Source organism: Pipistrellus hanaki (genome assembly GCF_964339955.1).
Source record: "Pipistrellus hanaki genome assembly, chromosome: 13".
Classification (NCBI taxonomy): Eukaryota; Metazoa; Chordata; class Mammalia; order Chiroptera; family Vespertilionidae; genus Pipistrellus; species Pipistrellus hanaki.
In genome coordinates this window covers 35222804-35365782 of record NC_140515.1, presented here as the reverse complement: position 1 = coordinate 35365782, position 142979 = coordinate 35222804, and the positions used below count along the sequence as shown (strand labels likewise).

At 45.1% G+C, this 142979-nt stretch overlaps 3 protein-coding genes across 29 annotated transcripts; 1 reads left to right on the top strand and 2 right to left on the bottom strand.

Moving 5' to 3' along the window:
* Nucleotides 1-1327: 1327 nt before the first annotated feature.
* Nucleotides 1328-18922, bottom strand: AMOTL2 (angiomotin like 2). Of its 4 annotated transcripts, none has more exons than XM_084902740.1 (10): nucleotides 18547-18922; nucleotides 14988-15779; nucleotides 12139-12442; nucleotides 10702-10846; nucleotides 10268-10360; nucleotides 6039-6334; nucleotides 5650-5954; nucleotides 4703-4920; nucleotides 3950-4129; nucleotides 1328-3186 (listed from the first exon to the last, which is right to left on the bottom strand). In XM_084902740.1, exons 2-10 carry the CDS (start codon nucleotides 15716-15718, stop codon nucleotides 3128-3130), a joined length of 2331 nt encoding a protein of 776 aa, XP_084758866.1. In that variant the 5' UTR covers nucleotides 15719-15779; nucleotides 18547-18922; the 3' UTR covers nucleotides 1328-3127. The 4 variants fall into 4 exon arrangements, with proteins under 4 accessions (XP_084758866.1, XP_084758869.1, XP_084758867.1 ...); XM_084902743.1 differs by having other exon boundaries at nucleotides 3950-4126; XM_084902741.1 differs by having other exon boundaries at nucleotides 18714-18922.
* Nucleotides 18923-72803: 53881 nt separating this feature from the next.
* Nucleotides 72804-79038, bottom strand: ANAPC13 (anaphase promoting complex subunit 13). Of its 5 annotated transcripts, none has more exons than XM_084902751.1 (3): nucleotides 78935-79038; nucleotides 76343-76468; nucleotides 72804-72996 (listed from the first exon to the last, which is right to left on the bottom strand). In XM_084902751.1, the coding sequence occupies exons 2-3, from the start codon at nucleotides 76439-76441 to the stop codon at nucleotides 72871-72873; spliced, it is 225 nt and encodes a 74-aa protein (XP_084758877.1). In that variant the 5' UTR covers nucleotides 76442-76468; nucleotides 78935-79038; the 3' UTR covers nucleotides 72804-72870. The 5 variants fall into 5 exon arrangements, with proteins under 5 accessions (XP_084758877.1, XP_084758880.1, XP_084758881.1 ...); XM_084902754.1 differs by having other exon boundaries at nucleotides 78939-78960; XM_084902755.1 differs by lacking the exon at nucleotides 78935-79038 and adding an exon at nucleotides 78790-78930.
* CEP63 (centrosomal protein 63) lies at nucleotides 78633-129429 on the top strand. 20 transcript variants are annotated; one of them, XM_084902732.1, is made up of 16 exons: nucleotides 78633-78799; nucleotides 82149-82186; nucleotides 87590-87658; nucleotides 88628-88805; nucleotides 103271-103366; nucleotides 104279-104401; nucleotides 107810-107923; nucleotides 112389-112622; nucleotides 112877-113016; nucleotides 115946-116080; nucleotides 119063-119177; nucleotides 119803-120000; nucleotides 121361-121447; nucleotides 125564-125769; nucleotides 126753-127032; nucleotides 129050-129429. In XM_084902732.1, the coding sequence occupies exons 1-16, from the start codon at nucleotides 78737-78739 to the stop codon at nucleotides 129206-129208; spliced, it is 2235 nt and encodes a 744-aa protein (XP_084758858.1). In that variant the 5' UTR covers nucleotides 78633-78736; the 3' UTR covers nucleotides 129209-129429. The 20 variants fall into 20 exon arrangements, 18 of the variants coding, with proteins under 18 accessions (XP_084758858.1, XP_084758856.1, XP_084758852.1 ...); XM_084902724.1 differs by having other exon boundaries at nucleotides 78714-79035; nucleotides 103218-103366; XM_084902733.1 differs by lacking the exon at nucleotides 78633-78799 and adding an exon at nucleotides 79012-79164.
* The last annotated feature ends 13550 nt before the right edge of the window (nucleotides 129430-142979 follow it).

The window sequence follows — 142979 nt, the reverse complement described above, 5'->3', positions numbered from 1 at the left end:
GAGGGCTGGGGTGGCCAGGGGGTGGAGTGTGTGGCCTCTGATTGTGCTGGGTAGGGAATTCTGCATGGAGAGCTCCCCGTTCCATGGGCCCCATTACCCCAAAGTTGCTAAAAAAAAAAAAAAAAAAAAAAAAGTCCTTGGAGGTTTCCAATACTTCTCTCTGACTCCAATTTCTTGTGGGCAGAGAGACTGGCTCAGGAAGACTTACTCTTAGGGTCCTAATTGCTCACCAACATGGCTGCTGAGTCCCCACACCTGCCTGAGAGTGCCCCGCCCAGAGCTGCACAGTGCTGTTCCCATCAGGTGCCCACAGCCTGCCTGGCTGCCTGCCAACCCACGTCCTGATTGGGAACCTTGGTGTCAACGGGCCCATGGAGGCAGGTACTGTTTCTGATACAGCACCTGAGACTGAGAGTGTTTTTCTCTTCTCTGGATTGAAGTGACATGCTTTCCTGAACTTGAGGCAAGAGTGGTGGAGCCACAGCAAGGGAGAGAGGCAGTGCCTAACAACACCCTCTGCCCAGCTCCAGGCAGAGGGCAAGCATGGTGCCCAGTCTCTCAGAGGGTCCCAGAGCACTTTCTGTGATGGGTGGGGATGAAGAGAAGACAGGAGTGTGAGGGGACGAGAAATCCACCTCTGGGCACCCTCCTCTCTTACTGTGGTCATCAGTGTGGGGCCACACAAAGCCGATGGACAAAGCCACCTGGAGAGGCTGCCCATCTGTCAGATCCTCAGTGCAAAGAATGCTAACATCCTGCCCGACCAGCATGCGTAATGGTTGAGAGTTGATCTATAAACCAAGAGGTCAGGGTTCGATTCCTGGTTAGGGTACATGTCCAGTTTGTAGGCTCAATCCCCAGGGGGAGGCGGGATTCTCTCATTGATGATGTTTCTCTCTCTCTCCCTTTCCCTCTCTGAAATCAATATATAGTTAGATAGATTTATATGTATATAAAAGCCAACCTCCTCACTCTAATTCAATCTTTAATGCAGCTTCACAAAATTCCAGACACTGATGGATCCTTGAAGAGGTTATACTGTGTACCATCCTAGCCCTGTGAATGAAGATGGATCACCCAGCTGGAAAATGGAAACTGCTGCACCTCACTCCTCAACACGGGGAATGGCCGTGACCCTGAGCTGGCTGTGTATGGATATGCTCTGGCCAACATTAAAGAACCGAGGCACACAGGAGCACGGAGGCGGGGTGTGGGGGTACAGTTCAGGGCTGAGTGGTCAGACACTATGACATGGGGGCTCCCTACCAGTCCCCATCCCCTTTGCTTGCCTTCTTTCCCAGTGCAGCCTCACCTGTACAGACACCACTTTTAATTATTTTTTATTAAAATACTGTAATACCCTGTGGAATGCAGCAGCAATCCTGGTACAGGGTGGCATAACAAAACAACCATGTTTACATTTTAAATATTTACGATAACTTAAACATACAGACACACATCATGGTCTTTGGCAGAAAATGTTCACAGCACAAAAAAAATACTTTAAAAGAAATACCAAATATTAATCCAAAATATATTAAGTTGTGTTTTTTTTTTCTTTCACAATACTTTTTTTTTTTTAACCTTTTTTTCCTCCTTTTTTTTTTTCTTTTTGCTTTGTAAACAATGCACATGAACCAAATGTATTTTTCAGCTTTAAGAGGACAAGGGGGGGTTTTAAAAAAATATGCAATTGTCCAGCAAATGCAAATGTTCAAAAAGGAACCATGAGAATAAAATAACACATACAGAACTTAAAAACAGGAAAGGAAAAAAAAAAAAATGAAGATTCAAGAACTAAAAAACAGTCAAGACAAACTGCTCAAGCCCACCAATTGCTCCAGGGGCTGAGCTGGGGACTCTTTAAGACCAGAGGTCTAAGTCAGTGCTGCCGGCAGGCCGCCATGTGGATGCTTCGCTCCAGTTCCAAGCACTGGCCCTGCCTCCGGGCGCCGGTAGCTAGAGGAGCCAGCCTCACGGGTGCCGTTCTGTGACGGGGTCTCCCTCCAAAGAACTGAGTCACATCCTACAGCCCATGGACTAGTTTTCACTAGCATCGCTCCCTCTCTCAATCCTTCCCGGTGGGGTCAAACACTCTGATGAGAACAAGGCAATGCCTCATTTCCTTCGAGAACTGGGTGCAAGGAAGCCCACCGTGGCAGATGTCCGCGTGCGGTGGCTCCCTTCACCTGGCTCAGGCTTCATAACCAGACCGACAGGCTGTCCCAGGGATAGGAGTGGGTGGCGCCATGGCAAGAGGCTGGTGATGGCGAGGGTGCCATGGGTGTTTAGAACGGCTCAGGGTGGGAGGAAAAGACAGCGAAAATATTCCGTGGATCCACCGGTATCAAAGTCTATGGGCCAAGAACTTGAGAACTAACTGGGAGGCTGGTCAGAAGATCCAGGAACCGTGGCAGCAGGGATGAGAGCACGGAAGGAGGGACAAGTCCGAAGCAGCATGCTTCAATCTTCTGTTCCGCAAGCAAGGGAGTTATGTACAAACTGCCCAGCAGATCCCAGTCCACTGATCAGCCCCGCCCACTCCCAGTGAGGGGGTGATGCCGTGGCTTCTGCAGGGCTAACACCTTCAAACAGTCCCCCCACAGGAGCAAGTCTTAGTGGTCCCCAGGAGGCAGTGAGTAGCTGAGGAGCAGATGAGGTTGGCTGGGACCACACTTAGCCAGAGGGGAACACCATGGCCAGCTCCATTACCGAACCAGCCTATTTATTGTTCACGGGCAGCCATCCTTGGAAGTCAGCCCCTAAACCAATACATCCCCTCCCTTCCTCCCTGACTGTCAACTGGGGATGCACAGGGTCTCAGCTCTCTTCTAGGCCTTCAGGCGATACCCCAGCAGCAAGGCTTGGGCAGCAGGTGAAGGCTGAAGCCTCATTCTCTGCATGAGCCTGGGAAGAATGTGGGGCTAAGAAGCAGGGTCTTCTGGGGCACAGGTACATCCCTCTCTCCCCGTAGCATCCTTCCTAAGCTCCTGGGACCAGATGGTCAAAGGGAATGAGTGCCCGGCTGGGGGAAGACGGGGAGCAGCAGTTGGAGGGGCTGCCGGAATGGGCGCGAGGGGCAGAGGAGAGCAGGGAACGGTTCGGAGTCCCCACGGCATCCTCTCCTTCAGATCAGGATCTCCACCATGTCTGACAGGTCCTGGACTCTCGATGCAGCGACAGAGTCTAAGAGACACAGAGCACAGGCACACACGTTAGCAAGTGTTTCCAGACCACTCTGTTCGACTCTGGTACATTCCGAAGACAGGATCTTTCTTCACCAACTCCCCCCACCTCAGCTCCCAGGGACCCCGGTTCCCATAACTTGGCCAGCCAGGCGCAATGCTCTGCTCCCTCTCGGCTCTCCACCCAGACTCCCAGCCTCCCGCGCGAAGACACATTTGTTTATAACTTTGAACTCCTTGGAGGGCCCTGAGGGAGGCAGGCTGCTGCATTCTTCTCATGCCTGTGGTTTTCTGAGCCGTGAGGCACAAGCAAATATGCAAAGGCTAATGTGAAAGGGAGCAAAAAAAATGTAAAGGGCATCTTCTCAACTTTCTCCTTCCTGGACTCTTTCGAAATGAGGCCTTCCAACTCGAGAGTGCCATCGGGATCATTAGCCAATCTCCACGGACTTGGGTATTTAGACCGGGCAATTAAATGTGTAAGGAAGACTAGGAAAGGGGAGAGATAAAGTGTCTCCCATGGGGTGGCTTTCTTTCTGAACCCTGGATCTGTCTGGAACCAGGGTTTTCTGTTCCTCTATTCATGCACCCAAGCGGCCCTCGAGTCCACACTGAGGCACTGTGCAGACCCCCCCCCGCCCCCCCCACCAGAGTGGAGGCACTGAACATACGGGGTCTGGGAAGGAGTGCGGTGCTGAATGCCGTTCGTACCCCAATGTGTCCTCGACCTTGCTAGGCACAGCAGCCAGGAAGAGGGGGCTTACCCAGGGAGGCTGTCCTCTGGCCACTGCTGCACCCCAGAAGGCTGTCGGGCTCCAGTCCCAGGCCGGCCGGGGCGCTGTCCGGGAGGCCGTCAGTCTGGGTGCTGCCATCTCTGCTCCCGTGTTTGGCATGGGCAGGAAGGGGCGCTGTGGCCACTGGCTCCTCCACAGGAGCCCTGTCTGCTGGAAAGGGAGAGGGTGATGGTTATTGCCTCGTCCACAAGACGAGGCCCCCTACAAAGAAGGACCCCCCCAAGTTAACTGCACCTACGCTGAGCAAAAGGTGCTGCAGGTTGCTCTTGGTTGGCAAGACCTTCCATCAGGACCAAATATTTCTGTTCCAAAGTGGGAATAACTATCAGGCTTGATTGGTTTTGAGTGATAGAACTCTCCTTCTTTGTAGATTAAATCTTAGAACCAACAGGGATTCTAGAATTCCTAGGGCTTCTGCTTAGAAGGAGTGAGTGCAGGGGGCTTGCCTCAAAGGTGCGTTTGCACAGAGAGCTTTATTTTTACGTAGATGCTCAGTGGCTGGGCACAGAGGGTGATGAAATGTATGGCGAGGGGGGGCTGTAGCCCCCCACTTCACACTGGCGAAGACAGCTGTGGGAGGCAGGATGGTCGGAGTCAGAGGATAAACTGGCTCCCAGGTGAGGGGGTCAGGAAGCCCTGGTTCCTCTGAGCTTCAGTTCTGGGGGGAAAGGCCTCAGAGCCACCTACCCTTCTCCCCTATGCCACCCACCAGCCTCCGCTCACCTGCAGCCAACCAGGCAGGGGCATCCATTTGCCGCTCACTTGAGGAGAGTGCCTGCCAGCCCTGGGTCGCTGTTGCTGCGGCCGCAAAGACAGATGGCACAGACTTGGCGGGCCGCAGGGAGCCCGGGGGGGCCTTGCTGGGGTCTTTCCTGGAGCGCTGCTGCAGGACCTTGATCACCGCATCCTTCTCCAGGATCTGGGCATGGAGCACCTTTAACCTGAGGGGAGAGGCCATGCCCACATCGTTAGACCCACAGACCCAGTAGCCCTCACCTTTCCCACCTGGTTAACCTTGGAGGGAAAGCCCTCCCTAAGCCAGGCTGGACCTAATGTCCTTCTGAAAGGTCACCAGAGCTCCGGACTTCAATGCTCTGAAAACCACCCCTTCCTAGGCCAGCAAAGGCAGGTCCTCAGGGGCGGGTCCTGGACTCATCTGATGGGAGCAACGGCACAACCCTCGCCCTGGGGTGCAACCCCAGAGCTGAGACCATCAAATGGGCTCAGTCAACGTGCTTGTGCCTCTGAGTCAAACACAGGACCAATGACATCGAGGGGCCTCTGGCATTCATTTTGGAGAGAAAATGCTAGCTACCCCCCAGCCAGGGACCCAGTCCACCTTCCTTCGGAGTGGGACATGGTGTGGCCTCAGTTGGAGAGTCTCTGATTTACACGGTGGAAGGGGAACAGGGAGAGGCCCCGAGCTTTGTGGCACCCAGCACCTCCACTGCCAGGGTGTCTCCTGGGTGGGTCCAGGGCACAGTTGCTATCTCTGGGAAAGGACATGCACACAACACCTGGTGTGCTCAACACACGGCCAGCTCAGAAGTAGGAGGGCCTGCTGAGCCAGGTGGGGAGAGGGGACTGACTGTTCATCAGAAATTAAGGGCAGGATGCTGCTACCTCCCACCACACCCGGGGGCCCCTCGGCCTGGCCTGCCATGCCGCACCTGCTTTCCATCTCCTGATGCCTGTGGCCGCCGCTGAGAAGGCCCTCGTTGAAGCTGCTGCTGGGGGAGGGCTGGGGGGAGTGTCGGATGAGAGTGGTGTCGCGCTGGGCAGCGGCTGTGGCGGCTGCGTCCATGGCAAACTGCCTCATGGCACATTCCTCCAAATACTTCTGCTCCCACTTGGTCATGTCCGCCTCCAGCGCCAGGATCTGCTCCTCCTTCTCCCGCAGTTGCTCGGAGAGTCGCAGGGCACTCAGTTCTGGGGACCCACCACTGCCACCACCACTGGGGGTGCTGACCTGTCTCTGCAAAGCAAGGAGTGCTATGGTCAAGGATGGAGGCGGGGGTGTGCCCTAGCCCTGCCCCCTCTACAGGGCTCCCCAGCTCACCTGCTGTGCACGCAGGGCCTTGAGTTCCTGCTCCAGGCGCGTGCGCAGACGCAGCTCCAGCTGCTCCCGCTTCTCACATGCAACCTGCAGCTGCCCCAGTGCCTGCTGCAGCCGCTCCACCTTCTCCACGTAGGCCTGCTTCTTGCGCAGCTCCTCCTCAGCTCGCGCCGCCCGGCCCTGGGCGTTGCTCAGAGCCTGCTCCAGCAGCTCGGCGCGCCGCCGCTGGTCCTCGATGGCACCACGCAGCAGTGCGATCTCCCGCTCCAGCTTCTCTTGCTCCTGCTGCTGCTCATAGCCTGCAGGGAGAGAGGGGGGCTCCGTCAGGGACAGCGGCCACCCTGGCAGGCCTTACTGGGCGCCCACTGAGGGCCAGGCTCCATGCTGACTGCTGGGGGAGCACACTTACATCCTATCCATCTTATCCCTAAGAGTTGGGTACCATTATTAACCCTGTTATGGGTGAGAAAACGGGGGCTCAGGTTAAGTTGGGAGTCAATGGCCATACAGGACAAGGGCCCTTGCAGTTGTCTCTCTGCTGGGATGTGGCCCTGCCAAGGGATAGCCCCAAACACTGTCCACTTATACCAGGTGTCATGGTTTCTAAAATACATTCAGTTCCCCCGGAGCCTCATAAGGACATGAGAGACTGGCCAGACAGGATCTGTGACCCCCATTTACAGATGAGAAAACAGAGGCTCAGGAGGACTGTGACATGGACATGGCTCAAGTGGGAGGATGAAGGAACAGGGCCGAGCACCACCATTAGCTACGCTACAAGCTAGGCACCTACACTTCCTATTCTGCTGAAGCCTCCAATAACAGCCCCCCTTGAGGTAGGATTTGTGACCCCCAACTTACAGGGGAGGAAACAAGAAGAGGAAACAAGAAGCGAATGGTACTGCCAAGCGAATGGAACACACAAGTCAGCCTGGCTCCCAAAACCAGGCTGCTTCTGGCTTTGTTACAAAACCCTGTACCCAGGGCCTCCCAAAAGCGGACTCCAGGGCTCATTCTACGGACCCAGCATCCCCCACCCAACCCCCACCCCCACCCCAGCCCCATTACTTTCCATGGCCTGGCGACACCACTGAGATATGGGCAATCGGGCTCACAAAGAAATGCAAAGTTTGGAGCACAAGACGACGGTCCGAAGATTTGTGCCTGAGGTGCCAGCTATCCTTTTACATCATATTGTTCTCTGTCCAGGAGAGCTCTGTTCACAGCCGGCTCCATTAGCTGGGCCAAGCAAGACCCGCGCCAGACCACGGACTCCTTAGCCGATGCTCTAGGCTTAAACCCGCCTCCCAGGCTTGCGTCCCCCGGGCAAGCGTGTCCACTGCTTGCCTTGCTGGAGGGCAGAAGGGGGTTTGGGCCCGGGGCCTGTCTGCCACACTCAGAGGCACCGGAGTAGCACTATCGCGGCACAGTGGGATTTTCGGCTGTAACGAGGCTGCCCTAGGCTGCGCCGGTCAGTGCAGGAGCCACTTGGCATGTGCCAGTGAGCGAGCACTTGAAATGGAGCTGGTTGGAGGGAGAAACTAAATTGTTCGCTTTATTTAATTTTAATCTTTGGGTCACGTGTGGCTAAGTACTGTTGTAAAGGACAGTACGGGTTCTGGGACAGAAGACCGGACACTTGGGATCTGGGCAGAAAGGAGGATTCAATTACTCAGGGCCCTGGGAGAGGAGAGAGGTCACAAGACGATTCAGGTCAGCTCTGGGTCCCTCTGGTTTGCTGAAGGCTGGGCTGAAGGCCAGCCTCCTTCCTTGGTGTGGAGGGAAAAGATGGGGAAGTTCAATGTGACTGAAAATCGCGTTGTTCCTCCTGGGCCCGCTTCACATTCAGGGAGTGGGGTGGAGCGAGTAGGCAAGGCCAGCAGGCTGAGAGTTTGGACCTCGAGACAATGACCCTCTCCTGGGTGGGCTACAGAGTTTGCAGGAGGCCTGTATCTCATCCCAGCCATAAAACTGTCCTCCTGTCTTCAAGAACAGCCAAGGGGGACAGAGCTAGGAGAGCCAGGCGGCAGGGCTCTCTGCCAGATCCCCGGAAAGGGCAGGGCACGGCCAGAGCAGGTGGAGCTGGGGTCTGTAGAGCTGGGGTCTGTGCGGCCTGCCTGGCAGGAGAGGCAGTGGCCCTGGCAACAGAGATCACACTTCCCTACTAGTGGGGGGTGGAGGAGAGGGTGAGATTCGACCAGAGACATTCTCCCTGAGAGGACTGTGCTTCCCCAGGGCTATTAAGGAGCGAGGAAGAGTTGCTTAGGTTTCCTCAGCCTTTGGGGGAGGAGTGGGAAGTCTTAGCTTTCTGCTTCCAGTGGCTTCCTGCCGCCTAGCACAATCTCTAGGGCCCTAGCAGGGGCTGGGAGTTCTCAGGCCTTGGCCACCAGGATAAAACCACGGGCCTGCCTGTCTGGGAGGGAATTTTCTGGGTGGAGGAAGCCTGTGGGGGGAGAGAAGGCCGGGGGAGGGGAGGCAGAACCAGCTGTGGAGGGAGCAGGGGGGTGCCCTTTCCCCTTGAGAAATAGAGCCCCTCCCGCCCCCCACCTGCACACTCCAGTCTGCCTTTGTGTCCGCTCTCTCCTCCCAGAGCAGCAGCGGGCGGGGAAGGGCCAGGTGAGGGGGGCAGGGCCGCGCAGCCAAGCAGCGGAGGGGGAGACGGCCCAGAGTAGAACAGCCCAGCGGCTCTGGAATGCCAGGCATCCAGGTCACCCGCGGCTGCGAGGAGATTACTGGCTCCAGCGAGGAGCCAAGAACAGCCTGGCGCTGGCTCCCCAGGGAGCGGAAATGCCTCCAGGCCGGTTCCCCCACGCCCCTCCTCTGCCGGCTCCCAGAAACTCGCAATGACTTCCTTTGTTTGGCAGATCCAGGGCCCAGAAGTGGGCCTTCCTACCGGACACCCTTACTCTGCCGCCTCCCAGCAACTGGTCCTCTCCGGACCCCCAAGGGCTGCAGCCTCCGCTTACTCCCTCACCACCCATCACCTCCCTCCTAGAGACACAAGCCATTGCCACCTCGCCCCACCCCGCCAGTACAGCCCAGCCTACCTCCTGCCCCACCCCACCCCCTTCAGTGCTGCGTTCACCCATTCCAGGCTCTGAACTCTCCAAGAGGAAGGAGGAGGTGCTGCCAGTCAGAGCTCATTCCTCCAAGCGGCTCCACTATTTCTGGTCACCCCCTACTAGCCCAGCCAACCACAGAGTAGGCTTCCTGAAGGTTCCTTTCTCAAGGCCACCCTCACCCAGACACCAGACACCCCATTCCTCTTCTCTGCATCCCCCCCCCCAAATATCACTATAAAACAAAGTAGGATCATACAGTAGGATCTCAATAAATGCCTCTTTGAATGCTACAGCTCCCTGCTGCTGAGCTTAGTGCTTCCTCTGCCTCCACCCCCAGCCCCATGCACCTCTCCTTGAACCTTCCAGCTGTTTCTTCACCTGTGGCCCGCTCTCCATCCCTGCCATTTCCACAGAGCCTCTCCCTCTGGCCACTGGGGAGCCCCTAGTCACTGGTCTCCAGGGCCAGGGTACCCTTGATACTGTGTCTTCCTTTACTCTGTTCCTTCCTCAAGCTTAGCCCCTCTCTCCTCACCTCCCTGCCAAAGTACCTTCCTGTGCCAGGTGCTTGCTTCGCACAGTGCAGCGGAGGAACCAAGGAAAGACTGAATGGAAAAGCCAATAATCAACTCAGCTCTTTAAGGCAGCTTCAACCAACCCCTTGAGGGAAGCCCCCCAGCCCCTTCTGTAGATGCACCTGCTGGTTAAGCTCCAGGAACCCATGGTTGCTGTCTTCTGGTGCCACCATGCTCCGCAGCTTCTCACCTGCACACTGGGCATCCCCAACCCTTCTGTTGCCGGAAACTTTGGGGAAACCCAGACTCTTCCTCTCTTTCCTCTCACCATCTCCAGGGCGATCCTGCCTCCTCCACTGCCCTCTACACCTCTGCTCCAAAGGACACTGCCCTGATGGTCAGCACCACCGCTCGCCAGCTGTCCCTCCTTGTATCCACTGATCTCCCCAATAAGTAGAGAACCAAATATTCTTCTTCTTCAGAAGGCACCCCTCGCCCCCAGTCCAGTACAGTGCTTGGCGCATAGTAGGCATTCAGCAAACCTGTGCTCAGAGGGCTGTTTGACAAGGGGAAGACCCAGTCCTTACTGTCCAGAGGGGCTTCCATGGTCCCACCACCCATCCACCTGGCCCGGCTTCGGAGTGGGACCCCTACTCACTCTGAGCAAGCAGCTTGGCCACCATGTCCTGACTGCCGGCCTGGGCCTCCTGCGTCTTGCTCGCCAGGCGGCGGTTTGCAGATTCCAATCTCTCTGTTTGAAATAAAGGAGAGATGCTTGAGTAACCAATGAAGCTGCCTATCCAGGTGTCCCCTGGAATCCTATGTGGGGCTGCAACCTCCAAGGTAGGGGTGGACTCATAGGGGAGCCCCTGGAGCAGTTCAGGGCCTGAGGAGGAGGGAGCAGCTGAGGCCACATAAATGAGAGTTTCATGGGGTGTGTGTGTGTGTGTGTGCGCCAGGGGTCCAAGGTCCAGAACTTAGAACTAGCATCTCTACCAAGGTGGCCCCCAAGGGGTCTCAATCTGGTCCTCTTTGAGTCAATTTACACTCCTTTTTGCAGAGGACAGATCCAGCTGGGTGACCGGCTCTCACCTCTAAGATCCCGGTTGAAGTCCTGCAGCCTCCTCATCTCACTGTCCATCTTATTCCGCATGGTCTTCTCCAGGGCCTCCCGCTTGGAGGAGGCTCTCGTCAGGCTCTCGTGGGCCTCGGAGAGCCGCTGGACTTCGCTTTCCAGCTGCAAGAGGAAGACAGCAGGGCTGAAGGGGAGAGCTCCCGGGTGTGTGTGGCTTCAATGCCCCCTCCACAGGCCCGGGCTGATCTGCTCTCCATCAGAGAAGGGGAGAGGAGAGGATAAAAAACGAGAGCAAAAAATCCTGGTGGCAATAGTGGGAGGGTCAGAAGCTTGCAGCCTTGGGCCGTGGACCAGACTGCTGGGACTGGCAAGCCAGGGTCCTGTCAACCTTCCTCAGGTCCAGATGCCCAAGGAACCCAGGACTAAGTGCCTCCAGGGGTGATTAAACACAGCTTTTCAACCTGAGTCCAGGGGGCTAGCAGTGGGCACAAAAAGATTCCAGCCATGTTCTGAGGTTGAACCTATTTTAGACGCCACAGGACAGCCACGGGGGGTCTGAGGCCACCTGCTACAGTTGCACACACAGCAGTAGACCTTCACTAAAGAATGGGGCACTAGCCGAAACCGGTTTGGCTCAGTGGATAGAGAGTCGGCTCAGTGGATAGAAGGGTCCCAGGTTCGATTCCAGTCAAGGGCATGTACCTTGTTGCGGGCACATTCCCAGTAGGGGGTGTGCAGGAGGCAGTTGATCGATGTTCCTCTCTCATCCATGTTTCTAACTCTATCCCTATCTCTCTCCCTTCCTCTTTGTAAAAAATCAATAATATATATATATATATATATATATATATATATATAAATATATATATATATATATATATAAAGAAAGAATGGGGCACTGGACCCCGGTCTGACTTGCCTCTGCCCAGAGTATTTGCTCCTCTGACTATCACCATCCACTGGCCGGGTCCAGCTGCCCCTCCCACTTGGCTGCTGGCAGGTTCCACACGTGCTCCTAGTTGGCCTGTGATTCCAATAAGTCGCTCTTTTTTTTTTTTTTCCCCCAAGAGGAGGGGCTTTCTCTTTGGCCAGGATTGGCCTAGAACAGACTTGCTGTTGTGTGGGGGACACAAAGGGCTCTCTGTGGGAGGTGTCCGCGGGACAGGAAGGGTGCGAGCGTGCAGGGAGCTGGTGAATGAGCTCTTTCTAATCACCCCTGGCCAGCAACTGCTCATGCTCCAGCGCTGCTCTGCTGGCCTCGCGGCTGCTCCCCAGCTGTCTGGAGTCAGCCAGGAAGGGGGCATGAGGGATTAGGGGGTGGGGGGCGGAGGGACGGGTAGAAAGCCCAGACAGACAAGCTTTCAGACTCCGCTGCCTCGCCTTCGACAGCCCACTCCCCAGTCGGCCGTCGGGTCCTGTCCTCCCCCTGCCCCTGAGGCCCCGGCAGGGCCTACCTTCTCCATTCGGCCGGCCTTCTCCGCTGAGCTCTCCAGCTCTCTCTGTAGTCGCTCATTGTCCCTCTGTAGCCTGGCGTTCTCCCTCAGCACAGCCTCCAGCTGGGCCAGTTGGGTGCTGCCCGAAGTGGCCGAGGAGGCCTGGGTGCTTGCTGGCCCCTCCACCCCAGGTGGACTGAGGGACCCCAGTGGGCCGTGGCCAAGAGCAGCTGGGTGTGGGGGTGGAAGGTGCTCCTGGGGTTGCTGCAGGTACTGGTACTGCTGCTGCTGGAGGAATACAGGAGGCACCTGGGCCTGCAGGATCCTGGGGGACAGAAGAGATGATGCTCAGAAACTGCACAGACCTCCCCCGAGAGCAGCCCCAGGTCAGCGCAGCCCTCCTGGGCATGCTGGAAAGACAAGTCCACTCAGCCTCCCCACAGTGGGAAAGCCTTTCCACAAGGTGTCTGCCTAAGACCCTCACGGGCCAGGAGAGCAGGGCTGGAGGGGATTCGGGCCAGAAGGCTTGTTTCTCTCCCAGCTTCACTGTGGCCAGGGCAGTCCTGAGCTTCCTACACAACCAGTGCTTAAAGAAGGCAACCTTAAAAATACACACTGGAACCTTCTAATCAAAGGCAGGTTCTTTTTGGGTCTGGAGGCCACATCCACCCTGACTGAGCACACTGCCTTCCAGGCCCCTGGACCGCTCGGTGGCGGAGCCCCAGCAGCTACCTGTGTGTCTGTTATGAGCCTCTCATGTCAGGCGTGACGTTAGCCCCTGCCAGGGGGGCACACACGTTTCTCCCTGCTAGCTCGGGTCCCTGACAGAAACATTTTTAGGAGACTGTGACGTGACTAAAGTTAGAGTGACGAGACAGAGGTCAGAATGAGTCTGAGCTCTGGTCTGACAAAGTTGGCCTTTACATGCCCAAGGTGCCGGCATGGCTCTGCCAAATCCTGAGGGAAGGTTTCTCTGGCTTCAACGGGGTTCGCCAGGGACATACAGGCCTGGCAGAGAGCTGGGCCTCAGGCAGGTGCTACCGTAATGGGGGCCCATCATCTACCTCTCCTAGTGGGGACTGCAGCTTACTCTCCGTTTAAAGAGGAAGTGTGACCCAAACACTGCCTTTTCTTAGCTGGGGGGGCTGCCATAGCCCGCCATAGCCATAGTTTAAGGACAGTGCTTGACTGGCTTCTAGACCTGGTGTATCACAAGTCTCAGGGTCTTGTGTGGAGGGACGGAGCCAAGAGCAAAGGGCCTGTGACCCCAAAGTGTAAAACAACAGACTGTCTCAGTTTTACCAGGAATTGCCCGAGTCCCAGAAACCCCACGAAAAATTTAATGCCACTTCGGGGTCCATCATCTCAGTATTCATGCCCGCCCTCCCCCTCTCCCCTTCCCCTACAGCCTGGCTCCTTGTTCTTCTCAGGACCCTGGGCTAAAAGGCCCTGCCTTCAGTTCCCAGCACACAGTCCTTGTCTGACTGGCTAAGGCAGAGCTTCCAGCCAGCCCCGAGCAGAGGGTCCCCCTGAGATGCCCAGCCCCCCTGCACTGCCTAACACGGCCTTCTCGGGGTTCCTTCACGGAACTTGCTCCCCCCGCATCGGGCCTGGCAGACACAACTGGCATTCTTTGGGGATGACTTAGCTCCCAGAAAGAATAGAGTCTCCTTTCCCTTCACACTTGCTCTCCCTTCCCTGCCCCCTCCCTCTTTTTTTTTTGTTCTCCTGCAAACAGTCTACTTCCTTTCCACGATATTATCTTTTCCTGACAGGGTCCAATAAGGCTGGCCCCAAAGAAGAAACCACGACTCAGCTTCCGAAACTTTCCCCAAGCCAGCCCTGAGAAGGGAGATAAGGCAGGGAGCCGGGGAGGCAGAGGCTGGGGAGGACCCACAAGGCTCTCTGGTTCCTCCAGTACCAACATCCTCGCGTCACTCATTTCTCGAGAGCAAGGGAAGGCCAAATGGTGGGAAAGTGGGTGACTAAACGAAGCATCAGCAGACTTTGACCTTGAGTCATCAGAAGAATGGAGGGCGCAGGTCCTCAGGCCCCTCTGGGAAGGGGGATCCTGGACCCCCGTGGGGTGATTCAGGGTGTGTGAAATGAAGAGTGTGTCAGCTTCATTTCTAGGGACCCCTATTTCTGCAAACTCTCTGGGCTCACCGTCTCCATGCTTGTCCCTTAGCCGCCACTCTCTACAGGCAGCCAGAGAGGCCTGTCTCTTACAAAGGTAAGCCCCTCACATCCTCCGAAGGCTTTCCTTCCCTTAGAATGGAACCCCGAGTCCCCCAGCAGCCCCTCAGAGCCCACACAGAAAGGGGCTCATCTGGACCCTGAATCCTCTCCCCCTCCAGGCTGCAGACACATGGGTCACAGGGATAAACATGAGAGGAAATGGACAGGAGAGGCAGGGCAACTCTGCCCTGGTGCAGAGTGGGGAGAGGTCTCTGAGGAGGCCATTTGGTCCTTCCTGCCTCCAGTGAGGCACGCCTCCCCAATACTCCGAGAAGGCACTGTCCACTTGTCAGAAATCTCCAGAGAAGGAGGCCCCTTCTTCCCGCTTAACTTAAGAGTTTGGCAATGATTCCCAGCCCTGCCTTTAGCAAGTTCTTTCCGAAACCTAACCTTTAACCCCCTGGGAACTCTAGGTAGCTGAAGGCTATAGGTAGTTAGACATGGTGCCCATGTCCAAACCAACGCAAGGGATGTCGCTAAGTTCGCTCTGACCTTGGCTAAGCCCCTCTGTGGGCATTAGCTCCTCAGTCTTGGGAAGGAGCCGTGACACAAGGGGCCCAGGAGGCTCTCTATCCTGGGAGATGGACACTGTCAGGAAGTCTAAGAGCTCGAAAGGCAAGGCGGGCGGTTACCTGACTTCGGCATGCTGGAGGTGCGGGCTGCCGCGGGCGCGGTACCGCGGGTCGGTGACAGCAGCGGCGGTCTCGTGAGCTAGCACAACGTGTGGGTACTGAGGTGGAGGTCCTCGGGGCTCCGGGCCCTCGGCATGGGGGCCCCTGGGCGGGGGGCCCTGCTGATTGCGGGCCAGCTGTGGGAAGCTGTGGGAGGAGCTCATGTGGCTGGGGACCCGGGCACCGTTCCTCTCCAGGGACAGCTGCAGGAGCCGCTCGCTCAGGGAGCGCACATGGCCGTGCCTCAGCTCCCGCAGGGCCTCATCTTGCCTCCGATTGCCTCCAGGGCCCCCTCGGGGATCTTGGTCGCCGGCGTGTGGCCGGGGCCCTACCTGCTGGGCCGCATAGTACTGCAGATGGGCTTTCGCCTCCTCGTAGGTGGGCAGCTCCTCACCCTTGCCGGGCTGTGGGCACAGCCGGTAGAGGGTATTCTCTGCCAGGTGGGCCTCACCGCCCTGGTGCTCCTGGCCCTGGGGCTCCTGCCTTGTGGCCTGCTGCACCTGGCTGTCCTCAGGTGCCAAAATCTCCAGGGAGGCTTGGGGGCTCCCTGTGCCCCCGGCTCCGGCCCCACCCCGCAGGGCCTGCTGCTGGATGGCCAGCAGCGTGCGTGTCTCGGTCAGATTGCCATAGCGCAGCTGCTCCTGGATGAGGCGGTGCAGGACAGTTCCCGAGGAGTCTTCCAGCGTCCTCATGCTTCCTCAGCTGGCACACACCCACCCAGACAACGGCCAGAGGCACGTGGCCCCAGGGCACCTGGGAAGAAAGAAAAAGAACAATGAGTGGGGGCTTGTGGGAAAGGGTCGAACTTTCCTTCAGGTCCAAAGTTTAATGGTAAAGAGCAAGGCCCAGAATTCCACACAAGCCTGAGTTCAACCGTCAGAGCTGCCCTTACTGATTAATGCACGTTACCTAACCTCTGAGCCTCAGTTTCTCCATCAGAAAAAAAAACAAAACGGAAAGAATAACACTTGTTGCATGAAGTTGCGAATTAAAAGAGGCAATGGGTGTTGAGTTGTGGTGCACTACAATCTTTGGCAAAGGGGACTTACTATGCCTTAGAGAAAGACACCAGTGCCTAGAAGGTAATCAACCAGAAACCACAACCTCCTGAAGTCAGCCACCCATCAAAGAGCCTGATGAGAGATTCCAGGACAGGCCTAGGTCAAACAAACCACTTAGCTGTCCAGGCCAGGGGTGCCCAGGGCCCCGCTTTATTGGCAGGTGATAAAGAATGAGTCCAATCCAGTAGAAGCCCTGGGCAAACAGCCCCCAGCACCCTCTGGAATGAGGCACGCCACAGCTTCAGCTAACTGACCACCCTTCACCCTGAGGAGCCCTCCCGGTCATGGGAGGACCTTGGCATCCACTCTGCAAGGGAAATAGAAAGAGGAGAAATGACTCTGGTTGGGTGACTAAGGGATGAGAGAAGACACACTACAATAGGCCAATGGTTCTGTGAGATGAGGCAAAAGGGGCGACCCATCAAGGTTTGTGGGTCAGTCACAGAGCCTGTGTGTGTTGACAGTTATCAGTATGGGCGCTCCAGGGAAAAAGATAGAATGGACAATGTCTTTGAGTTTACAATTACCATCAGCTGCCACCACCGCCGCCACCACCACCACCACCACACACACCACCACCACTACTACTACTGCTGCTGCTGCTGCTGCTACTGCTTAGAAAAGGCCCCTATGGTCCTCTAGCCACATAGCAAATGGGCACTCAGCATCCGGACACCAGTAACACCCAGTTGAGCCAAGTGGAGGAGTAAGGAAAGGGGAGGGGGGTGTCCTTGGTTGCAGGGACCTGGAGCTGGGGACTGAGGGCTGGGGGCTGTGGGTGCAGGGAGATCTTGAGGAAGGTGTTCCCTTCGGAGTCCGGGCTCCCAGGGGCTCATGCCTGGAAGGCGGCCTTCCTACCAGCTTCCTTTCCACAGCCTCCTCCAACACAAACCTCCATACTGGGATTCAGGGAAAGCCAAACAAAACCCACACCTCCACAGGCCCTGTGTGCATGGGAGGAGGGGAATGGGCGGAATGCGGCCCTTCCTCTGCCACAAAACTGGATCCAGTGGCTGCTGCATTGGGCTTGGCCGGTTGTCAGAGCAGCCATTCCTCCTCCACTCCCTCCTCCCTGGCTGCCCACAGCGGAGGAGCAAGAGATAAGTCTGGAGGACATCTCCGTCCCCATCCTTCCTGGCACCCAAGCATGCCGCCCCCCCCACACACACACTCCATGGAGATGCAAGACTTCAGGGCTACCAGAGGCAACACAAACAAGAACCAGTTCGCCCTAGAGCAGCGATTTTCAACCGCTGGGCTGCGGAGAGGCACACTGGCATGCCGCAGGAATGTTTAAAACATGCAATACCTGACTGTTTAGTCAGGGACACTGACCTCTTTTCCCTTAGATTGAAGAAAAAAAAAAACACAAAAAAACAAAAAAAAACAACAACCAACGCAACAATAGCCCTCCAGTGAGAATGAATAAAAATTATATCTATTTTTTGGTCAGATCGGCAAAATAAATAAATAAATAAATAAATAAATTTTTTGGTGTGCCGCTGAATTTTAGTCATAAATTTATGTGTGCCAACAAATGAAAAAGGTTGAAAATGCCTTCACCCAGGCATTTCCTAAGCCCCTCACTGTCCGCCTGACGGGGGACAGACTCCCTTCCTTCCTCCTTCCCCCAACAGTGTGCCTGGGAGCAGGCAACACTCCTCCGGGCCTCTCCTCCCGAAGAATCTCTTCTTGCGCGTCCAGACCCTCGGGTGCACATCTTTGTAGCTAAGCCTGTTACTAAAATCTGCGTCCCCCCCTCCACACCCCTCTCCACCTCCGCGGTTCTCGCAGGCTGCAGCCGGGATCTCCGAAACCTCTCCTTTCTAAGCAAGCACGCACCTCCGGCCTTCGCCTAAGAAAAGAGGGAGGGTCTCTCCTACCGCCCCGCAGCCCGGGAGCCCGCCTATCCGCAACCCCAAAGGACTACCAGCGCCCGGGGGGGCTGTCCGTGCGTCCGGGGAGGGAGCTGTCCGTGCGCCCGGAGCCGGCGGCCCGCGGAGGGCTTTTGAGCGCGGCGGGCGCGCCCCCTGCCCTCCCTCGCCAGCCTCTTTGTTTTCCGAATGCCCCAGCGCTGACGTCACCGGGCTGGACGGCAGGCTGCATTCCTTCTAAGTGAGAGCCAAACCGTGGCTCCAAAGAGGATTTTCCAAGGAAGACAAAGAGGAATTCTTGGGCTAGCTGGGGGCCAAGGCACCTGTGACCCCCTCCCCTTCCCCCCCACCTAATCAGATCATTCCCAAGGCCCTGAGACTTACATTCGAAACCGCGCCTCTGGTTCTGTTCCGCGCCCCCCTCTCTCCTCGACCCGCGCCCCAAACACGAACCCCGCTCTCCCCCCCCCCCCCCCCGAGGCTGCCCCGCTCCCCAGCTCCAGGGGACCCGCGCGCCTTCGGGGACTCCCCCCACTCCGGGGGCGCGCAGTGCGGCACCCCTGGGGGCGCGAGGCCCTGGCCCACCTTTGTCACTGCCTGAAAAAGGGGCTCCCCGGCGCCCCGAGGATGCTGGGTCCGCCGGGCTCCTGCTCCCGGAGAAGACCGAGCCGCGCCAAGGACACGGGATTCGACTTGGGGCGCGTCCCCGCCGGCCCCGCGCGCTGCCTGTAGCGCCGATCGGCCCTGCTTACCGCCGAGGCCCGCGGGTGCTCAGCGCCGTCAGACCCGGGACCCGGCCCGGCGCTCCCCGGCTCGGCGCGGCGGCGGAGGTGTGCACTCGGCGGCGGCGCCGATGCTCTGGCCGCCCGGGCCCCAGCGCGCAGCCTCAGGGTCGGCGGCGCGCGCTGGAGGCGGCTGCTATGCCAGGAATGTGAGAGTTTCAGGTTCCCCCTGGGGATCAAAGCGAACCACAAATAACCTCTCCGCGCGCCGCCCTCCCTCCGCCCTCCGCCTCCTCCCGCTCCTCCGCCCGGCCCCCACTGGCCTCCGGGGAGGCGGCGCTGCGGGGCCCGGCGCGGGGCTGGCCCCCAAGCCCTGTTCCGGGGCCGCACTGGACTCTCCTAGACGCACTGCGCCCCTCCCCGCCCCGCTCCCGCCTCCCCGGTGCCGCTCCGATATGCTTTGCCTTCGGAACTGCTAGGGGCAAATTAATCCAGCTCAGTCCAATAACTTCCCCGCCTTCCTATCACCCCTTCATCTCACGTGTCCCTGAAGGATTCTAGGTGTCGTTGCGGGAGAGGACTGGGCATGGGGGGCGCAGCAGTGTGCGTGTGCGTGCGTGTGTGTACAGGGGGAGGAGGGCTGTAAACTCACATCTGCCTGGTGGAACCGTGCACCCTTGGGAAGAGGACTTTGCTTCCTGCCTGGAGCCTTTTCCTAACCCCCACTGCTTTCCCCGCTCGCGGCGACCTTTGAATTGCACTTTTATTGTTTACTAACACCTTTGCCAGCTCTTTTAGGATCTGTCTCCGCAGGAAGTGCGGATCTGGGTTGGAAAACGTACCACTTAACGTGATCTCACACCGAACCAATGAATCACCTGCCGCCAGGCGCTTTGTCCAGCTCTAACCGAAGAAGGCAGAGATGGGCAACTCCTTACGCAGAGCGCCCGGTGTGCCACCACCCGCTCTTCTCGTCATCCCACTCGGCTCTCCCAGTCATCCTGCCGGGGAGTTCTGTTACCATCCTTATGTTATAAATGACACCAAGTCTGAGAGTTAGATTGCCCCGGGTCACACACGGAGTAGGTGATGAAGCTAGGTAACCACTGGGCTGCTTAGTTTCTCATTCTCAAAGCCCTTCCATGGCCACCATAATCCAGGCTCCCTAGAGGGCCAGGCCAGGCTCTGGGGGCCCACCTCTCCCCATCTGCCCTCTCTCTAGTCCAGTGTCTTCCTCATGTCCCCCTATACCCCTGCCAGCCACAACACCCCCCCCCCCAATCCCTCCTCCCTCCTTGTCCACTTCTGTTTCTCCTCTGGATGGAAATCTCTTTTCTGCCTTTAGGACTCTCCCTCCCTCCCTCCCTCACCCATCTTCCTACTAAGCTGGTCCATTTGTGCTGATGGAAACCCTTTCTTCAGAAACCCTGCCCTGACACACTCTCTCTACCTGCCTTTCCCTTCCCCCACAGCTCTGTTTGACATTCCTGAGCCCTAACCACACTGGGCCTCCTAACACCTATTGGGGAGAGGGGGAGGGGAAGAGGGTCTGTCAGTGCTGTCCACCAGGAGAACCAGGGCTAACTTCCACTTGTGTCTGGGTCATCTCCTCCCCTCACCACGACGTTTGCAATCCCAAGGTCTGCTGGAGGGGGGCCAGGAACAAGAAAACTTGGTAAGTTTAAAGAGCTATTTACCAGGGACATTGTTAATTTTTAATAAAAACCCTCCCAAAATATTTGTGTGTGTGTGTGTGTGTGTGTGTGTGTGTGTGTGTGATTTACTTGGAAGCCAAATATTGCATTTGGCTTACCTCTGCAAACAGTTATCAGCTCTGAGACAAATGAGAAAATAAGTCATTTGTGCCAAGCCGAGGGATGTTTGGCTATCCACGGACCACCTCACCAAGAGAAACTATGACCAGTATGCCCCTGTCTCAATGAGATACACTAGGTAGAAATTTGAGAAGTGAAAAGGAAGAGAGAAGAGGACCCAGGTGGCCTTACCCTGTGGACAGCATTCTTCTCGGACGCCCTTGGTGGAGGTGTGAGAGTGGGTGTGGACATGTGCACTCCGGCGTTGCAAAACCCGGGGAAAGGTCACATGGTACAGTTTCTGTCTTTGGGGCACTGGGGGACACCTGACAAAACGCTTGGCAAACATTCTTGAGATGGTTGCAGAAAGGGGCGGGCCCTCGGGAGCTGGAGTCCAGGAGGTACATCTTGGCAGCAGGAAAGCATGCTGCAGACATACACCAGCCCTGGTGACCGCTCACCTCCCATGTCCCAGAGCAACAGAACGAGGAGAGGGACGCCGAAACCTGAATGGGAAATTTACACACAGTTTTATTTTCTCCTCTTCTCCGCAAAGATGGAGGGAGGGCAGGGCCTTCCAAGCAGGGCAGGGCCAGAGGCCTCGGGGGAGCTGGCTGAGCTGGCAGCCACACCTGGCTCTGCAGGGTGATTGGGTGAGAGGGTCACCGCAGCTCAGATGTGCCAGAGGCAGGTGTGCACAGGTGGGCCCTGGGCAGGCTGGCCTGCTAGCCCCTACGTCTTTGCTTACCACAGAGAAAGAGAGGCTTGCCTAGGGAGCCAGTGCCGCCTCCTTCCCAGCGTAGTCCCTCTCGGCCTTTCTCTCTTATCCCCTTCTTCCTGCAGGTAATGACTCTTCCCAGATGTCAGCGTGACTGGCTGGGCCTGGAATCCTGCCCAGGAAAGATGTGGAGGTGACCCAGTTCTCAGAGTAAGCCAGGCTTGATGCTTTTGCTCTGCAGAGTGCAGCTCCTAGGGGTGTGACTGCACCATAGGCGTGTACAGGCCTTAGCAAGGGATCCAGGCACCCACACCCTCGTCCCTCGTTAGCCTGGGCCGGGGCTGTGTCCCACTGCGCCCACCAGGGATATGAAGTGAGTTGTGAGCTAGACCTAGCAGCCCCCTCCCGCGGAGCTGGGAAAGGAAAGATCTCCTGCTTCCCAAACGGTGAACTGGTGGAGGAGGGGCTCCAGGGCCCAGATGGCAACATCAAAGGAAGACCCTGCTGGTTGTGAAATTCTCCCTTCCAGCCTCTCCTGGACACTTCCTTTGACAGGTTACAGGGGTTAGAAAGCTCACCAGGATCTGGAACAGATAGCAAATTCCCAGCAAAAGCCTGGACATTGGAGATGGAAGTTCCAGGGCTTCAGTTTTAAGAGCCAAGCGAGGGCCCTTATTCTCTTTCTCCTTCTGTAAGACCCCATGCCCATCAATCACCTCCTTTTAAGCCCAGCCCTGGGAAATCCTGTCCCAGGTTTCCACCCCCAAATCCTCTCCTTTCACCTACACCACCTCCTTTTACTCCTGGTAGCAGGCACAGGCTGCCTCACAGGGTCTGTGTCTTTGGGGTATTCGTTCCTCCAGAGTGGAAGCATTTTTGAAACTAGGCCCTACAATGGTTGAGGTAAGAGTGTGCTCTCCTAAAAATTCAAGGAGTCCTGACTCTCCAAACTGTACGTACCCCTTTGGTCCCTGGCCTTCCTCTGTGCCCCTGGCTTCAGATGTTCCTATGGGCCCAGGGGTGGGATGATTCCTGGGGGTGGTGAGGTCCCACACTGGGGAGGGAGTTCTGAACACTGCTCTGGGGTCTGTAACTACCCTGAACCTCCAAGATCCCCAGTCCTGCATGTGCTTAGCAATAGTGTCTGATGGATATTGGTGAATAAATTGACAATCTATAGGAGTATCAATCCTATAGATTCGTCTCTGGTCAGCCATCAGGCAGGGGATGAGGAACTAAGAATTAGCACATTCGAGGCAGTGAGGAAGGGAAGGTCGTTTTGCAATATCAAAGTGACTCCGGACACCTGCCTTCTCTGCACAGCTCCCTTGTCCAGAGAACTGGTTTGGTGGACATTCCACTGCTGTTCAGAGAGACCAGACCCTCTGCTCTTGGCAAGAGGCTGCAGGGAATGTGGGGAGGCCCTGAGTGTGCAGGGTTCCTTGTAGAAAAGAACCCAGGGTTTTGTGGCTGCTGGAGCAGGGCCAGTGTGATAAAAGACTGCCCCCTAGCGAGCCTAATCCCACTGCTGGGCCAGCTCCCGGGGCTCCCAAGGCGGATCTTGGGTCTCGGAGAAGGGTGGTGGAGGGATGTTTGGGACAGGGTTTTTGTCCAGGGGACTGTGGACTACCAAGCCCCTCCAAGAATGGGCTAATGGTACAGCTGCGTTTCTGACTTCCCTCCCACTTCAGCCTCTCTTGGACTTTCACGTGGTCTTTAAAGAGATGCATATGATCTTTAACACAGACAACTTTAAATCATTGACACTAGGAAATACCTTGCACTCACCTATTCAGCCTTCCATGCCTCTCTTCTGTCTTAAATTGCATGTATTCGTTAAAAAAAAAAATTTCCTGAGCATGCACTTGGAGCCTGGCCCTATGAATCCAAAGGGAGTTTCCATCATTGCAGAGTTCACAAGTCACTGGGTGCAGAGAAGAAAGAGGCAAGTTCACCATACAGCAGGGATATTTCCATATTGGAGGATGAAAGCATGGGCGCAGGGAGGCAGTCATGGCAGGCTTCCTGGACGTGATGCTTCTCAAGCTGAATGCTAAGGCCAAGATGGACTGCAAGGTGTCTTCCCACTAGAAGCACAGACCCCCTCCACCCTCCACCCCGTTCACCAGTTCAGAAGCAGGAACTGTTGAGCCATTCATGGGTGGTTACTGACCATATGTCTCTCTACAGGAGTAATTGTGGGAGGGATTACAGAGGGACACAAGCAGGAACTGTTGAGCCATTCATGGGTGGTTACTGACCATATGTCTCTCTACAGGAGTAATTGTGGGAGGGATTACAGAGGGAGTACATATGTTAAAACATCAAATAGTGGACTTTAAACAAGAGTAGTTTTTATAAGTCAATTAAATCTCTCTAAAAAGAAGATTTAAAGAGTCAAATAGTAATACAGTGTAAAAGGCAGTGTCCTGTTCCACTCTTCTCCCCACATAGTTCCATTCACAAGAGACAACCACTGTCAAGTCTTTGGCATGTTCTGTTACTGACACCTAAGTTTCTGAAAAACAGTCTTCTTCTATTTCATGGTGTTTCTGCTTTAGATAGTATCAACCTATTTCCTACTACGAAGTATTAGGATAGAGCACTCTTACACATCAAGACACTTATACACATGAACTAGTACTTCTCTTCATCCAGCTTCTTGATATGGCTACATGGCATTTTTTTTGCATAAATTACTATTCAATGTTTATATGGTTGTGAATATGTAAATATTATTAATAGCTGAATCACATACTTTGCCATGATTATACACTTTCTCTCTTATACAACTTTTATTTTTATTAGAGTTACATGTTTGCCTCATTTTTTCATTTTCCTGGCATGCTATAGAGTTAGCATCAGCTTGTTCCCAAATGGACTCTAAAATTCAACTCCTGAGTATAGACCCATTAATGTTTAAGCTGGCCCATTTTAGTCTTGGTGGCATCCCTCCTGGGGAGTTGGGACAAGTTACTCTCTGGTCCCATCAAACAACCTTCATCTTGAGATCTCCCTTCATCTCCATGAAGGCCCTTCTTTAACTTCTGTTCTGTTTGATTTACTGTCTCCCAGACTCCTTGTTTTCATCTTCTAGTAACTTCTTAAGAATGGATATGGTGCCCTAACCGGTTGGACTCAGTGGATACAGCGTCAGCCTGCAGACTAAAGGATCCCAGGTTCGATTCCGATCAAGGGCACGTACCTTGGTAGTGGGCACATCCCTAGTAGGGGTGTGCAGGAGGCAGCTGATCGATGTTTCTCTCTCATTGATGTTTCTAACTCTCTATCCCTCTCCCTTCCTCTCTGTAAAAACTCAATAAAATATATTTTTTAAAAAAAGAATGGATATGTAGGAGGCACATTTAAAAATATTGTGTTTTTAAAAATCTCTTAATTCTACTCTTATACACTATTAATAGTTGTCTGGGTATTAAATTTTAGATTAGAAATAACTTTCCCTCCATATTTTGAAAGAGTTGTTTCATTGTCTTCTTGCTTTTAGTGTTGCCCATTGGGGAAAATGATGTGATTCTGATTGATGATCCTTGGATATAAACTATTTCCCCTCTCTTTGGAAGCTTTTAGGATTTTCTCTGCATGTCTGACGCCCTGAAATTCCTGAGTGATGTGCGTTGATATGTTTTTGTCCTTTGTTTTGGGCTCTTGGTGGACCCTTCCATTTGGCACCTCATATCTGTAAGTGCTAGAGAATTTTCTCCTATGATTTTGAGATTACTTTTTCACAATTCAACTGTTCTGTTTGTTGGAACTCCAATGATTTGGACGTTAGAACTCCCAACATGATTCTCTAATTTTTAAGTAATTTTTTCCTATTATCTTTCATTTTGGGGGGGAAATTTTCACCTCGTTTTATTTCAACCCTTCTATATATTTTTGCTATCACTTTTAATTTTCAAGGGCTGTTTTTTATTTAATATTTCCTTTCATAACACAATCTTCTTGTTTCATGAATTATCTTCTCTTCCCTTTGGGAGGAGTCATCAGAATGAAAATTGTTTTCTTAGTTCAATCTCCACATTATCTCTGTTTCCTTGGAGCTGCTTTCTTTGCTGTTTGTTTGTTTTGCTCTCTGTTTTTCGTAGTTAAGGCTTCCCTCAAATGGCTTTGGTTCTTGGCTCTCTAGTCCTACTTAAGAGGGAGGCATTCCATAGCTGAGGAAAGCCCCATGTGGGTGCAGAGCTCATTTCTTGGTGGGTCTCACAGTAAAAGGACGGGATAGGGTTCTGGTTCTGATGCTGGAGTCCGGAAGCCTGGCTGCCAGTGTGCTCAAACATAAGGGGGCTGGGGGAGTGGGCTCTGCCGGACCCACCACCACCATCATTACATTCACATGGTAACTCCAGCTTGGCACAGGGGTGGGGGGAGGGGTGTGATAAGGAATAAGGTGCTGATCTTCTTTTCATGTGGTGAAGAGGAGAATCACAGAATGTGCTCCTCTTTATAAGGTTTACAACCAACTCACCTGGCTCCACTTGCTAAAATTGTCTGAGGCTCTGCCAAGCTTGCTTCTTCCCCTCCCCAGACGTTCAGCGCTGGGGAGAAAGTTATAACCTCATCTGTCTGCTCTCTGTTTTCCAGAGTTTTATGGACATCACTTTCCTGCTCTCTTCCCGCCTGCCTCCCTCCATGGATGAGTTAGACTTTTTCCTTTTATCTCTGTCCTACCCAGGAGGCAGGTTGGGGTGGAGCCAAGGTGGAGGCTCTGCTCTCTCCTCCTGCTTTAGCCAGACTCAGCCTCCTCTTAGTTTTTTCTCACCGACGTGGCTCATTCCAGACCTTGTCAAGACCGGTGTGGGCACTTGGACAGGAAGCTGGCAAAGTCAGGGTTGCTCAGCTGGTCCTACAACTTCAGGGCTTGCTTTCCCTGCAGTGGGCTGGGCTCCCATACATCCGCCAAGGATAAGGCCGGGGTGGGGGTGCTTCTGTGCCCATATTACTGTGGAAGACACATGGTGCTTGGGCTCCAGGACTCTGGGGCTGCAGTAATGGCCTTGGAAAGGAAGACTGAGGCTTGGGTTTTAGAGCCCAGCGGCTGAACCCACCTTCTTCAGAAACCACCTTGTCTTCACAAAACCTGGGTATCCAGGGAAACCCTGGCTTTGGCTTCAGGCCTCACCTCTTCCCTCTTCACGCATTCACAGGAGAGAGAGGAGGGGAGGACACCGTCTCCCCCAGGCCCACCTTTTGCTGCCTTCTGAGGGCAGAGCATCTGGCCTTCCAGCCCTGTTGGAAAGGTCTGCTATTGGACTGGGCAGGGCCTGGAGAGCCAGTTGGAAGACATGATCATGTGCGGGTAGTTTCGTGCAGAGGCTCTCAGGTGGGCCCTGTGGCATGCTCCACGTTACCTGTGCTCCAATGTGCCAGGGAGACTCTGTAAACGGAATTCCTGTCTTTTTTTTTATTTTATTATTATATATTTTATTGATTTTTTTTACAGAGAGGAAGAGAGAGGGATAGAGAGTTAGAAACATTGATGAGAGAGAATCATCAATCAGCTGCCTTTTGCACACCCTCTACTGGGGATGTGCCCGCAAGCAATCAAGGTACATGCCCTTGACCGGAATCAAACCTGGGACCTTTCAGTCCGCAGGCCGACACTCTATCCACTGAGCCAAACCGGTTTCAGTGGGGTTCCTGTCTTAGAGATCCACAATAGCATCCACCTGTGAAGAATCCTGCAGGAAGGAAGACACATATTTTGTTTAAGGCACTGGCAGAAGTGAGTGTCCCAGGCTCCTTTGATCTTTCTGCTTCTGCCTCCATTGGCCACAGCTTCCAGGCTCCGCCTCCTGCTTGTAAGTGGATCACTGCCATTCCCGCTATCAAGTCAGCCTTCCAAGTAGTAAGAGGGTTAAAACCCAAGGGGAGCTGGACAAAAGGGTGGGTGCCCTCTCGATCAATGTTCCTATAAAAATGTCCAATCTGATAACCTTTGGCTTTTATTGGAACATTTTAGCCCATACATATTTAATGAAATGACTAATATAGTTAGATTTAAATCCACCTAAATCTCACTATTTGTTTCTCTTATGCTATGTTCATTCCCCCCGCCTTTCTTGTTTTCTAAGTACTTTTAATTATTCCATTTCATTTCCCTTATTAATTATACATTGCTTTATTATTTTTTAGTGGTCCCCTGAGAGTTTGCAAGATATCCCCTCGACATTAAAGTTTAATGTAAATTTATACTTTTGCCACTTACAATGATAAAGATTTTAGAAAATGTTAACTCCGTTTAATCCCCTCCCATCTTTTGTGTTTTTGTTGTCATGTATGTTAATTCCATATGTACTTTAAGCCTTACAAGACATTATTACTATTTTCCTATACATTATCAATATTCATTTAGTCTACTCATCTATTTACCCTTTCATTTCTCTATTCCTTCCTTCTTTCATCTCCATGCTTCCACTTGGGGCAATCTTTCTCTTTCATGTTAATATGGCTTTGCAAAGGCTCTCAGCTTTGCAAATGATGATAATAGCTCCCCATTTTTATTGAATGGAAAATGTCTTTATCTTCTCCTTCCTCCCTGTGTGTGCAGAAGCAGAGCACACTTGACTGCCAAGGTCAGGCCCGTATGGAGCTGGGCTGTCCTTCTTGACCTCACAGTCTAGATGGAAAGTTCACAGCCTCTTTCTTGGGTGTGAGGCATCAAGGCAAGTCAGTGTTTGACAGAAGTCAGAGGCACTTATTCAACTCTGACTTGGGCCAAAGGATCAGATCTGGCTCTGGACCAATTTCCAAAGGAAAGCTACTCTTGGCACGTCCTCTCACAATCCTCTTCTCCACTGGGCAGCCACGGTGTCCAGGCCTCAGTGTCCAGCCTCACTCTGGGCAGGGGGGTGAGGGGAAGGAGAATCTCTGAGTCCACCCAAATCTTTAGGTTTGCACACAGTAGAAAAACTTTATCGGGTCTCCTTTCTTCACAGAGCAATTCAAAGAAACATTTTGTAAACTGCTCTCCCCTTGAACTTTGCTAGAGGGCCTCCTGGGAAGGCACATGGGCATTTCTTTTAATTGTTGCCAGCTGAGACAGAGAAGATTGGCAGAGCCGAGTCTAGCATACACATTTTCCCAAGATGGCGGACAGTGTAATCAGCTTGGTCTTCATATCAAGCCCAGGTGTTGGCAGGAGAGGGACTAGATATGGAAAACCAGGCATGCTAGGGCCTAATTAAGAATGAAAATAATTATGGCATTGGGGCTATAAAATAAATGCACTGGGAGGGGCCGTCGTTGTCTTCCTGCCTCTCCAGCAGACAGTATGGCAGCCCACCCAGCTCCCAGCTTGAAATCTATCTCTGTGTCTTCTCTTTTCATTTCTAATATTTCTCAATCCCTGGCCACCTCCACTTAGAATCGGTTCATTCATCTCTTTCCAGGTGGGACACGGAAAAGGGAGATTCCCACCATGTCTGGCCCCTGCCGCATCAGGCCCCCGCAAAACTTCTCCTATAAGTGTTAGCCCTGCAAGGACGGAAGTGAATGGTTAACAGTGCCCACGAACCAACCAATTCTCAGCTGGCAGAGCCGCTGTAGCAGGATTTTTCTTTTCCCCCTGCGAGGGTCTGGCCCAATGTGAAGTGGTGGCCTTGAGGATCCCAGCATGAATCGGGCAGTTCAAGTCTTCTCTGGCCTGGGATCCCAGCTGCCCAATCCCTACATCCTATTCTCTGCAGCGAGCAGGAAAGCCACACCACGACAGAGGGTAAGGTGAAGGGACATTGGGCAACCTCCTTCCTTCCCCCTCTCCCCCCAAATCACAGAAGCCCCACCTGCCAAGGTGAGTAACTGCTTACATCGAGGACACAGGAAATAAACAAAACAGAAACAAGCTTGCCTCTGTCTGGACTCTGAGCTCTCTCTGGGAGCAGGAGGAAAGTTGGAATGCGTTTCTGGTGGGCTGCCTGCGCTTAGTTGTTTTTCTACAGGCCAAAGAGAAAGAAGCTGGGAGCCTTTCCTTCTCTACATTTTATTTTACTGAGCAAAACAAAAGCTCATTCTGGACCGTTTCCTCTGTCCGGAGCACTCTTCCCCTAGAGCACATGTGTCAAACACAAGGCCCGCGGGCCAAATCCAGCCCGCCAGGCCTTGCAATGTGGCCCGCACCACGCTGTCATCACTGCACTCCGCTGTCAGTTTATGACATTGTCAGTTTATGACTGTTCAGTAAACCATTCGGCCCTCGATTTAGGCTGGATTTTAGATTTTGGCCCCTTCTCTGATTGAGTTCGACACCCCTACCCTAGAGGGCCGATGGTTCGTGCTCTTCTTTGCAGGTCTCTGCTCCAATACCACCTCCTCGGGAGGCCTTTCCAAATAGCCCGTGTAAAGTTACAACCACTGTCACCCCCACCTCACCACCCACCCAAGCCCCAGCAATTCCCCATTCCCTTTACTGCTTTATTTTCCTCTGTCACCACACTTTATTTATCATCTGCCTCCCTCTACTAGACGGTCAGCTACATGAGGGCATGTGCATGTTTTATCCTCTGCAGTGTCCCAGAGCCAAGAACAGCGCCTGGCACACAGTGGGTGTATGAGTTATTTATTGCTTCAAGACAAATTGTACCTAAAACATAGTGCCTTCAAACAACATTTAGTTGGGTGCCGCTTGTCTGGGTCCTCTGGCTCAGCATACATCAAAGTGTTGGCTGCAGCTGCAGCCTCATCCGAATACTCAAATGGGGAGGATCTGCTTCAAGCTCATGTGGTTGTTGGCAGGATTCAGTGTCTCACGGGCTATTGGACAAAGGGGTTCCGTGCCTCACTGGCTGGCTGTTGGTCAGAATCTGCCCTCTGTTTCTTGCCAATGTGGGCTTCTCCACAGGGCAGCTCACTACTTGGCAGCTGACCTCATCAGAATTAGTAAACAAGAGGAATCACAGAGAGAGTGTAAGAAGGAGAATGCTATCATCTTATAGAAAATAATGTTGAATGTAATGTCCATCACTTTTACTGTAGTATCTCCATTAGAAGCAAGGTAATAGGGTCAAAACACACATAGGGGGAGGGGATTGCACAAGTATGCATGAGTACCAGGAAACCGGGCCTTTGGAAGTCATTTTGGAAACTGCCAACCATATCGGCCTCTTAATTAGTGTTTGTTGAATGGGTGAATGAATGAGTTTATCCAAACTATTTATCCAAATAGAAGGGGAGGATATACTCAGGTGGGGTATACCGTATACTATTAAGACATGGTTTTCTCAATACACTGGAAAGCCAGGAGACACGGGCATCAAAGAGTTTGCCACTTTCCACTTGTCACATGCTTCATTTTCAAGATGGGTTAATTTATATTCTGACTCTATCCTCCTTGCTCACTCGAAAACACACGTGTGCCTATGACATATAAATGGGAGGATAATTCATTCTTTGGTGAAATGAAGAAACTGGTGAGCTTCCATACAGCCTCAGAGGTTAGTGAATTGCTGTCAGAGGAAAGGCTTGGGGAATTTGTTAATTTGGGGGAAAGCACATTTTTTCCCACTTGCACAACGCAAATAAGGCTGAGCAACTCCCCTACTGGAATTTTCCAAACCATTTCAGTTTCTCAGGAAATTTGGGCAAAGGCTTATTTGAAAGGAAAAAATGAGCTGTATATGTGGTATATGTACCTTTGGTATGCTCAGCATGAGAGCCTGCATCTCAGGGACGCAGGAGAAGTTAAAGACACAGGAGGAACACCCAAGGCAGCTGGAGGGGCCAGACGCACAATAGGGAGATAGCAGTGAAACAGACACAACGTTGCCTCAGTTATGAGGCTCAGATGTGGTATGATGCTGGAGATCAAGAAAAGAGGATTCATGGGGCTTCCATGGGCAGGGAGGGGCTGGAAATAAGTAGATTAGAACTTTGTTTTGTTTTTTTGTTTTTTTTTAAGGAAAACTTAGATTTTATTAAGTCCATTTATGCTCTGTGATCTTCATTGCTATTCCTTTTTAAAAAATATATAGTTTTATTGATTTAAGAGAGGAAGAGAGAGGGAAAGAGAGGTAGGAACATTAATGACGAGAGAGAATCATCGATGGCCTGCCTCCTGCATGCCCCACACTGGGGGGGGTCAAGCCAGCAACTCAGGCATGTGACCTCCTGGTTCATAGGTTGACGCTCAACCACTGAGCCATGCCAGTTGGCTATAGCTTCACTGTTGAGTATGAAAAATATTTGAATAGAAGGAGGGCATTCTAGATGAGGAGCAGCATAGGAGAAAGGGTACAGAAATGGAAACTTGTACCGCACGATTACGGGCAGAGAAAAAGGCCTGAATAGATAAATGGAAGGTAGGGGTAATGGCTCAGAAGAGAATGAGAGGCCGAAGGGCAGGACCTTTGTAAGTTTAGGAGGGACTGAACTCCAAACAGGACTAGTTCTTGCAAAAGAGAGGCGGAAAGTACTTAATTCTTGGGGTTGTTTACTCATCACTGGGCCCAAGGATGAGTAGCAACAGCCTGTGATGGGCCGCGGTGGGGCGGCTGCTGAGAAGCCTGCCTCCTGTTGGAGTGATGCTGTCAAAAAGATGGGTGCATCTTGGATACAGCTGCCAGGGGACCAACAAAGTCACCCTGATTCGTTGTGGTCTGTTAAGATGAGGGGGAAACCATCGCAGGAGAGAAGAGGGCAGGGTCACACTAGAACTTCCATGCGATGCCACCCCCTTTTACCCCCAGTCCTGCCCACAGCCCCATCCTTTCCCTGTCCCCTGTCTCTGTTCTCTTTTTCTCCACTACACCGACAGACTCCTGACCCACGGTCTGCTTATTTATTTGTCTTTCACACAGTCTGTTTCCTCCACTGGCACGTAAACTCCTTCGGGCAAGGGTGGGGGATTCCCAGAGACTCCAAGAGGGCCTGGCACATGGTGCTGGTAAATGCTTATTATCTGTTGACTGGAAGGAGCGAATCACACAAGGGAGGCCTTAGTACAAAGTGACAGAGACTCCTAACCGAGAGTTTAATCTGATTAGGAGGATCAGGGTGGTCGATTTGTTACCTTGCCTATAGCCAGGGCAGCTGCATAGTGTGTATGTGTGTGTGTGTGTGTGTGTGTGTGTGTGTGTGTGCCTTTAAATGCAGAGAAGAGCCTGCCCTTGTTGGGAACAGCCCCCACCTCAGTCAGGTGACACAGCCTCCCTTAGGGTCACATCACCTCCTGACCCCAACAGACTAATTTCCCACATTTCTGAGTTTGGGGTTTCTGCCAGCCTGAGCTCTGTACCTGCCTGCACCTCCGCACCCTACCCTTGGGAGCCTGTAGGAGCTTCATCTCCTCTTCCATCCCCTCCTGCAGCTGCATGAGTGTTGGTCTCTCTTTGCCTGAGAAAGGCCACAGACTGGGGTTTTCCTCTTCCCCAGCCCCAGCCCCAGCCCCAGCCCCAGCCCCAGCCCCAGCCCCAGCTTGCAGCCAGGAAAAGGGCTGCTGGTGGTGTTTCAGAGGTTCCATGACCCCATAAAGTATGCTTCATTTTTTCTCATAAAATAAGCCATTTTTTCTTTTATCTTTTCATATGGTGCCCAGAAGTCCCTGGATTTCCTGGAATTTATACGAAGAATTCCAACTATTCCAGCTGCAGTTTGCACATGCATAGTTCCTGCCAATAGAGAGATGCTGGCCATCTGGGTGCAGCCTGTGGGGGCAGAATGAGCTCTGCTCTCAAGCCCCGGACCAAGGCATGGGCTCCTCCACTGACCCCTGCATGGTCTCGGGTACTTTTTAAAAACAATGTTATTGCGGTGTCGTTGGCATATAATGACGTACACTGAACAACACGTTATGTTTTGATTTAATATATGCACCCATGAAATGGCCACCGCAATCAATCATCTCCAAATTTTGCTCATGCCCCTTTATAATCCTGCTCCTCAACCACCTTTCCTGATCTGTTTTCTATTCTGGTAGATTAGTTTGTTTTTTAAAAACTTTTGTATAAATGGAATCATCCAGGATGATTTCCTTAGGTCTGGCTTCTTTTACTTAGCACCCATGCTGCTGTGAGTCTCAGTAGTTCATTTTCTTTTGTTGTTAGCTGGTATTCCATTGTCTGCATATAACATAACATGTACATCTAGTCATCTCTTGAGGGACATTTGTTTTTTTTCTCCCGCAGCTTTTACTATTACAGATAAAGCTGCTATGAACATTCATGCACAAGTGTTTGTATGGACATGTGTTTTACTTTCTCTTGCAAGGTTACCCAGGAGAGGAACGGTTGATTAATGTGGAAGGCATATATCTAACTTTTAAAAATGTATATTTTATTGATTTTTTTAGAGAGGAAGGGAGAGGGATAGAGAGTTAGAAATGTCAATGAGAGAGAAACATCAACCAGCTGCCTCCTGCACACCTCCTACTGGGGATGTGCCCGCAACCAAGGTACATGCCCTTGACCAGAATTGAACCTGGGACCTTTCAGTCCACAGGCCGACACTCTATCCACTGAACCAAACCGGTCTTGGCTATTACTGTGGGTTTTATAATCATTGCTGAGATCAGGTATTAGTCCTTCAACTATTTTCCAAAATTATTTTGGGTATTCTAGTTTTGTTTTGTTTTTGTATTTCTATATGAATTTTAGAATCAGCTTGTCAATTTATTTTTTTAAATATGTATTGAGCTTTTGATTGAGATTGCTTTGAAGCTATAGCTCTTAGATATTTTTCACTCCCTCCCCGAGGTTAAATTTCCTCCTCTGTAATGTAGAGATGATAATTTTTGCCTTGCAAGGCAATTGAGCTGTTAATATAAAATTTCTGACACATTGCCTAGAGCATGATAGAGACTGAAAAATGTCAGTTCTTTTATACCTTGTCATATAATAAATACACTAGTAAATGGTATCTTTTTAAAACTTTTTTTTTTAAATTGATTTTAGAGAGGAAGGGAGAGGGAGAGAAAGACGGAAACATCAATGAGAGAGAATCATTGATAGTCTGCCTCCCGCACGCCCCCTACTGGGATGGGGATCAAGCTGGCAACCCTGGGACCCTTCAGTCCCCAGGCCAACGGCCAACACTCTATCCACTGAGCCAAACCAGCTGGGACAAAAACCTTGTATCTTAAAAAAAAAAAAAAAAAAATTAAAAAAAATTATATATATATATATATATATATATATATATATATATATATATATATATATATTTCAGAGAGAAAGGGAGAGAGAGAGAGAGAGAGAAACATCAATGTTGAAAGAGAATCATTGATTGGCTGCCTCCTGCAAGTCCCCCACTGGGGATTGAGCCCACAACCCAGGCATGTGCCCTTGACTGGAATCGAACCCTGGACCCTTGGGTCTGCAGGTCGGCGAGCTATCCACTGAGCTAAACCAGCTAGAGCAAAAAACCTTGTATCTTTTATACCTAAACTTTCCTCTAGATTTCCCTCTGTCGTTATTAGAATTTCCATAATCACATCCTCATTAACAGTGAGTGCATGAATGTGACATGTACATTTCCCCCCCTTCTCTCTTTTAAAGGGTATCAAAAGCAATGTCTTCAGGATCTGTTTAGTTTCAATCACCACAACAAAATCTGGGCTTACTACCAGTTACTACCTTGCTGGTCTTCTATAGTCACAGCTTTCTGACTCAATTCTCCTTCTCTAGGTTTGACTCTCTCCAAACTTGTCTGAGCCTCAGTCTATTATAGCAATGTGTTCAATTGCAAATAATAGTGAATTTAGCTAATGATGGCTTTGACAAATAGTTTTTTGTTATTGTTGCTAGGGCTTCAGGCCATTTAACAGGTGAAGGCAGGAAGAAGGATGTTGGAGGAGCACAGGCTTTCTCAGAATGCTTATCCCACAGAGGACTCTACTTTGTTTGCATTCTCCAGAATAGGCTCACATGGTCACCTCTGGCTGCAAGGGAGTCTGGGAATACAGGAAATAGAATTTTTCAGATACAACTTGGAGAGCTGGATCCATTCTCGCCCTATACAAAACCTAGGTTTTATTAGTAAAAGGGATGTGGAGAATAGACAATAAGTAGTGTCTTTTACACTTAGTTCTTTTACCTTAATATGGAGATAATAATGAGACTGTTGTGGGATTAAATTAGGTGATTATTAGTCATATATATGTGTCTGGCTCATGTTACATGCTGAGTAAATGGTATCATTTTTGTTATAATTAATATATTCCTTGACAAGGCCCAAAGAATTCCTTCATTGCTCAGAAAGCCTATTTGGTCCCCAGTGAAATTAGCTCCTCATTCTGGGCATGAAAACTTCTCAACTCTCTCTTCTCCTTTTTTGACCACAAAGCAGGCTACACAAGATATTTGAAAGCACTCAGTGTATTCTCGACAGTGATGTTATATAAGCAAGTCACAAACAAACAAACAAACAGGAGTGACACAGTTAGTCCTGAGTGGCATGCAGGAGATAAATAGGGGAAGGACGCCTCTAAGAAAGGGCAGCCTGGGAAGGCCTCTCTGAGAACACACTATTTGAACTGAGTCTTGAAGGATGACTCCTAGGGAAGTGTATTTCAGGCTAAGAAAGCAGCAACTGCCACGGCCTGGAGGTAAGAAGAGGGTTGGCATACTTGAGGAGGCTAGAAGGGGGTCACACGTTTCAGAGCTCAGGGACTGTGGAGAAAGAGAAGGTATGAGATGCTACAAGCAAGGGCCAGCAGAGACAAGCTTCATAGGCCATGGTGAGGAGTTTACACTTTGCTTTAAGTGCAATGTGGAGCCATTGAAAGCTTTTTAGCATTGGAGAGATGTGGTCAGTCTGGGTGTTCACTCATTCATTCATTCATTCAGCCACTCTTTATTGAGTACCAGGCAATGTACTAAGTACCAGGAGTAGAAATAGAGAGTGAACAAAACAGAGAAAAATACCTACCCTTGTGGGTGACCTACCATCTCGGTTTTCCAGGGATTTCCTGGGACATGGTAATTTTAGTGCTGAAATAGAGACAACCCTGGGCAAACGGGGATGGCCACCACACATGGAGCAAACATTATCCCCACTAGCGATGGAAAATAAACCAAACGAGCAAGTAAATTGTAACATTGGTTTTACCGTGACAGGAATGGGGATCTGAAAGTTTGAGTAAGAGGTGCTGTTCTGGATGTAGTGGCTAGGGGAAGTTTTCCTGGGAAGATAAAGCAAGAGCACTAGCAGTGTGGACGTTTTGGGGAAGAGCTTTCCAGGTAGAAAAAATAGCAAATGTAAGGACCCTACACCGGTGTGTGCCAGATGTTTGGAGAAGAGCAGTAAGAAGGGCAGGGTGACTGGAACAGGATATGTGAGGGCCAGGTATGAGGGAGAGAAGCTGGAGAGGTGGAGGAATGAGGGCAGGTCTGTAGGACTTTGTGGAGCCTTATAATGACTTTACTTTTCTCTGAGATGGCAGCCATCGGAGGTTAGGAGAGAGGAGTGACATGATCTGATCTATAGCTTATGAGTATCGCTCTGTTGCTGGGTTCAGAAAAGACTGAAGGGGGCAGAGGCAAAGTAGGGCAAGTAGTTATTGTGTGCACATGCAGGTGAGAGACACTGAAGGTTTGGACCAGGGAGAGGCACATTTTGAAGCAGCATCATAGGAATGAGTTGAATGTGGTGAGGCGGTGGTAAGGGAGGAAAATGGGTGCAAGGAGAGGATAAGGTCTGCTCCGTGTATGGTGGCCATTCCAGTTTACCCAGAACTGTCTTTATTGCTGCCCCTTGTTTGAGCAAGAGGGTAGAAGGAGAGCCCACTGCTGAAGTCAGGTTTGGGGTAGAGACAGGGGACTGTGAATGACTTGGAGAAGTGTCTGAGATATGCAAGTGGAGATATTAGAGGGAAAGAAGGTTGTAGAAACTCAGAGGTCTTTGGAACTTAGGGGACAGCTGTGGCTTGGAATGTAAGTTAGGGAATCCTTAGCAAATGCATGGTATTTAAGGCTGTGGGGATGGGTGTTACCAGGAGGGAATGTAGAGAGAAGTGATTGAAATATTACCTCCAATTCTGTACTCATGATAATACATACCTTTGCCAGTGTTTCAGTGTGGGTAGAATGAATATCATCCCCCTTGACTTTGCATTGGGCCGTGTGGCTTATTTTGGCCTATAAGATGTTAGCAGCCATTATGTTGGCATAGTTTGGCTTGGTACCTCATTCTTCTGTCATTGTCAGAACAATGTAACCTAGGTAAGCTGACCCACAGCACCTCCAGAATGGGATCCATGGAACAGAACTGCCCCAGACACCCCACAAATCTACAGCTTCAAGCAGAGCAGCTATTGGCCTGCAGATGCTGAGCAAGAAAGAAACCCTCCTGTCCTATACATTTTGTGCCAGCATAACCTGACTGGCACACTTCCCTTCAGCCTCCTGTGCCCATTTTTTCTTAACTCCAGCTTGCCTCCACATTGCAACAGCCTGTAATCTCCCAGCTGCCCAATCGTTCTTTTTCTCATCCGAAGTTCTCAGTTCCTATCCCCTCAGACCTTGCTAGACCAGGTGAGGAGAATGAGAATAGTGTTTTGTTTCTAAAGTGATAGCTTCGAGCACACAGCCCTTTGGGGGCCTGGAACATTGACTACATAGCCTCATTCGGTCCTGACAACCCCATGTAGTATGTTGTCTTCCTGAGGAGGCAGCCAAGGTTCAGCGAGAAGGATCTCACACCGGTCCCACAGCTGGAGGCAAGACAGAAGCCCAGCGATGGGATGGAAGTCTAGGCCTCCTTAAGGCCAAGCAGGAACAGAAGAGCAAACACTGGCATTCTGGGAACAAGGTGGAAGGGAGACTTGTTTTTCAGTGAATAACATTTGTTCCTTTTGAATTCTGTACCGTGTGCATGTGTTACCTACACACACACACACACACACACACACACACCACAAACACACAGCCCAGGAATAATCAGTAATACTAACACACTTAAAGAAGGAAGCCATCTGTGAATTGAAGGGGATGGGAAAGAGATTCAGAGAAGCATTCTTTTTTCCCCTGTTTTCAATTTTGCCCAAGAGAGGGGACCTGTGGTGCAAGGTCTCAGGAAGGCTTCTCCATTCCTGGTCTGAGTGCACCCCGCCAGGACTTCCTTTGGATGGAGAATGATGGGCTGCAAGCACTGAACTTCCTAGAGAAGGAGAGCCCTGCTCTGCATGGGATTCTGGGTGAGTGTGCTTCCGGAGGACTGCCAGCACTCCCCTCTCCTGGCAGCAGGGTTAAGAACAGACACCTACCTGGAGAGGCCCTACCTTAGAGATCAGCCCCCACCCTCCCTCCTCCATGGAGCCCTGACATCCCTCTTTGCATGGATCTGCCTGCTAGTGACAGCTGCCCTAATTGAGGGTGGGTGCCTTTTTAAATTCAGAGAGATAAAGACACAGCTCCTCCTGCCCGGTACAGAGGTGATGTGCTTGTGTAGGGGAGGCAGTGGGGTGAGGACAGGGTCAGCTGTCCAAGCCAGGGCTGGGGAGGTACCTAGGAGGGAGGATGGATTAGAATCCTTGCAAGCCAAGAGTGATCGTCTGAAAAAAGGGTGTCCTGACCACAATGACTATAGCTTTGTTTTGCTTTGGTGTGTTTGTTTTCTTTCTGGTCACGATATAGCCAAGCATTTGAAACTTCCAGTAACATTAAAGGAAGATGTGAGATAGCAAACAAATGCGGGTGAAGAAAAGACTGCCGGGGCAGCGGGCTGGGGGCGGGATTGGGAATGGCCTGCATTGGAAGTTGCAGGAAAAAGAGACTTCTTTCAACCCAGTGTCCCAGGAGGCCAGGACAATTGGGGCAAACTCAGGATCAAGGGACAGACAAAACCAGCGCCTGCATTTGTAACGGGCTCCCAGGATCTCTGTCCCCTGATGGGTCCCTCCAGCCAGATAACACCCAGAAAGCCCCAAGTAGGAGGTTGGACTCAGATTGTGGGCCCCGGGTCCCGGGGTCCAGGAGGGGGGTCCCCAAGAAACCCTGCACCCAAAGCGGGGGGAGGGGGGTTGGCTTTTGCTCAAGGTCACCTCCAAATGGGATTGGGAATAAGCCAATAAGCCCTCCTTGTTTGCCTCTCGCCCCGCTCGAGGCTCCTCGGGTCCCCTTGGGTGCCGTCCAGGGCGCCAGGCGCCACAGCTTACAATGGCTTTCAGACGACAGATGGTGGGCAGGGCGGGGGCTGGAGGGGCGGCGGCAGGTGCGCGGCTGCCGGGCTGGCTGCGCTGTGAATAGATCGCAGCCCGCCGGCTACAGGCGATGGCCGCCTGGCCGAGAACAATGACCAGATTCTCCCCAACCCCCGGGGCTGGGCCACGCGCCAGCTGGGTGAGCGGGCCATTGTCCTGCGGAGGCCCAGCTCGCCCATCCATCCCTGAGCAGCCAGAGCCCGCAGAGATCTCAGTCCTTCCTGGGTGCAGGGGCTAGAGCCACTGGATGCATCCAAGTGGGTGGGCTGAGCACCTTTGCAGAGTGCTCCCTTCAACACCTGCTCCAGCCTGCACCTTCAGGACTCTGCTCCCTCCCTGTGCTTTATGTTCCTTTAAAAAAAAAAAATTATATATATATATATATATATATATATATATATATATATATATATATATATATATATATAATTGATTTTTTTACAGATTGGAAGAGAGAGGGATAGAGAGTTAGAAACATCGATGAGAGAGAACCATCAATCAGCTGCCTCTTGCACACCCTCTACTGGGGATGAGCCCGCTACCAAGGTACATGCCCTTGATGGGAATCGAACCTGGGACCTTTCAGTCCGCAGGCCGAAGCTCTATCCACTAAGCCAAACTGGTTTCTGCTTTATGCACCTTCTTAAACAACGGGAACCTGAACCAGGCAAGGAAGGCAGTGAGTGAATGACCCACAGGCAGCTGTGGCTTTCCTGAGTCCAGGAAGGCAGTCCTAGGGGAGTCGCCCTAACCTTCAGAAGACACTGACAATGGGGCAGTCCCTTGTAAATGGAGACAGGACCCAGCCAGGACCCCTTTATTGCTGAAGAGCTAACGGCAGCCAGGTGACCCGGTCCTGGGGCAGTGAATGTAACTTTGGGATGGGTGGGTGTTCCCTCAGGGCCTCTAAGAGTGACCTTCCCTCCCCCACTCCCTCACACCCACATGGACTGCAATTAATGCTACACAACAAGAGAAATACGTGAAGCTCATATTTTGGAAAAAAAATTCCTCTCTGTAGTAAAGGCTCATTGGGCTTCAAGTCCTCTCTAGACCAAACCCCTCTACGCAGGGCGTGCCTTGTGAGAGGCAGTCCCTTAGAATAATCCCACTCCTGTCCTGTCCTGCCCTTCTCTAACAGCCCCAGGGGTCTGTGTCCTGGCTGCTATCACTCGGGTGAATTATATCTAAAACATTATCATTCCTGCCTCCTTGCATTCTTTAATTATCCGTCTCCAATGTGGAGGTCTGTCTAGAGATATGCCACCTATACGGTACATGTGTATCATACATACATGGTATACATACTGGTATGGCTGGTCTGACCATGCAGAAGTCATTTCACTCGTGTAAAATCTTGATTATGATCCCCTTTTCCCCACCTTTAAAACAACCCATAACACCCTGTTAGAAGAACATTCCAGTAATTCTGCTATGCAGAGTAATAACACAGTAGCGTTGGAAAGGAAATTCAACATTTTCCTGGTGAAGTGTTTCTCAGGCTTTGTCATTCACAGGCTGTTACCAGAGAATCTCGCGAGTTGGAGGGAGCTCTCGCCTCTTCGGCTAGTGAGATAGAATTCAGACGAGTGACAGAAAGCAGTGTGGAGGCAAAGCAAGGGAATTTTTAAAGGAAGCAAAGCAAGGGAGTTTATTAAGGAAGCAAAATAAGCACATTTATTAAGGATACACTTGGCATAAAGTACAAGCAGGCAACTCAGCTAGTCTGAGCCCCCCATCTGGTGAGGGTTAAAGGGTTTTATACTCTTCCCCCCCCCACCCCCCCCAGGTTTCAGGGCTCCTCTGCCAGGTAGACTAGATTTCAACGTCCTCCTTTTACACTGTTGTTGTAGCTTTCCCCAGAATTTATGAGAACATCTGGCAATTTTATATTGGCAAGTCCCAAGACTGCTGACTTCTTCAGTCAGTGGGTGAGATAAACTCTCCCACTGTCTTTCCCCCACCCCCATCCCCTCACACGCTTCTGCCCTAGCAGCTCTCTGTCCTGCCTAACATCCCCCCTCAAGTGATCCCATCCAAATCCTTTTGGGAGGGTTTGTTATTTGTCCACCTGACTTTCTCTATCATTGGGTTTAGCTGGCACAAATGGCATTAATTGGGTCTCTGTTCTCTATTTTCCCAGGCTAGAGTGATTTAAGCTGTGTTTTCTCTGGTGAGAGAGGAGAGGTATAAACCATTTGCTCTCAAGTGTCCTTGCTTGGGAAAAGGAAGGTCTTGAGATTCACAAGCTGGCTGCAAGCTGCCCTAACTGTTAGGTCTTGTTTAATTTTCTTGTCTCAGTTTCCCATTCCACTTGTCCAGGAATTCCCCCTGCTTCTTACTATCCTATCACAACACACCTTTATGATTTCTCTTATCATGTACCACCTGTAATATTATTTCCTCAGTACGTTTTTGTAAACCCTCTTGCTTTTCTAAACTTAAATTTATTTTAAAAGAATATTTTAGAGGTGATTCTAGGAACATGATAACCTGAATGCAGTTCTCTTTCTATTCATTACCAAATGAGTCCCAGTCTCTCTCTCTCTCTCTCTCTCTCTCTCTCTCTCTCTCTCTCTCTCTCTCTCTCTCTCTCTCTTTCTCTCTCTCTCTCTTGTAAAAGAAAGCAAACAGGGAGAGTTGTTCTCACCCATCAGTTCACAAAATACTGGAGAGCCCTGAAACAAGGTTTCAGAAAAAATGGAGCCCGGGCAGAGGTTGGGTACCAGAGATCTGAGGACTCCAGGAAAAAGTTGATACTGAGCCAGATGATATTCTTCAATAAAAAGTTTAAATGTATACTAGAAAATTAAATACAAGTCTGGACAAACCACAGACCTATGAGCAAGAAATAAATGGTTTGTTATTGAAGGTCACTGAATTTTTTAAGCAACTTGCTAAAAGGTAAGTGTCATAGATCAGGGATTTTGTGTTTTGTTCATTGCTGGGGATCAAAACAATGCCTGCAACACAGAAAGCTATCTATAAATATTTATTGTTAATAGATAAATAAATAAAGTAGCAAATATATCCCAGCAAAATATCAAAAGAATAATTGACCAAGTAGAATTTTTTCCCAGGAATAAATATCATGAATTCCATTCAACCTAATTTATTACATCGCCATGTAAAGGAGAAAAATCATGGGGTCATATTAATAGATATTGCAAAAACTTGGTAAAATTCAACAGCTATTCCTAAAAATATTTTTATAATAAACTTAAAATAAAAATAAGCTGCTTAAACCTTTAAACAGACTATTTGCCAAAATCCAATAGGAAATGTTATTCTAAATAGTTAAACACTGAAATAATTCAATTAAAATTAGGAACTTGACAGGGATGCCTGCTATCATCATTGCTTTGGAGGTTCTGGTAGATGTCATAAATGAGTTAAATAATTACTATAAATATTGGGAAAGGATAAATAAAACTATTATTTTTCCTCCTTTGGTCATGCTACAGTTCTCTGAGAAAATCCAAAAGACTTTCAGAAAAGAACCTGTTGGAAATAATAAGATAATTTTTAAGATGTATTGATAAATTACATATGTCAAAATAGCTTTTCCTTATTGTAGGAAACAAAAAACATCTATATATAGAAGTAGGAAAAATTTTCAGTGCAGGGGTGGCAAAAAACCTATGGTATGCTAGATAGGGCACAAGGCTTTTTTGTAGAAAATTCTGAAATCTTATTGAAATACAATTCTTATTTGAAAAAGCAATTCTATCATAAACTGTCAAGTCTTCCAAAATTAATATGTAAACTTAAAACTTTCAATGTATACAGGATTTTTTTTGAGTTAGATAGAATTACTGTAATAATAATAAAGGATAATATAATGCCTGAGAATTGGCCAAAGTGTTAATATCTCTAATATAATAAAGCTCTGACCGATTGATAAGTAAAAGATGAGTCAATTTAAAAAAATGAGCAGAAGGTATGAAAAGGAAAGTTTAGAACGGCCAAGAAACAAAAGCGAAAATGCTAAAAAATACCAGTCATCGAGGAAATGCAAATTAAACTAAAAATGAAATAACACTTTTTGTTGCTCATTTGACAATAAAAATTAAAAAGGGATATAGCATTGATTGCTGGAGGAGATTCAGGAAAGAAGTACTATCAGATAGCCCTGGAGGAAATGTGGGTTTGGGGAATATAATCTATGAATATCTATTAAAAAGACTGCTCTTCTTCAAGTAGCGATCTCACTCCTAAGGGGTCTATCCCTTAGATATTAAACCATGTGTGTGTGATATATGCATGAGGATGTTTATAGCAGCATTGTTTACAAAGGGCAACACTCAGGATTAGTCTGAATGTTAGTGGAGGTATATACATAATATGTATAGCTTCTAAAAAATGAACTAGAGCTATAGCAGTAGACTTGGAGGAATTTCCCAGAGGTATTTTTGAATAAATAAAGCAAAATGCAGGACAGTGTATACATAATAATTCATTTTGTGTATGTGTGTGTGTAACAAATAGTGCCAAGTCCTTTAAAAATATATATATATATATATATATATATATATATATATATATATATACAGTACAATATATATGTATTTATTGATTTAAGAGAGGAAGAGAGAGAGATAGAAACATCAATGATGAGAGAGAATCATTAATCAGCTGCCTCCTCCATGCCCCACGCTGGGGATCAAGCCTGCAACCTGGGCATGCACCCCAATGGGAATCAAACCATGACCTCCTCCTAGGTCTTAGGTCGATGCTCAACCACTGAGCCATGCTGGCTAGAGCAGTCCTTTTTTTTAAGTAAATAAAACCATCATCATTTTTCACATAAACAAGTGAAAAACCAAACCAAACCCTCTGATTCCCTGGTGTTTCTTTTCACTTTATTTATTTCTGCTCCATTTCTGGATAGATAGCAAGGTAATAGAAGTCAGAGTTGATCTGCAGGGTGCATGCTCAAATGTATCATCTTTAACTCACTTTGCCAATGCCTTCGATTTCCTTGGTCTTTTCCAATATCTGGAAAGATTAAACCTGTCAGGTTTGCTTAAGGCATACTCCTTTCTCAACCCCTGCTTGCTTTCCCCTGTCCCCAATGAGAAGCCCCTTTTAATGAAAAACTACAAATTAAAAAGGAAGTTATATGTCTACCGTAAGTAGAAAATTAGATATATCTAAAATAAATGGAAAGTATATCTAAAAAAATAAAGTCAAAATGAAGTTACTAAATTCCAGATGCTATTGCCAGCAGATGGCTTTGAACTACGGGCTGCTCACTCTGTTCTAAAGGAAGATTTAAGTCATTAGAGAGATGCTAGAGCCCACCAGCCCCCAAACGGAGACTCTCCTATATCATGGAAAGGAAAGAATTCGTTCAGTGCCTGCTTCCAAGTCCTATGATGTTCTGCTCTTGTCCCATCCCAGGCCCCTGGTGTCACATTGAGCAAAGGCTGATTTATCGTGAAAAACCAACCCCTGGAAAGACGGGTGCCTCGTGCCAGGCCAAACATCTGGATGGTAGCGTGTCCTTCCTGCCACACCAGGCTGGCTCTTCCCAAAAAAGCAGAATTCCCTCGAGATGTTTTAAAAAAGAAAACAGAATCCGGAGATGACGGTCAATTCTATTCTTTGCCGGTCGTGGAATATAAATTCTTCCTCCTCTCCCTTCAGTCACTTTGAGACATAATCTCATTTCTACGAAAATTAAAATAGACGTTCAAGGGGTAGCATGCAATCTATAAAGGTCCTTGGAGGACAAAAAAAACGTTGGTCCAGAAACCATTTAAGGTGCTTTGTCTTGTTTCTCAGGGCAGGGCAGGAGTTTAAGAATAGAACTCACGGAAGCAAGGGCTCCAAGCGGAAGAGAGCCCTGGCAGGTAATTACGGTGTGATGGGTAATTATGGTTTCCCAGGAAGTGTCTCTAAATTATAGGGCAAGTGTCACTTCCATGCTGCTTCCTCCTGAGAAAAATAATACAGGCCCGGAAAGCCGAAGTCTGGCTGGTAGGCATTTGAAACTGCCTCGTGGGGCCCCCTGGTCAAGGCCAAGGCAGCTTTGGTTTAGGGTCTCTCCACCTGCTCCTCTCCTTCCTTTAGCCCCTTGTCACCTGGCGTGAGGGGTGATGGTCAGTGACTGCCTGGCCTGTATGGGGAAGGTGGCACTGTCCACTCGTCTCCTCCCAGCCCTCTCTCTAGCTCCGAGAGAGACGAAATGGTGAGAACGTCAACATGGATGAGGTCATGGAGAACGGGCAGCCGTGAAGTAGCGGATTTGCCTCCCCCACTCCCCTGTACAAAGACAACCTTTCATTCCCGTGGAAAAATCCACCCGGGGCCCTCGGGAAGAAACGGTCTTCCCCAGGACTCCTGTTTACCCAGCTCTCGCCCGGGAGGCCAGGGCTGGCTGGCACAAACGCTGCCCTCAAATTGGCAGAGCGGAGGGGTGAGCGGCTGTGTGAGGGACTCCCGCAGGGAAGGCCCGTGGAATTTTCCTGCAACCATTTTCCTTGCGACGGTAGCCGCTGCTTCCCGCACAGTTGTTTTGAGGCAGGAACGTTTCAACTCAAACCATGAAACGTTAGGCTTCAGGGAAATAAAGATCCCTTTGCTATTCTTGAGCCTGACCCGCTTAGGTGGGGTGAGAGTAAGCGATGGAGTAAGGGTTAGAAGAGTGTTGTGCGCCTTGATTGGTGCTTTTCAGAAAGTGTTGGGGAAGGTTTTTGATTGGTTCTGCTTGGGGTTTCAGAGGGACAGCTTATTTTGTCCGGCTGGTGTGCCTCAGTGGTTGAGCATCGACTTCTCAACCAGGAGGTCACGATTCGGTTCTCGGTCAGGGCACATGCACATGCCTGGTTTGTGGGCTCAATCCCCAGTAAGGGGCGTGCAGGAGGCAGCCAATCAATGATTTCTCTCTCATCATTGATGTTTCTATCTCTCTCTCCCTCTTCCTTCCTCTCTGATACAAATAAAAAAAAATTATTTTAAAGGGAGAGAAGAATCTGAAACAATCTTCCTTGTATGGCAAAGTCTCCTTTTTGCCCTTTTGTTCCTTCTAGAACCCCCATCTCAAGCCCCGCCTCGGAGGCAGGCACCTACAATTTACCTCTGAGCAAGACTGGGTCCTTCCACTGGAGGCCCTGTGGGGGTGAAGAGAGAGAGGCCCCGCTCGGAGGGAGTTCCCAGGGAGACCTCCTTTCAGGTCCAGAACAGCCTTTTATCACCAGTATGACCCAGGCCTCAGTGTCCCCATTTGTAAAAACGAGGGGACTGACCTAGATCAGCATTCCCCCAAATGTCAATCCACGTGCAGCGGTTCCATGGGCTGCACTGGGGACGATGGTCCTTTAGGCAGCACCGACTCCTCCAGGAGCATCCTGGGACGGTCTGCGGGTGAGAGGTCAGTTATACTACATGGCATCCCGCCCGAGCTGCCCACCCAGCTGGGGCACCGAGCCCTTTCCTGCCAGGTGCCTGCAGGCAGCTTTCTGGGAAAAGTCAGCTGCGGGTTTCTGAAGGCCTTTCCCGGTCAGAGAAGCCTGGGGCACGAGAACACCACCACCATCCTGGGGATGTGAGGGTCTGAGCAGCCTCTCCAGCTGTGGCTTGTGGTCACTCCCGCCTCCGCTGAGCTGCTCCAGCTGCAGAGGGGCCCGACTTCTGCGCAGGCTGGTGGTTAGGTGGGCAGGCCTGTTGGGCGCACAGCGACTGTGGGTCCTGCCATGGCCATGAGCAAGCAGGCGTCTCACTGCCTGCCGCCAGCCCCCTGCCTCAGACAGGCTGCCGGCTGCCTCATTCCGGTCTTTCTGAGATTCCCTGGGGCCAGTGAGACTCACCAGGGAGCTCAGACTATACTAAGCAGGGGCAGGTCTGCCTTGCCTCCTGGGGCCCCCTGTTGAGTCCCCAACAGGGACACGTTGTCTGGCTTCTAGAAAGAGAAGAGGAGGCAGGACTGTCAGAGCTGGCAGAGTTAGTCTTTGGTTCCCTTCCCTCTCCAGGCTAGAGTTGCCTCCTTCTAGAAAGAGGTGGCAAATGAACACTTTTTGGTGAAGCGGAGAAAGGATGCTGAACCCCTCAGAGCCCCCTGTAACTGAGACAGTGAAGGTCGAGGAGATGGTGCCCCCAGCCTGGGCATGTGCAGTGTCAGGCCCTGGAGCCCAGCCGGCGCAGCCCGCGGGAGACAGCAGGAAGTCTGGCTGCAGTCGCAGACTGAGTCATTTTGGGACGGTGAAGGGCAGGGTAGTCACCCCGTGAGGGAGGACGCCGTCACTGATGTGTCTGGAAAGTGAGTCAAGGGCCCACAGAGTAGAGGTTGGTCTCTGCGTTCCTGGGAATGGCTTCCTCTGGAGCCTTGTTCTGATATGTTTTCTCCCCTGAGTGACCTCAAAGGAATGGGAGCTTTGCAACGGACGTTTCTGTAGCGAAATGAGCAAGTGTGCATCAGAGCTCCGAAGGGTGGAACCTGTGGGATTTCAGAGGCTGAGAACTCTTCTTCCCTCCCTCCCTCCCTCCCTCCCTCCCTCTTTCCCTCTTTCCCTCCTTCTCTTCCTTCCCCTTATTACATCTATATTCATTTCTCAAATACTTGTTAAACAGTTACCTTGTGCCTGAGGAGGCACAGATGGTCCCTGCTCTCACACATTCTGTCGTCTAGGGCTGGAAAAAGACACTAAGTAAACCTCGTTCTGTGGTCTCTGAATGCAGCTAACAGAGGCCTTGGCAGGACTTGGAGGGGCAGGAGGACTTCCTTGAAGACAGTACGCATAGGATGAGCCAGGAAGAACGGGAAGTTCACCAGAGAAGACTATTCCAAACAGAGGGGACAGAGGAAGCAGAGAGCTGGTGACTTTGAGAAACAGCGTGGTCAGTGTGGACTAAGAGGCAGGGGGGTGGTGAAAAGGGAGGGGCAGGATTCTGGTCAGACAGAGCCTGGGAGGCCATTCCAAGGAATCCTGGCTTTATCCTGAGGACAGTTCTTAGGCAGGGGAAGCGGGGAGGACTGGATCCCTGGAGGGATGCGGTGGGGGCTTGTAGGGGAGCTGTGAGATTCTGGGTGGAATGTTCTGATGCCCCATCCTCAGTCACACCCACATAAGGGTGAGAGCCCATGAGTCAGAGAGGAGCTCAGGACTAGATGTCCTGCTCTAGGGTGGGAAAAAGACACTAGGAAGCTGGCTTCCAGGTGTCATTCTGCCCAGACCAACTGCAGGTGATGCCTGGGGTGCAGGTGGGGGGTGGGGGGGGGCAGGTGCTTCCATTCCCCTTACTATAAAATGGGTTTGGACCAGTGTACCCTGTTTTTAAGGATAAAGCACAGTAGTGGCTAGTGGGGAGCCTCATGGACAAACCCAGGTGGAGGCTGTTGACTGGCCCCCATCCAGGCCAGCAAACCCTGGGGTCATAGAAACATAGCAGCCTCTTCAGCATGAGCTGGCACCCTTACTCAAGGAATTGGAAAAATCCCAAGGAAGTAATCAAGTAGTTCACAGACACTTTGATATGATGGAAGGAGTCCAGGTTTTGGAACCAAAAAGACTTGGACTTGCGTTCTGATCTGCCACTAGCTGTGTGGCCTTGGGCAAGTCCCTTCACTTCTCTGAGCCTCCTGTCATCAGCCGTAACGAGAGGGTAATTGTAACAGGCTGCCCTTATCCAGTTGTTTCAAGGATTACAGGTGGTGTTTGTAAGATGTTGACCATAGCAGAGGGCAAGCGTGGCCCTTCAGTATTTGGTAAAGTAGGAAAATATTCCAGCCCTATGAGAGAGGTGGCTTTTCCTTTGCACTCCAAGAGAGGAGCAACCCATCGGCCACGAGTGCCTTACACGGGGTAAGAGGCCGCTAGGAAGTCTTGCCTTGTATCTCTCTGCATGTTAGCTGAGGCCTTCTCCCTAGATTTCCCTACCTGAGCCTGGCAGCCTCTGGGCACTGTCACTGGAGAGAGGTGCCTAGACCCCTGGCCACCTACAGGATGTCTCCCCCAGTTCCCCCAAAGAGCTCACAGAAGGCACGGGACACCGGTCCTGCTGCAACAGCAGCTGAGTGGCCTGGAGTCAATCGTGTCACATGTAGTACGGGCATCCTCTTTTCCCACCACTGTCATGGGTCATACACCAAACCTATAGCTGTGGGACCAGGGCAGGAGAGACAGACTCTGAGGTGAGCAAGGGGCTAGGATGAGGGGTTTCTAGGGCTATGAACACACACACACACACACACACACGAACATGGACACACATGAGAAAACATGATTATGTGTGCTCGCTTCAGCAGCACACGTACTAAAATTGGAACAATACAGAGGAGATTAGCATGGCCCCTGTGCAAGGATGATAGGCAAATTTGTGAAGCGTTCTATATTTTTAGATGGCTTTCTATTAAGTTTGACTGTGTATATATAATTGATTTTCCACAACTAAAATGTGCATTATTTTTCCAATGTTTTATCATTGCTGTTTATTTTTATTTTTGTTTCTGAATGTTCAATGCATGTTTTTTTGTATGTATGTTTAATTGCATATCTTTCATATAGAATATCAAATTTTTACTGTTCATTAAGTTCTAGAAAAAGCAAATAAATGGAGATTGTTTTATTTGCTTGATAAATTGAAAGTGTATTTTTTATATGAAGCTGGTTTTCTGTCACAATTGTATCTGCCCAAAACTTGAAAGTTCTTATAATAAAATAAAAATATATATGATAAAAAAGAAAACATGATTATGTAACAAACACAAACCCAGAGACCCCCAGACACTTGAGTACATGATCATGCCATTTAACTTCCCCATACTTTAGTCTCCTCTTAGTACACGGATGATGGTGAATGGAAATGTTGGTAGGATTGCACATAAGGTACATGGACCACTACCTCGCCCAGAGCAGGCACTGTTTTTGTTAGCTCTGATGTATTATGCTGGACACCCTCAGAGGACACAGACATGGGAACACACTACACCCAGACCAGCAGGACCAGATCACATGCAGACCCCGGGTCCGACCACAGACACATGTGCAGGTGCCCAGCCAAAGAAGCCCCACAGTGGCAGTGGAGTAGGGACACGTGGTCTGGCCTTGGCCGAAATGAGCATGGTCTCTTTCAGCGGGACCACAGCAAAGAAAACAAAGCTGCTCTGTAAATTCAAATGAGCAGAGTTATGAGATGGAGCGTGGAGGGAGCCCAGGGAGAGAGGCAATGGGTGAGGGGAGTCAGACAGCTGGGGCCAGAGGTCAAAGCCTCTTTAAGAGGTCAGATAGTCTCTTTTAAGCCAATGGCTGGGCCTGTAGGCCCTCACTCCACCCCGACCTCCTCAGTGGAAGGATCATTGCGAGCAGCACCTGACAGGACAGGTGTGTGGAGATGAACAAAGAAAGGAGGATGTGTTGTCTGAGTTTGGCCACATTTCAGACAAAAGACAGGAGATGTGGAATTCAGTGAGGGCAGGAAATGAGAGCAGGCTGACCAGGAGAAAGGAACAGGCCTGAGGCCACCCGAGGATTATCACAATGGGCCCTTACAATGGCTGGAGAGTGCAGATCATCCAGGTGGCCAACTTTTGGATTCTAAACCGAGCAGAAATAGGAGCAGGTATGTCCCATTCTCTCTAAAGCGACATCCCCACCTGCCAAGGGAGGCTGGAGGAAGGGAGAGGGAATGGTGTGGGTTTAGTAAGTGAAGGCTCTGTGCAAAGAGTGCAGGGAGCAGAGGAAAAGCCGCGCTGTGGTCCAACTGGAAATCAGTAGGGCCTCTTGGGAATGTTTTGAGGAAGGTCCTCAGGAACTTTCTCTGAAGTTTATCAGCTTTCCTGCGATCCCACACCGGTTACATTTAAGAGGAGCCTGTGAGTGGCCCTCCGGTAATGAGTCCCTATCACCTTTCTTTCACGGATGAAGCCGCCCCACGGTTCGGTGATTAACGCGCACTGACTCTGCATGTCAGGCGGGATTAAGGAGGGGGCCCCGGCGCTTTTGAAGAAAAGGTGGCCATCTGGAGGTGCAGGTGCAAGGTGACTGCGCTGGAAGGTGCCAGATGGTTTGGTTCTTTGAAGACAAATTAGGGAAACCCAGACGATGACAGATGGGCAGATGTTGGGTTATTGTGAAAGGGGTTTGCCCAGGTGAATTTTTTTTTTTTTTTTTTGTATTTGGGGTTGGGCTGAGCACAAGGATTTCATCACCATTTATTAACTGTCTTTCAAACGTTGCCCACAAACGCCCTAGGAATCTCTTTATGGCAGATTAGCCTGGGAAATAACTCAGGCAATAAAAAGAAGAGAAAGGCCAGGCCAGGCAGACCCACGGTCCCTTGTCTGCAATCCCAACAGGTGAAACAGCTTTGAAAACTGCATGTTTTTAAAGAACTCACATGGCAGCACAACCTGACCTGAATTGACCTGAAGCCCTTTGTCACCTCTATCCCACAGAGTGTCTGGCCTTGGCCGAAATGAGTGCGTACTCATTACGAACGATGGTGCGTAAACATTGGTGCATGTGATTATTGAGTACGGCACCAGACCCCACTGGGATTTTACATAATTCAGGCACCACATTAACTTTCTAAAATCCAAAAAGTTCTGGATTCTGAGACACATTTGGCCCCCATTGTTTGTGGACAGGTCCCACCCACCATCAGGGGCTGCTGAGGATGAATGCTTGGCAGGCTGCCTGGTGGTGGGTCTCAGCACGGCATGTTTAGGTGTAAGAGTTGGGGAGAGGTTCCAAGGAGATGCTGCAGCTCTTGGGGGGTGTGTGAAGGCACTTGGGAAGGGCGGTAGAAGGGTGATGGGGTACATTTGGGGAGGAGGGAGCAGGAGTAAACTCCCAGACTGGTCCCACCAGACTGAAGCGTGAAATTAACAAAGAGGGAAAAACTCTTAGGAGAGTCATCCTCCTGGAAGAAATGATAATTCTCTTTAAAACTGCGCTAATAATGAACACATATCATTCAGTATATTTATATTTATTGGGACTTGTTCCATGGCCCAGAATATGGTCTTTCTGGGTGAATGTCCCATGTGTACTTAAAAAGAATGTGTCCTGCGGTTTTTGTTCTATAAATGTCAGTCAGGCTAAGTTGGGTGATGATTGTTCAAATCTCCTCTTTACAAGCTGGCTTTCTGCGTATTCATTCTATAAATTGAGAGGCATATTGAAATATCCACTATGATTGAAAATACAGTCTGTTTCTCTTTTCAGTCCTGTTTTTGTGTCAGGCGTTTTGAAGTTCTATTGTTAGGTCCATAAATAAGTAGGATTGTTATGTCCTCTTGGTGAATGGGCCCTTTTATCATCATGAAGTGTCCATCTTTATCTTTGGTAAAGTAGTCTTTGAATTAAAGTCTACTTCATCTAATATTAATATACCGATTTTAGTTTTCTTATAATTAGAGTTAACATGGTGTATCTTTTTCTATAAAAGATTTTTGTTACCTTTACCTTTTCTGTATAATTATTATTAAAGTGGCATTCTTATAGATAGCATATAATTGGGTCAGTTTTTTTAAATCCAATTATTTCATTTTATCTCGACTTTTAGTTATATTTTTTATTTTTTTAATATTTACAATAGGATATACAATGTATATCTTTAATTTATCACACTGTATATTTAAATAATATTATGCTGCTTTAGTTATATTATAACTTCACAATATACTTTAAGACCCCTATCCTTTGTACTATTGTTATTATACATTTTGTTCTATTATAACTCCTACAGTATATAATTATTATTATTTTTTGAACAATCAATTATCTTTTAAATACACTTTAAAATGGGGTGGGGGGGGAGGATATATTTTTTAAACATCATTGGCTTCTTTTTGAAGCAGAGAACCCACTATGAGATGGACCAGGGCCTTTTTTCCCCCTAAGAACTGGGCCTCAATCTTGACTACATATTGAAATCACCAAGGGAGCTTTTACAAATCGTGATGCTCAGGCTGTCCTGGTAAAAAGTTAGTCTCTGGGGTGGGCCCAGGCATCTGCATTTGTTAAAGCTCCTTAGGTAACTCCAGCGTGTCTCTGAGACTGAGAACACCGTTCCACGATGCTCCACAGCCAGCGTGGGGGCTGTGGGTCTGTCTCCCTGGGGAGCTGTATCAGCTACTCTCTCTGGACCACGGGATCAGGTGTGTATCTCACCTACTTACCGCTCTCTTCCTTTACTTTCCGGAGCATCTTCTCACCGTGCCCTTGTTCTGCTCGGAAGGAGGCCCAGGTGATGAGACAGTGGAGATGGCCAGGCAGGATGTGTTGCAGTGGGGCAGAGGGGAATGTGGATCCAGGGAGAGGAAAGGAGGTGGAAACAAAGCAGAGGCTGCAGAGGTGGAGGGGGGAGGGGGCATTGCCCCATCCCTTCCTCCTGCTCTCACCTTCCTTCCTCTTCTCCAGGCCCAAATAAGTCTGGAGCTAGCCAGCCGGGTTGGCGACTGTCCAAGGTCTTCTGCCCACACTGCCTGGCCTTCGTCCTGCTTAAGCGTGATGAAAAGGCATCGGAAGCTCCTTCCTATTTACCGAGGACGCGTGGGCTTGTCTCCCGGGAACAGAGCCCACAGACTTTCTGTGATGGAAAGCACCGTGGGTCAGAGCTCCTGCCCTGCCTACCCGGACTCCGAGTCCCTGGGCCAGTGGCTTCTCCTCTGTGCACCTCAGGGTTCCTACCTGTAAATTTAGGGGACCAAGCTGCATGGTTTCCCTGGTCCTCCATCTCTGACATGTGCAGGCAGCCTTGTGTCCCTTTGGCACGGCTCCATAACTCGGCTTGGGGGGGACCCCTTTCTCCTCAATGGCATGTGACATGTGTGGAATGGCATGTGACATGTGTGGAGTGTTGGCTCTGAAGTCCCCTCCTGAGCATGCCAGCTCTGAGGGGCAGGTTGGAAATCTTTGGCAGCTGAGACGACGGCAGCTGGGCTGTTGGATGTGTACCAGAGCATGTGGTGGAATTGGACCTTCACATGGACGTTCTTTTCTTTTTCCTTTCTAACGCAGGGAAATGACTGTTTTGTAAGGGTCATGTTGGGGGCACTATTTTGAAAGGGCCCACTCAGCACTCCCACCAGTCGTTCAAGATGGGATAGACTTGCTCCCTCTGGGTTGAGCATGTGCCACGGAGATTCCTGGGGCCTGGAGGGGTCCAGGGTGGACAACCATATGGAGGATGCCACAAGAGAACCCTGGCCTTGGAGGATGTCTGGGAGCTGAGAGAAGCCAGTATAACAAGGGCCTCCAGAAGAGCTGAGCCGGCGGTTCTCCAAGGAGGTGTGTGGAGCAGTGGTGGAGAGGAATTTCAGTGCATGGAGTAAGGGGCCGACGGGAGAGCCAGGTCTCCAGGGTGGGCCTCACAGGGGTGCTGTGGCAGGATGCAGCCCAGCAACCCGCAGAGAGTTGCCCTCACAAGGACATTGGGCAGAAGAGGCAGCCGTGCTGGGACTGAGGATGAGTGAGAAGCATGTCTGAAACCTGGCTCTAGAGACACAAGGGATGGCACCTGGGAACCCTCTGTAAACATTAGGTGAGCACGAGCTGCAGAGAGCCCATATTCCCTGATTTGGGAGCATAAGGTCTGGGGTAGAACTAGAAGTGATCCTTCCTTTACAACTAGGGGCTGCAGAGACCCAGAGTGTGAGGACTGCTCCTTAGCTAGCACTAACCATCAGCACATAGAGATATGGCCCAGAACAGGGAGGGGAACTGGCTATCAGAGCAAAATGTGTAGGTCCCAAGTGCCTGTGGGTGTGTTTACGGACTGCTGCCGAGATTATCATCATTGCAAATGATCCATCATGGGAATGTTTTCATGAACTGTGACCCAGTTTACATGGATCCTTTTGTTGACTTTTGCTTGGTAACCAGAGTACCGCTGTCCGGGCCTGTCCCTCACATTTGTGGAGCCCAGGTCAAGAGTGCAAATGGAGGCCTACATATTTAAGTTTAGCTCACCGCCAAATGTAATAGCAATGTGAATTCTTTAACATTGCAAAATGTTCCTTAGCCATCACATATACGCAGCTGCTGTGAAGGCAGCGCTAATTAATGAGGACCTCCAGAGCCACGCGAAGAGAAGCGAGAAAGTGAAGGCTCAGCACCACTGAGAAATTATTTTCTGTTACACAAGAATCTATTGCAATCCTGCTCTCTGAGAGAAAGGATTGGGTAAGTTCATTTGTCTTTTCTTGATCTAAGCCCAGTGCCTATCTCCAGGGCCACACCTTCACAGCACTTAGACAGTCACCTTTGTCTTGAGGATTCAGAGTAAAAGGTCTGTTTCTTCACCTTCTCCCTTCGTCACTGAGCAATCCTTTCTTCCTGAGTTCCTGCCCCTTTGCTGGAGATGACATTGCTGAATTCAAATTTGTTTATTGTTTTTTATTCCTTATAGGAAGCCTATTTCCCCATCCCTGCACATGGACTTTCCCAAGAGGCTGAAGCAGCTCTCTCTCTGTGTTGGCCAACCTGTTTAGGGTGCTCTGAGATTACTCCTCACTCAGGAAAGCCTGTGAGATGACATTCCAAAGAGGACTCCTCCCATCTTCTTTCCTTTAAATAATTACAGGTGTGTTCCTCCCAAGGCCCTGAAGTTCCCCATGGGACAAAGGCCCTCCGAGGTGATCCAGGCTCCGCTTTGGTCTTGTGCACTCAGACTTTGAAAGCCACCCTCTACCAATTGTCGCAGGCCCTGTGGATGTTGGCAGGTAGAGCTCTGGGGAAAGTCCTGTGTTCCTTTCCTCCTTGGTCACCTCAGGACACTAAGCCAACAGAAGGGCAGGTTGCCAGAGACTCTTCAGGAAGAGTCTCTTTCTACCCGACTCTCACTCACTTGCTCTGTTTTCCATGAAACATTCTACTACAGAGGAGGAAATTTCTCCAAGATCAAAGTGGGAAAGATTACATTAATGTAATCATTTATTTATTCAACAAATGTTCCTGACATGTGTACCAGGTGCCAGCAATTGCTCCAAAAGCTGAGGATGTGAACAAAACAGAGAAGCTCTCTGCTCTCACAGAGCTGATGCTTTAATGGAGAGGAGAGACCATAAACAAAAGGAGAATAAGCGAGCAAGACAATTTCCAATAGTAACGAGTTCCAGGAAGACAAACATGATGTGATGGATAAAATGGGCTCTTTCTGGGCCAGAACACTTGTGGTGGACAAAGCTGCTCATTTGGGTTGGTGGCCAGGAAAGAACTCACCAAGGAGGTGTCATCTGAGCTTATACCTGAATAGTCCCGAGAAGCCAGGCATACAAAGACCTAGAGGTAGCACTTCCTGGGTAGATAGAAGAGCAAGGGCAAGGTGCTGAGATAGGAATACGTGAGGTGCGTTTAAGGAATTAAAAGAAAGCTTAAGTAGCTGCAGTGAAATGAACTAGGGGGAGGGGAAGAGGTCAGAGATATAGATTATGTGGTAAAAATAACCAACCCACCACACTAAGGAAAACTTCAACTAGTCTATGCCCTTCTCAATATCTAGGCATCTAACATGAGGTGCCTATTGTTGCAGGGGTCACTGATTTGTAATAGGATATGGGACCTGCGCTGACTTTGGTCACTTCTGCAGTCACACTTATTTGCAAGTGTATGTAGAATCCTTCATCCCCACAAAGCTTCTAGATGGTCTCTAATACATTTTGCTCTCTTCTTAGCCAAGTCAACAGAAAACTCAGCATTCCAAACCATTTAAGCAATTTGTGCTATATCAGAGGGAAGTGGTTGGCTCTGAATGCTTTCCAGAGATGCCTCTGACTTCCACATTAACTCTTTTGCTAGGCAGCATCAGGCTACACACAAAATCCGAGTCAAAGAATTAACACCAAAGCTTCTCACTGATGAAGTCGGGGCTTCACAGAGTTTTGAGGCACTTTACACTAAACCCCCCTAGTGATTGAGTCTTCTCCTACTTTCTGTGGACTATTTCATTAGTGTCTTGCGAGCATTTGCGATTCATGCTCCCCACCCACTGAAAGAATCTCAGAGCCACCCATCCTTGTCAGGCAGCCATCCATCCTTGACTGGAGTGTTCCCCTGTCTGAAGGAATTGGTCCTTTTGCTGGACAAGTTTAGTTATTAGAAATGGACTTGAATGGACATTTCTCTTTCAATAACATTCATCTCTTTCTCTTTTCAAAATCAGAACCAGAATCCAGTTTTAATTTTAACTTAACATTATGTTGCCAGCACTTTCTCATGTTATCAGATATTCTTGGGAAACATGGATTGTAATAGCTGCATGTTACTCTATCATGGAAACGCAGCATAATACATTGAATCCTCCTCCTATTGTTGGCAAAAAATTGCTTCAAGTTTGAGAAACACATGAAAGATCATCCCATATGGGTGTCTTATTTTCCAGATGAGAAGACTGCATTCTATGAAGCTAGTCATTTGTCTAAGCCTGGCCAGCTGGTCAGAGGCTCAGCTAGGAGCTGGCACTCCCAGCTCAGCCTCTGCTCTTGTAGCCGTCACATGCTGCCTCCTGGGCCTCTGCAAGGCACTTTTTGGAACCTAACTGTAGGGCACTGCCTACATTCTTTCTAAATTACATTTTGTAATTTGGGGCCCATTATTCCTGCCTGTCAAGATCATTTTTATCTTCTGTCATATAACCATTAGCTAATGAGGGACACTGTAGCCAACATCAGAAACTGTGGCTTGTTCCTCTATCAAGATGTGCTTCCTAAATCACCTCTGTGCCCACGAAAGGGAATTATTGTCAAAGCTTTTATCAGATAATCCCAATAGTCACTGGCAATTATAGAGGAGGGTGCTAATTAGCATACTTCAGTCCTTGTTTCTCAGGGACCCCCTGGCTTCTGGCATTCTGTGATCAGCATTTCAGCGGATGCCTGGGAAGAGGAATAATTATTGGGTAGGGAAAAGAGGAGGGAGGGGAACTAACATTTGGATCAACTCTGCCCAGCTCTGGGTGCCCAGGTGTGGATAACAGAAGCATTATGGGAAGGGGTCTTGGAGGATGGGATTGGTATTTTGGGGGAAAGCATGTGATCAAGGGTAGGTCTCTTTTACTCAGATTCCCCCTGAGGCTGTATTATCAGACTCTACGTGGAAGAATTCACCACGGTACCAGAGCTCACGCTTGGGAGGCTGGAGTTACCTCTGCTTTTTCCTTCACATTTTATGGAATACATCTTACCCAAATTTTACCATTACCTAAAATGCATCTTTGACATCAGTGTCTGTCATTACTAGAACCACTTTTTGAGTCACCTAACATCCTTTTCCCCCCCAGAATGCCATGTTCACTCCCATCTAAGTCATTTGAGATGCAGCCCCTTTAAAACCTGTCTTTGGAAATGGTGTGGCTTGGTTTTATGTTGCATGAACATTTTTCATGTATTGCTTTTCCGAACACGCTTAATTTATATGCATGCCATTGGCAGGCACCAGAGAATGTAATGGTTTCTATTTATGGTTAATGTTAATCCATTGACCATATGGTAGTTTCAATTTCTGGTACAAATTCCTTTTGCATGCTGTTATTGCTCATTCTTGGACTGCTATAATTGTGTAATTTATCAATGTGAAAAATGGGCTATGAAATGTAATAGTCCAGAGCTAACATGGACAGCAGCAAAGGGACCTCGGGATCCCTGGGCTGCAGTGTGTGTCCGGGTGTTAGGCCCTAGTTTCCAGGCTCTTCTCTGACATGAGTTGCCAGGTTCCCTGGGCAAGTTCCTTAACCTCTTTGGGACTTAAAACATTATTATCGCTTTCTAGAAGAAGTCAGTTTTATTCAGTGTTTACTAGACTTTGGAATATTAGTGACCAATTATATGTTTCTTATAGTTGATCTTTTGGAGCAATTTTAGATTGGCGAAGAAGTTGCAAAGATAGGACAGCTCTTGTACATACCTTTCACCCAGCTTCCCCTAATGTTAGCATCTTACATAATACAGCAGATTCGTCAAAATTTAAGAAATTGACATAGGTATAACACTGTGATCTACAGACTTTATTTCCCAGTTTTTTCATGAATATCCTTTATCTGCTCCAGGATCCAACCTGGGATATCACGCTGTCGTTAGTTTTCGTGTCTCCTTAGTCTCCTACAATCTGTGACCATTTATCAATCTTTCTTTATCATGACCTTGTTAGTTTTAAGGAATACTGGCTAAATATGTTGTGGAATGTCCCAACTAGCAATATTTTTTTAAGAAGCAAAACAAAATTGGATGACTAGTGTAGGGCTGGAAAAGTTAGACAAGTAACTAAATGAGTGAGGTCTCTGTGTGGCAAGTGTCCTATCAAACAGGCAGTTTATTGGCTCATGTAACTAAAAAGGCCAAGGGCATGTGTGGCTTCAGAATGACATTCGTATCCAGTTCTGCCCTGTCTGTTGGATTGGTTCTTCTCTCCTCTGAACTGTCAATCATCCTCAGGTATGCTCTCATCACATAGTTACAAGATGACTGGCAGCAGCCCACATGGCTACATGCATCCTGTGTGCGTGTTCGTGCGTCCCACCTTCCCAACTAAGCTCTCAATAGTTCTGGTTCTTCCATCTGCCCATCCTCGAACCAGAAGGAAAAGACAATCTCTTTTCTGCTTCTGATGTGAGGTTGTGTTGGCCAGAGTTGTGGCCACCATCTTGGGACCATGAGGAGAGCAAGATGACCGCTGAGGAAGGCTCAAGAGCCTTCAAGATGGGTGACAAGCACCTGGGTTCTGGGTGATGCTGTTTAGTTGTGGATTTAACCAGTCCTGGTCTGGGTTGGTTAGAGAAATAATAAGTGCTTTATTGCTAAGCTTCTGTTAGTTGAATTTCATATTACTTGCAACCTGAAGCCTCCTAAATGAGATTGCAGGTTTCCTAAGTGGATACAGGACATTACCTGGATACAGTTTGCTTGTTGGGCTTCTATATTTGACAATAAGTACAAACTCAGACTCAACATATGCTGGCTCATTAGATTTAATGTTGGAAAATCCTGCTTCACAAAGGCATTTTGACAAAAAAGAAAAAAAAGACAGAAAGAAAAAGTTTCTCATAACATATGTAGAACATCTGAATAATAGCTCCAATGTTCCTAATAACTTCTCTCCATGAAGTCTAGAAGCAAGCTGTGGGGAGGCCAGGAAGAGGACAGGAAGGGTCTGAGCTCTCACTTTGAGCACATCCAGTACTTAGACTTCTGCTTATCCAACAGGGACGGTCTGGAGTTGGTCAGAAGGGACACCTTGCTTGGAGGACACTTTCTCATGACAAACATTTGGGTCCCCTGAGCTGAGACGACCTGATCTAAGGCCCTTTCCACTGGGCCAGATGAGTACTGTGTGGTGTAGTGACCTGGAGACCACTGCCAACTGCAGGGGCCCTTTCCCTCAGTGGAGTAATTATCACCGGGATCATGGAAACCTGAGTGACTGAGATTTTTTTTTTTTTAATAATATATTTCATTGATTTTTCACAGAGAGGAAGAGAGAGTTAGAAACATCGATGAGAGAATCATCGACCAGCTGCCTCCTGCACCCCCCCCACCGGGGATGTGCCCACAACCAAGGTACATGCCCTTGAGCGGAATCAAACCTGGGACCTTCCAGTCTGCAGGCTGACGCTCTATCCACCGAGCCAAACCGGTTTCAGCGCGAGATTTTTTTAAATAAAGGTTTTTACGAAAGGATGCAAAGGCTTTTCAAGTTTTAAAAATCACCAAGATTAAAGACAACAACAATAACAACATAAAACAGTGTAATTATTACTGAGGAAAACAAATACCAGCCCAAGGTTCCCCTCAAAAGAGTAATCTTTTCAATGGCTAAAGGAATAACCATTCAATGGCTTCTCCCAGCGTCATGCCCTACACCTCAATTCCTTAATGATGGGTATGAATCGTTTTTGCTTGCCCTTCTAGTTTTTTTTTTTTTTTTTTTTTTTTTTTAAATGAAAACAGTTCCTACTCCTTCCTTCCTTCCCTCCCACGCACACTTTCTCACGAGCAGATACATACTTACATGCATACTCTCAGACCTCTTGTGGATCAACATATTTTGGGCAGGTATATAAAGCCATTTACAGGGGTTTAATCCATGAATCATAAACAGCAGATTCTCATTAGGAATGAGCAGTGGCCTCTTGAAGCTCACGGTAGCGCTGAAGTATTTGAAGATGGACAACTCTCAGCATTTTACGAGAGGCTCACAGGTTCCTAGTCGACTTTGCATTTTAATATTAAAAACTCAGATACGGTAGGAAGCCAAAGAGGCAATCACAATCAGATATGACCACAGGGCCTGGCATAGGGTAAACTGTCAAAAATCTTTGCTGAGAAAGGGAGTAGCACTCCCCCTATTTATAACTTCTGAATCAGGGAAATAAGGGCGTTCAGGATAAAAAGTCACTGAGCAGAGCTTTAGGGAAAATCAGTGACTTCGAGATACACAGCAAGTATTTCTGGATTAAGTGCTGAAACAATTTTTAAGTTTCTCTATAAACGTCTACGGGGCTGTGGCCAGTCTCCTGCAGATTTGTTATTTTCTCGGTGAATGGAATGTCATCTTTAGCATAAAACTGGCTGTTTCTGGTGTCCATTTTTTTTGGGGGGGTGGGGGGGTGGTGTTAGTTGTTTTCAGCATATCACCCAAAGCTTCCAGGCCTGAGTACTCCCTCCATTGCTGAGGCGTACACTTTCCCTTCTTGCTCTCAAATTAGTTTGACTGAAACCCTATCTTTATGTGGGTCAGGGCTTCCTTTTTCCTTAAAAACTTTTTTTTTTCTCACTTGAAAAACAAACAAACAAAAAAAACACACACATACCCTCCTATTTCCAGAAATTCCTTGGACTTATTTCCTGTTGGCTGATTCAGGGACATTTTTTGCTAATGAAGTTTCAAGATGATTTCTTGAAGAGGTTATGTTATGAAGTTATGTAACGTTGCTCATTTAAAACGATCTTCTTTGCTAAATTCTTAACCGTTGAGACTCTCTCTCCTTTCAGAATAGAGGCTCCTTCTCAGCTACTGATGGTTATAACCATGGGACTGGAGTGGATTTTACACCGTATTCATCTCAGCTTCTAAGAATGGCAATCCAATTAGGCATTTCCCCCGTATTTTCTGATCCCGGGGTTAACAATCTTATTACTTATTTTACCACTGCCCATTTATACAATTTCATCTAAACCCATTTATGAGTCTACTATGGGCTCATATCAGGCCCCTGGGACATACTGTCAAGAAAAGAACCTTGCCTGGCCAGTGTGGCTCAGTGGTTGAGCGTCCACCCATGAACCAGGTGCTCAGGGTTGGATTCCCTGTCAGCGCACATGCCTGGGTTGTGGGCTTGATCTCCAGTAGGGGGGCGTGCAGAAGGCAGCCAATCAATGATTATCTCTCATTGTTGATGCTTCTATCTCTCTCTCTCTCTCTGAAATCAATTTTAAAAATATTAAAAAGGAAAAAAGAAAAAGAACCTTGTGTCAGGAGTCAGGACATGAATCCAGTCCTCTACTCTGCCTTGGTTTCCTCATCTGCAAAGCAAAGAGCCTGCAGGAGATGTCTTTATGGAGACTTTGTCCAGGAATGATGCTAGCCATTCCCTTTGGAAAGGCCTCAGGAAAGAAAGTTCTAGAGACCATGCTTCTTTTGTAAACATGTTCTGCCTAGTATCTGTAGCATTTTCCCCCTCTCTCACATATGTCTTTTCTCATTCAATGAAGGCCCGCTTTTCTTCAGCCACATGAATGGCTGGATGGTGTGGAATGGAGAATCCAGAATCTGGCACCAGGTGACGCTGCTGGGGTGCTGGGCAGGGGTCCTTTATTCTGAATACTGCCCATCCCTCCTGTGCCTCCCCCCAGACCCCTGGGGTGCAAAGCAACAACAACAACAAACTTCCCTGAACTTTCCCATTCCTCTGCCTCTGCGGCCTGGCTGCGAGAACGCTGAAATTCCATCCCGTGTTTGTTGTCACCCCGCGGGCCCGTTTCCATGGTTACCCAGATTCCAGGCGCTGGCCCAGGGCCCTCCACCACCATCCCTCAAAGTCTCCTTGGCAGAGGAGTGACATTCCTCCTCCCTGCCGAGCCGCATGGAGAAGGGGGCGCTCTCCTCCCGCTGTCCCCCCAACCGTGCCCTGTGCGCCCGCTGTGCCTGTTCTACGTGGTCCTGTCCCTCATCAGTTTGGGGGCGGGGGGTGGGGGGTGTAAGCGCAATCCAACCATTTTTTTCATTGCTCTTTTCCTCGTTTAAGCTGAGGAATTACTTTCCTGAACTAAAAACATTACACCCTTGGCAAGCACTCCAGATGGTTCTCATTAAAATTCCAATTCCTTCTCCCCGCGCCCCTCTCAATCTCGACCCTGCCGCCTGCCTCCCCCATTATCCACAAACGGCTATCTCAGAACTGAATGAGGTTTTCTGAGCATACCCATCCCACTGAGTGGGATCTTTCCAGCGTCCCCGATGGTGGCCACGAAGGAGCCCCCAGCTTCTCTTCTTTCCAATGGCCACCTGTCCCCCCATGGGCTGGCTGAAATATACACCTGGTGAGGCCTAGCTGATGTTACAGGTGCCCTTAGCCATGGCCGCCCCCCCCCCCCCCTTCCGCCCCTGTAGGGAGAGGAGAGGAGGGACAGCGAGGTCCTTGCTCCCCAGCAGGCCCCGGTCCTGACTGTGCCCCAGAGGGGCTGGGGAGAGGGCTGCTGCCCACCCCAGTCAGGCCATAGGGGCATCTGCAGGCTCCTTAAGTTGCAGGCCAGGGGAGTGAGAGATGCTTGCTCTAAGAAACGGTTGAGCAAGATTGGCAGTGCCTTTTGGCCATAATTGCAGCTGAGTGAGCCATGGGCTTTGCTTCCAACATCTGGAAAAATCTGCTTGCACAGGAAAAGTGTGTGTGTGTATCCAAGGATGTGTATTGGATGTGTTTTTATTTCCATCGTTCTAGTATGAAAAATGTTAAAAATACAGAAATGTTGAGAGATGAGTACAACGAATACCCATATTCTTCCAATGGATTCATTTTGTCATTCTTTCTCTCTGCCAGGTATGATGGATCCAACAAGCCATCTCTATATAGCTTTTGCTTTGACATTTGAAAGTTGAAGTCTTGCCCATATCATGTTTTATAACCTTACATTTATGTGTTAATGTAATGATGTTAAACATAACATTCTTCTCATAAAGTAGTCAAATGTTGGAACAGAATAGAAGTTGGAAAATAGCAGCAAAAGTCCTGCACAGGCCCCTCCTCAGCTCGCCTCCCCCACTCTACAGGGTAGCTTGTGTCCTTCCTGCCTTTGTGTGGGTTGCTGCAGACATATACACGTGTAAATAGAAACATATACTTGCGTTGTATGTGTTTTAAGAAATCAATGAGATTACACTATACATGTTGTTTTGCAATTCATTCTTCACTTGGAAATATGTACAAGGTCTTTCCATATTAGTCCTTGTAGCCCGGCCTCATTCTTTGCAGGCTGCAGAGTATTCCAAAGAACAGTTTTGTACAGTGATTTTCGAAACTCTTCCCTCTGGATGGACATTTCTGTGTATTGTTGTTTTTCCATTTCTTACAATGGTGTGGCTACTGCCCATGGCGGTATTTCTCCCTGACAGATGTCTAGAGGAGGAGTCTATGCACATTTTGCACTTGGATGGATACTGCCTAACTGCTCTTCAAAACGCCTGCTCCAACCTCCACAACCTCCAAGAGAAAGCCCGTTTCCCCCGCCCTCACCAACGTTGAATTTTATTAGTTTTTTTTAAGTGTTCATATTCTGAAATGAGAAATGACTTCATTGCTGGTTTAACTTGTATTTCTTTGATTATTAGGTTGACCCCTGTATCAGAACTCAGCAACAGATGACAGATAGTTTACATAGAAAGACAGGTAGAAGCGGGGGAGGGAAATGGCACGACTTAGTATAAGACACTGGGTGCTTACAATGTTGTCCGGTCGGGTGGAAGCGCGGATTCTCTGTGTAGCTTCTAGGACTGACGCCCAGAACTCCAGTGCAGAATCGACCCATCCGAGGAAGCTCCCCTTCTGCCATGACTAGGAAACTGGGGGTTCCAGAAGCTGTGCCCCCGCTGCTGACGCGACAACCTGGAAATGAGGAAGCCCCAGCCACACCTGATTCCAGGACTGCACAGCTCCAGCTGCGCGATGGATGGCCGGCATCTCGTCTGCAGCACTCAGGAAGCATCTAGACTCTGAGATCTTCATATGGACGCAGGAAGAACCGAACCAAACCAGCACACAAAACAGGACCCCGAAGCCCCACCAGAGTCGGTAGGTCTCTGGAGAGTACATCTGCCCAGGGGAAGCCGGGTCACAGGCAGAAGCTCAGCCCCAAGGGATCCTGGCGGTTGGCTTTAGCTTTTCGAGCTCCAGCAAGGCAAGCTACCTAGAAGGGAGGCCACACTTTTGATTTGGCTACAAAAGCAGAAAACGTGTGTGGAGATCTATGCCAGCAGCTTCTTTATGACCTTGTAATGACCTGTTTACGATGCTTCTCTCACCTACTGGTATGTCTCAATGTGGTCCCTGTTAGGAATCTGGATAGAACAATTCTTTATTGCAGTCTATTTAAAATCCAACCTACCACTAAATGCAGCCGTATTCTCTGACACCCACCTCCTTCCCCCCTTTTCCACAAATATATTCCCACATGTTTCCAGACACACCAGCCCCACCCCTGAGTTGGAAGGATGAGAGAGAGGGAGGGGAACACTGATATTGAATTAGAAATGACAGGATTTCACCAAAAGGCACCTTCCCAGCGCCCTTTCTAATCTCTAGATGTTCAAGTCAAGCTTGTCTTTCAATGGCTATCTTTCCACAATGTCTCCATCCATCAGTTTGTCCATTTCCCCAGTATTTATTGAGCACTTTTAGTGCACGAGGCATCCTGGTCACTTTGTTCTTAGAGTGGGGCTCTTTGCATAAGTGTTTTATCGGGTATAATCCATGTCTGATCCTCCTTTGCATCTCCGAGTGCTTCCCACTGAGCTGGTGCTCCTGCTGAATGTCAGTGGGACGGAAATTGCTGAATGCTGACACAAGCTTTAACATACACCCAAATCTTTATTCAAAGGCAGTGAGAATGTTTTTCAAAACAATGCTATTCTTATTTTTGCAATATCTGCATTGTTATTTTTGAAAATTTCCCATAACCCCACCACTTTTTCAGAAGGAAATGAAGATGTGACAATTTCCTTCCTCAGCCAGTTTAACCTTATCCTTGGAGGCAATGGTTGCCTATAGTTTGTTGTCTTTTCTTCTTCCAGACTTTTCAAAACATTTTAATGCAAATTCACATGTAGATATGCCTATGTGTTCATTTATTATGTTTAAATTATCACATATAATATATGAAGAGCTATATGAAACATGAACTTGAGAACAAATTATGAATTTGCAAAGTAAATCCTATATAATAAAGAGGTAATATGCAAATTGACCATCATGCCCTTGTACAAGATGGCCAACCCCATGTGGTCACAAGATGGCCACCACAAGATGGCCAGCAGGAGAGGGCAGTTGTGGGTGATCAGGCCTGCAGGGGCAAGGCAGTTAGGGGCAACCAGGCCAGCAGGGGAGTTGGGGGCAATTGGGCTGGTAAGAGAGCAGTTAGGTGTTAATCAGGCTGGCAGGGGAGTGGTTAGGGGGTGATCAGCTGGCAGGCAGGTGAGCGGTTGGGAAAAAGCAGTCCCAGATTGTGAGAGGGATGTCCGACAGGGGCCTAAACAGGCAGTGAGACATCCTCTGAGGGTTACCTGATTGGAGACAGTGCAGGCTGGGCTGGGGGACACCCCCCCCCCCCTGCAGTGCACAAATTTCATGCACCGGGCCTCTAGTATATTATGATGTTTAATTTAAGTGTAGGTAATTCTTTATATCTACAAAATGGTTTTGAATACATTGTATTCATTTTAGTCCCCAGCCCTGTGATGTAGGTTCAGAGAAGGTGACAGGCAGACTTCTGGTCACACAGCTGGTACGTGGTGGAGCTAAAACTTGAACCTAGATCTTCTGCCTCCTAATTCATTGTTTCTACTATGCAAAAACAATCCCTGAGGGTTATTTGGGAATGATTATTTACATAATTAAATTATTCTTTGTTTGACTTCAGAGCATCAATGTGGAACTCATTTGAAGGTTATTTTATTATATTGAAAGCAGACAACAGCTGATATTTATCAGGTGCAAACCATGTGCCAGAAACTGTTGTAAGCACTTCACTTGCCTTGTCCCTTTTAGCCTCCAACAAACCTATCGTGTAAGTGGCTTTATCAACCCTATTTCCAATGAGGAAACAGGTTCAGGAAGGTCAATAACTGATTGGGGGATGCTGGAGCATGCTATACTTTTTTTTATTTTAAAAAGTTTCTTCCTTGTTGGAAGTATTATATATCTCCCCCTCATCCCCCCGCCAATGACCTCCTCCAGCCCCTTCCACCTCCCTCCGCCCGCCCCAGGCCTTCAGCACTCTATTGTCTGTGCCCATGGGTTATGCATATATGCATACAAGGTCTTCGGTTGATTACCTCTCACCCACCCACCCTCCCCTGCCTTTCGTTCGAGATTCTGCACTCTGTCCCATGCTTCCATGTCTCTGGATCCACCCCGTTTATCAGTTTATTTTGTTACTTTGATTCCACATGAGTGTCATCATGTGATACTTGTCTTTCTCTGACTGATTTATTTCACTTACCATGATACTCTCCAGGTCCCTCCATGCTGTCTCATAGGGTAAGAGATTCTTCTTTTTATTCTTTTTATTCTTCTTTTTATGGTATACATGTAGTTCATGTATACCATAGTATCCCATGGTATACATGTACCACAGCTTTTTTATCCACTCATCTACTGATACACTGGGTTTTGAACCTAGGCCTTTCTGTCTCCAAAGTCTGTATTCTTAGCCATTATGCTTTGCAAGTAGCCTATGTACATTTTGCTTATACATAATTTCAAATAAGTAACTAATATTCTATATAATAAAAGGCTAATATGCAAATTGTCCCCACAGGTGGGAGTTTGATTGACCTGGAGTTAGGTGTGTGTTGACCACCAGGGGGTGGCGCTGAACATGGGGAGTGTCGCGATGTGGCACTGTTAGCAGGTGGCAGTGGAGGCACTGCTGGCCCTGATGGGCCTAATTGCCCCACTGGTTGCCCCACAGATCAGCCCTGACCACCGACCAGGCCTAGGGCCTCTGGTATAAAATAAAACAGGGTGCAAATTGATGTAAGTTGTACTTTAAAGGTATTTGCAATATAAAAGAAGCTAAGTCTGGTGCATAGAGTAAGGTATTTAGATAAATGCTTGAATATGAGGAAGAAAATCATCAAGAAAGGATGAAGTAGGAACACACACAGATAAAGATTGACTGCTTGGTTGATTGAGGGGAAAAGAGAAGCTGGGCAAAGAAGTTGGAAGCAGTCAGTGGGAGGCGTGGGGACCAGAGCTGCAGCCCTTCTCACTCCTGCCAAAAGTCAGGTCCATCTGGGACGCTCCAACCCAGCTGGATGCTCATTTTCTCTGGTACTCTCAAAGCCAATGTTGCCTGTCCTCCTGGGCTAAGAACTGGGACACATGAGCACCTAATCCCCCTCCCCAGGGCAGCCCTGGGTGAGCAGGAGCTGTGAGTGAAGAGGAAGGCATGTCTCAACATCTGTACTGTCCTGGGAGGAGAGCAGTGGCGAACACAAGAGCCTGAAAGATGGGATGGGGGAGAAGTACCTCACCAGACTGGTCCTGTCTGAGCTGAGCCAGGGGGTGGCCATGTGGGTCTTAGGGCAATCCTACTGGCAAAGAGGTAGGGATGCTGCCACCTCACTCTGCCTCAGGAAGTGCTGAACAGTTAGGTTCTGTGCCAGTCAACGTGACTACTGACATGTGAGCATGGGGTGGGGGCAGGGAACTGCTGGAGACTGAGATGAGGGTGGGAGGGAGCATGGCAGAGATGCCAAGAGAGTGGAGGCAAGATCATGGCATGGGTGGAGGAAAACCCCTTTTGCCCTTGGGTGGTGGCACCACGATAAAAGGGATCTGAGTCACCAGGGAAGGCATGGAATAACTGGGAAGGGTTTGTACACCCAACTCCCTCACTTCCTTTGGAGTCACTTGGTTGTTTCCAAATTCTCCACCCGTTGCCGGCTCCCCATCTCTACCCGTTCTCGTGTGTGTGTATGTGTGCTCAGCTGGCTCGAGGTAAGAATATAATGAACTCAAAACATAGAAAATGGTGACAGACAATTTTTGATCTATAAAAACGTTTTGATTTTTTTTTCATATGCTTCAACATGAAAGGGTAAATTAAGTACCCAGGTAGAAACCCTTCATAAATGAATGAGTTGATCATTGCTCCAGCTCTGTAATTGTGCTTCTGGTAATAAATTTCAGTCAGAGGCTCTGTTCTGAGACAACTTTATTGCTATACCCAGGGCGACAGGATTCAGGACAGTGGGTCAAATTAGTTGCCATCCCACAGATGGCTACCGTAGATTTAAGAACCAGCTACATAACTTATTGGGCATGGTATAAAAGGAAAACATGGGTTCCTTGATGAAAAACTATCTGAATGTGGGACCCTGTGTGACAGGTTGCATGGCCATGAAGCCAATCCTTGTTGGCTAAAGGTAAAAGGCAAGGTCAAAATTACCCATTTGCCTTTCCATGCCAGCCCCTAACCCCTCTGTCCAATTGCTTTCCTCAGGATCTGACTGATAGCATATGGAGTCGCAAGAAACTTGGGAAAGAATTTAACTGTGGGTAAAGCAAGGCCAAATCAAAAAAGCAAGCTTTGGCCTGGCCAGTGTGGCTCAATGGTTGTCAGCTCATGAACCAACTGCTCGATTCCTGGTCAGGGCACATGCCTGGGTTATGGGCTCAATCCCCAGCAGCGGGTGTGCAGGAGGCAGCCAATCGATGTTTCTCTCTCATTGATGTTTCTATCTATTCCTCTCCTTTACCCCTCTCTAAAAGTCAATTAAAAAACATATTAAAATATATTAAAAAACATATCCTCCACTGAGGATTAAAAAAAAGTTAGAATAAAGGAAGGTTTTGAAAACAATCATTCCCATAATGATGCCTAAATCATTTAAATGATTTAACACCAAAACGTGGGGAAGCACTTAATGAAAGAGTCCCCAGGCCTGACGAAGAGTTGGGGTCACAGGTGAGCAAGGTTCTGAACTGCCCTCACCTTCTAGGTGCCCTCACTTGGCCTTCCATGAAGCACCAGTGAGGAGCCCACTAGGTGAGCTGCCCAGCCCAAGGGTGGGTGGCCAGAACCCCAATGTTTCTGGGATGCAGCATCACTTCCAAGCAAAACACATTTATTCAGTATCTTCAGTTTCAAGTTTACTGACAGATCTGTCAGGGGTTGACTTTCTGATAGGAATTGACGCCCCCTGCTGGCATGCTACTAACTAGCATGGGTACTAAATTGTTCACTCTCAAATGTACCCAAATTGGAAAATAAACACTTGGGATTTAACCTTGAATAAAAACCAGTGAAAACAGCATGACTCATGCTGCTATGAGTTATATATGGATTCGGTAATAGGTTGAGTTTTTAAATGTTTCATGACTCCCAGGTTCCTAATAAAAATTCTTCTTTCAGTTCGTTAGCTCAATTATAGAAACAAGGTTAACATTTTGAAATTCTGAATGTCAATGGAATATTCCTCCCATTTCAGAATGGAGTGGTCACAGTAGGCTTTACAGGGAGGTCACGTGGTCCAGGGAGAGGATCCAGATCTGGAGACCAGACAGCCTACATTGGAATTCATTTACATGGAATTCATTTTCAATTTGAGTGACTTGGGGTAAGCCTTTTAACTTGGAACATGTCATTTAAGTTGCCACCTCCTGATCAAGGAGGGTAAAAATATCCACCTTCAAAGTGGACACCGGGGCTAAAGATCATGTGTCTGAAGCACATGGAAGCATTCAGCTAACCGTTGTTGTTGTTATTATATTATTCAGAAGTGGGTCTAATTCGGGCTTCAAGGGATGGGGCTCCTGGACCCAGATTCTATGTTCCCAGAGGACAGAGGCTGCATCTCGAGTCCTGTGTCTGATTCAGAGAATTCACCCCCTGGGTCACAAGGGCAGGGTTCCCTGGATACTGCTGGCTCCTCGGAGCTGCACTGTTCTCTGGAGAGCCACAACTTCTGACCAACAGGCATTCTGCTAAAAGGCCTAGCCTCTGGTCTCAACGTGGGACAACTCTTGATGCCACCACTTTCATAGCCGCTGTGGGGTTTGCCTTAGGCTAGACTTCAGCTGACATCACAGCTTTGCTCATCTTTCCCCTTGCCCTACCCTGCTGCTCCGGAGCACGGCAGCCTTGAGAAACCCTTTGCACAAGAAACTCTGCCTCAGGCTTTGTACCCAAGTGACATCTGATTTTTCTTCTTAGAATGTCAGGATTTGAAATTATAGGTGTGTACGACTCTTGGTTCAATGCTTGTTTACCCTACTAAACAAAGTCAGAGGTCATATTTTGCTCACTATTGTATTCCCAGTGCGAAGCCAGGGCCTCTCACACGGAACACAATGCTTTCACCTGTTTGGATCACAGGAGAGTTGTTACACAAGGTTTCTACTGAAACCTCCCAAATCAGCTCACTTGTGATTTACTTCTTCCTCCTAAGAGCAAGGCAAACAGAAAGACCCAGTAAAAACAGGATGAGAAGGGATTTCAATTACTCAGTGTTTTCGGTTTTTTAGTGATGGATACAGAGGTATAAGCCAGGGCTTCTTCCCAGAGTTTACAATCTAGACAGAGAACAAGGCAGACACCACTTAATGGAGGCAAATAATTCCAAGGAGATAAATGTGTTTTGCAAAGTACAAGTTCTCATACAATTTACAACTAAATACTGACTCCATGGTGTTTCGGTTATATCTCAAAGGGCTCTGAGAAAATAAATCACATTACTAGATAAAACTAGTGGTTCATCTAGCTGAAGATCCTTCCCAGAGGCATCAAAAGTGGTGGGGAGAGCAGAGGGAATGTCAGACACTGTTTAATTTAGAAATGTACCCAGGGTTTGAAAACACCATGAGGAATCTCAGGCATCCCGGCAGTCAGTGAATGCGCTTCTGAATGTCTGGTACATCTCCACCCCCACTCAGACTGCTTCTCCAAGTGGGGTACATGGGAAGTTAGTCCTTCTCCTTAGCCTGGCTTCCTCTCTTAGCCTTTTCCTCTCCTATCTTCAACCACCTGTCACAGGACACACACAAGCAGATGGGAAGTGTTAGACTCGGACAGTAAAGCAAAATTAAAGGCAAATGTTTAACCAAACATGTTTAAACACAAGCTAACACATGAAGAACTTTAGGTTCAAAGAGCCAAATATTCTGCATTCCTGAGAAATCTCAACCAATTTCCCATTCTGGTATTTCCACATTGCACTTGGCTACCACAAATTAAGTACGTGTACATTTTTGAGTGTTGGACCTATCACTGAAAAATTTCAATTAGGAGATTGAAAGAAAACATTTTGTATCTTTATTAAAAAAAAATAAATCTGTGCATGAGAAGGGAGCTGGGTGTCAGTTTCCGACGGGGGGGACATTCTCGTGCAGGTACTGTAAGGCCAAGTCGGTCCACTTCATCTCTTGTTCTTTCACAGATTCCGTGGTGCCACCGTTGTCCTGCTCAGGTTCAGGAAGCTCGTTCTGAAAAGGTACAGTGGATGTTCAGGGTGACAGTAAATGTACATCAACAAACCCCTTAAAAGTCAAGAGCACATAGGATTAAACTGAGTTCCTAGAAACAGGTAGCATAATTTGCAGAGGTGTATCCTAAAGAAACAGCTGAATAAAAAGGTGTGAGGAAGTGCTGTTCAGGTCCTCTCCAGAGGAATGATGGTCTTATGGCTCTAGCATTTGTGCAGGAGGCCAAGGGCACAGCTTCTGGAAGCTACCAGGATCCAAGCCCACCACTCCGCTGCTTGGGTTACTCAGGCAAGGTATTCAAACCCTCGGAGCCTTGTTTCCTCTCTGAAAATATGAGAAATGTAGCCATCACCTCTTGGAACTGCTGTGAGACTGAACACTGTGATTTAGATCAAATGCTTAGCACTATGCAAGACATCCATGTTCAAGGAATATTTGGCTGGGAAAACTGAAGAGTCTTTTTAAAAATTCTATTAAGGGGCTGCCTTTAATAGAACATCACATTTGCTGGCACATTCCTTAAGCACAAGAAATGTATTAAACTGCTCTGCACCCAGCATGCCTAATTATAATGGAACTAAGTGGGAAGCAGTGAAAATGTAGCATGATATGAGACTACCCCCTAGTGGTGGAGCCGGGCAACATACAACTTGGCAAATGACCAATGCATATCCTGCCAGCATTTTCTTAAAATGGTTAAGCCATGGGCCACACTTCGTGTAGAATCTGGAATAATTTATATATATATATATATATATATCCCAGATTTATTGAGATTTAATTTACATATAACATTCTGCAAGTTTAAGGTATACAACATGATTTGATACACATATAGTGTGATACAATTACCACAATAAGGCTAGTTAGCACATCCATTACCTCATTTTTGTGTGTAGTGAGAACTTTTAAGAAAGTTTCCTTATATCTAAATGTAAATGTATTACTACCAGGACTCTGCTTTGTATCAGAGTTCACTGATACCAACATATTTTGTTTTAATTATCTGAATTTACATTTCTTTTAGGGTTAGCAAACTATTACTCACTATCCAGACTTATGATTTTCCAATGATTCCAATTTTCAGTATATGAATATAATGTTCTTCTCCTTTAGAATTATGTCAGTATATACAAAACGATTTTTTAAATAATATGATAAGTATCGCCGAAACCGGTTTGGCTCAGTGGTAGAGCTTCGGTCTGCGGACTGAAAGGTCCCGGGTTCGATTCCGATCAAGGGCATGTACGTTGGCTGTGGGCACATCTCCGGTAGGGGATGTGCAAGAGGCGGCTGGTCGATGTTTCTCTCTCATCGACGTTTCTGGCTCTCTATCTCTCTCCCTTCCTCTCTGTAAAAAAAAATCAATAAAATATATTTATTTATTATTATTATTTTTTAAAATATATTTTATTGATTTGTACAGAGAAGAAGGGAGAGAGATAGAGAGTTAGAAACATCGATGAGAGAGGCATTGATCAGCTGCCTCCTGCACACCCTCTACTGGGGATATGCCCGCAACCAAGGTATATGCCCCTGACCGGAATCGAACCCGGGACCCTTCAGTCCCCAAGCTGACGCTCTATCCATTGAGCTAAACCGGTCTCGGCAATAAAATATATTAAAAAAACAAAAACAAAAAAAAACAAAATATGATACGTATATTGGGATCAGATACATCTTGCTCTACAAATGTTAAGACTGAAATTCAAATATACTGGTACAAACTGAAAGGGACTATCACTTATTGTAAAGTAATAATACACTTAAACTTAAAGTTTGGTTCCAATAATTAGTTATAGCTGACAAAGCATAAACAAGTCCTTGCTTAATGAATTATTTCATTCAGAAGTAGGCAACTTTGCATAATTTCATCCCATCTGTGGTATGTATTCTAAAATGATGTCATTCATTTGATCATGACTGTCTCTTGGCAATGAATGCCAACGTATAAAATTGCATATGAGCTTGAAAAACAAACACAAAGTATCATAAATGCAACCATCTATTATGGTACACTGAAAAAATGACAATTCTTTGCAGCTACTCTATGAAAAGGCAGTGTATTTCCCCATCCCTCACTCTTTCAAAGACTTTAAAGCTCTGAGCCTCTGGATAGTCCCCACTGCTGGAGTGCCCTTGTTTCCCCCCTCTCCCCCCCCCCCCCCCACCCCAAACTGCTGGTCCTCCCTTATGACCAGCTTAAACATTACTTCCTGCTGCCCAGCAGGCAGCGAGCCACTTCCTATACAACGGTGGCTGTTCATGACCCCCCTTAAAACCCTTATTATAATTATTACTTATTTTTGTGGGTTACCTCCCTTGACCCGCAGGGGCAGAAACTGTATCTTATGTTTACATAATCTGGCACACAGGAGGCTTCCAAAGACATGCTGGTGGAATGAAAGGAATCGAAGTTCACAGGACAGGATCTGGAGCCTCACAGACCCAGGTGTGCAGTCCACCTTATCAGCTACCCAACCCCGGGCAGGTTCCCCTCTCTGATCCTATTCCTTTCCAGTAGAGTGGGAATAACAGCACCATCTTGCAAGGCTGTTTCAAGATTAGAGATAATATTTGTCCAATTTCAACCTCCGTCCATGGCAGGGGTCTTCAAACTGCGGCCCGCGGGCCACATGTGGCCCGCAGAGGAGTCTGATCCGGCCCGCCAGGTTTTTTGGGCAGTGAGCGCAGCCGAGGTGTTACAGTAGGAATTAGTAGTTCATATAGTCTGGCCCTCCAACTCTCTGAGGGACCGTGATCTGGCCCCCACTTTAAAAAAGTTTGAGGACCCCTGCTCTATGACATAATAGGATATTTAATAAGCACTTATACAAGCTAAGCTTTTAGATCATTTATTACTTAAGGTTTAACAATCTCTTAGCAGAGCAGTTTCACAGAGAGCAGATAAGTGTATCCCAGGAGCCTATTGATCCAAAGGCAAAAGAAGAAAAGCCAGATTTTAAAAATTATTTTCCAGGGAACTTAGGATAGGTGTATGTTCTAAGAATGTGCATTTTTAATAATGTCAACAAGCCAGCTGCTTCGTATTCTTCCCCATCTTATGCATTAAACCCTCATTACCTGGCTTACTGGCTTTGGTGTAATTGACAAAGTGGCTCAGAAGACCTGGGTTCCAGTCCTGGAATGACCCCTAACTGAGAAGTTCACATCAGCTCTCTGAACCATATTTCTCTTCAAATAAAAAGTCTAGATGCTGTCCGGAAGCTTCTAGTCAGTGGACTCCACAGCTGATTTCTTTGCCTGACTGGTTTATTTGACCACTGATATTCCGCCTCTACCAGGGCCCTCTAACCCATTCCCCTCGGCACAAATGACTGCCTACCAGCGGTATTGCAACATCCTCGTAGGGCAGCTTGTCTTCTCGCCACGCATCATCAATCAAATCCAAGATCCTTCCGTCTCTCTGTACTTCACTGTCCATTCTCCTGCAGCTTTGATCTTGTCAAATCTGTCAGTCAAAGAGGTTATTTCCAAAACACAGACTCAGGAAGTGGTGTAACCCAGCACTAGGATCCCCCAGGCTTCTTGGCCTGGCTATGTCATTTGGTACATCACCCTGGGAAAGACTTGTATTCTCATCTGGGTCAGGTGACAACTTATTTATATATAATCATAGTCCCTCCTTTCTGTTCCCCTTCCAGCTGATAAATACTTTGTAGCATACACTGAACATAGGACATGGCCCAGACCAGTGTCATGTGACAGGAAGGCAATATATTTGAGGGCCTCCGTTTTAAGGCCACCGCACATCTAGAATGCAGCTTTTCTTTCCTAACTGGCACACTCACAGCTCCCTTGCAGGATGCCTTTGATGAGTCCCCGACTCATAAGCAAGTTTCCTCTCTGGTCATTTCCTGCACCATTTTTTTTTTATAAGAGTCACCACCTGCCTTGCCTCGAATGTTGGCAATGCTGGCATTCTTAGCCCAAGAAGCTAAATGATAACATTGAAGTGGGTTATACAACATGACCAACCACAGCCCTGACGGAAATCCTCGGCTGAGCTTGTTGACTACATGGCCTCCTATCTTGAGATGGTGCTCAGGCTGGGCCCTGAAAGCAGCAATAGCAGTAGGTCTCCATGCTGCTTGTTTTTCCTTCCCTTTGGGGTGACTCTTAATGCTGCTTGCCCTTTAATGCCTGGTTAAGATACTTGTCATGCTGATTCCCTCCTTTTTACTTTCCCCTAAACAGATATAGCCAGCTTGGACGGTACCTCTGGGTTCCTTGTTTCCAAGTTTGGGCCATTCTTCATCACAGGCATTACCCTATTGTGCTCCTGCTACAAAACAGCCATCCTGATGGCCTTGAGTCAATGGCAGCAAAGGTACTCTGGGTCACTCCTACCTTTTGAGTATGAAAACTCATAGAAGAAACCATCTTTGGGAGAGGAATCCAACTCTTTCATATAGGCCTGTTCTGGTCTCCAACAATATGATTGCAAGATTGCCCTGATACTTGGGTAATAATCATACAGGTTGGAATGAGGGGAAGGGTTTGTACCCCCATGATAAGGATCCAGACGAAACTGAAGCAAAAGGTGCACCAGTGAACCAGATGTCTTAATGTTTCCACACAAGAATTAATCCAGTATTATCCAGTAAATAACTCAAAACAAGGCCCCCGTCTTTAGAAATTTTACACACGGGGGTCCTTACCCTCAGTTCCAGTTGTTTCTGGAGTCCCTGTCCTACAAAAGCCCTCCCTTTTCCTGCTGCCACACCTTTGTCCTTGATGCCCTGGTCTATGGGATGCCCTCCTTCCTATTCCCTGCTGATCAAAATATGATTTTCCTGGGCCCACAAAGATTCTACCTTTTCCGTAAATTTTTTATCAAATCACTCCAGCTTCAGTAGCATTCTGCCCTTGAACACTTCCTTCTTGTTCTTATTATCCATTCAACATATTTGATTGGCTGTGTAACAGATTGCTCAGGGATTAACACCTCTAGTTGTTAACGTGTACATTTTGTATCAATGACTCCCCTATTTGGCCTCAATCTTTTTTCACCTGTCACTCTTTCAAACACCTCTAACCCTATCATATTTTCTGTCCTCTACACTTCAAAGCCCCATCACTAACCTGTACTTTTCCTTTCAAACTCAACGTGGGCCTAAGATCACCCGGGACCAACACCCCATGTCTAGAGTAAAGTGCTAAGGTGTTTTCACTCTTAAGGGGCTGGAAAGCATCAAGCAAGAGAGGCACTGTCCAGGACACGGCCACTGGACCAAGCCCTTGCTACCCTGGGCAGAATTAACCACTACCAGTTTCCTGAACAAACTTACACGTGTGATTGTTCTGATCCTGAAATGATCGTTCCTTTCTTTTCCCCCCAGCTGGTCTAAAAACCTTGTTCCGGCAGGAGACCTTCTTTAGGTCCCGGGCAGAGCACAGCAGGCAAACCCCGCTCCCCTCTCCCCCCCCCCCCCCCCCCTCGCCCCCTCCGATCCCAGCTCCTAGTTCCCTGTGCGCACAGAGTGGTCCCCCATTGGGAGCTGGTCACACCGCCGGTTCCACTCTTCCCGGTGTGTGTGTTTGCTGGGGCAGGGAAACATTTTATCCATCTCTGTGTTTTATAAATACTTAGGTCAAAGCCAGAAAGGTCTTTTCCCTCGCTAGAAATGACCCTCGCAGGCCACCACCGTCGGTACGGGCGTGTGAGGCCGCCCACAGCACCCACTTCCGGTTTCAGGCTGGATAGACCAAAAAATGGATGCGGGGGAGGTATAGGGCCCGGCCCACCAGCCAAGTGCCTTTCTACCCGACCTGGCCAGCGGTAAGGGCAGTGATAAGGGGGATGACGTGAAGACATCGGCCTCGGCCGGTGGGAGTGGAGGGGAAGTGCGACGCCGAGGAACGAGCTCGTTGCCCCTCTCCAAACACCGAGGCTAGGGGCGCGGGAAACCCTTACCGACCCGCGGATGCGCCCGCCGCCGCCGGATCCCGCCCCTGCACCACGTGGCCGGCACGCCTCTTCCGCCGGTCCCCGGATGTGGACGAGCCCATTTGCTTGTACGGAGGGGGGAGGCCAAGAAGGAGGTTGTTCCATTAAAAGTAGGGGGGCAGGGGGGGCGGAACAAACGTGCGGACGGCGGAGGCTGGACGTCAGGCTGGGCGTGACGCGCGCGCGCCCGGCCGAAGGTAACGGCGGGAAGTCTCGGGCGCGCGCGGGCGCCGTGGCCCCTCAACCGCATGTGCGCTCGGAAGATGGGCGAGGGGCGGGCGTGTCCTAGTCCGGAGGCGGCCCTGGCCGCGGCGGAGCCCTCGGCGGTGCAGGTCTACGGCCCCGGGCTGGCCTCCGCGGCGACCCGCAGGCCGGCGGGCCCGCCTCCCCCGCGCAGGGCTCGCCCCGGCGCCCCGCCCCTCGTCCTGGCCGCGTACGGCAGGCGGACCCGCGGCGGCGGACACGGCCTGGCCGGGCGCGCCGTCGGGGCCAGCCAGGTGGTCAGCCCTCCCCCGAGGCCGGGCCGGCGCGGGCAGCGGGGTGGGCGTGCTGCTCCCGAGCCCTCCATCGCCCTCACCCTCCCTGCCTAGTCTGCCCCGCGTGTTCAGTTAGCTTGCTGCTGGCATAGTTGTGATTACCGTGGGAAGTTTAGCGATTTAAAACTAATGAACTCGTTTAAAAACAACGTTAGCACAGGAGGGTCTGAAGTTGGGGAACCCTGAGCTATGGATTGCTCCATGCAAATCGTGGATGGGAAGTAAATGATAAGTGAGGGTGTGAAAGGGATGGCTCCCTTAAGGGACACTTGAATAATGAAGATATGGAAGGTAGTAAAATGTAGGCCAGTGGTTTTTTTGATGTCCCTTACCACATAAGAGAGTGTAGATGAGTGAGAATTCAGTGACTAGCCTTCATTTTGGTTGCAATACACTTTTTTGCACAAAGTAGTTTTTCTTGAGCCTTACATCTGATTGCTGAAGCTTTTAAATGTTATTCCTTTTAATAACAATGTTATAGGGAAGGTACCCTATAGTTTCACAATTCCCCACATCCTAATTGTATAGGTAAGAAAAGGAAATCATAAGGATCATCAGCTACAACATGTTACCTTCAAATACTAACATTTAGATTTGTAGCTGTAGCTTAAAGATACAATAAAGTGTATTATTACTTGGAATGTAGATTTGGAATCATCTTTATATTGACTTTTATCTTGATCTTCTTGTCCTTTGATTATATATTATCAATGATCAATATAATTCGCCTATATAATGAAAGGCTAATATGCAAATCAACCTAATGGTGGAACCTCAACCACTGTGATGCTCACTGACCATCAGGGGGCAGATGCTCAATGCAGGAGCTTCCCCCTGGTGGTCAGTGCACTCCCACAGGAATCCTGGACCAGCCAGAAGTTCTGAACCAGGCTTACTGCTGATGAGCACAGTGGTGTTGGCAGGAGCCGCTCCACCACACGGCACTAAGGCCTGTAGGGAGCAGGCCTAAGCCGTCAGTTGGAAATCCCCCCAGAGCTCACAGACTGCAAGAAGGTGCAGGCCAGGCTGAGGGACCCCCTCCCTCCGAGTACACGGATTTTGTGCACCTGGCCTCTAGTATAGTAATAAAGACTGTGTAAAATGTGTTAAAGATTTATAAACATTGTCATACTGCCCTTTAAAATGTATGTAGATTCAGGTTTTAAATTATAATAAGTGTATCTATTGTACTCATTCAGTTTTCCTTTCATTGAAAGGAAGACTGCTTGGTCCTTCATGTTTTCGTTAGTAGAGGTGGCCTATGTATACTCTCCTACTTTTAAAAAAGGTCCACTTGATTTAAAGTTCAGCTGAAGCCAGCATGGATATTGGTTTCAGACACTGACTGTTTTATTTTTATGTTATGTTAGGTTTTTTGTTTTGTTTTTTTTTTTTTAAATCTCCAAGAGCTAAGTTTAAATTTTTTAGTTTTGCAAAACCACAGTACTGTCATCTACCTATGAAAATTAATAAAAATTCCATAATGTCAGTATTCAGTCTGGGTTCAGATTTTCCTATTGTCCCTTAAATGTCTTTTTATAATTAACTTGTTTGGGTCAAAAATCCCCTAGAGACCCACTTGTTGCATTTGATTGGTACACCGTTTAAAGCTTTTAAATCTAGCAGTTCCCTTGCCCCCCTTTTCCCCTTAACGTTCTACATTTAGCTAGTTGCATCTGCATGGTATCCTTTAACTGTTTAACATGCACATCTGTGCCCTTTATTTTCATTAAACTAGTAGATCTAGAATTGTACTGTCCACTGTAGTACTCACCAGCCAGCTGTGGCTATTTAAATGAATTAAAATGAAATAAAACCGAGAATTCAGTTCCCTAGTCACATTAGCCATGAGTCAAGGGTCTGTAGTCACTGGTGGCTTGTGGCTACTGTTTGGTGTAGATAGAAAATATTTCCATATTTGCAGAAAGTTCTATTTAACAGCACTGATCTAGAAGCTTGATCAGATTCAACCCTGATTTTAAAAAAAATTGATTTTTTACAGAGAGGAAGAAGAGGGATAGTTAGAAACACTGATGAGAGAGAAACATGGATCAGCTGCCTCTTGCACACCCCCTACTGGGGATATGCCCACAACCAAGGTACATGCCCTTGACCGGAATCAAACCCTGGACCCTTCAGTCCGCAGGCCAACACTCTATCCACTGAGCCAAACCGGTTTTAGCAACCTTGATTTTTTTTTTTTTTTGGTTGGGGTAGGAAAGGGGGGCATGAGGGAGGAAGCTGGGGGTGGGGGTGGCAAGAAGATTTCCTAGATGGTGCAGTACACTTCCTGTTGCATTAATTATTAGGCACACAACGAATTATCTCTTTATGTGATGTTAAGATTGAGCAGCATAGTGGGTTCAAGTGTTGTCAGCCCCATCCATTCCTCATGAAATCCCCTGTGAGCCTTTCCGTTAAAAGTGAAGTCTTTTCATGGATTTAGATTGCCTACATCCATGATTACATTAGGAGTTTAATATGGCGATTTTATAACTGTATCATTCCTTCAGTATTTATTAGCTGGAAATCTTTCATGAAGAAGAACTTTCTCCCATCAGCTATTTGACTACCATCAGTTGTTTGAAATACAATTTGTACAGGAGAGGCAAGAAAAATGCTTAATTCTTTCCCTCTATTTTCAGACTACAGTAATGAGTTGGTGGCCTAACAACCTCCAAAGGTAACCATGAGGGTTTTTGCCTTTTTTGAAAAATCATCATGAACTTAATTGACTTGAATATATTTAAACTGTTTCAACCTATCGCAGTCATTTTTTGTTTTTTTGGATGCTCACATTGTCCTGTCTTTGGCCAGTGGTGGACCCTTTAAGTTGGCTCCTGTAGACTTTAATGTGACTCGTGGTCTCTGATAATTTCTTCATTTTCTGGTAAAACATGTTCCTGGCCCATTTATTTATTTCTGGCCATCCAGAAGCCTGGTTCCTTTGAGTGGGAGATGGTATTGAGAGAACACAGTCTGGGTACTAGAGGAACTCTTATTGCTAGGTCGGTCATTAGTTCTAGGTTTGCAATGGTCAGAATTAGGAAATATATTTTTGAAAGAGATATATACAGAATTCACACTAATATTTCCAATTTAATTTTAATTTTATAGGTTTTTTCTATATTTGATTTTATATTTGTATCTTTTTCTCAAAATATTGGTACCTAATATCATTAACGTAATTACTTTTTTTTCTTATCCTATATTTTATATATAACTGTTAAAAATTAACATCACCGATTTTATTATCAACAGTATGATTCCTGAGTAGTGCTCAGGATTTCTTTGCAGTTCTTTTTTATCCTTACTATATATTCCTTTTTTTTTTTTTTTGATAGATACAGTACAATTATTGCATTTTGAAAACATGAAACAATTTGTTATATTGTTAGGCTGTCAACCTGATATCTAGTTGATAGTTGGTTTATTTCATTTTGTTTTCAGTTTTTCAATCTAGTTTTCTCCTCATTTGGATTTATTTTATTATATGTAAAACATTAACATAGTTTCTATAAAACAAGTACCTGTAAAACAAAATGCATCCCTCTTTTCTCCACCTGACTCCCTTTCTCATAGGTGTCATATTTACTAGTTTTGGGTTTATCTGTTCCTAAACACACACACACACACACTCACACACTCCCTTAGATAAAAGATGGTATTCACATATACTATTTTGTATTTTGTTTTTTTTTTAACCTAATATATACCTTGTAGAGCCCTCCATAGAAGTATTAGAGATTGTTATCCCTTTTTACAGCTTCAAAGTATTTTATTGGTGGATGAATATTCATATAGTTCCCTGTTGATAGGCATTTGTGTTTTTTCCTACTATTGCATGTAGTTGTGCAATGTATATTCTTGTGCATATGTGACTTCTTTTTTTTTTTTTTGCCAATGTGTCTTTGGGATAATTTCCTAGGAGTGGCATTTTTTGATCAAAAGGTAATAAATGCATGAATATCCGTTTTAGGTATTGCCAAAATTTCTATAGTAGTTGTACCTCTTTATATTCCTACATGCAATGTATGAGGGTGCTTATCTTCCCTTGCCTTATGAGTGTATTTTGTCAAACTTTTACTTTTTGGTTGCTATAATACAAAAGAAATGCTAATTCAATGTTGTTTAAATTTGGTAAGCAAGGTCAAGCATCTTTTCATATGTTTAATGTCATTTGTCTTCTTCCCATTTTTCTATAGATTTCTCCCTCTACCCCCATTTTAGATTCTCTGTATATATCAACTGATGGTAGATTCTCTGAATAATTAAGCCTTTATGATAAAACTTTCAACTACTGTTGTCATTTGTCTTTTAACTTTGCTTATGGCATTTTTCCCATGTAAAAATGTATTTTTTAAAAACTATTTTTTTATTGATTTCAGGGAAGGGAGAGGGAGAGATAGAAACATCAGTGATGAGAGAGAATCATTGATTGGCTGCCTCCTACACCCCACTTACTGAGGACTGAGCCTGCAATCCAGGCATGTGCCCTTGACTGGAATTGAACCTGGGACTCTTCAGTCTGCAGGATGACACTCTATCCACTGAGCGAAACCATCCAGGGCAAAATGTATTTTTATTTACTCAGATTTCTCAGTCTTTCCTCTTATTCTTTCTGGATTTTAAATCACAGTGTAAACAGTGTTTTACACTTTTATTTTGGAAAATTTCTTTGGTACTTTATCTACTCCCTCCTGAATCTCCACCTTAAGTTTAATAAGTAGGGACCTTTCTGGGCAGTGGTAAATTATAAATTATATTGATTGCCTTTTGGAGCAGCCATAATATATCTGACAGAGCCATCTATCTTTATAATCATAGTAACACCAAGGAGGTAAGGGACAGAGCCTTATATCCACCTATTAATGAGAGCTGATGGGTAGACATGTCCCTTCTATTAGTACACATTTATTTGTAATTCTATCCAGAGTTTTTTCCTTCCTGTGTCCCATTTTTGTAAATAATTTTATCTTGGCCATATACTCTAGATATTTTTCCTGATCTGTAAAATGAAGAGGTTAAGTTGGAGATCTCAGATCCTTTCTAGCTCTTAAATTCCCATAAATATGCTAATGAATTTCAAGGATTTGCCTATTATCAGTTATCCTATTTGGATTATTTCCCCATAAAATTTAAAGTAAAAGCCTGCTTCACAGTCTTGATGAAAAAGCTTGTATTTCCTTTAATCATGCTATTCCATATTTCACTGATTTAAGACAGCTTTGATTTCAAAGGAAAGTTTTAATTAATAACTTCTGTTTGTTGATGTCTTGCTATAAATGTAGAAATGACTAAGATTGCCGTGTAAAAACTGTAGAGCTATACGTTTCCATTGAACCACATTTTATGCTAGTGGCCAGGAGTGGCAGACTACCAAACACTTAAGTACTTAAATTTGTATTTAATATTATGAACAAAGAATAGTTAACTTTACATAATTATCACATGGCACAGGCAAAGTAGAAAGCAAAGTAACATTGTGCATAGAGTTGAATGAGGGCCAGATTGGTTAGGAAAGGAAGTAGTGATATAGCTATGAGAAACTGAAAAGAGGAAAGTTCACAGAAAATGTAAATCCTTGCTGTTTACCTGATCCTAAGGAATGAGAATAAATGGTATTGACAGTTACTCAACAGATTGGTGAGGGTATTGTTAAAGAAACACATTATACGTTAGTAAGATTATTTTACACAAAGACTTCTGCTGCTCTCCCTCATAACCTACCCCCACCTTTAAAAAGAAGGGTCTCTTTATCTTAGACCATTATTTTGAATTCTGAAATAGCAATTTTCCTCCTCATATGGACTATTTTCACTATTGTGCTACTGCCACCTGGTGGCTATGACAGTGATGTCACACTTAGTTTATATTTTTTTCTGTATTCAGACTTTTTGATTTGGTTTGATTTTGTTTATTGCCAAGAAGATTCTACTGAACCAAAAGAAGATATGAAGGTATTTTAGGATCTGGAATACTGTGAAATATATTGTACATTGGCTGAGACTCAGCAGCCACACTCCCTATGTTTGAATCCAAGGACTATACTTTGTAGTTTATCATATCAAGTATTTAGCCCTCCGAGTCTCAGTTTCATCAGAGTAATAGTATCTGTCTTTTATGACTGTTGTGAAGAATTAGATAATATATACAAGGCAAAACAGTTAAGTACTCGTTGACTTTTTGCTTCTGTTATAAATGTTGATAATTAAGTCATGTCACTCAGAAAATATATCAATGTATTATAGATAACTAAATATGTATTATTAATATATATTAATAAATATATTAATGTTTAAAAATAACATGATCTAACAAAATATAATTTTACTAATGATAATTTTGAATAATAGCACTTTCCTACACATTTAATAAATACCCATTATAGTTATCAGGAGCAAGCTAGTTACCCTGAACATTTAATTGGCTACTAGAATTCCATGGAAAAGCTGGAGGAAACCTTGGCGATTATAGTTCGTAGTCCTCCTTTTAGAGATGCAAAAACTGAAGTCCAAGGACACAGCTAGTTAGTTGCAGAGCAAGATTGCATCCCCGGTCTCCATCTGCATGGAGCTGGGTGAGCCTTGCCCTGCTCTCAGTTCCCTAGAGTGGACCAAAACAGAATCTGGGCTGTGTGGTGATTGACCATATCATGTTTTAAAAGAAAGTAGAGTAGACCATGAAAACCTTTCTCTCTAAGTTTTTAATTTGTCTAATGAAGGACAAACCAACTAGAAAAAAATCCTCTCTGCCGTATTTATGTATGAATAGTTTAACACTCCTGACAGAACTTTACAAGTAGATGCAAATAACACACAGTGGCCGTATTTTCCAGTTTTCTCATTTTCCTCTGCGCTTTCAGGAGAATGCTTCTGTCTCCACATTTTTATTCTGGGGAGAGAATATTCTTGGTCATTTTTTTCTTTCCATACAGGACTATTATATAATTCATTGAAAAGGGTCATATCTTTTATCACTATATATCTAGTGGTTAATGCAACACTGAATTCTTTGTTGAATGAAAGAATCCTTAGAGAAATAGAATTTTTAAACAGGGCATTAGGACAAAGAGGCAGAACCTCCACACCACAACACTTGGAAATTAACTAAAAGATCAACTCAGGACTGAGTCTTTGAAGGTTTAAGGAAAAAGCATTATCTCAGGAGTGAGAAGTGATTTGACATGACTAATATTTTGAAGATTTGTGATAATAGGGAGAAACTTACAGTAGGTATTACTATTCATGGGCACTTGTGAAATCAAGGGTGGTCTTTCCTCCTCATCTATCTTTATGTTATCTTTCTCTTTCTATGACAGTCTCTTCTGTCTCCCTTCCCTTCTTTCTCTACCTGACCCTCCTCTGTAGCTCTCCAGCTATGACCACTTTGCATAGGGGGATGGATAAAAGGGAGGGGAGCTGTCATAAGTTCAATCTGTTGAAATGCTACACTAAGCTCTGGAGCTGCAGGGATGAATAACATTGGCTTTCTGTCCTTGAGGGATGGACAGTAAGGAAAAGGATGCATTCTACTGTGAAAGAACCTGTTAAGGACTAGGAAGGATGAAGTGTGGAGGAGGGAGGCTTTCTGGGGAAGGAGGGTCTTCTAAGAAGCATCCAGGGTTTGTCCTCTTGAGGTTGATGGACCAGGGAGTTCAAGCTCAGGGCACTGAACCTGTTTATAATATCTCAAAAAACAACACCCCTCCCCACAAGCTACACCTTTTCTCTGACAGGTGTGACCCCTACTTTCTAATGTTTATGTCAGTGTCCCTCTGCTTCTAGGACCCCACCTCCACCCCTGGCCCACCCTTACGTTAGGAAGTAGGCATACAACAATGAGGCATTTGATTTCAGGCATGCAGGGAGAGTGTCAACAGCAGTTAGATCCCTTTAAGTAATTTTGTTTTAGTCTGACTGTGTTTTGTCCCAATATTTTTGGAAGTTATATGCCCCTACAGTCATCCTAAGAAGCACAGCATTTTCTCATTGTTATTTGTATGTGTTCATTTACATTCTTGTCAGTTGGAATGTTAGAATTTAAACAATGGATTTTCTCCTGACTGATATTTCTCCTTTTCCAGTTGCCAAAACAAAGGGGATTTGGCGATGGAGGCTTTGTTGGAAGGAATACAAAATCGGGGGCATGATGGGTAAGTTTGCTTTTGACTTGAAGCATCTCACTGAATTTAAACAGTGTATTTGAATGCTGCCGCTGACCGTTTTGGGCTTTGGGTACAGAAGCAAAAACGTTGAACTGAAGCTAAGCTGACTCGTGTTGTTTGTAAAGAGCGTTTCTCTGGGACGTTGGCCTCAGCTCAGCAGCGTGAAGCTGGACACTCGCCTTCAGTGCTCTACATTTTCTACTCTTAAAAAGCAAAAGTAGAAGTACAGAGGTTTTGTGACACTAAGAGCAATGTTTTTTGTTTTTGTTTTTTTAAGTTTTTTATTTTATTTTATTATATTTTAAGTCTCAGTAGTTGTGGCTCTCTCTGACCATTCTTGGAAGCCTTTTTACATCCCTTACATCTGTGTCCACTTCTGCCTCCAAATTTGAAATATCTGGTGTCCCCTGCATCTTTGCAGGACATCAGTAACTTTACAATAATCAGATAGGTTGCAGCAAGTTTCTAATAATATGGTGGGGAAAAATAATTGAAATAAGTCTGATTCAAGAACGAATTTCTTGAAACAGCTCTTAAAATTGTATTATCATTTTCCCAATAGTTGCTTCCAAAGCTTTTTATTTTGACTAGCTGAGACTGTGACATAAGCTGGCTGGGATTCTTCCTGAAAGCTTCCCTAAAATATTACAAAAGTGCTAGCTGTTGGTTGTCAAAGTCTAATTTACGAGCCAGACTCAAAACATCAATTTTGTGTTTGACCCCAAAACGTAGGCTTTAGGTTGGCTGTTAGAGGAAGATAAAATATTTTGTGGGATAAGTCATCACCTTAATATGAACATTAAAAGGAAAAGCTCAGAAGTCCTGTTCTTTGCTTCTGATAATTTATTTATTGGCACTGTTTCCGCCCAGGTAGATTTATGTCTGCTATATTTTTGCATCTGAAAGATGAAAAGCCACTCTGACATGTCTGTTTTAAGGGTCTGTTCTTATTTATAGGGGATTTTTGACATCCTGTGAAGCAGAACTACAGGAGCTCATGAAACAGATTGACATAATGGTGGCTCATAAAAAGTCTGAATGGGAAGGGCAGACACATGCTTTAGAAACGTGCTTGGACATCCGTGAGCAGGAACTTAAGTCTCTTAGGAGTCAGTTGGATATGAAACACAAAGAGGTAAAGCAGTTGATTTACTCCTCTTCTTGACATTTTGGCCTTTTACATTAAAAATGTTTCTTAAATATTTGTTGAAGAAAGCATTTTTGTTTCTTTAGTTTCTATGGTGTCTTGTAATTCTAGTGGTTTCTTTTAGAAGAAAAATTCATTGTGAAAATGCCCCAAAATATTAATAATTATTTCAATGATCATGTTACTTTGGTCACATATAATAAATACATATATAACTTTTTTTTTTATTGTTGTTTAAAGTATTACATATAGTAATGCATTTATCTCCTCCCCCCCCCCTTGACTTTCCCCTAGCCTCCTCTACCCTCTGTTGCATGCCTTCATCCCCCCAACCCCCATTGTCTTGTGTCCATGGTGTGCGTATATGCATGCATACAATTCCTTTGGTTGATCTCTTCTCCCCCTCCTCAAGACTTCCCAGCCTTCCCACTGTAATTTGACAGTCTGTTCAGTGCTTTACTGCCTCTTTATCTATCTTTTTGTTCATCAGATTATAATGTTGTTTATTTTCCATTAATGAGTGAGATCATGTGGTATTTTTCTTTCATTGCCTGGCTTATTTCACCTAACATAATGCTCTCCAGATCCATCCATGCTGCTGCAAATGGTGAGAATTCCTTCTTTTTTATAGCAGCATAGTATTCCATTGTGTAGATGTACCACAGTTTTTAATCCACTCATCTGCTGATGGGCATTTAGGCTGTTTCCAAATCTTAACTATGGTGAATTGTGCTGCTTTGAACATAGGGGTGCATATATCCTTTCTGATTGGTGTTTCTAGTTTCTTGGGATACATTCCTAGAAGTGGGATTACTGGGTCAAATGGGAGTTCCATTTTTAGTTTTTTGAGGAAACTCCATACCGTTCTCCACAGTGGCTACACCGGTCTGCATTCCCACTAGTAGTGCATGAGGGTTCCTTTTTCTCCGCATCCTCATAAGCACTTGTCGTTTGTTGTATTTGTTGATGATAACCATTCTGACAGGTGTGAGATAGTACCGCATTGTCATTTTGATTTGCACCTCTCAGGTAATTAGTGACTTTGAGCATGTTTTCATATGTCTCTTGGCCTTTTTCTGTCTTTAGAAAAGATTCTACTTAGGTCTGTTGCCCATTTTTTTTTTTATTGGTTCATTTATCTTCCTTTTATTAAGTTGAATAAATTCCCTGTAGATGTTGGAGATTAAACCTTTATTAGCGATAACATTTACAAATATGTTGTCCCATACAGTGGACTTTCTTATTGTTTTGTTGATGGTTTCTTTTGCTTTTTATTTTGATGTAGTCCCATTTGTTTATTTTCTCTTTAGCTTCCATTGCCTTAGGAGCGGTATTGGTGAAGAAATTGCTTCGGCATATGTCTGAGATTTCTCTGCCTGTGGATTCCTCTAGTATTTTTATGGTTTCCCATCTTATGTTTAAGTTCTTTATCCATTTTGAGTTTATTTTTGTATAAGTTGATGGTCTAGTTTCAATTTTTTTGAAACTTAATTAAGGAGGTAAAAGACCTAAAATGTATCTTTCCAATTTTCCTAACACCATTTATTGAAGAGACTGTCTTGACTCCATTGTAGGTTCATGCCTCCTTTGTCAAATATTAATTGAGCATAGTGGTTTGGGTCGATATCTGGATTCTCTATTCTATTCCATTGGTCTATATATCTGTTCTTGTGCCAGTACCATGCTGTTTTGAGAACAGTGGCTTTGTAATATAGCTTGAAATCTGGTATTGAGATCCCTCCTACTTTGTTCTTCTTTCTCAGGATTGCTGTGGCTATTCAGAGTCTTTTTTTATTCCAGATGAATTTTTAGAGAGTTCTAGGTCTGCGAAATATGCCATTGGTATTTTAATGGGGAGTGTATTGAATCTATAGTTTGCTTTGGATAGTATGGACATTTTAATCATGTTGATTCTACCAATCCATGAACATGATATTTTCTTCCACCTGCTTACGTCTTCCTCTCTTTTTCAGTGTCCTGTAGTTTTCTGTGAATAGGTCTTTTACCTCCTTAATTAAGTTTATTCCTAGATATCTTAATGTTTTTGGTGTGATTGTAAATGGGATTGCTTTTTTTAGTCTCTGTTTCTGTAAGTTCACTATTGGTATATAGAAATGCCATAGATTTCTTGGCGTTAATTTTGTTTCCTGCTACATTGCTAAATTGATTTATTAAGTCTAATAGTTTTTTTATGGAGTCTTTCGGTGTTTTTTATGTACAATATCACGTCATCTTCAAATAAGGACAGTTTTACTTCTTCTTTTCCAATTTTATTTCTTTTCTTTTTTTTAAATATATTTTATTGATTTTGTACAGAGAGGAAGGGAGAGAGATAGAGAGCTAGAAACATCGATGAGAGAGAGTCATCGATCAGCTGCCTCCTGCACACCCCCCACTGGGGATATGCCTGCAACCAAGGTACATGCCCTTGACTGGAATCGAACCCGGGACCCTTTGGTCCCCAAGCCGACGCTCTATCCATTGAGCCAAACCGGTCTCTTATTTCTTCTTCTTGTCTAATTGCAATGGCTAATGCTTCCAGTACTGTGTTGAACAGGAGTGGTGAGATTGGGCAACCCTGTCTTGTTCCTGTTCTTAGGAGAAATGGTTTTAGTTTTTGCCCAATGAGTATGATGTTGGTTGTGGGTTTATCATAGATGGCTTTTATTATATTGAGGTATGATCCTTCTATTCCCACCTTGCTGAGATTTTTTTTTTTTTTTTTTATCAAGAAAGGATGTTGGATTTTGTCAAATGCTTTTTCTCCATCAATTGATATGACTATGTGATTTTTATCTCTCAATTTGTTTATGTGATATATCACATTTATTGATTTGTGGATATTGTACCATCCTTGCATCTCTGGGATAAATCCTACTTGGTCATGATGAATGTTCTTTCTGATGTACTGCTGGATCTGATTTGCTAGAATTTTGTTGAGAATTTTGGCATCTATGTTCATGAGGGGTATTGGTCTGTAATTCTCTTTCATTGTGTTTGTCTTTATCTGGTTTTGGTATTAGGGTGATGCTGGCTTCATAGAAGGAGCTTAGAAGTGTTACTTCCTCTTGAATTTTCTGGAATAGTCTAAGGAGGATAGGTTTTAGTTCTTCCTTGAATGTTTGGTAAAACTCTCCTGTGAAGCTGTCTGGCCTGAGCTTTTGTTTGCTGGAAGCTTTTTGATGACTGTTTCAATTTCTTCCATAGTTAATTGGCTTATTGAGGTGTTTAGATTCTTCCTGATTGAGTTTTGGAAGGTTATATTTTTCTAGGAATATGTCCATTTCCTCCAGGTTGTCCAGTTTGTTGCAATAAAGTTGATCATAGTATTTTTTTTTTTTAAACATTCCTTTGTATTTTGGTGGGATCTGTTGTTATTTCTCCTCTTTCATTTCTGATTTTGTCTATTTGGGTCCTCTCTCTTTGCTTCTTGGTGAGCCTGGCTAGAGGTTCATCAATCTTGTTTATCCTTTCAAAGAACCAGCTCTTGATTTTGTTGATCTTTTGTATTTTTTATTTTTTTTTTGGTCTCTATGTCATTTATCTTCACTCTGATCTTTATTATTTCCTTCCTTCTGCTTACAAGGGGCTTTTCTTACTGCTCTCTTTCTAACTCTTTGAGTTGTAGGATTAGGTAATTTATTACCATTGTTTTTATATTTTGCAGTAGGCTTGTAGAGCTATGAACTTTTCTCTCAAGACTGCTTTCAGTGTCCCATAGATTTTGGATTGTTGTGTTTTCATTGTCGTTTATTGCTATGATGTTTTTTATTTCTTCTTTGATCTCTCTGGCAACCCAGTCATTGTTTAATAGCATGCTATTTAGTCTCAATTTGTTTTATTTTTTTGGATTGTTTTTATTGTAGTTGATTTCCAGTTTTATGCCACTGTGATCTGAGAAGATGCTTGATATGATTTCTATCTTCTTGAATTTGAAGAGACTTTGCCTGTGACCCAAATATATGGTCTCTCTTTGAAAATGACCCATGTGCACTTGAGAAGAATGTATATTCTGTGACTTTGGGATGAAATGTTCTGAAGATGTCAGTTAATTCCATCTGGTCTAGTGAGCCTTTTAGGGTTGATGTTTCTTTGCTGATTTTTTGTTTAGAGGATTTGTTCAGTGGTGATAGTGGGGTATTAAAGTCTCCTACTATGATTCTATTGCTATCAATCTGTCCCTTGATATCCTCCAGGAGTTTTTTTTTTTAATGTATTTGGTTGCTCCTGTATTTGGTGTGTATATGTTTACCAGAGTTATTTCTTCTTGTTGGATTGCTCCCTTTAGTATTATGAAGTGGCCTTCCTCATCTCTTTTTATGTCCTTCATTTTGAGATATAATTTGTCAGATAAAAGTATTGCTACCCCAGCTTTTTTTTTCATTTCCATTCACCTGAAAAACCTTTTTCTATCTCTTCACCCTCAGTATATGTGCATCTTTTTTTCTGAGGTGGGTTTCTTATAGATAGCAGATATATGGGTTATGTTTTCTTATCCAATCCGTTACCCTATGCCTTTTGATTAGGGCATTTAATACATTTACATTTAAAGTTATTATTGATAGGTACTTGTTTGTCGCCATTTTTATTCTTTACCCATTTGTTTCTTCTTCACTTCCTATTTTTTTGTTTTTTTTTGTTTTGTTTTGTTTTGTTTTGTTTTACAGCAGACCCTTTAGCATTTCTTACATTACTGTCTTGGTGGTAATAAACTCCCTTAGTCATTTTTTGTATGTGAAGCTCCTGATTTCACCTTCAATTTTGATTGATAGCCTTGCTGGGTACAGTATTCTTGGATTTAGACCCTTCCTTTGCATGACTTTGTATATTTCATTCCATTCCCTTCTGGCTTGATATGTTTCTGTTGAAAAATCAGTCTCTAGCCTGATGGGGGATCCTTTGTATGTAACTTTCTGTCTCTCTCTGGCTGTTTTTAATATTCTTACTTTGTCATTGGTGTTTGCCAATTTAATTATACTGTGCTTTGGTGTCGGTCTTTTGGGGTTCATTTTGCTTGGAACTCTGTGAGCTTCTTGGATTTGTGTGTGTTTTTTCCCCCCCTATGTCAGGGAAGTTTTCTGTCATTACTTCTTCAAACAAGTTTTCTATTCATTGCTCAGTTTCCTCTCCTTCTGGCACCCTTATTATGCAGATGTTGTTTTTGTTTTATGTTATCCCAAAGTTCCCTTAGGCTCTCCTCCGGCTTTTTAATTTTTTTCTAGAAGCTGCTCTACTTGGGTATTTTTTTCCATCTTATCTTCTAGCTCATTGATGTGGTCCTCTGCTTCTTCTAATCTACTCTTGATGCTTTCTATTGAGTTCTTTACAGCAGTGGTGTAATTTTTCATTTCTTCTTGGTTCTTCTTCATTTCCTCTTGGTTCTTACTCATATTGTCAAATTCATCTTCCATTCTTTTCATCCACCTTATGACCATTTCTCTGAATTCTTTCTCTAACATAGGGGTGTCGAACTCAATCAGAGAAGGGGCCAAAATCTAAAATCCAGCCTAAATCGCGGGCCGAATGGTTTACTGAACAGTCATAAACTGACAATGTCATAAACTGACAGCAGAGTGCAGTGATGACAGCGCGGTGCGGGCCACATTGCAAGGCCTGGCGGGCTGGATTTGGCCCGCGGGCCTTGTGTTTGACACATGTGCTCTAACAGGTTGCTTGCCTCCATTTTGTTTACTTCCTTTTTCTGTAATGCCTGCTTTTCTTTCATATGCAGGCTGTTTCTTTGTTTTTCCATGATCTCTCTTCTCCAGGTGCCTGGTTATGTAGTTCTCTCTCTCCTTATCCTGGGCGAAATCTGCTCTTTCTGTGAGGGAAGGTAGAGCTCCTCTGAATCTGAGTGCTTGTGCAGCTTGAGGACCAATATTCTCGGGTTCGTAGCTGTTTGGTGGGTGCCGTCGATGTAGATCCCCTAGACTTTCAGGCTTCCAATAACATTCACTTTCCCCTTCAAGATGGCACGGTCTCTGTGTCCGAGCTGTTCCCTCTGGGAGGGAACCCAGTAGCAGTGGGGGCTGCCTGGTCAGGGGAGCCCCGTCCAGCAGTCCCCCACCGTCTCCTGGGGTATAGCTGTCCCTCAACTCACCAACCCCATGCGACCACACACTCTCCCTTTGTTTTCTCACTCACACACTATCTTGCAGTCTGCCTTCCCCTCGGCAGCCATCTTCTTTCCTCTGTCCATATATAACTTCTTTATGAAAATGTGAATTATGTCACATGATCTTTGTATAACCTCCATCCTATATATCTGTATTAACATTGACTGAATTTAGTGAACATTGTTTTTGGTCTCACTGTATGCCTCGTATGAAAAAGTAAGCCCACAATTCAATAATTTGCCTATTTTGGTTAGATCTAAAACAAAATTCAGAAAATCCTTTTTTTTTTTTTTTTTTTTTTTTTTTAATTATATTTACCCCTCTTCAAAATTAGGGGAAAAGAAAGAATAAAGGAAAATAAAAAATTATTTGAAATCTCACTACCCACAGTTTCTGGTGATGTGGGGGAAAAGTTTAACATTTGCTGTTAGCTAGTACAGTAAAAGTACACTGAATATTGGAAGGGAAGCAGAAAGCATTTATATAAGTGCAAGAATTGCCTCTGAATTTCTGGCATGGATGGCAATCTCAGAAGGATCGAAAGAGTTGTAGAGAAACACTGGTCCTAAGCCCCCCTCTGATGGACTTTACTGTCTGTGGGATCACCGCTCATTAGTGCTGTTGTTAAATTTATTCAGGTTTCTTCAGGTGCACTTCTGTGAGCTGTTCACTGCAATTGTGATTCTATTGATGCCACTTACCAAGAGTATTTTAGAATATTCCACTTAACAAGGAGAGAGCTGGGCTTGATGAAAGTATGTTATACTTGTCAAGTGACTCATTGTTTGGCCATTTGCACTTTGGGTATAAATTGGCCATGTCAAATTTAGCCTCTTGCTAGATTGGGGTTACTTTAAAATTTAGATAGAACTTGACAATATTTTAAAATTACATCTCATGCAAAGATATAGGTGGTGAAAAAGTACATGGAATCATATTTGTTTGTTTTATTGTAATTTAGGTAAGGTCAGTGCTACTTATCTGGTAAGTTGCTTTAACTACTAATTCTTTGTTCTCATAGAGCAAAACAAAAGTTAAAGTAATAGTGATATCCTAGTTAAGAAAATCAATATATGTGTGTGTGTGTGTGTGTGTGTGTGTGTGTGTCTCCAAGCCATTTAGTTTGGTATAAATCCATGAAAGAAATTCCTGTGTGTGTGATTTTGAGAATATTTAGTCACTTTGAGGCTGTTTGAACTTAATTCTGTAGCTTAGTTTGGATGTCCAGGGCATTATTGCTATTTTTTTCACACCGTAAAGAGAAATTATAGGTTCCATGTTAACAATTTGAAGATTACAGGTTTGTCCTGGCACATAAAAGAAATTTAGAATTGTAGCTGTCTGGTCAATTTGCTGCTTCACTGAATGGGCTGCTGAAAGTAGATTAACTTTCTAGAACTAAAGTGCTTTTACCAAACACTGGTAATGGGAATCTGTTCCATAGAGTTTGTCTGTGAAATTGTGTTGAGCCCTGGCCAGTAGCTCAATTGGTTAGAGTGTCGTCACATACCCAGAAGGCTTCAAATTGGATTCCTGGTCAGGACACCTACCTAGGTTGCAGATTTGATCCATGCATGAGGCAACAGATAGATGTTTCTCTCATATTGATATTTCTCCCTCTTGCTCTCTCTTTCTCTCTCAAAAAAATCAATAAACATATCCTCAGGTGAGAATTAAAAATAAATTGTGTTGGTAATACCATGTTCATATTTTACTTTGAAGAGTAAATGACATAGGAACTAGAAAATAGGGCTGCAAGTTCTTTTCATTTGTATTTGTTTGCCAACTTAGAAGCAGTTAGTCCTGTGGTATAAACCAGCTGCTCAGGTGATGGGCACATGATGAGAGCAAAAGCTTGCAGCAGAATGTCAAGTGCATTGCATCCTTCACTTCATAGAAGGTTTTCTATAGAAAAATGTCAGTTGCACTAAACCGTGTGTTTTGTGACACAGTTGATTTACATTCTGCCTAAAGCTCCTGATACCTGCTAGATTGCTGTTGTGACTAGTGCCAGCCCGCCTGCAGGTCATATGTGGAGGAGTACTAGTATAAATAGCCCACTTTGTAAGTGACTGCTTTATGATTTCTGATTATACTCCTGGGACTGGGTTGGTTTTCACAGACATTTCTGTTGCTGTTACTTTCTCACGCTCCACAGAGCAGGTAGACTTAATGAAATAAGTAAGGAATTTGGAGTTCTGGCTCTGCCTCTTTTCAGCTGATTGGCCTTGAACAAATAATCTAACTTCTCTGAGCCTGTTTCTTCATGTGTAAAATTAGGATGAAAACCCTAAGTCCCAGTGTTGTTGTGAAGAGTTACTGTTTAAGAAAGCACTTTGAAAACTATAAATTGTATTTAGAATCAGTTATTTCAGCTTTTTTGTCACCCATGATGACCGTTTCAAACCTTGGCTCCCATTTCTCTACCAATGCCACCACTCACTCAGCATTTAACCTTTTTTTTTTTTTTTTTTTTACCTTTTAAGAAATTTAAATATTTTGAGTGCCAACTATGAGCCAGATCCTGGTACATAAATAAAATAAACAATACTTTTCCATTTAATATTTATATTTGCCATCTACACTAATAAAAAGAGTAACATGCTAGTTGACCATACTTTCATAATGCCTACCAGCCAATCAGGAGTGAGTATGCAAATTAACCCAACAAAGATGGCAGGTTAATTTGCATGTGCAGGTGCCGAGTGGCCAGGGTCAGGACACTTGCATTCCACACCACCCCAGCCATTCCGGGCCTCTGGGCAGCGTGGGAAGGCGGAAAGGCGGCTCTGGGCTGGAGCAAAAAGGCGACTCCGGCCACAGCGAAGGTGGTGCCAGCAACCAGGGAAAGGAAGGCCCATTCTTGCACGAATCTTCGTGCATTGGGCCTCTAGTATATAATAGATACAAAAAAAAAAAAAAAAGAAGAAGAAGAAGAAAAAGATTCTATAAGGCTTATAGAGGAAAACAGAAATTATCTGCCCAACCCCCTAAACCTAGAATTTCTGCTTCTCTGAAGCAATCATTTCAATACCTTTAATTCTTTCTTTTGTATTCTCCTCATGTTTCTAAGTAACCGTTTATACTCACATATCCTAGTTTTCAGGTTTAGCCATTTATCTAATGACTTTCAACTATGAAAATTAAGGGTTTTGCTCTCTTCCATGCAATTTCCACTTCCTCATCCTGCCAGGATTGTATGTCTTATTTTTTGGTTTAGCTCAGTATTCAGTATTTACGTCATGAAGATGGTAAATACTATTCATAGCTGAGTCAGATAGTATAATGATAATTAAACTACTTCTTGTATATTTTTTGTTTTCCTGGGAATTAATAATTGCCTCATTTTCATTTGCTTTTAAAAAATGTACCTATCTTGATTCTTCCCAAATTCTCTGATACAAATATAAGTTTTAGTGTTTTCAGGCATATCAGGTAAAGTATTTCTTTCTTTCTTTCTTTTTCTTTCTTTTTTTTTTTTTTTTTGAGCTTGCCATTCTCAAATATGAATAAGTGACTCTCTAGACTAGCAGTATAGCTTCATCTTAGAAACTCTCTTCACTATTATTCTGGAGTTTTTATACATTTATTTCTTCATTTTGGTAGAACATACTTTTATATATCTGAAGGTGTCTTTATTCTCTTTTCACATCTGATTGAAAGTTTGATTGGCTGTAGAATTCTGCTTGAGAAGTAAATTTCACTCAGGATGTTTTTAGTTAAATGTGAATCTTTCAGACTTGAACATTTGATAATGGCAGACTAGGCAATTTGGGCCAGTTCACCTTCTGAGTACAAATACGTTAGGTTAAAAAAAAAAAATGCTTGAAGTAGAGTGCTCATAAGATAGTGAAGGCCAGGTCTAGGCTGAGCTATCCTCTCAACTCACAGAGGTGAGTTCCAAGGTTTGGGACAATTATTAATGAAACTAGAGAAGGCAGTTGAGAGGATAGAGACTGAATCGGTTTTTTAAATAATTTCAAGGGGTTAGGAAAATAAAGGATTTGATGTCTAAGATGGCTCTGAATCCTTCCTCATTTTCAGTCGGGAACCTCAAAGGAGTAAGGATGGGCCAGATGTGGAACAAGCCCTCTTCAAACTGCTACCTATGTGCAGACATTTAACTCTCTGTCCCAGCATCTTCCCATACCTAGAAGTTGGTGGTTCAATTCCGGGTCAGGACATATACCTGGGTTTTGGATTTGGTCCCTGGTTGGAGCACGTATGGAAGGCAACCGATTGATGTTTATCTTTCCCTCTCCATCTCTCCTTTCTTCTTTTTAAGTGTATCCTCTGGTGAGGGTTAAAAAAAAAAAAAAAAAAAAAAATCACTGAATTAGTTTAAGATGATCCTAGAGTGCTACTGTCCCCAGGCAGCACAGAGCGCTAGGGCTTCTAGGAACCTGGAAAAAAACAAACTTACATTTTCTCCAAAGGAAAGGAAAATTACCATTCTGGGTCTTGAATTATTTCTTCAAATAAGTTGCAAATGTAATGCTTGTTAACCATAGTAACCTCAGGCATATAAGGAGACAGGACAACAACAATTTTAAAAAGGAGGGTCAATAAAATAGAGAAACAGATCCAACACAAAGCTAGATATGGGCACTTCCATGCTTAGACTTTGCAGTAGTTATAGTTACTGAAGTTATAGTTCAGAGAGACAGGAGATTAGAGAGAGCAATTGAAAGAGTTGGAAACTATAAAAACAACCAAAATGAATATTGAGAAATAGAATAATTGAAACCAAGGTCTTAAAGATTGAAGTAATTAGTAAACTGGAAGAAGCACAAGAGAAAATGTTTAGAATAAAGTAGACAAAATGATAGCAAATATAGAAGAGAAAGTAAAAGAAGGAGGATACAGTGAAAAGGTCTAGAATGACTGCTTTTGGAATCTCTGAAGGAGCAAAAAGAGCGGGAATGGGCAGAAGCAATATTTGACGAAAAATTGGCTGAGGTTTTGCCAAAAGTGAGGAAGACCATGTATTTAAGAAATCCAGTCATCTCAAGCAAAATAAATAAATATTTACCTAGATTGAAAACTAAAGACAAAGTAGAAATCTGAAAAACAATCAAAGAAAAAATAAAACCAATAGTTATCTACCAAGATAAAAAGATATTATTTACAAATAGTTCTTAACAATTGACTTGTCAGATAGAACAGTGAAACGAAAAGACAGCAGAAGGTTATCTACAAAGAAATGACTTGTTTTCTCTGCCAAACTAGAAATCTATACCCAGAATAAAAATGAAAGGGAGATATTTTTAGATCCACAAAAAGAGAGAGAATTTGTCACTGGCAGACCTGTACCAAGGAAGTACTAAAGAATGCTCTTCAGGCAGAGGGAAAGTGACCCCAGATGGAAGCTTAAGAGATTAAGAAAGAAAGGGAAGGAAATAATAAATATGTGGGTAAAGCTAAGAGAATATTGACTGATATAACAACAATAACCTTTTCAGTTTAACATGTGTGGGATTATGATGGCATTTAAGTCATGTTTGGGATAAATGGAATTAAAGTATTTCTATAGTACTTGGGTTGCCTGGGAATTGGCAAATATACTAATTAATATTAGATTTCATCTATCAGAGACACATGTTTTAATCTTGAGAGAACCATTAAAAATACATATTAACATGTTAATAGTATACTATATCTTCCAAGCTATAGGAGAAAAATGAAATGATAAGAAGTTATCATTTCCAAAGAAGGCAAGACAGGAGAGAAAAAGGAACACAGAGTTTATTAAGTACAAATAACACTCAAGATACAGATTTAAATCTGAATAAGTCCATGCAATGTAAATCCACTAAATGGCCCAATAAGAAGATAAAAATTGTCCAACCTAATAAAAATAATTAAACTCCATTATTTGGGGCTTATAAAGGTACAGAAAAGTTGAAAGTAAAAGGTAAAATAAAAATATATTTCATGTAAACACTTTGAATAGAAATATCATATAGGTATATTCATATTATTAATAGAAAAAGTATACTTGAAGCAGAAGCAATGAACATTACTCAGGTGAAGAGAAATCCTTCATAATTATAAAATACGAAATTTTAGTACATATAACTGTAGCAGACATTCTCTGTGGCCAGTACCACATCTTCTTTGCCTTCTGATTTCATCTTGGCTATTATGCAGCTCCTGTGCACTGCCAACATCTCACCACACTATGCTTCTTTCTGTGGAGCCTTGGAAAGCTGCTCAGGTGAACCTTAGAAGTGTGGGGATGTTAACACTCACAGGGCAGCTTTTAAGCAGTGGAGGAACTGGAATCGGGGCATAAATTCTCCAGCTTACCATCCTTTAGAATCTAAAGTTTAGATAGAGGGACAGTTCTGAAACATGTTCTTTCTGATTCCCTGTTAGTTCCAAGTGTGATTTAGGTGCAGCTGCTTAACTGCAGCAATCGACTCATTAACACCTTTTTATTCCTTCCCTGGGTCTCCCTTTCCATTTCCTCCCTGTGCTACCTGGGATCACTTCCATTTACTTGCCCCGAAGTCCAAGTCTCAGACTATGTTTTGGGGGGAACTCAAACTAAGACAACCGCACCCCACTAAATTTGTAAGTATCTAATAAAACAGTCTGAAAAGAAAGTTCTTTCACTCTCCTTTATCTGTATGCAAGAAGAACACAGAACTATAAGGAGAAGTAGAATAAGTGACAGTTGTAGCTGGGGATTTTAACCTGATTTTCTTAGTAACTGATGGAACAAGAGACAAACATCAGTGAGGATATAGACTTGACCTAAGTTATACATACAGAACATTGCACAAGAGGACTGTGGAGTACATGCTCTTTTATAATACAAACAGAACTCTTTCCAAAATTGATCATTTTCTGGGCCAGAAAGTAAATCTCAACATACAGAGTATAGTCTCCGAACATAGTGGAAACAAGTTAGAAAATACCTAAAAATTAAAAATCCTTTGAAATATTTTTATAAATGGTTTTCTCAGTTTATTTGCTTTTTAACTTTAATGAAGTTTAAAAAAATATAGAATTTTTACATTTTTATATAGTCAAATCTATTCTTTTTAATGACTCAGTTTTAAGCTCAGAAAGTTTTATCCTATTCCAGCAATCCAATAAATATTCACTTAGATCTTTATTAAAGAGTAGTTTTCTCTTTTCTATTTTATTAACTACATTTAATCATTCTTCCAGTTTGAATTTCAGAATTCCCTTTTCAAGTTAAAAAAAAAATCCTAGAATTTTTCATTGGAATTGCATTAACTTTTTGTTCTTATAAGAATTTTTTTTTCTGTTTTTTTTGCACTGAAGTATAATTGAACTATAACATTATATTAGTTTTAGGTGTACAATGTAATGATTCAATATTTGTATAAATTACAAAATGATCACTGCAATAAGTCTGCTTAATCTCATCATCATACATAATAACAATTTTTTTGTGATGAGAACTTTTAGAATTTTTTTAAAAAATTACCGTTCTATATCATATTTGAGATTACTCCTGATTCTCATTCTTCCTCTCCCTCTTCACTTAGATGAAATTCTAACTGGAAGAGAGGTTGAGAAACTCTGAGGAATATTGATGGGGGTGATGGTTAGGCAGGAACTAGCTGTGGCTGGTATCAAACCATTTGAAATGGGGTTAGGATTGTGGTCAGCAAACTGCGGCTCTTTGGCCCCTTGAGTGTGGCTCTTCCACAAAACACCAAGGCCCGGGCGAGTCTATTTTGAAGAAGTGGCGTTAGAAGTTTAAGTTTAAAAAATATGGCTCTCAAAAGAAACTTCAATCGTTGTACTGTTGATATTTGGCCCTGTTGACTAATGAGTTTGCCCGACCACTGGGTTAGGATAATGTCCTTGCTCTGGTTGGTGGAACTGATTTCTCTGAACTGGGATACATGGTAAAGCAGGTGCATGTCTCCTACTGTCTCTTCTGTCTGACATTACTATTTTGCATTTTGATTTATAGAACTTATTCTTGATGTCTCAGAGTTTTTGCTTGTTCAATATTCTTAGTTTCCAAGGCTCTTATAACTTTGTATCTTAATTTTTTAATGTATTGTATCTTTTTATTTTTATGAAAAGGGTTAGGGAGAATAAATCAGACAGTGAGAGCAAGTTTTCATCTAAACCTAGAAATAGAACAGTTGTTTGTTTTCAATTTTTTTTGACAGTGTTATGGATCATTAAATAATTAGATATTTGACTTAACTGAGAAATGGGGTAATACCATATATAATTGAGAATTTGTGTTTACAAATAAGTACAAAAGTTATTTTCTATTTTTATGTTTCAGGGATATTGTTTCAATGCTAATAATGAACAATGCTACCACCTGTCTACTTGTAGGTTGGAATGTTGCGTCAACAGGTAGAAGAACATGAAAAAGTCAAGCATGAGATGGCCATGGACTATAAGCAAGAGTTAAAGAAACTACAGGAAGAAGTGAGATTTGATTCTGTTAGGAGTTGTATCATTTTGTCTTATTAACCTTGAGAATCTTGTTAACAGGCTAGTTTCTACTTTGTAAAGTGGAAAGTATATAATTCATGGGAGGAACGGGCGGGAATTGATTTCTCTGGCAAAGAATCTTGCCTAATTACTTGTCTGGTACTACCTAGAACAGTGATTCTAAAATGTGTTTCTCAGTTGAGAAAGAAATAGAGCTATTTTTGTATAATACTGTGACATTGATACCAAAACCATACTAAATATTATTTTTGAGTTAAATCAGTTACTACCCTGTTTCCCCGAAAATAAGACAGTGTCTTATATTAATTTTTTCTCCCAAAGTTGCACTAGGTCTTATTTTCAGGGGATGTCTTATCGTTCCATGCGCTAGGTCTTATTTTCGGAGGATGTCTTATTTTCGGGGAAACACGGTAGATTTTAAGTACTGGAGGATCCAACGGTTTCAGAAGCATATTGGGATAAATAAGAGAAGTAAAGATTTTATTCTTCAGACTGGAAAAAGTTATTTAATTCCAAAATACTTCTCTCCTGTTTACTATCAGTGTCCCAAAGGAGAATGGCTCAAGAGCCACAGCCTGGCTGCTTTTACTGGGAGGCGGGATGAGTTGTGAGGCTGTTAAATACAAGGCTTTTGTAATAACAAAGTTTTGTTAAGAAAAATATTTTTCCTTTATTCTATCTTTGACTCAGTGTATCCTCTAGTCTAGTGTTTATGTTTTCTATGTAGATTTGAGTTGTTTTGTATTTTAATTTGCAAAACAAACATGCTCTTAATCTACTTTCAGTAGTATTACTTGCTATTCTTGCTTTCACAATACCAATTTGTTCCACCACCACTGTTTACAAATTCTTAAATTTTAAGTCTAGAAATAACTGTGTCTACAGTTAGGCAGACTGAAGAGAAGTTATGAAAAACTACAGAAAAAGCAAATAAGGGACTTCAGAGGAAACACCAAAAATCACAGGGACGATCGATCTGAAATTGAGAGGTTAACCGGAAAAATAGAGGTACGTTCATAGTAATAATTTCTTCTTAGCGATTGTCAGCCTTCTTGGAGTAAAGTGCTATTTCTAGTAGTATTGGTTTCTGAAATCAATTTTCTACCATTTCCAGGACGGCTGCTAAGCTATTTCAAAGGTCGGGGGTGATCTATACATCCTATCATTATATGGTTCCCTGTGGTTGATGGGGTAACTACCTACCAGTAATTCTCCGCAGGGCAGTACCACCCTTAAAGGGCATTTGGGACTGTATGCAGACATTTTTTGGTTGCCAAAATGACTGGGAGTGAAAGTGGTATTTAGGGGATAGGGACAAGGGACACTAAACATGCTGGGAGCCGTTCCATACAGGAAGGACTGCTATAATATAACCAAAATGCTAATACTGGGAAACATTGACTACCAGTTACTAGTCTTTGGTGGGCAGTGTCCTCGTCTTTCTTATTGACGGGAGTAGGAGCTTAGTAATGTTGAAAGCAGAGGGCTCTTCTGTACAGAGTACTCTGCATATCAGATTGTTTATCCTTAGTTCCCATTCAGATATACTAAGCCATTTACCTCTCTCTTTGCGCACCACTCCCTGTGCCAGTAGCTCTCTGCCGCCCTCCTTCTCTCCTCCTATAGCTTGCTGCCCTGCCCCCTCCTGTAGCTTTTCACAGCCCTCTTGTAATTCACTGCCCCACCCTCCTGCAGATCCATTAGCTGGTTAGTCATTACGCCTCAAGGCATAAAGGATAATTAGCATATTCCTCTCTTATTATTTAGGACTAGAGCCCCGGTGCACGAAATTCATGCATGGTGCGAGGGAGGTATCCCTCAGCCTAGTCTGCACCCTTTCCAACCTGGGACCCCTTGAGGGATGTTCAACTGTCCATTAAGGCCCAATTCCTGTTTTGTGAGAGGGATGTCCAACAGTCCATTTAATTCCTCTCACAATCCAGGACTGCTGGCTCCCAACCACTTGCCTGCCTGCAGCCTGATTGCCCCTAACTGCTTCTGCCTGCCAGCCTGATTATTCCCTAACCACACCCTTGCCAGCCTGATCGATGCCTTAACTGCTCCCCTGCTGGCCTGATTGCTCCTAACTGCCCTCCCCTGTTGGCCTGGTTGCCCCTAACTGCCCTCCTGCAGGCTTGCTCCCCCTGCAACTGCCCTCCCCTACAGGCCTGGTCCCCTCAACTTCCCTGTAGGCCTAGGTTCTCCCCCCAACTGTCCTCCCCTGCTGGCCTGGTCCCCCCCAATTGCCCTCTCCTGTTGTCCTGGTCTCCCCCAATTACCTCCTCTGCTGGCCCGGTCACCTCTAACCGCCCTCCCCTACAAGCCTGGGTCCCCCCCAACAGTCCTTCCCTGTAGGCTTGGTCCCCCCAAACTGCCCTCCCTTGCTGGCCTGGGTCTCCCCCAACTATCCTCCCCTGCAGGATCCCCCCCGCCCCCCCAACAGCACTCCTCTGTCCTCTCCTGAAGGCCTGGTCCTCCCCAACAGCCCTCCTCTGCCGGCCTGGTCACCCCCAACTGCCCACAACTCCCTCCCCTGCCAGCCATCTTGTGGTGGCCATCTTGTGTCCTTATGGGGGCAGTCATCTTTGACCACATGGGGGCAGCCAACTGTGTCTTAGAATGATGGTCAATTTGCATATTACTCTTTTATTAGATAGGATTGTATGGAGTCCCTGAAGTTCTTAAGGGATGTGGTGAGCTAACATTGCCAAGAGTAGATGAAGGAGCAGCATGGGGCTGACACTCTTTTCCCTGGAATCTGCCATCCCTTCCTCTGTCTCTGCCATTGGTTCTCTAGTGCATCTAGGAACCATCCAGGGCCCTCTTCAGGCTCCCAGAGATGCTGATCCAGTAGGACCTAGGAATCCGCCTATTATCCAGCTCCTCTAGCTGATTCTAATTTGAGAAACATTTGTCAACATCTTTGCATGTTTCTGCTCACGGTAACCTGTTAAATGATAATGGCCAATGTATTATTACTACCTAGAATTGCAACTTCTATATCTCAATATTTTATACAATTGAAGAGCTTAGAATCTGAGGACTACAGAGATACTGCTTCCTCTCTGGCCCTCTGCAGTAATATCTGGGCTTTTCTCCCCCTTCCCCTCCCCCCTCCCCCCAAAATTCCTCATTACTACTTCCTGACCAATTTCTTTTCTTTCTACCTGGAAAACACCATCTTTGATTTTCATGTCATCAGTTTATATCACCAACCAATGTACATACAACCACAGTAGTCATACAATGAATGTATTGTCTATTGCTTTTACATTGAGTGGGACTGGGATTTCTGTTTTTTTTTGTTTTGTTAGCTATTGTATCCCTAACATCTGGAACTGTACCTGGCATATATGATCGAATGAATGAATGAGCGATGATCTGACAGTTGTTTAACAATAATTACCCCAAGTTAGCATGAGATTTCTGGAGTTGCAGGTTCTGGAGGACAGTAACAGAAAGACTGAGTTTTCATTCCCTTTGAGTTGCCCTGTTTTCATAAATATTGGGCTAATTTTCTTGATCATGCAATTCAAAGTTACTATTGTTTTATCATTAACTTTAAACTGTTTGCTTTGGGCTATCATATCTGTTAAAATTTGGTACAGATTTCCCTTGTTATTCAAGTCTTTGCAGTTGTTCTGTTGAGAAAGTAAAAATTTGCATTTGAAAGGATATTGTGCTATCTGGGTCTATTTGGTTCCTGAGTTTTAGATACTGAGAAATAAGAATTGGGCTACCAGAGGACTTACCTGAAAATTTATTTGTATCTGGGTTTGGATATCAAGACTTTAGATAGCACCCTGGCTGGGTAGCTCAGTTGGTTGTAACATCATCCCATACACCAAAAGGTTGTGGGTTCAATTCCCAGTCAGGACACTTACCTAAGTTGTGATTCGATCCCAGATAGGGGCAAGTACAGGAGGCAACTGATCAATGTTTCTTTCTCACACCGATGTTTCCTCCCTCCCTCCCTCCTCTAAAAACCAATAAAAAAAAATATCCTCAGGTGAGGATTAAAAAAAGAGAATTTGGCTAGCAAGGGATATCTGTAATCATATTTTGAAATTTTAGTTATCTTAGCATCAGTTTTCTGAAAAGTCACTGAAAAATTATAACAGCCTTTAGGTGGCAGCAAATCTATGAACATCTCCATGAACCAGATTTAGCCTCTGTGTTTCATTCTCTTCACTATTAGGATGTTTAATTTAGAAAGGCAGATACCCAGACACACAGTATGTAAGGAATTCAGTATTGCTCTACAGTCCTATCAGCTAAGTGAGTAGTGGGCTCCTGCTGTGGGGAAAGGTGCATGCGTACCCAGGGACGTGGGGGGAAATTAAAGAAAAAGTGAATGTGGGAGGTATGACAGCAAGGGGAAGCACTTAGAAGTTAAGTAATTAATTGCCTTTTCAGGAATATCGTCAAAAATCACTGGACTGGGAGAAGCAGCGTTTGATTTATCAACAACAGGTATCATCTCTGGAGGCTCAAAGGAAAGCTCTGGCTGAACAATCAGAGATCATTCAGGTAGGATGTAGGCATTTTAAAAGAATGGGAGGCAGAGAGGTTTTGATTAAATTAGAAGTAGCTTGATGTAATTCATGTGTGCTTATCTACATCCACTGCGTCCTCATGCCCACTTGCTCCTTTACCTTACTCCCTGGCTTCCTTTCCCTCACTCATGCTCTCTCTCTTGCGGTCTTTGTCACCTTCTTGCATTCTCAGTCTCGCTCTATTCTCACATTCATGTTTATTCTCCTAATCTTGATCTCCACTGCTCTCCCTCCACTTTTCTCTTTCTACCCCTGTTCTCTCTCTGTCTTTGTGTCTCTGGCTTACTTGTTCTGGCTATTTCTGGCTGTGTCTTGCTTTGACTCGGGTAATTGAGGTACTTGGGCTGAGGTACCTCAGCTGGGAGCTTCAGCAAGTCTCCCTGTTTGGACACAGTGCTAAGTATTCACATTGGTGTGCACACTAATTACAAGCAGTATCTTTGTGGCAACAGAAACACTTTTTAGAACACTGGTACAAACTGCTTTTTAATGAAGAACTAATAGCTTAAGCAAAACCAAAATATAGCCACCAATTTAGGAATATTTCTTTTTGGGACAATTTCAGTTTGTTTGCTTTTTCTATTAAGAACTAAGAAAATAATGGGAAACATTAAAGAAAATGAATATTTGTGACCATCTATTATGTGCTGGACACTATCCAATGCCTCTTCTAGATGCAGTTCTCTAGAATATATAGTTATATGTTATCTGTTTTATATGATAATTTGTTGAGATTGGTAATTATCTGTTTTATACAAGGAGGGAATAGACTGAATAAGTTAAGAGAACTGGAAGGAAGCATTTTAAAACAAAAAATCTGCTTATTCTCTGCTCCAAGTCTCAGTAATGCATTTAAAAAAAAAAATAACGTGTATTTTTTTATTGAAGAAGGGACAGGAAGAGAGAAACATTAATGTGAGAGAGCATTACATCACTTGGCTGCCTCCTGCATGCCTCCTACTGGGGATATTGCCCAAAACCCGGGCGTGTGCCCTTGACTGGGATGGGATGAGACTCAACAGGCAACCTCCTGGTGCATGGGACAACGTTCAACTGAGCCATACTAACTAGGGCAATGTATTGGCTTTTGACATCCCCCTGAAGTGCCAGCCTGCTGATAAACTACCACTGATGGCTCTGCTGTGAGTGACTCCATTGAGAATGTGGGAGGTAATTTGTTTTTAAAGCTGCAGTAAGCTACATACCAGAATGAGCCAATAAAATCCTGGATGTCTAGACCTGAGTTTTTTTTTATCTGAACTAAAGTACTAAGCAAATACAAATACACATAAGATATCGTTATGTTCTAATTGTAGCCTTCAGGTTGGCAAAAAAGAAAATTGAGCTTTTAATAGTTCTCAATTATTCATCTATAGAGTGTACTTATTATTGATTGCAGACCCTTTATTTTCAAATTACTATTGTGATTACTCTGCATAATTAAAACTTTATTGTCAGTAAAAATGAGATTTTTATGTACCAAAATTCAGCTAGGGCTAGAATAATAGGCCTTTAAAAAGCCAACATTTGTTTTCTAAGGGTATTTGAATTATTCTTCTCATACTTTTATTTAAGTTAAAACATGTTCCTTATATTTCTCTTTCTCCCTTAGCAAACCAACCAAATGAAATCTTTCTGTGATTCAGTATGTAGCAGAGCTGTATGATCCTCATTTAAGAAAAACAAACTTTTAAGTAAATTTCTGTATACCAGTACCCAGCATTAATAGTTCTCATTTTGCCAGTTTTAAAAATATGGTGGTAAAAAGCACGTTAAAATTTGCCATCTTAACCATTTAAAAGAGTATATAGTACAGAAATGTCAACTAAATGCAGATTATTGAGTAACAGATGTCTAGAACTTTTTCAACTTGCAAAAAACTAAGATTCTGTACCCATTGAACAACTCATTTGCTAATCTTGTTTCAGCCTTCCCTACTTTTTATTTCTGGCTGGAATATTACAAAGTCTGTAACAGTCATTGTCTTTTTTCCCAACAAAAAGAGTAAAAAACCCCATGCTTTTAGTATACCAGTATCACATTAGCAGAATAAATAGTAACTTTTTATATAATTTAATATCTGGTGTGTTCAGATTTCCCCAGCTGTCTTTTTACAGTTCTATGCTCAAATTGGAATCCAATAAAAGTTGACAAATTGCATTTTGTTCATTTGTGAGTCGCTTTGAACAGTGAGGTAGAAAATCTGGGAAATTACATAAGTAGATATCAACATACTCCCCCCCCAATTTAAAAAAAATGTTTAATGTAAACTTTTTTCTTTTGTTTCTTAACATTTAAAAGTGTACCTCAGAATAACTTCTCACTCTTTGATTTATGTATTTGTTTGAGTTCTTTTTCTTTTAGTCAGCTATTAAAATTACATAACACATGATCATTTTAGAAATATAAGAAAATGTAGATGAAATGAGAATTAAATAAAGTTGCCTATTATTCCATCCTTTAGAGATTTATTATGATTATTATTTTGGAGTAAATTTCTTCCAACCTTTTCTATGCTTATATGCAGTGTACATTGCATTCAATATACATTTGGTAGCAAAACATGTATATATATCACAAGGGAGGGATAGTTGCAAACTTTAAAATTTACCAAGAATGGAAAAATGGTAATTGTTAAAGATAGGTGATGGGATATATAGGAGTTCATCATTTTATTCTCTTTATATTTGTACTTTGAAATTTTTTATGAAACAACATTAAAACATAGAGTGCTTACTCTGTGACAGACTATATGCTAAGTTCTTTATAATACCGTATTTTATTTTCACAAGTTGAAAAGTTTTCTTTTTTTAAATATGACATGTCAACAAATGTGTAGTTAGAATGATTGCATAGAAGTTCAGTCTGCCATTTAATGTACCATAATTTATGTAACCAATCCCTTGTTGCAGAACATTTAGTTTTTTACTTTTCTACTCTTGTAAATAGTGAGTGTTGGGAGAACATCCTTATATAAACATTTAGGAGTACCTATTTACTTATTTTCTTAGGAAATGGCTCTAGAAGTGAAATTGCTGCATCAGAGTAGTTGTACATTCTTAAAGATTTTAACATATATAGTCAAAGTGCTTTCCAAAGATGTATTGATATAGACTTTCACCAGCAATATTTAAGAACGTACATTTTTTCTCACTTTTCAATATTAGACACTATTACTTCTTTTAATTTCCCTTACTTTTAGGCTTGTCTTTGCCAGTCTGTTGGGTGAAAAACAATGGTGTTTGATTATTCATTTAATTTGTATTTCTTTAATTATGCATGAGGTTGAACATTTTTTTCATCTGCTTATGGCCATTTCCATCCTTTTGTAAATTGTGTCTTTTGCTCATTTTTCTTTTAGGATATTTCTGTTGTCTTAGTCTTTACCTATTTATATAAACTTTAGAATCAGTTTGTTGATATCCATAAAGTAACTTGATGGGATTTGATTGAATCCACAGTTCCCATTGAGAAGAACTGACATCCAGACAATATTGAGTCTTCATATCCATGAACATGGCATACCTTCCTATTTATTTATGAAATCACATCTTCTTTGATTTCATTCGAGTTTTGTAGTTTTTCTCATATAGACATTGTACATATTTTGTTAAATTTATGCTTTTTAGGTGTTCATGTAAATGATATATTTTTAATTCAAATTTCACGTGTTCATTGTTGGTATGTAGGAAAGTGATTGACTTTTGTATGTTAACCTTGTATCTGAAACCTTGCTATAATTGCTTATTAATTTCAGGAATTCTTTTGTTGATTTTTTTTCAGATATTCTACATAGATGACCATATTATCTGTGAACAAATTGTGTCTTCCTTCCCAATCTGCTTACTTTTTATTTTATTACTGCTTACTTTTTTTGCATTATTGCATTAGCAAGGACATCAGTGTGATGTTCAAAAGGAATGGTGACAGGGAACAACCTTGCCTTATACCTGATCTTAATGAGAGAGCTTCAAGTTTCTCCATTCAGTATAATGTTAGCTGTACAGTTTTTCTTTGTTTTTTAATTCTCTTTTATTTTTTAATTACAGCTGACCTTCAATTTTATATTAGTTCCAGGTGTACAGCATAGTGGTTAGACATTTATATAATTTATGAAGTAATCCCCAAATAAGCCTGGTACCCACCTGACACTATGCATAGTTATTAACAATATTGTTGGTTTTATTCTCTATGCTGTAGCTTTACAGTTTGTGTAGTCTTTATCAAGTTGAGAAAGTTTTTATCATGATAAGTGTTTGTTTGTTTGTTTGTTTGTTTGTTTGATGGTGCATTTCTTATATCATGAATGGGATATATTTTTGATGAACTGATGCTTTACATTTTTATGAAAGTAAAACTCAGTTTCATTTTAATTTTCCTTATTCATTGATTATTCTTTTATCATTTCACTTTTACCAATTGGCAATCTGTATTTCTAGGCTCAGCTTGTCAACCGAAAACAGAAATTAGAGTCTGTGGAGCTGTCCCGACAGTCGGAAATTCAGCACCTGAGCAGTAAGCTGGAGCGGGCCAATGACACCATCTGTGCCAATGAGTTGGAAATAGAGCGCCTCACCATGAGGGTCAATGACTTGGTTGGAACCAATAAGACTGTTATACAAGAGCAGCGGCAAAAAGAAGAAAAATTGAGGGAATCTGAAAAAATGTTAGAGGTATGTTTGAAAATTGCTATAATTGGGGAAAATTGCTATAATTGGGGAAAATGTGTGTTCAAGAGAGACTAATTAACCTAGAACTATTTCCAAAATTTGTGGTTTCTTCCCTATTCTATAGCTGATGGATCAGATATTGATAGTCTTATTAATATTATACCTGTTAAAGAGTTTACAATCTGATTCCCTGGTTTCCTTTTCTCTTGAAATAGAAAAATTGTAATAACATCTGACTTTTTATGAGTATTTTGTAGGTTCTGCAGGAAGAAAAGAGACAGTTGAAGGCAACTCTTCATTCTCAAGAAAATTTCATCCATGACACAAAAATGCAAAAGGAGACTCTACAAGCAAAATTAAGAGGAACCGACATTCAACACACAGAAGAGGTCATAAGGTATATTTCCTGTTAAATATCAATCCAGTTTTAATGTTGCATATTTATAAATTTGTGTTTGTTATATTATGGGTTTTCTTAGTTTTATTTTTATTTATTTTTTATTATTATTTTTATTTTTTAAATAAATCTTTATTGTTCATAAATGTTCCTCATTTTTTTCCTCTCCATTGCTCCCCTCCACCAGGTTCCCACCCCACCCTCTGCCCTTTCCCCACGCCTCATTGTCCTCATCCATAGGTGCACAGTTTTTGTTCAGGCTCTTCCCACACCCCCCATTCCCCTTTTCCCTCAAGAATCATCAGTCCACTCCCCTTCCATACCTCTGATTCTATTATATTCACCAGTTAATATTGTTCATCAGGTTTTTTAATTCCCTTGGCTATTAGTTTCACTTGTTGATAGTTATGTATTTGTTGATCATAATTTTTATCTATATCTTCTTCCTCTTCCTAAAGAACCCCTTTCAGCAATTCATATAATTCTGGTTTGGCGGTGATGAACTCCTTTAGCTTTTTTTTATTTGTGAAACTCTTTATCTGGCCTTCGATTCTGAGTGATAGCTTTGCTAAGTAAAGTATTTTTGGCTGTAGGTTCTTACTATTCATCACCTTGAATATTTCTTGCCATTCCCATCTGGCCTGCATGGTTTCTGTTGAGAAATCAGCTGACAATCATATGGGTGCTCCTTTATAGGTACCTACCTGCTTTTCTCTTGCTGCTTTTAACATTCTCTTTGTCTTTTGCTCTCAGAATTTTAATTATGATGTGTCTTGGTGTGGTCCTCTTTGGACTCCTTTTGTTTGGGGTTCTGTGTGCTTCCTGGACTTATAAGTCTTATTTCTTTCCCCAGGTGGGGGAAGTTTTCTGTCACTATTTCTTCCAGTAATCTTTCGGTATCTTGCTCTCTCTCTTCTTTTGGGACCCCATAATTCTGATGTTGGTTTGTTTGAAATTGTCCCAGAGGTTTCTTACACTATTTTCAACTTTCTGGATTCTCTTACCTTCTTGCTTCTGTGGAGGAGTGTTCTCTGGTTCTTTGTGTTCCAAATCTTTGACTTGATTCTTGCGATCTTCTATTCTGTTTTTAGGACTCTGTATAATATTTTTTATTTCAGACAACGTATTCTTTATTTCTAGTTGATCCCTTTTCGTATCCTCATAGATCTCATTTATTTTATCGGCCTTTTCTAGGAAATTCTTGAAAAATCTTATAAGTGTGGTTTTGAACTCTATCTCCAATTGCTTCTTGTCCTCCATTTCTTTTGTTTGTGATCTGTTTCCTTGTCTCGGCATTTTCACAGCTTCCCTGAGTTGGTAGGGTGGCTTTGTGTGCTAAGGTGTCCTATATGGTTTAGTGGGTCAGCCTCCCAGTTACCTGAGGTGGACAGTCTTGTTGTAGCCCTTTGTGGGCTGTGTGTGCAGTCTTGTTGTTAAGCCTTGCTTGTTGGTATCACTGGGAAGCATTGATCTCCAAGCCAATTGGCTATGAGGATCAGAAGTGTCTCAGCTAGTAGGGTTTCTGTATTCTGCTTGGATAGGGCAGAGTCTCGGGGTGGCACAGACGAGCTTTGTTGAATCCCACAGGATTGGTTGCAGGCGCGTGCACCTCTTTGGTATAGGCGCAGACAAGCTTTGGATTCTTGTCTGTCCCTCCCTAGGAGAGTCCTATTCGTGGTGAACGAGAAAGCTAGCCACTGGAAGGGCTTCTGTGCTCCGCTTGGGTGGGGCGGAGTCTCGGGTAGTGCAGACAAGCTTTATTCAGCCCCTCCCTACAAGGGTCTGGTTTCTGACCAGTAATGGCTGCTGGCTTCACACACCTCCGAGAGATCTCTGCCTGCTGCCTGACAGTCTGGCCTCTCCCTGTCTGGTGCCGACTATCAGAGCAATAGGGTGGTTCTGTTTTCCTCCCGAACAAGAAAGCTAGAAGGGCGTAAGCCAGCAGCGAACTTGGCCCGCCCTCTCCACACTCCGCAAGCAAGCCAGCAGCGAAGTTGGGCGGCCACCTTTTTGCGCGCACAGTTCTCCACACCTTCACAGTTTCTGAAGCTCAGCGTGCCTTCTCTCTCCTTCCCAGATGGTAGAACCTCCTCTCAGCCAGCCGTCCGGCGCTTCAGAGCGATGTTTCCCCTGTTTTCCAGTTCTAAATTCAAATTTGTTGTGGTAGGCTGCATTCAGGTGTCTACCCTATACCGCCATCTTGGTTTCTCTCGGGTTCTCTTAGTTTTAATTTCTGAGTTAAATTTTAGTAAAAATTTGTGTGGTTAATCTTTTCTACCTTCAATTTGGGTCTATAACCTAGAGTCTCTAATGTTTAGAAAATTAGGAACCGCTTGGTCAATCTGTACCCATGGCCAAATTCCAAATATAAAAGGAATTATAGGTCTCATCTTTTGGAAGGCCTCCCTTCCTTGGTAGATTAGGTCATGATTATTAGCTGTTTATTATCGATAAGACAGCTATTGAGATGGCCCTTTAAAAAATTTTCTAAAACTGATTTTATTTCTGAAATGAATTACTGCTGTGATATTTGCACTGGAAATGATATAGAAGGAGCTGTGTTCATTTGGCTTGATTTAACTCTGGTGCACATTTCTATTCTTGCCAGAATTCTCCAGTAATTTTCTAGTGTCTTTGACTCAAGGTATCAAGTGTCAACAAAGTGATTTTTGTCAATTTTTCTTTTCCCCTTGAAAATCAGGCCAAGTTCCAGTTGGGAAAGGAATGAACTGTTGCCAACATTTTTGAGAAGCATATCTCTTGCCTCTTTACTCCCCCAGTGTCCTTTTCCTAAAGAGGAGCAAACTGAAGAGTCACAGAGAGTTTTGTTACCAAGAACAGTTGGGAAATGTGATGATAACACGTGTTGCGTGTTATTTTTGTTTGCAAAGATAAAAGGCCTTTAATAGTCCTCTGTATCCCTCCATAGGTCACTGGAGAAGTCTCAGACTGAAAGGCAGTACACTACTCATGAGCAGGACTTAGACAACGTGCTCTCCCAGCTGGATTTGACCCACACCAGTGAGGAGCTTCTGCAGGCAGAGGTGACTCGTCTGGAAAGCAGGTAGATACCTACTCGTATACACATTTCAGAAATGGCCAAGTTGTTAAAAATGCTGTTGATCATCATATTGATAAAGTACTAATATAACAGTCAGTGAAAACACAATTTTCCCCCCTCTAGCATCCACAAATGGTCTAACTTCTTACTTCTTTGAGAAAACAGAAGCAATTAAAGGAGAACTTCCTAACTTTCTGCCACCAAATGTACCAGCCTGCCTGCATCTGTGCCCATAATCTGTTGCGGTGGCTTAATTGATGGGTGACATGTCTGCTCCTAAGACTCCACTTGTGTACTGTTCACAGTTTTTTTCTCTCCTCTTTTGCATCATAACGTTCTTCTCTGATAAATAATTTTCCAGTGGTATCAAACATGCTTTAATATTTTCTATCTTGGGGGAAAATTTTAAACTTTCTTTTAATCTTATATCCCTGCCAAGTTTCTTCCATATTTCTCAGCACTCTTTCAAAACCAAATTCTCAAAAGGGCGTCCGTGCTGTCAGTACTTCACCTTCCACCCGTGTGGAGCCCCGTCCTCTCCACCAGCCAGCTCGTGGAACTGCCTTGGCAAGGCACACTGGACACGAGTGTTCCTTCCGTCTGTACTGAAATGCTATTGGTATTTCCCTGGGGGTTAATTTAATCCTGACTTGTATCATTGTCACACTGGTGAACACTTTTGTCATATCTCTAGACTTTTTGACTGGGGAGAGTTTGATATTTTATTTTAAACACGAATCATGATCATTTGTAGACTAGTATTTTCTGTATCTAAAAGGTAAAATATATAAACTATTAGCTTTTAGGCAAACAAATATCAGAAAATTATTGCTTTACCCTTTTAAGTTTATCTTTAAGACATTTTTTTGTTTTTACTTTTATTTCTGTTTTTGGAAACTACTAAGTATTTTCTTTACATATTAAATATACATGCCTATACATATCCATGTAGTTGTTTTTTTTTAAATTTCTTTTTCACCCTGGAGTACTTAAGATATTCCTGGTCATCATTATTGAGTGTTTATGTACACTTTAGATTGATTAAAATAAATAAAATCTTCTTTTTGACAGTAGAACTAATTTTACATTTTTACTGTAGCTTTTCCAGTAATTGGCTTCTGAGCTATCTGTTGCATGTATGTGTGTTTACTCTGCTCTCCTCTCGCTCTGACATGCAGGGTGACCTGGGACACAGCCTCTGCAGACCCTGACTTCCTCACCTGTACAGAGGACAAGGGTGTCTCTGATCTCTCCAACTCAGTGTTTGACATATCAAGTACCAAATAAGTGAGCACTGTAGGATTTTCAGGAATAGGTAAAACTGGAATGGATAGAAACACAAATGTTCAGTACTCAAACACTGGATTTAAAAAATTCTTTTTTTTTTTTTTTTTTTTGTATCTAAAAAAACTAGTAAAAAGGAACCCTTTTAGATAATTTGTGTTGTTCAGTTTGAATAAAATATTACTTAATTGGAGGGACTTAAATAATTGTTTTTGTATTGTTGAATTTTAAAGATTGTTTTTGTTTTTTTTAATAATAGCTTATCTGATAAGTTGGCTGTGTTGCTGAAACACTCTAGGTAGTTATCAAGCATTTATTGAGCAGTCTGGAACCAAACGATCCAGGTTTAAAGAGGATGGTGGGCAAAGCCAGAGGAAAATAAGAATAAAAACATTATTTTAATCACAGAATTTATAGTTCGGGAGACAAAATATACACAGTAAAGAACCTTAGAGCAATTTAGGTAAATTTTTAAGTCCAATACCAAGTGCAGAAGATAGCCAGTTCTTTTTTCTCATTGATGTTTTTATCTCTCTCCTTCTTTCCTCTCTGAAATCAATAATAATACTGGTTTCCATTTGATGAACACAGGTGAATGGTAGACGGAAGGAGGGATGGAAAACTAAGATGTATACACATTAAATTCTAACATTTGTACACATTAAAATCTAACATTGGAAATTGCATGTAAACCACCATTAGCATTTTTTATTAAATATATATTGGATTGTCTCTTGGCCATTTTATAAATATATATATAAAATTATTAGATTTAAGGTAGAAAATTTTACAAAATTTACACATTCAAGCTATAAAAAATGGAAAATAGACTACATTTAAGGTGATTAGGGAAATGATCAGGAAAGCTCTGGTTTGATTCTTGAAAGGATGCTGACCTTCCATTACTAGGCAGGAGAGGAAGCTACTGTGTGGTCATGGGGATGGTCTGTGCAGAGACAGGAAATCAGGTACAGCAAAGGGCACACAGTAGAGAGAAAGCCTGTTGAAAAAATATTTTATTAGTAGAAATGTGCAGTGAGATAAGAGAGGTATGGTGCCCATGAAGTTCCTGTACCTGATAAGGGATTGATTCTTAAGTAAGGGTGACAATTTGGTACTCTAAAAATTTTTCTGACAGCTATGTGTAGAATAGCATTGTAGAGAGGATTTAGATTATGATGGCAGCCTCTGTACAGCTAGAAAAGGAAAATTAGCAACAATATTTAGCATGTTGTCACCAGTTAAATTTGAAGCTGAAGGAAAGACTATAAGAAAACACAGAAACAAGTATTTCCAGCCCTGGGCAATTTAGCTCATTGGATAGAGCATCTGCCGGCGGATTGAAGGGTCTGGGGTTCGATTCCTGTCAAGGGCACATACCTCAAATGCAGGCTTGATCCCTGGCCCTGGTTGTGGTGCATGCATGCAGGAGGCAATCAATCGATTCTCTCTCTCACATCTATGTTTCTCTGTCTCTTTCCATCCCTTCCAAGTCTAAAAAAAAAAAAAAAAATGTATCTCCAAAAGTTTGAGTTGGATTTAGCTGCCTCAGGTGACAAGGAAATTGGAAATGAGTTTTAATTTGGCGTGGGGGGTGATGTTTGCAAACATGTCTTGGATATCAAAAAGGTAATTTAGATACTTCAGTTTGTGGGTTTTGGGGTTTTGTTTTAAATATGTGATCCTATTTTTGTCATACAGCTTGGAATCTGTGAGTATAACATGTAAACAGCTGAGCCAAGAACTAATGGAAAAATATGAAGAATTGAAGAAGATGGAAGTACATAACAATGAGTACAGGGCAGAGATTAAGAAGGTAATTGTTTGTGCTTATGGACTGAGTTCTGGATTTCGGAGGTTGTAGGAGAAAAGGGGCTACTTGTATTCAGGGGTAAATGATGGCATGAATATGTCGCTTCTCTGTGCTGACTGTAGTTAATATTCTTGTGCTGGCTGTTGAGGTGTGCAGAGCTATCTGTCTCTGCAGTAATGGGCCCTGGCCGTCCTGTCTGTTGACTCAGATTTTTTATTACTTCTTTGAGGTTACTTCTAGCCCTTCTCTTCCTCTTATCTTCCTATTATCATCTATGGACCAGGAAACCATGTAAGCAACATTTTTAGATTTGTAGCTAACAAAAGAAGGTCCCAGGTGCTGACCTCTAAATAATATGTGCATGGGCTTTGATACTGGTTCTCAGTGTTTGAATAGGAGGGCAATTTAGTTGTATCTGTCCTGTTTTGAGATATAAGTGATTATGGGTATAACTAGCTGACCTTCAGTATAGATATGCAACTTGGTAAATTGCTAATTTTCTGCAGATTTAATCTAGGAAACTATTCGTGTTTTAAGGTAAAAATTATATTATTTTAACTATTAATGTATTTTTCAATCTTTATGCTTTTTCTTAATATTTTATGTTTTCCTTTCTGTTGCTTTGTAGTTGAAAGAACAGATTTTGCACGCTGACCAGAGTTACAGTTCTGCACTCGAAGGAATGAAGTTGGAAATCTCCCAGTTAACTCGGGAGTTACATCAGCGAGATGTCACTATTGCTTCTGCCAAAAGTTCTTCCTCCGATATGGAAAAGCGACTCAAAGCAGAGATACAAAAGGCAGAGGAAAAAGCAGTAGAGCACAAGGTGATACTTTAACAAAATCTCATTTTACTTGAAGTTTGTTTTTGAAGATTGAATTTATTCAAGTTATAATTTCCATAGTATTTAATTCAGTAAATTTTTATTAGACACCTGTTTTGAGCTGAGACTATGGTATGCTGGAAAACAAGCATTCTAGGGAGGACTGGTGGGAGGTGAGACTAGACACAAAGTGAGGAGGCTGTTGTTGTGGGGTGTGGTGAGACTGTGACATGTTCTCCATGACAGACTAGAGTACAAGTTGAGCAGGTGACAGTGGAAGGGACTGAAAAGCAGGGGCTAGCTCCTGAAGGGTCCCGTCAGTCATGTGTAAGAGTTGGAGTGTGGCTTCAAGTAGGATAAAGGATCTCTGTGGTCATCACATGGGGAAGAAGCAAGGAGGCAAAGAGACCACCCAGGTGCTGTTCTAACAGTAGAATGGTGGCCTGAGCAGTGGGAAAGGAATGGAGGTAGAGGGAAAGGGATGAATTCTGGAAATATCTAGCTTTGTATTTGATTGGATGGGGTGGGCTGGGGTGGGTTGGGGGTGAGTTAAAGAAAGATGTCACTTGATTCCAACTGAGTGGAAAGTGATGCTTTTTAGTGAAATAGAGAAAAGATAGCAAGCAGTTAGGGGGAGGATAATGAATTTGTATGAAAGGCATACAAAACAGGGAAGCTGGTAGAGGGGACATTGGTTTGGCACATGTGGCTTGTGAGGAAGGCTGGACTTTCACATGGAAATTGCTAATAGTGAATTCCACAGAGGGCCTGGAATTCAAGATTAAAATCAGGATGAGACATTTAGCTGTGAAAGTATTTGCATGAAGTTGGCATTTGAAATATCTTAAGATACTTAGATTATAATGAGAAAGCATAGAATATGAAAGGCAGAGACTTGAACCAAACTTAGGACATTGCTCATTTAGGGTAAAAATGGTGTTGGCATGAAGCTAAAAAAATAAAAATAAAAATAAATAGCAGCAATAAGGAAGGAAAGTTTCACTAAGGATGCAGGAAGGCAGGACTTTTTGGTCGAGCAGAAAGACAGGAGAATGAAAGAAAGGTATTATTTTTTGAAAAGCGTGCAGTACAGGTGATGTTGGAGGTAGAAGCCCAATCAGAGGAGGCTAACACAGGGAGGGTTAGAGCTCTGCTAGGATCTGATTCATCTTCTTAGAATAATATTTTAATCACATGTATGTTGATTCATCTTGAAACACCTTTAAAAATATTTTAAGAAAGTATTTATATATTAATGAAGAATATAACTTCATCTAATGAAAATTACATGTGAAAACATTGTGTAAGATGTACTTGATTTGTTATTTCTGTGTATTTGTGTTTTCTGCTTTTTCCTTCTCAGGAGATTTTGGATCAGCTGGAGTCACTGAAGTTAGAAAATCGTCATCTTTCTGAAATGGTGAAGAAACTAGAAGTAGGTTTGTATGAGGTACATAAATAGAAACGAGTTTTTTTGCTATGCAATCCTTTAAAGAAATCACTTTATAAATATTGATATTGTAAAGAGAGTTAAGATCAAATATGAAATGATCTTTCTGCAGAAATCTTCCCAAATATAGTGATGGAAGTGAGCCAAACTTGATTCTCTCCTCTAGCAACTGGAAGATACCTTTGATATTATGCACGTGTTAAAATACATTTATGTATATAAAGGGTTTAGCATAGTTCTTAGCATTTAGTAAGTACACAAAAAGTGTTAGATGCTATTATTATAATTATGTTCACAATATATTTTCATTACAAAGTATATCATCTTGTTAATAATTTAGTTTTAATTATATTTCTATAAGGAATTAATCAAATATTCTAAAATCTTTTATGTTTAGATCATTTTACTAGATGATGACACAAGGACAAATAAGAGAATTATTCTCTTTAAGACAGGGGTGGGGAACCTTTTTTCTGCCAAGGGCTATTTGGGTATTTATAATATCATTCATAGGCCATATAAATTATCAACACAAAAATTAGCCTGCTATATGTGATCAAACATTTAATTAACTTACCCTAATGCTTTGGCAGGGCCAGACCAAATGATTTTGTAAGCCCTATACGGCCTGCGTGCAGAACCTTCCCTACCAATGCTCAAGATTGAGAATAGTCTAGTAGAGAGATAAGAAGTGTGTACTAGCTCCTATGAAACCAGAGAGCATGATTAACTGACAGTGAGCCATAAAGTATTAATAATCTTAACTATTTTGTTATAAATTCTTATAACTTGCAAAATGACCCCTCTATTCTAACCCATTTTTTTTTTTTTTTCCTGTACTTCCAAGAGAATATATGCCTCCAAAGACACATAGTTACTCACTGCCCCTATTCGCTCTCATGTAGTTCTAATTTCACAATTACGGACTCTTGGGGCTGGGTGGGAGGAAGTGCAACACACTAGATGACAACTTTATTTCAACTAAAAGAAAATATGGGGAACTATTTTTATAATCTTTTGGGAGGGTAAGATCCTCTTAACATCATGGAACCATAAAGAATTTACAGTGTAAAGAATTTTACAAAATAAAAATGCAAACTTTCTGGGTTGCAAAAGATCCCATTAAAAAAAAAAGACAGACTGGGGAAAACAATCTATAAACAGACAGATGGTTAACATAAAATATTAATATATAAAGATTTCATACAAATAAAAGATAATACAGTAGAAAAAATGATCAAAGGACATAAATAGGTAATTTATAGAATACAAAAATCCAGAAAACAAGGAGAGCTGTTCAACCTCTCTAATAATCAAAACAAAATAAGTAAATGTTTTATTGTTTATTGGATTGACACTGAAGTTTACAAACTAATTAATATAGCCAGTGTTGGCAAACACTCAGGGAAGCAGGCCCTTTCATGCTCTGTTAATGAGAAAGTGAATTGCTAAAACCTAAGAGGCAATTTAGCAACATCCAACAAACTTGTAAAAATATATAGCCTATAGATCAATTGGTTGCCTCCCATAGGAGCCCGCCCACGAATGGGATCCCAAGTCGTGTGCCTTTCTGAATTTGATGGTTATTGCTAAATAATTCCCCAGAAAGGCCCTATCAGTTTTCATTCCCAAAGAACTTGTCCTGTAGGAGCAAATGTGCAAAAATGGTCATTTTATTGTTTGCAATACCCCAAAATGTGAGATAAACTAAACGTTAATTTGGGAGGGATGGTTAATTTGTGGCTTTCTATATTATGAAATATTACGCTGCCACTATTGGTGCTAGATGAAAATATGCCTCTAACCTTGCTCCCTCCTCCTAGCCCTCTAAAACTATAATGAAAGGAATTACTTTAAACCACAAACTTACAAGATGGTAAAAATAGGAAAGGAGACAAGAGCTAAATATCTTGGGAAGGGGACGATGAAGGGATAGAAATGACTTTTTATGCCCCGATAAAGCCAGTACTAAGTTAGCAGTGGAGAGAGCCAAGAGCTAACTGGTTTATAACACAGCATCTTCAGAAGGCCCAAAGTTGACAATGACTGATTGATAGAATCTTCTCTCATGCAGTGAGGACCTGTTCACATAGGAGTTGGGAACTCTCAGGGGCGCTTAAGCCTGACCATGACCAGAGATTCTGTTCAGCTCTGTTTCTCCTGAGACCTCCACCGCAAAGTGGTAGTACTGCCCTTTCTTTATACAGCCAGGTGTGTGCTTGCTGCAGTTTTATATTGCCTTTTACGTTCACTTATCTGCAATTGTTAATGAAACAAAATTTGGGAAAACTTAAAAAGATGCCTGGCAAAGGCAAGCATTATCTTTAAAAAAAAAAAAAAAAAAAAAAAAGTATATTTGATGACATTAGGCATCAGACTCAGGCTGGTGAAAATCCTGTCATAGTTTAAATTCCCTCTAGTGTTGAGGTTACACGCAGTGGGGATATGTTGTACATGTTAAGAATAGTTATTACAAATTGTCTTTTTATATTTTACCACCTAGGAAGGTAGAATTGCTTTTACAAATGAAAGTTTGTGTTAAATAGCTATTTAAAAAAATTTTTTTTTATTGAATTTGAGAGAGAAACATCTAGGGAGAGCACATCTATGGAGAGCCTCCTGCATACCTGCTACCAGGGATTGAGCCTGCAATCCAGACCAGGAATCAAACTGGCAACCTTTGGGACGATGCCCAAGCAACTGAGCCACACTGGCCAGGGCCAAATCCTCACCCAAGGATAGATTTTTATTGATTTTAGAGACAGAGGAAGGGAGAAGGAGAAAGATAAAAACATCGATTGGTTGCCTCCCATATGAGCCCGGATCAGGAATCAAAACTGCGACCATTCTGCGAATGGGCCAATGCTCCAACTAACTGGCCACACTGACCAGGGTTAAATGACTATTTTAGTAAATTGATTACCTAATGAGAACAATAACTCTGGTAAATAAATGATCACATCTTAAAATAGTTTTGTTTCCAGTTTTGACTATAGTATGCAGTTTAAATCCTGTGTTCTGCAGATTCTTTTAGGGGGTGGATTTTAACTGGCATTGATAATTTATTGAAAGATTTTGTAACTCATTGTCACTAGTGGTACACGGGTAGTTGAAAGGTTGTATTTTAAAGTTTATGCTTTTGTTGGGTAAATTCTGTATGTCAAACCACTCTTGACCAATCTATTTTCAAAAAATTATTTACAGAAAAGACCAAGCTAAATGTTGTATTAAACTCCAGAGATTTCCGGAATTTTTCAGATTGCTAATGAAATATTTTTTTATCAGAAAAAAAAAATACTCCAGACACCCCTCCCTCCCCAGGTACTATGTTACCAGGCAGTAACATTTATAATAAAAACTCAGACCAGATCAGAGTAGTAATTCCCAGTTTGTAATTCCCAGGGCTGCTTTATCATGTCCAAATGTATTTCACGCACAAGATTGGGTACCAGTGTTATATAAAAATATCTAAGGCTAAAGAGTATTTATTTTAAAGTTGCTCCTGCTGGCCAGAATTCCTTTTTGGAAACTTATGTTCAGTTTCTTTCTGTCTGTCTCTTTGTTCTTGATATCTTTCCACAGGAGTTCCAGGGATATTCAACCTTCTCTTTCTTTTTTAATATATTTTTATTGATTTCAGAGAGGAAGGGAGGGATGTGATGTGAGAGAGAATCATTGATTGGCTGCCTCCTGCATGACCCTTTCTGGGGATCGAGCCCACAATCCTGGTATGTGCCCTTGACTGGAATCGAATCCAGGACCCTTTAGTCACTGACCCAACCAAACCAGCAAGGGCCAACCTTCTCGCTCTTGAAGAACCCATGACTGCTATCTTGTTTTTTCTCTGTTTCTGGTTCTCACTTGGAGCCTTCCTCCAACTGTGCATATTCCTGACACAGCAGTAAGCCCTGTGTGCTCCAAGTGTGTGTCCATTTACTGCAATAGCAGAGAACCCTTTCTCTTAGTCTCCAGAGAGCCAAAAGCAAGTCTTCACGTTTCCGAAGTAAAGGTGAACTAGTTACAACTGAAAAGAAAGTAATTTTCCACTGGCAGGGATATCACAGATCACAAGTGTTCTTATACAAATTAAGTGACTCTAGTATTCTTTTTTATTAGGCAAAAGGGATTTCACTAGCAGACCTCCAGGAGAATTATATTGAGGCATTAAATAAATTGGTGTCTGAAAATCAGCAGCTACAGAAAGATTTGATGGCTACCCAATCTAAGCTGGATATTTCTACTCAGATGTGCCAAAAAAACCATGACACACTCTTAAAACCGACACACAGCAGATCACCTGGGTTCAAGAATACAGAGTTCAAGTAACATTTCTTCACAGTCTATTAAAAATGTGTATCATTGTGCTATAATTCTCACTTCTTTGAGAATTATTTCTGACTTATCGGTATTAAATCTTCAAAGGGCTGTATGTTTAATTCTGAAATACAGCGTACACAAGTAAGGCTACTACCAGGTTAAAACATGGAGGGGGTTATAGAGCGCCTCCACAGGTATAAACGCCCTTATTCCCTGGAGCCTTTCACGTTGCCTGCCACCTCCTCAGCCCCACTCGCCCCATAAGTTGGCTTTTTAGAAAAAGCTTGCTTTGTATTTTTGGTTAGTTAGTTATAAGCTGTTACCATTAAGTCAGCCTTCAATGAAAAACCACTTGGCTTCCGGCCTTTCTACATGGTTTACGTATTTTCTTCCCCGAAGCCTTTGCTGACACCTTCATTGTTCTAACCCTCCTTCACCCCAGATAAGGGTAGGTGCCTTCTTTTTTTGAATCCTCACCCGAGGACGAGGATATGTTTATTTTTTATTTTTTTAAAGAGAGAGAGAGAGAGAAAAAAAAAAAATTGATGAGAGAGAAAAACATTGATTGGTTGCCTCCTGCATGTGACTTGACTGGGGATAAAACCTGAAACCTAGGTATGTGCCCTGACCAGAAATTAAACCCACCATCTTTTGGTATACGAGATGATGCTGAGCCACTGGCCAAGGCTAGGTGCCCTTCTTATGTGCACAATACCTCCCCTTGCCCTGGCACTAACCACACTGGGTACTCTGGCAACTTGCTTGCCTTCCTTGCTGTGTTGTGTGTAAGGGCGGGGCCTGGCGGTGGGGATTGGGCATTTGGAACCTGAGCGAGTGAAAAACACCTGGTTCTCGGTGGGCTGCTTATTTTACAGCCTTATCTAATTAGCCTTCTCATTTACTTTTAAGTGAACTGCCTTCAACATTTCTGTTTTAAGTGAGAAAAATTGCTCCAATATTTACTTTTGTTTCCTAATCTGCTATCCAGGCCATCCCATGGCCAGTGCAGGCATGATGGAACGAACACTGAGCACTACAAAGCAGGCCTCCATTCTGCACGAGGACAAGCGCCGGATAGGGCAGAGCCCGTGGCCAGGGCCCTCGGCTCTCTGAGCTCTCCCCTGAGCCCTTACAGCTCCTGCAGCTCTGAGCCTTCCAACTTTCTGTACAAAGCTCACTCTTTGCCTTCAGTGTTAGATCCAAATGAAGTCCTTTTCTCTGACACTATCTCTGAGAGTGTAAATGACCGAGATGCATCTATGTGTTCGGTATGGAAACTTCCTGATCTTCTTAGTTTATTAAGATTACTTAGATTTTATCTTTTATTTTAAGGGGGAATAGCATGATATGTGTTCATTTTGTTTTCTTACTGGTTCTCTATATTAAGTTCTAAATACTCTTTATTATTCTCATGTATTTCTGTCTGACAGTTTTGCTTATGAAGACACATTCAGCCATGATTACTTTGCAGAATACATCTTAATTCTGAAATATAACCTAAGTTCTAGGTATTCATTTGGTTTTACCCTAATTGAAAATTCCCTTTCTTTCTTTTTTAAGAGAGGGTCAATTTCTATTGGAACTATTGGTTTAAGGCAGTGGTCAGCAAACTCATTAGTCAACAGAGCCAAATATCAACAGTACAACAATTGAAATTTCTTTTGAGAGCCACATTTTTGAAACTTAAACTTGGAACTCCACTTCTTCAAAATAGACTCGCCCTGGCCATGGTATTTTGTGGAAGAGCCACACTCAAGGGGCCAAAGAGCAGCATGTGGCTTTTGAGCCACATTTTGCTGACCACAGGTTTAAGGAATACCTCTGGATGGCAGGATAGCTCTCAGACAGACAGTGAAGCAAGAAAAGGGAACTGTTGGAAAGGGCAAGGGGGTAGGCAGGGTGGAGGAAGGAATGGCATCTGACGTGTCGGAGCCTCACAGTGGTGGCCCTGCCGGCAGAGGCTGCCCTCTGACACTGTGCTGGCCCTGGGTTCCTGTAAACGCTGGCATCGTTTTTGCCTTCTGTACTGAAGCACTGGCCTCAGGCCATTCATTCCCATCATCGGTTTCAAAACAAATCTCCACTTCACCTCTATGTAATTCTAAAGTCCAAAACAGTCCTGAAGCCCAACTTTCTTACCAGTTTGGCAGCAGAATCTACTTGGCATTAAAACTTGATCTGAATTGATGTGATATGGTTTTATTTGTTCCATTAGCATTTGACTTCAACAATATCAGTGTGTTTGATCATAGAATGCTACCTCAGGCCACTAGGGAATACAGTCGGTCTCATTAGTCAGATTCGGTATATGTGAATTTGCCTCCTTGCTTAAAATATCCGTAAACACCAGTCAGTAGTCGAAGTTCTGCCACCCCATTCGTGGACTGGAGCAGAGCCATGACAAATCTATGTGACCCGACTTGCACATTCCCAGCTGAGGTGGCCACGGCGGCCCTGCCCTCTTGCTTCAGCTCTCCTACAGCACACTGAGCAGGAAGCTTGGGCCCGGGGAGCAGGGTTTGAGTCCCAGCACTGGCCTCCTTAGTGGGCTGGCCTCCGGGAAGTTCCTAACCACTTCTGAACTCATTTTGTAAAATGAAAGTAGATTCTACCAGGATCAGTCGTTTTGAGCATGATAATTCATATGAGATGTGTGTGTGTGTGTGTGTGTGTTTCCCCAGGGGCAGTGATTGTGTATTCGCTAATTCAGTTGCTTGAGGTGACTTTATAGAAAACACCTGCAGCCGATGAGGCTCTCCTGCCTGTGGCCCGTGTTTTCTTCCTCAAGTCTGAGCTCTGAACTATCACTGAGCCCAAGGTGTCAAACAAGGGAACAGACAGAAATTTTGGAGGAGGGAAAAATAATTGGTTTTAATCAGTGTCTAATTTTTTTATAGGTAGATATTCTGTTCTATAAAGTGAAAGTAACATATTCAGAGTCCAAAAGTGGGTTTGAATTACAGGCGTTAAAGTGTATATTTTCTTTTGGGGTAAAGAGGTTGGTCAAGTGTAAAATGAGACATTCTTCGGACCAGTAATTAACATCTTATGTCACACTTTACACTTACACAATTTGGGTCAGAACGGAAGAAATCTGTGCTATTTTTTGCAGAACTATTTTTTAGAAATATTCTTGCATTAGGATAAAAACAAAAACAATCTATTAAAAGGAAGAAATACTCTTAAAATCACCCCCTAATATTTCTAGTTAGAAAATATCATGCATAACATGTCTTAGAAACAGGCCATCCCACTTATGTATGTCAAAATCTGCTTCTCCTCTAGTGTACCACGGCGGTGTCTCCCCTGGGTTCAATCGCTACGAGGTTTTTGGAGGAGGAGGAACTGCGGTCTCATCATATACTCGAGCGTCTGGACGCCCACATTGAGGAACTGAAGAGAGAGAGTGAAAAGACAGTGAGACAGTTCACAACCTTAAAATAGCTTCTTCAGAAAAACCACAAACTTGGAAATAAAAAAAAACACCCAAGAGTTTCTGTCATCTGAAGTAGTGGCTCTTTAAACACGGAGATATAAAAATCATAGCGCCTTTATGAAGAAATCTGAAAGATGGATCCTTCTCCAAGGCATTTCTACCCCGTGGTCTATTTGAAGAAACTTTCCCAGCAACTGACTTGTAAGAATAAATTACTTTGCTAGACTTTGTTTCTCGTCTATGCTTAATATCGTAAAGTGATACTTTCTTTTGCTGACTTAAATGTGACTAGCTATAGACTAAAATAAAGATTTTATGGTATGTGTTGAAAATCAAGTAACTACAGGTATGTTTTTGAGGGAAGTAGGTAGGAGTATGGATTCAGTCACACTGATCTGATCGATGTATTGGTTTTGCTGCTTACTAGCCAGTGGGACTGGTAATATGCAGGGTTGGGCTAGTGCAGTGTTTCCCAAACTTTTGACATATGTGTACCCCTTCTATAATTTTCGTAACACTGAGCACCCCTTGTACTCATGAGAACATAGAATTAGGCGCAGCTAAGCACGGTGCAATGCATATCCCCACCACTAAACTCTGGTGCAACGCGTACCCCCACCAAACTCTTCTCTAGGGTACTCGTACCACACTTTGGGAAACACTGGGAATATAAAGGGGTTAGAGCACTTGCTGGGAAGGCCTCTTGCTCAGGGCACAAGTATGAGACAGAGGTAGAGGGAGGAAAGGATTGGTTTTAGTGAGTGCTGCCCATGGACCATCCCATGGAAATGTCCCATTTCTAAGAGGATCAAGTGGGAGACAAAGACCTCAGTGTGCAGCAGGGATTTGAAACCTTGGAGAGTTGATAAGATCCCCCTGATGAGATCTACCAAGGAGGGAATGGAGAGAGTGGCAGAATGCCATGCCTGAGGCCCTGAAGGGTGGCAGCGTGTGAAGATCATAGGAAGTAGATGAGCAGAGAGCTGGGATGTGCAGTTAAGAGACAAGGTGACCTGTAGGATACTTGCCAGCTCAAGGACAGGGCTGTTGTGGCCCCCTCTCCAGTGGTGCTTTCCTGTCAGCATATAAACCCCCCAGTGAGAGCTCCTTTCTTTACAACTCCTCATGCCTCTGTCTCCTGCTCCACATAGTTGCTCCTCTTCACCCACATGTCGCAGTGACTATTGACACCTCACCTCCACTCTCTTCTTAACCCTCTCCGACTCCACTTCCATCCCCACCAGGAGCTGCTTTCTTGCCCTTGAGGTCCCTCGAGCATTATTTCACACAGTTGGCCTCTCCCTCTTGTCTCCCGGTTTTCTATGACCTTACACTCCTGGTTTCCCTCCTACCTCACGGGCCACTCCATCTCATCGTAGTTATCTGGCTTTTCCTCATCTGAAGTTCCCCCTCTCCCTGGACCAAGACATGGGTTTTCTCACTCGGCATACTCCCCTAGAATATTCCATTCGAGTCTTGAGCTTTGACTACATCTACAGGCCAGTGACCCTTACTTCAAAACTAATGTGGAACTCTCCGCAGAGCTGCTGTCTTAGACGCCTGCTCATGGACTCTCTTCACCTGAATGTTGGATGAGCATCTATGCATTCTCTCAACATTCCATGCCAGCACAGTGTCCTGCTTGCCAGTTGCTAGGAGTTATCCTTTATCCCTGTCTCACTTACACCTCCATACCCACACCGCTGGGAGGCCCTGTCAGTGCTGCCTCCAAAAATCTCAGATCAAAACACTGTCTCCTCTCCACCGCCATCACCCTGATCCAGGTTAACCTGTCTCTCACTTAGATCTGGTAGGAGCCTTCTAACTGCTATTATTCCTACCCCTGGCCCCAGTAATTCATTCTTCTCAGCCTCCAGAGTTACCCCTTAGGAATGGAAATGAGCAGTGTCACCGCTGCCTCCCTTGAAACCCTTCCCAGGCCCCTTACTGCACTCAGGATAAATCTGAATTGCTTGCCACAGCCCACGAGGCCCCCATCACTCACCACATCATCTTTTCCTTCCTGCTCCAGCCACGCTGGCCCCCTTGCTGTTTCCTGACCACAGCCAGCTTCACCTGTGAGGGCCCCGTGCTGTTTACCTGGCCTCCCTCTCACCTGGCCTCCCTCTCACCTGGCCTGTGATTGGCGTTTTCTCTCAGCTCTGTACTCAGAGGTTCCCTTCCCTGATTGCCGTACCTGAGACCTGCTCCACCCAATTCCTCCAGCTCATTCCCCAAGTTATTTCCTTCTGTGCTCACCCCTCTCTGAAATCATATTGTTATTTGGTTTCTGTTTCTATCGCTTATTTCTACCTTAGGATTAGGTTCCTCGAGGACAAGGACTTAGTCTCATTTGCAGTAAGGTCCCCATTCCCCAGCTCCAGCCCAGCACTTGGGCGGAGCTCAGATGGTTTGAATCAGCTGGTAAATGTCCTTTCTCAGATACACTACATTTTCCCTTTGCGCCTCTGCACGTGTGGGTCAGCGTCCTCTCTCCATGCACTTTTGACGTGTCTCTGTTACCTTGCTTTGGAAAGCTTTCCCACACCTCTGCCCCCAGGAAGACTCCTCATTTCTCATGTGTGGGCTGCTCTTTGAATTTCTCCTCTCTTACTTAATAGAACCTCCCTGAAAGCAGGGGCCAGGTCCTGCCCAGATCCTCAGCATGCTGACTAAGTCACAATTAGCACTAAGCAAGTACTGGATGGATGAAAATCACTACCCTCCTGGGCTTTCTACCTATAAAATGGGATCATTAACCTCTTGGGGTTGGGAGGGTTTACTGAAAATATAGTTCTGGCCTGACAAGTATGGCTCAGCCATTGAGCATCAACCCATGAACCAGGAAGTCAGGGTTCGATTCCTGGTCGGGGCACATGCCCAGGTTGCAGGCTCAATCTCTAGTAGGGAGCGTACAGGAGGCAGCAGATCGATGATTCTCATAATTGATGTTCCTATCTCTCCTCCCTTCCTCTATGAAATTAATAAAAATATATTAGTAGATATAGTTCTGACTGGGCTTTGTAGACTCAAAAAATACTATACCCATGTGGGTTGCTATGAGGGGATTTCCGAGTTTCAGACTGTCCCAAACTTCTGCTTAAACTATGCAGGGTCCAATCCCTGCTTCTGAATTTGTCATAGGACACGTCGACAAGGAGACAGGGACAGACTCTCATCATAGGAAAAACCTAAGGCATCCTGAGGCCCGATGCACTTCCTTAATGTACACTGTGTTGTTTAAAGTTGAAGCAGTTTACTGGTTGTCTAAGTTTGGCAGAGCATTTGACTAATCTCTCAGCTTCACTTTTCAGAAAGATGATGCCAAATATTAAAATATGTCAAAACAAAATTTGAGTTTGTTTCTTAATACACATTTTAGAAAGCCTCTCAGTGGTAGGTCCCCGCATGAGAAGAGAAGATGGGGAGCTGCAGTCTACTTTTGGTGTTGACAGGCAATGTTTTGTTGGTGAGTTATGCCTCTTGGCCTGGATGCCTCCTGATGTTTTGTCTGGATTTCTGTGCTGATTTAGCCAAAGAGGACAAAGTTGGGTTCCCATTGTGGATGGACATCAGCTTTGCGTGGAGCCTCATTTAATCGCAAGTCTAGGATGCAGTGGACACCATTGTCGCCAGGTGACAGAGGATTTAAGTGGCTTGCCCAGGGTCCTAATGCTCAGGCTCATTCTAGCAGAGCCTAAGGCTAGAGTGTCGACTGTAGGCAGAGGACACAGTTCCTAATCCTATTATAATAGCTCTGCCATTTACTCGCCTTGTGACCTTGGGTAGATTAACCTCTCATGCCTCAGTTTTCTCATTTCTAAAATGGGGGGAAATAAAAAATCATACCCAACTCACAGGGTTTTTGTGAATATTAAATTAACCTGTGGAAAGCTGTTAGATCAGCACCCGGCCTAGTAAGTGCTATGGAAGTATCTTGTTGAATAGAAAAAAAAAAAAAAAAAAAAAAAAAAATATATATATATATATATATATATATATATATATATATATATATCTACTTAAAAAAATACTACCTTCCCTCTTCTACGCAGACACACAACACCTGGTAAATTATGAGTGAGGATTATCAGCTTGCAAAACAACCCGAGCCTAGTACCTCAGTTGCAGGTGAGAAAAAGAACTATAAAGTAAGCTCTGCCACTGAGAACACATATCAAGCAAACAAACATTTGTCACGAATTGCATTCAAGCACAGAATGGCAAGGCTAGAAAAAGAAATGCTGTTGACTTGTTCTAGAAGCAGTTTGAGGCAGAAATAGAAAAATGCATCAAATAGGAACAAATGGTGGATTCAGGCCAAAGGGGAAACAAGGGCCGTAAATGTTGATCCACAGGCGAGCACCTAGTCCCGTCCAGCTGCTGGAGGCAGGCAGAAAAATGGCCTCCGAGCTTCTTGAGAGCAAAAGCAAACCATTATGACTTAAAAACATTATGGCCCCGCCAGATGAAAGCAGATTGTGGGTTCAGGAGAAGCATTTTCCTACGCTTGTGCTGCACTGGGGGTGTGAGTACGGTGTTTCCATAACTGCTAGTAACTGGATGTGGGGAGCGGCTACAGGGTTTGGACAGGTTCAAGCCTCGGACTAATGAGAGGGCACAGTCCTCTCATGGCCACGTGCAAGTCCCAGCCTGGAGGGCAGAGCCTCCCAGCACAATTATAGCCAACAGCTGTCGTTGTAAGCTTGACCCTATGGTTCGAACACATGGCCCCACGTGCCTGAGTGATGTGGGCTTGGTAGAGTTCAGGTGCATGTCGTTGAGTAGGATTGAAACCCATGAGAATGTTGTAAACATCTTGACCACACCCTTACTTTGCCTTGTGGCACCTGCTATAAAATAAAGACTCGGCGTGTAGGAGTGGTTGCTGTCTCTCAGAGAAGCAGCGTCTCACCGAGACCCAGCTTTCCTTCTCTTGTCTGTCTTTTCTAAGCCTTCCAGCCGCCCCCACTCAGGTTCACTCTTGGCCGTACTAGGTGAACCGGAGGGTGTGTACAGCTGCCTCACAGTTGCTTCAGTACAGGCTGATGGCGTACCAGGGGTCCTCAAACTTTTTAAAGTGGGGGCCAGATCACGGTCCCTCAGAGAGCTGGAGGGCCGGACTATATGAACTACTAATTCCTACTGTAACACCTCGGCTGCGCTCACTGCCCAAAAAACCTGGCGGGCAGGATCAGACTCCTCTGCGGGCCGCTTGTGGCCCGCAGGCCGTAGTTTGAAGCCCCTGTGAGGTGCAGTTTGGAGGAAGCCGTCCTGAGAGGGTCCTGGAGCTCTCCTGTTCTGGCTTGATGGTGTGTGTGTGTGTGTGGGGGGGGAGTATTTAGAAGAACGGTGGGCTGCAATCTCTTATAAAGGCAATTTCTCCACGGTGCCATTTTGATATTTCAGATAACACAGTTCACTCTCACCCTCCCCCAAACCACGGGAAGCTAGAATTGGGAAATTTTATGTTGTCCATGACGGCCACATTCAAATGATCTGACAATCCAACCCGAAGAAGTTTATATTCCTCTTATGAAAAGAAAGAACCTAATTAGAGCGATGCTCGAGTGCTGTTAGGCCCAGGGACTTCCTTATATTAAATGCAATGTATAAATCTGCATGTGTATTTCTCTGAGGGAGAGCGTCAGTTTTCATCAGATGCCAAGAGATCTGTGAGCCAAAACAAGATTAAGAAGCACAACATTAGGGACTGGAAATCTCCCAGAATGGTGTTCTGGAGAGAGATGAGATTGCAGGAGCCCAATCTCCTTGGGCTGAGTTCTAAAGTGAACAGTCATTAAAAGGTGAAGGAAGGATCAGTAAGTGCACAGGCTTTCCTGTTGCCATTATGAAAATGTTCAAAAATCGATTGTGATGGTTGCCTAACTCTGTAACACAACTAAAAACTACTCAACTGTACACTTCTAATGGGTGAATTACTAGAATATGGTATGTGAATTATAACTTAATTAAGCTCTTACCAAAGAAAGACTCTGATAGGTAGCGATACCTACAAATCCAAGCTTATATTCAGAAATCATCACAGCACATGCAGCACCTGCTGCTCTAACATTTCATATTTTCCACTCTCAGCTCACACTCTGGAGTGATGGTGGCAGCCATCTCTGGGGAGTGGCAATCAAGCTCTGTCTGTCTAAGTGCTGTGGGTGGGGCTTCTGCACCCTGAGATCACGTAGGGAGGGGCTTTGCTGGGACCCACTCTCTGCAAGGCGCCTCTCCCTCTAATAGAGCAGGGTCTTGGGCTGCCTGTGAGGGGAGCAGTTTCCAGGATTACTGAGGGTTCCGGCAGCCAAGCCCCTAATAACCAGCCAGGCCGAGCTTCTGGGCTAAGCATATCATACGCAGAGGCTGCAGGAATGCTCAGCACCAACCTCCATGGTGAGACGTGGGCTGCTGACAGAACATTTGAGAGAGGGTTATAGGCCACTGATGGGAAATGTGGTGCGACGGGGGCTGCGCCCTAAGACTGCTTGGCAAGGCCCCCAACATCTCCACGGGCTTTTTGGAAATTTTATGTTATCCTGGGCATAGCTGGGCAAAAGAGAAAGAGAAGCCAGGTGCGTGACATGAGCCCACGCCGGTCCTCAGCTGTGGAGAATGGATCAGCGGCAACACTAGTTTGCCCAGAGCTTTCACAGAACAGCCACCCCTTAGGAGGCACCCAGTGTGGGTGAGCTCACTGCCCGTTCCCAGCGCTGTCCTGATGCCCATGGCATGGGCTTGGGGAAGCAATGGGACCTCTGGGTGGGCTGTCTCTTGGATTTGTCTTATCTCTGCTGAATAGCATGAGCTAAAACCAGTCCCTGGACCATCCTGCAATCTAGGAGACGTGTCTCAGGTCCTCAGCCTAAAATTAAATGCTACAAACAGCCGAGACCGGTTTAGCTCAGTGGATAGAGCGTCAGCCTGAGGACTGAAAGGTCCCAGGTTCGATCCCAGGCAAGGGCATGTACCTTGGTTGTGGGCACATCCCCAATAGGGGGTGTGCAAGAGGCAGCTGATCGATGATTCTCTCTCATCGATGTTTCTAACTCTCTGTCCCTCTCTCTTCCTCTCTGTAAAAAAGTCAATAAAATATATTTTAAAAAATGCTACAAACAAGGCAGGAGTGTCTTGTACTGGTTAATCTCTCAGCCATGATTGAGCATAGCCTTTGCTGCCAGCAGGAGCATGGACTGCATATGTGTAGGTCCCTCTGTATCATCGTAGTGAGCAATGGCTGGGACAGGAGTCCAGGGCTCCCCTAGGGACATCCCTTCTGACAGAGAGGCCCCTCAGCCCAGCAGAGCACCCTGGCAGCAGCCTGTTCATATGGGGAAGGGATGGGGAAAGTTCTAGATTGCTGGTAGGTTAGGCCTGCCACCTTTGGCATGGCCTAACATTTGTAGACAAAGATCCTTTATTTGGCTCCAAAAAGGTTTCACACAAACACATTTTTTAATAACAGCAAGCAATTCCAGTATCTTCCCAGGCGAAGGCATTCCTTAAATCCACATTTCTCAAACTGTCCTCCAGAGATCCGAAATTTTTCAACATGTTAATAAGTATCCTTAGAAACATGCCAAAGCAGAATGGGAAAAGCATCATAGACCCAGGGCCCAAGACCAAACTGGAGCTGGAAGAGCTGCCTCTTTCCCCCCCACCGGCCAGAGCCCTCCCTCCCCCTCCCTGCTGGCCTCCCGGATTACTTCCCAAGTCCCTGGGAGCTGGCGGCCTGAACTCTAAGTTCAAAACTTAGAGTTTTAAACCTTCCGTGGGCCAGCGACTTCTTTGACTGTGGAGAATCCTATGGGTCCCTGAGAATAATGATTAAGGGCATAGCACACTATTAAAGAGAAAACCAATTACATCGGAATCCAGTTTATCCAAACCTAAGAAAAACAAATTTGTGATATAATACGTGCCTCTGTTAATTCATTAAATAACATGACCGAGCAGCAGGTCCATCCCCTCCTATGCTTTGAAGCAAGGATGCATGAAAATAGTATTTTGAGGTGTCTGCCACGCTGTAATGAAATATGAAAAGATCTGATTTCCATGGGAAGAAAGCCCCAGGTCTGCCAGCACTACCGTGGCGCATGGTCTGGAATCCTAATGGGATAAAAGCTCAAGTCCAGGGAGAGCCAGTGAGCATAAGGATGCCACTGTTCCCTACCCAGATCTACCGCGTCCTAAAATCTGTCTTTGGATGCGGTAGTAGGGAGTCTGTGGACTCCGGGTGAAGAGGCCTTGAGCTTCCTTGTGCGTTCCCTCCTGCCTGGTCAGCCTGGCTGGGTGTGCACACTCACTTGTGTAGAGGGGGCAGTACTGGTGCTTAGTGTCACCTGTCACACTAAGAACGTAGTCTTTAAATGGATGGGACCACAGACCGACTTACCCACATTCTGGGCACATCTTTGGGCATCTTGGAGAACTGGTGTTGTGCATTAGACAAGTCAGAGCATTCCACCTGGGGTACTGGGGAGCCCTGGGGTCTTGGAAGCCCTTCACATTGGGGGCGGCCAGGCCAAGCCCAGGGTGGTCAGAGCTGCTGGCTTGGGGCTCCTGGGAGGAAAGCCAGGTTTGGCTAAGCAGCCCATGGCCTCTGTACATTACAAACCCAATGAGCGACACACACATCTTGGGCTTGCTGCATGTGACTCAGGGGAAGCTGGACCACGTGCAGACAATGGAGGAAGCGGTGGAAGGAGCTGGCACTCTGTGCACGCAAGGGCAGAGGGGGGGGTGGGGATTTGCAGTCCCAGTGCAGCTGCCTGGGGACAGAGAGGGAAGGGACAGACAGAGGGTGGTTGGTGTAGGAAGGTCAGGTGGAGTTCCTGTGGGTGCAGCTCTAGACAGCATGTCCAAATCTGTCACAAAATCACCCAGTGGTCTGAATCCTTCTGGAATCTCAGCTCATGTGTTTTGGACCCTTGGCCTAAAGATAAATGCCACAAACAAGGCCAGAAGTATCATCCAGCCATGGTCATTTAGTCGTAGCTGTCTGCTGGCGTGCCCTGCCGCCTCTCACCCCCAGCCAGCGGCAGGGTGACTGCTCCAATAAGAAATTCGTGTTTTGCATTATTTACCACTAGATCTGAAAATATTTGATTGGATTTAAAAATCTATCCATACTACTACCAGAAACTTCCACAGCAAACTTGTTAGTGTAGAAAGAGGAATTACAATTAGAGTCTTTAAATACAATTTGTGTTGATGTAATTTTCAAATTAACGTTGTCATGAAACTTAACACTACTTAGCAAAGTTTCTCGTCACGGCAAACTAGAAAGAATTTAAAGACACTGTTCATTAAAAACATCGTGATTAGAAATTGCGTGTCACAATTTCCAGCATACATCCTGATATAAAAAGTTAAGATCACGAAAGAAAGCTCAGAGTTTTCATTAAAGTTTCTTGAAAAGATAATATTGGAAGTTTCATAAAAATCCAATGTCTTTCCTAATACTTGCATTTGGTTTTTATCATAATTAAATACTGCAGAGAGAATGTAATGAAATTTGTTCCATATGGACACCCTTAAACACTCTTTCGGTTTTCCCCAGAGGGCTGTGTAAATACTATTGTCTGTGCTTCTCAGGGGAATATTTTCCTCAAATGTTCAGCCAGGAGGTGAGAGGACCTGGTGGCGAGGACCTGAGAAGTTGTAGGCCAGCCCTTCCACCGCTTCCTTTCTGCCTCAGCTAAAATATTTCTGCAGTTAAAACCCATTTTGATTCACGGTTAAACATATGTGGGTTACTCAGGTGACAATTCATCCATTTATTAATTAATTCATCAAATGTTTAGTCACGCAAACCCTTGATCTTAGAAGACTGAGCTCCTGCTGATTCCCTGAAGATGCCATACAGACCCCAGCTCCCTTCACGCTCCCAGGATCTCTGACAAGTGCGTACGGCGGTGGACACACCTGCGCTGTTAGCAATCTGCATTACCAATGCTTGCAAGTCCGCTCAGTGCCAGGGCGATGGGGCCCAGCGGAATGAGTCTGGGAGCGAAGAGGAATGCCTCAAAGCTGTGTAGCCACTCAGCAGCTGTCTGCCCTTGGGCAGTGCTTCCTAGGCAGAAAGCAGACTCTGATCCTCCCTCCGCCAGGCTGCTACCTGCCCCAGTGAGGCACTGGATGGGGAAGAGAAGCAAAAAGCTGTAGATGAGGCCTTGGAGGTAGCACCAGGCCTGGAAGAGGGCAGCTGTGGGTCAGCATCTGACCTGGCCTCGGGGTCTCTCATTTGGGTAGGATTCCCCATCCCAAGCAGACTCTGTTCTTGGTTTACACCCTCATTGGCTAGCGCTCTCCGCCAGTGGAAGGGCTCATGGGAAGCTCTAATGCCTTTTATTACATCACACGCCCTCCTTTCTGCCATGTTCTGTATGTTAGCAGGGAATCACTAAATACAGCTCCCACTTTAGGTGGATGGGAATTGTGAAGGGGGGGTGGTGGCTATCAGAGAATTTGTAGGCATAACTTTAAAGCCCCAGAGATGTCTTCTATAACCAGAGGGTCCTAGGGGGTCCTGGCTCTTTCGCCGGAGTCCTGCTCACAGTACCCGTGCGTCTTTTCCTGGGTTGCTCAGAGAGGACTCTTCCAGTCTGCATGGAGAGTGTAAGCCAGGCGGCCAGGTGTGGGGTGTTAAGGTGGATAAAGGCTTGGTCTCACCACTCAGTATGCAAATTGTACCTATTTTTAAATGTTTATCTTCATGTGGTTTCAGATGTTGGCTTGCAGGCTTTCTTGAGTGGGAGATGTTCCTCTCTCTCTGGGATCCCCTTCCCTATATCAAAGTTACAGCTGTTCTACCGGCTCCCAGACCCCAGACTAGAGCTGGGCTTGTACAGATGGCTCAGGGCTTCCTGCTGGCTGGTCCTACCTAGACTCTCATAGGTAAGATCATGAGCCAGTGGGCACCTTGGCTCACTTGGACCAATTGAAGGCCATTACATCTGAGGGAAGGGCCTTTTCAATGAAGGGGTCCAATAATGTAACAGTGGCTGGAGGAGTGCTGACTTCCTGCTCTCTGGAGGGTTCCAGGAGAGGCAGGGGAGGGGGGCTGGTGTTGGAAACAGGTTTCTTCTTATAGAGCCTGAAAGCAGTGACATCCGTGATTCCGTGAGGGGCTGGACCTTTGGATTCTTCAGGGAACAGTACCTCCTCATATTGTGGTGACCATTGTGGTGTGGTGGGGATGACAGCCAGCCCTCCCTGAGCACCTGCTGTGTGCTGGGACTGTTCTGTTCCGGGGGTGGGTGTGTGTTAGCTCATTCCAGCCCCACAAGAAACTTCCATGATCAGGCCCTGAGTGTCATCCCCTTAGCTGCCAAGGAAGCTAAGACAGGTGGTGGCAGGGCTGGGGTAGCACTCTTCATGGTGTGTCCCCCAGGGTCTGAGCCCAGGCCCCCAGCCTCAGGACGGCCGGAGCTCTGTGAGGAGGTCTCCAGCTACCTGCAGGGCTTCCCCAGTCCAATCCACGTTGAATGAGAAGGAAAGAGAGCCTTCGATCCCACAGTCGTGGCTCCTGACTGCGCAGAACGGCCTTCAGCCAAACAGGGACCAGTGGCTGAGTCCATTCCAGAAAGAAGCCCATTCGCTTTTTATTTTTCCTTTTTTTTTCCTTTTTATTGAATGAATTGGAGTGACACTGGTTCACAAAATTATACCGATGTCAGGTGCAATTCCACAACACATCGTCTGTACACTGTACTCTCTTCACCACCCCATGTTGAGTCTCTGTCCGTCACTGTTTATTCCCCTATACTCTTCTCCACCTCTCACACCCCACCCCCGCCATTAACTTCTTTTAAAAATGGTCTTTTAACACTCTCGCTGAGCTTTGAAAATGTCATGCGAAGCTTTGACTGACAGTGGGCTTCCTCCCATGCCCAGGTGACCTCTTCTCCTCGTTGTGCTTCTCCTGGGAGACGGGAAGGGGATCTGGTGCCGATGAAATGGGTGCCCGCGCCTGCCTGGTGCCCACGCTCGCCCCAGACCGGTGGGCAAGTGACCACAGAGGAGCTGGGAGTCGGGGGACGGCCACCAAATGCCTCTGGCATCTCGGCTACACTACATTTTTTCATAATATCATAAAATGTTAAGTTTCAGACCCTCCGGGTGTACACATGCATACAGATACACACACATCGCCAAGTGCTCACCGGGCAATCTGCAACGCTGCAGTCATTTTGCATTAAATAATCGTTTCCTCATTTCCCCTTATCACGGTGGTTTGTCCATATGGGAGCTGCCCGGGCCCCTCGCTCCCGACATCTGGGCTGCATTAATGATGCTGCCCAGTTGTTCCCGGTCACTCACGGAGTGGCTTCCCGCTGCCCTCGCTCCGCAAGCCTGTCCACAGAACTCCCTCCCCCCCGCCCCCCCCCCCCCCCCCCGAGGGGCAGGCCCGGGTCCTGCCACACAGCCAGGGTGAGATGATGGCTGATGCCTTGTGTCAGGGAGGCAGTCAGCCGTCCCTTGGATGAAAACAAAGGATGCCAGCACGCCCTGAAGGCAGAGGGTCCCTGGGAGGAAGGGCCCTCCTCCGATCGATCTGTTGCCCTGATTGCTTGTGTGCCAGCCAGGTGGCCACTTCTTTCTTCCTGGAAACAAACATTTCCCACGGGGCCCCCGCTCTCACTGTGTTAGTTAGTGGGGTGTGTGTGGGTGTGTGTGTGAAGGAGGAAGTAACTATTTAGCGATTGTAACTTAACAGTCTTTTTGGTCAACAGCCATGTATATAAGTCCAGTGATGTGGTCATTCATTTTTGAAACGACAAATGGACGCTCACTTCACACTTACCGATCACTTATTCTAAAGGCAACACGTTGTTTGATTACGGGTATGAAATAGCAAAGGAGGTTGGCTTGGGATCCCTCCTCCTGGAGCAAAATGTGCATTTGTGTGCCAAGGTGGGCACGTTGAGTGGTACCTCCTGGAGCCCAGAAGTGGTCAGGGGGCCTCCAGCGCGTCCCTGGACCCACGTTTGCGGGTTGACTGGCTGTCAGTGGGCTACGTGGCTGGGAAGCCAGTGCTCGCCCGCAGATCGGATCGGATCAGATCGGATCGGAACCACCTCCTTTGTTATTTTGGTCTCAGCCTGATGTGGCTGCCTTTACGTCAGGATTGGCAAATGCATGGCACACCTCACCCTTCAATGGAGGGGCTGTGGCTCGCTCGCTAATCACAACAGATGTGACCTCAGAATCCTTAACCCAGTGCTCCAGGCAACAGTGGCCAAACATCTGGAGAGCTGGTGTCAGGGAAAGGCATGAAACCCCTGGCAGGCCCTGCCCAGGTGTCCTTCTCGTTCTCAAACCCTTGTGACTCGGCTTGGCCACCGGATGTGCCAAGAACCTGGAGGCTCCTTGTCACCGCACCCTGCAGGCGTTCCCTTTAGGAGCAGCCCCGAGGACGGCCTGGCTCAGAGAAACCGCCTCTGACTGTCCCCTGGAGCGCTGTTTTCTAAGCGAGCAACTCTCCTGGAGACAGTCCCACGTAGGGTGGGAAATGTGTATGCATTTTGCTCTTAAATAACCAAAGACTTGCCATTCCACAGCTCTTTCCTAAGACGGCGTGTTCTCCTGGGGTTCAGGAGCTTTCTGCAGGAAGGCTTATGTGTTTGGGCTCTGCCTGGGTGGGCGCGGGTGGGGCCAGCAGACACCCTCATCTCTATCTGTGTGCTTTTCAACAGGAGCACCTAGCGGAGGGTATGGGATCTCATTGAAACGGGATTGGGGGTGGGGGAAACCTGGGCAGGAACCCTA

Coding starts and splice junctions, on each gene's coding strand:
- AMOTL2 (XM_084902740.1), bottom strand. CDS start 15,718: ATGAGGACGCTGGAAGACTCCTCGGGAACTGTCCTGCACCGCCTCATC. Junction 10,847..12,138: donor AGGCCGGCCGAATGGAGAAG/GTAGGCCCTGCC, acceptor TTCCTCTTGCAG/CTGGAAAGCGAAGTCCAGCG. Junction 4,921..5,649: donor CATCAGGAGATGGAAAGCAG/GTGCGGCATGGC, acceptor CTCTCCCCTCAG/GTTAAAGGTGCTCCATGCCC.
- ANAPC13 (XM_084902751.1), bottom strand. CDS start 76,441: ATGGACAGTGAAGTACAGAGAGACGGAAGGATCTTGGATTTGATTGAT. Junction 72,997..76,342: donor AGGATGTTGCAATACCGCTG/GTAGGCAGTCAT, acceptor GTACCTTTTCAG/AACGAGCTTCCTGAACCTGA.
- CEP63 (XM_084902730.1), top strand. CDS start 78,645: ATGACCCTCGCAGGCCACCACCGTCGGTACGGGCGTGTGAGGCCGCCC. Junction 120,001..121,360: donor AAAAAGCAGTAGAGCACAAG/GTGATACTTTAA, acceptor TTTCCTTCTCAG/GAGATTTTGGATCAGCTGGA. Junction 125,770..126,752: donor TTCAAGAATACAGAGTTCAA/GTAACATTTCTT, acceptor TCTGCTATCCAG/GCCATCCCATGGCCAGTGCA.